Source organism: Anabrus simplex, chromosome 1 (assembly GCF_040414725.1).
Source record: "Anabrus simplex isolate iqAnaSimp1 chromosome 1, ASM4041472v1, whole genome shotgun sequence".
Lineage (NCBI taxonomy): Eukaryota > Metazoa > Arthropoda > Insecta > Orthoptera > Tettigoniidae > Anabrus > Anabrus simplex.
Window position 1 is genome coordinate 213,541,302 of NC_090265.1, and position 144,179 is coordinate 213,685,480.

General features: G+C 41.8%; 1 pseudogene; it reads right to left on the reverse strand.

Annotated features, from left to right (window-relative positions):
• Nucleotides 1–22,597: 22,597 nt before the first annotated feature.
• Nucleotides 22,598–92,195, reverse strand: LOC137497163 (uncharacterized; annotated as a pseudogene).
• Between the last annotated feature and the right edge of the window lie 51,984 nt (nt 92,196–144,179).

Genomic DNA, 144,179 nt, shown 5'->3' on the forward strand with positions numbered 1-144,179 from the left:
GTAAGGTAAACAAGAAGATGAATTATATGCCAAATGTAACCCATTTACTCATAATTCACCAAGACATGAATGTCACTGTATATGTTATCAGCTGTTGGTAAAAGAAATGATATGATGAAATATCAAAGTGGTTTCAACTAAATGCATATTTGTTAAATTATATAGGAACCACTTGTGTTAGTGTTAAATAAATAAATAAATCTATTAACATGCTTCACAGTCTCATAGAGTATCGTGAGGCAAGCAGTGAAAACACCTCTTTCTCTTGCATATTTTTAAGGGAACAATTCGAACTTTGCACTAAAAGGGTCGGGCTGAGTGGCTCAGACGGTTAAGGCTCAGGGTTTCTGACACCAACTTGGCAGGTTCAATCCTGGCTCAGTCCGGTAGTGTTTGAAGGTGCTCAAATACGCCAGGCTCGTGTCGGTAGATTGACTAGCACGTAAAAGAACTCCCGAGGGACTAAATTCCGGCACCTCGGCGTCACCAAAACCATAAAAGTATTAAGTGGGACGTAAAGCAAATAACATTATTATTATTATTATTATTATTATTATTATTATTATTATTATTATTATTATTATTATTATTATTATTTGCACTACCGGGCGAGTTGGCCGTGCGTTTAAGAGCGCGCAGTTGTGAACTCGCATCCGGAAGATAGTGGGTTCGAACCCTACTGTCGGCAGCCCTGAAGATGGTTTTCCTTGATTTCCCATTTTCACGCCAGGCAAATGCTGGGAGCTGACCTTACTTAAGGCTACGGCCGCTTCCTTCCCATTCATAAGCCTTCCCTGTCCCATCGTCGCCATAAGAACTATCTGTGTCGGTGCGACGTAAAACAAATAGCAAAAAAAATATTTGCCCTAAAAGGAAGAAGAGTTAGTCCCTACTCAAAAAGTTTAGTTTGGAACTGTGAAAGCATATTATTTACTGTCAAGAAAGTTTCAAAGTGATGACTCAGAAAGAAGGTTCAGTCAGTACTTATAGTTTATTGGTTGTAACTACAATGTTACTGCACTTCAAGTCCTTGAAAGTGAGATGAAAATTAGGATTAAGTGTGTTCTAAGGTTGCGGTTAGGTGGTGGTGATGGTTTGGAAAAGTGAGGTTTGGCTGTACCCAATTAGAAATGCCTGATTCCATCAAGACAGATGCTATTGGAAGTAATAAACAAGTTAACTCACTTTTATCACGTGAATTTTTTTGGTGGGCATTTTGAGATATCAGGGGTAATATGCTATACATTTCTGGGTATTCACTAAGGACAATATCCAGAAGGATAAGTTGTGACACTGGTTTAGGTCTCCTGCAGAGTAATGAAACTGGTGATCCCTATTTTGAAGAACTTCAGAGAGTAGGGTTAGTGGTGCCATCACATTGTGTTGTGTGTGTCTGCAGAAGAGTGGTATACGAAGACCACCTGTATTGTGAAAACTATAAAGAATTTCTGTTCTCTCTATCCTGAGCTGTTTTAGGAAGAGATGACAAGCAACAGTTCTGGTTTGAACGTCGTCATTGTGGGCGTGACAATAATGGTGCGATAGATTGTTTATTGTCTACATTTTCCAATGTCGTGTTAAATAAGTGCTGAAAGCAGATGAAGAACACGAGTTATGTCAGCATTGAGGATAAAAACCTCAGCGGAGGAAGCTGTCAACGCTCCACAACAATTGAGCTTATGAGTACTGTTCAAAAAATATTTTGTTTTTATTCTTGTAAAATGTGTATTTCTAACTTCAGTGAATGCATTTACTGATGTGTGTGTTTCTTAGTACCATTTAACGAAAAGTGTGCATTTATCCTAATCACCGTGTTGGTCTAAATGTAATGAATATGCGTATGAAGTCATTCAAAATCGGGCACGCCCCCTTTTCTCTCGGCCTCCACTTGACAGATAGATACAGCGTTGCCAAGCGTACCTTCCGGCTTTAACTATAGATGGCTCTGGTAGTAGTAGCCTATATTAATTAACTTACTGTCGTGTGATCTTTGTGAACTAACCTAGACAATATTTCTTTCCTTTTAATTTTGCACAGAATAAGTTATCTTATTTTTCCTTTTCTTTTCATTATTTAGTAAAGAATGGCTAGGCAGCGCGAGTGTAGGAACTGTAGGTGTGGCCAGGTATTAAGGAGTATGAGGGAGGACTTGGAGAGCTTGAGGGAGATATTTAGGATTCTCTCAGAGGACAGGAAGGAAAGTAGGCCTCCAAACAATGTACAGGATACAGTAGGTGTAATAGCAGGATGGGAAGGAAAGGGGGAATTGTAGAAGACAGGTGGTTGAATGTTTTAAGGGGAAGGAGATTGCAGGCTAAGGGCTCCATTCAGGATCAAAATTCAGGACAGGTGTCGGTGAGAAATCGGTACGAGTCACTGCAGGTAGAATAACCGAGGGAAGACGAGGAACAGGGAGCTATTGCCGAGAAGTGTGGAAGTAGGAGAAAGGGAAGAGGTAGAAAAGGGAAATGCAGTATGTTGTTAGTCGTTTAGTCGCTTTCGACTCTCCGTGACCCCATAGATCAAAGTGCGCCATTTCTTCCTGTCGTATACTATTTTCCGAAGTCTTTCTAAATTGAGAGCCGTGGATAGGAAAAGGCAGGTGGAACAGAGTCAAGGGACGGAGAAAAGGGAGGAGGAAGTAGCTTCTGCAGCTGTCAGGAAAGATAGGACTGACCAGAAGGGGAGGGGATCAAATGAGGTGGGTAGGGTTGAGGCTCTGGTCATAGAGGATTCTAACGTTAGACATGCCGGGAAAGTGTGTGGAGGAAAGGGTACCAGGGTAGAGTGTTATCCAGGAATTAGGTTAAGGCAGATGTTGAGGAAAGTAGAAGAGGAGGAGGGAAAGTTGTAGGTGGTAGTGTTTCACGTTGGTACTAATAACGTAAGGCAAACAGGTATAAGTACCAACATAGTGGGGGCTGTGTGGGATCTGGTAAATGTAGCAATGGTGAAGTTTAAGGAAGCGGAGATTGTTATCAGTGGAATGCTGTGTAGGAGGGATACTGACTGGAAGGTTATTGGAGATTTAAATAAGACTATGGAGTGGGTATGTGGGAAACTGGGGAAGAGATTTCTAGATCCTAATGGGTGGTTAGGAGACAGGGATCTGCGCTCAGAAGGCCTTCATTTAAACCGCAGTGGTACATATAAGTTAGGAAATTTGTTTAGAAGGGTTATAGGTAGGTACATTCAGGAAAACAGAGTGGCCTAGGGAGCGGTGTTAAGGGAACAGGGAACTGGTGATCAAGTAGGGATGACATAAAACTGTTAGTGCTCAACTCAACTGTAGAAGTATTGTAAAGAAAGGAATAGAATTAAGCATTTTAATATATACTTAACAGATATTTTAAGAGGAGTTGAATCATGGCTGAGAAATGATATAACGGATTTTCTCACGGAACTGCGGGGTGTATCGTAGGAGATAGGATAGGAATGGTAGGAGGGGGAGTATTCATTTAACTCTAAATATAATAGGCAACTTGATGTTTTTTCAGTTTACAGACCAGGAAAGGGTAGCGCAGATGCTGATTCAGAATTATTTGATAAGATAATCAGCTATGTGGGAAACGATAAGGAAAGGAACGTGATTGTAGCGGGTGATCTCAATTTACCAAATGTCAATTGGGAAGGTAATGCGAACGACAGGAAGCATGACCAACAAATGGCAAATAAGTTAATATGGGAAGGGCACCTGATTCCGAAAATGATGGAACCAACTAGAGGGAAGAATATTCTAGATGTGGTGCTGGTGAAACCAGATGAGCTCTATAGAGAAACCGAAGTAATAGACTATATTAGTGATCACGAAGCTGTTTTTGCTGTAATTAAAGGTAAATGTGAAAGAAAGGAAGAGATTAAAATTAGGACTATTAGGCAGTACCATATGGCTGGTAAAACAGGCATGAGGGAATTTTTCATACGTAACTATGATCGGTGGAAAACGGTAAATACAAATGTAAACAGACTCTGGGATGGGTTTAAAGCAATTGTTGAGGAATGTGAAAATAGGTTTGTACCTTTAAAGGTGGTAACGAATAGTAAAGATCCACTATATTATAACAGCGAAGTAAAGAGACTAAGAAGGAGGTGTATGTTTGAAAGAAATAGAGTTAGAAATGGCTGCGGAAATAAGGAGAAATTGAAGAAACTTACTATAAAATTCAATCTAGCAAAGAAGGCAGCTAAGGATAACATGATAGCAAGCATAATTGGTGGCATACACATTTTAGTGAAAAATGGAAGAGTATATATAGGTACTTTAAGGCAGAAACAGGTTCCAAGAAGGATATTCCAGGTATCATTAATGAACAAGGGGAGTGTGTATGCGAGGATCTTCAAAAGACAGAAGTATTCAGTCAGCAGTATGTAAAGATTGTTGGTTACAAGGATAATGTACAGATAGAGGAGGTGACTAATACTAAAGAAGTATTAAAATTTACCTATGATAACAATGACATTTACAGTAAGATACAAAATTTGAAAACCAGAAAAGCAGCTGGAATTGATAAGGTTTCGGGGGATATACTAAAGACAATGGGTTGGGATATAGTACCATATCTGAAGTACTCGTTTGATTATTGTTTGCATGAAGGAATTTTACCAAATGAATGGAGAGTCGCTATAGTAGCCCCTGTATATAAAGGAAAGGGTGATGACATAAAGCTGAAAATTACAGGCCAGTCAGTTTGACATGCATTGTATGTAAGCGTTGGGAAAGCATTATTTCTGATTATATAAGACATGTTTGCGAAATTAATAACTGGTTTGATAGAAGGCAGTTTGGGTTTAGGAAAGATTATTCCCCTGAAGCCCAACTTGTAGGATTCCAGCAAGATATAGCAGATATCCTGGATTCAGGAGGTCAATCGGACTGTATCGCGATTGACCTGTCTAAGGCATTTGATAGGGTAGATCATGGGAGACTACTGGCAGAAATGAGTGCACCTGGACTTCAAGAAGTTAATATAAAGAACCACCTAATCGATACTTTATTTATTTTTTCTTTATACAGCTGAAGATGACCACTAAGTGGCTGAAACATGTTCTGTAAGTGTTAATATATATTCAATTTTGCCTGAGGCAAAAAATGAAGTATCGATTAGGTGGTTCTTTATATTAACTTCTTGATTATACTCATTGATACGGTCATGAAATGGACGATTTGTAGCACCTGGACTTGACAAAAGAGTGACTGAATGGGTGGCTCTGTTTCTAGAAAATAGAACTCAGAGAATTAGAGTAGGTGAAGTTTTATCTGTCGCTGTAATAATTAAGAGGGGAATTCCTCAAGGCAGTATTATTGGAGCTTTATGTTTTCTTATATATATCAATGATATGTGTAAAGAAGTGGAATCAGAGATAAGGCTTTTCACAGATGATGTTATTCTGTACAGAGTAATAAATAAGTTACAAGATTGTGAGCAACTGCAAAATGATCTCGATAATGTTGTGTGATGGACAGTAGGCAATGGTATGATGATAAACGGGGTTAAATGTCAGGTTGTGAGTTTCACAAATAGGAAAAGTCCTCTCAGTTTTAATTACTGCGTTGATGGGATGAATGTTCCCTTTGGGGATCATTGTAAATACCTAGGTATTAATAAAAGGAAAGATCTTCATTGGGGTAATCACATAAATATGATTGTAATTAAAGGGTACAGATCTCTGCACATGGTTATAAGGGTATGTAGCAAGGATTTAAAGGAGAGAGCATATTTGTCACTGGTGAGACCCGAACTAGAGTATGGCTCCAGTGTATGGGACCCTAACCAGTAACACTTGATTCAGGAACTGGAAGAAATCCAAAGAAAAGCAGCTTGATTTGTTCTTGGCGATTTCCTACAAAAGAGTAGCGTTTCAAAAATGTTGCAAAGTTTGGGCTGGGAAGTCTTGGGTAAAAGGGGACGAGCTGCTCGGCTAAGTGGTATGTTCCGAGCTGTCAGTGGAGAGATGGCGTGGGAGGACATGTAGACGAATACATTTGGATGGTGTCTTTAAAAGTAGGAAAGATCACAATATGAAGATAAAGTTGGAATTCAAGAGGACAAATCGGGGCAAATATTCGTTTATAGGAAGGGGAGTTAGGGATTAGAATAACTTACCAAGGGAGATGTTCACTAAATTTCCAATTTCTTTGCAATCATTTAAGAAAAGGCTAGGAAAACAACAGATAGGGAATCTGCCACCTGGGCGACTGCCCTAAATGCAGATCAGTAGTGTTTGATTGATTGTAACAGACGTCATTGAACCACGTCTTTGATTGTCTTTTCGGATTAACTACAGGCAAAGTAGCACTATGTATTAGAAGCTCCAGCCTCGACACTGCCTTGTCCAGGTTGCCTTCTTGGATCACATTAATGAAATTACGACTGTCCACCTCACTTATTACTTCTTGCTGTAATTTCCTCGATGTCTCGACAATTTCGGGGTCCCTGATCTCTAGTATGTACATTCCGTTGACTCTGTTACAGCCCAAGTGATCCAATATCATTTTCCGATATATTGTCACTCTTTATTCCCTGTTTATGTATTCCGCCGCTCTTTTCGTTTTATATAAGTTTATGTTATCGAAATAATAAATTATATTTTTTAAAGAAATCAGTCTGCCATATTCACTATTTTCACTAATACGCACTTTTTTAAACGAGAAGGATTATCATTCTCTTCGTAAAGAAGAAACTTCGGCAAGAAAAGGTTAATATTTCATGAAACATCTACACAAATAAATGTATAAATATTATTATGCAGCAAATTTAACTATTTCATTACGTCTACTTACATATGTATATTTTTTGCGTAAATTCGCACTCCAAAAAACTGTAACACTTCACGTACATAAATAAATACATGTAACTTGTAATGATGTTTATCATAGCAATGCATATAGTTTATAATCTATATATATAAAATAAGAGTTTTGTCTGTACATTGCTCAGAATTTGAAAATAATGGTATTTCTGTATCGGTCATGTCCATAGTAACAAGAAAATGCACTTTTTACTTTTCCGTAATTTCTGTCTGTCTGTCTGTATGTATGTATGTACACGCATCACGAGAAAACGGTTGAAGATAATTTAATGAAAATCGGTATGTGAAGTCGGGGGATGAGCCTCTACAATCTAGGCTATAAATCATTTTACTCACGCTGAGTGAAATGGTAGTTTAGGGGAAGGCCTAAAATTGAATTCTCAACTATTTATGTTATTAGTGGTCGTATTTTAAAGAAAATGGGTATGTAAATTTAAATTGCTACAATCTAGGCTGTCAATAATTGTATTCACACTGAGAAAAATTGTAGTTTAGGGGAAGCCCTAAAAATTTAATTCTCAAATATTGTTGTTAATAGTAGTCCTATCTTGATGAAAATTGGTATGCAAACTGAGGAAATAAGTCGCTATAGTCTAGGCTGTAAATTATTTTATTCACGCTGAGTGAAATGGTAGTTTAGGGGAAGGCCTAAAATGTAATTCTCAAATATTTCTTACTAGAGGTGTAATCGATTAATGCTACATGACTAAGGTTATATAGTATTAAATTTCCTATTATTCATGTCTTATACATTGTTACCATACTGGCTATGATCACAAAGATATTCATGAATTTGGATTTTTGTTACTAAGTCCATATCAGCGCCGAGTAACGAGAAAATGGGTAAACAGTATTTAATGAAAATCGATATGTAAAGTCGGAGAATAAGAAACTACAGTTTACGGTATAAAATATTTTACAAATCACAGAGTCGAAAGAAAACTAAATGTGTAGGCCTACAATATAGAAAGCTCATAACATTGATCAACAATAACATTACATTGACCATTGTTTGTCGTGATGTGCTTTGTGTCTTCTGTTGCTCCTCATCTCCGGTAGATAGGATTACTGCTGCGTACAGAGTATTTTTTATTTGATTTATGTCGCACCGACATAGATAGGTTTTATGGCGACGATGGGATAGGAAAGGGCTAGGAGTGCCTTAGGCCTTAATTAAGGTACAGGTCCAGCATTTGACTGGTGTGAAAGTGGGGAAACTACGGAATACCATCTTCAGCGCTGCCGACAATGGGGTTCGAATCCACTATCTCTCGGATGCAAGCTCACAGCTGCGCACTGCTAACCACGTGGTCAACTCGCCCAGTCGTACAGAGTGTAACAGCCTGCCTGAATATTGATGGGAAGTAGCTGGGGAGTTAGATAACTTTCTTCTTTAGCATGCCATTCCCCTGGTTTATAAATTTTCTGATACTACTGGTACATAACACACTGGATCATCGTAGCATTCGGGCTATTCAATCCCTACCCTGAGGCACTGATTGGAATGAACAGTGTGCATATTTGGCGGAATAATGGCAGATGAGTGTTCATGGCAATCTGCGGCCTGGTCATCCCAGCTCTGGAACTTTGGACTATTAAATTGGCACCGCAATCTAACCGCAGCACTGTTCGTTAAAAGTGATAAAACGTGCGGCTTTCCATTTGATCGAGTATTTTATATGATAGCATTGTTTTTAATCGCTACATTCATACTTACGTTTTTGTAATGACCTATGTTGATTTCAGTTAGGAAAACCACAAAGTTAGTCTTTCCTAGAATCCCGTAGCGAAGCACGGGTACATCAGCTAGTACTGTATATCTTGTGGGTGTGTTGTAATGTTAGAATAAGTAACTCGTGAAATCTCGATCAAACTATAATTATTAACAATTAACAAGTTAACTGGCAGTCAGAACGATACGCTGGTAAGATTTGTAAGGACTGAATACGATTTTAGACTAACAAAATTTGCTCCATGTTTTTCGTATATTCGTATATTTTCGTATATTTGCTGCAAAGGTGACCCTTTAGGTGGAGAAAACAAAAATGACTAAAATCTGTATGCCGGTATAAAAGGTGCCTCACATCTGTAAGGGTTTCTTCGGGTTAATCGGCTGACACAAGTAAGGGGTTTTCAAGATGAAATTTTCTAAGGAAAATTCAAAGTGATGAAATTGCTCATTGGCCATCACGAACTGTTAGTAAATAATTATTTTTATTTACAAACATGAATGTGCGACAACCATTCTGGATGAAATGTAATAGGAAACTGGAAAATTTGTTATCAAAAACGAATTTTTTATTTTAATTATCCGCTATAAACTACCATAAAGTGGGGTAACTTCGGCCATACAGGGTAACTTACGCCACTGACGAATAGCAACACTTATTTTCTCCTGCCTCCTATACTGAAAAAGATGAACCACTTGCAAGAACTAAAATGCACATACAATAAAATGCTTTATCAACACTCGGTAGTCCAAATAACATTGGCGGGCTCGTTGAGCCAAGCGATTATTTTTGCAGCCCGACTATTGTCTTGTCTGGTAACAGCAAAAAACAAACTGTTCTCTAGCCCCAGCATTCGATTCTCCATTCTAGTGGTTTATGGAGTAAAAACGTAAGTTCGTCTGGTAACTGATCACTACAATTTGATGAGTTTTATTCAAATAGGTTTTTCAGGGAATACTTTTGTGATAAAAGTTGTCCTCTTCCGGGGTAACTTCGGCCATGCCAAGAACATACAGGAAAACATTACGCGGCCGTGGATATTGTAATTACAATCCTGTTTACTTCAAGATTAATGAAGACACAATAACAATAAACGGGGATGTTTATCCTGACAGGGAGGGGAAAGACGGTTCCCATTTTCAATGACAAATAGACGGATATCAGTTGACATGGACGATTGTTTCTTTTCCTACCGCGTTTTCTCTCCATACAATTGGGCTTTATGATTTCCGTACCTTTTATTATTATTATTATTATTATTATTATTATTATTATTATTATTATTATTAGTATTATTATACTTTGTACCATTACAAACATTTGTGCAACGTAACATGTAATTTGTAATATCATACAATGCTTGTACGCTCAGGCTAAATAAAATAATTTCTTCCTTGGGGAAAATGTGAATTTGATCACTATACATCTGTTTCACCACAAATCGTTTTAATTTGTTTGTGATTATTGATTATTAGGCATTCTTCAGGTTTTTTAAAAAATTCACGATGGCCGGCCGAAGTAACACTACATCGAAGAAAACTTCGTTTCTTGAGTTATTTTTAGGGCGGCCGAAGTTACCCCAAAGTATGGGGTGACTCCGGCCATATTTCGGTAATCATAATTCATTACTGAATAACAATGAGAAGTATGTTCATATTTAAAAATGAAGAACAAACATGGCAGAACTAATAATATAATTTTTCAGAAAATTAAAGAGAATATTTCATATTTTAATTTTAAAAATATACGAGAAAGTATCAAGAATGATCTTACGAATGTTTATTTCAGGCACTTAATTATATCTGAAAGCCCGGCTCCCAGAATGAATTGTCTGCGTATTGGAATAGGCACCGGGTTCATTTTAAGGATGGGTCGAGGATGTTAACCACGTGTGGTTATCCTTCTAGCTGGGAGACTATGTGTTTGTGATCAACCTAATACACTTTTCCCTACACACAACATATCACACAATTAATTGTGTGTGTTGTGTCACTTTTTAGGCACACCTGGTATTTATTAACAACTTGATTGTTATTGAAATATTCTGATATTCATCCCCATTTTCTCACGGCGGTTTTCGTAAGTCAGCTGCATATTTTTAGTCCAGGCTTTCTAATAACGTTCTTCAGCTCATCCCAGTTATTTTCTGGGGTCGCTGGGGCCACCCAGACTTATTTTGGTTTTGGCTGAGGATTTAAGACTGAATGCCCTTCCTGACGCCACGTGATTTTTGAGATGAAGATCGACCGGGTTTCGAACCTCATCCTTCTGGGTGAGAAGCCAGCATCTAAGCCACTGAGCTAATCACGCCCCCACCTTCCCTTATTCCAGGCTTTCTAATATTCAGTCTTATTACTGTGTATGTACATCCATGGCAAACCTTTGTGTAGCTTAACGCACCACGGAAATTCTAAATGTACAGGCTGACCCAAAAGTTCGTTAACATTTGATGGGGCAATACTTCACGGAATATTGGAGGTAATAGTCGATTCACATGATTGGCATGACATGGGGTTTTATTAACACCAAAATAACGTAAATAAAGCTTCACTAACAATGAATTTTCTGGTAACGTCAACTTGCCGCAATTTCAGGAGCATCTGACGCCCTCTCTCACGACATCTTCTCATGCGGCATCACTGACGTGTTGCTGTCCAGTGCCATCTGTTGGCCTGTGTGTGCACTCTTTGTTGGTGTCAATAAAACCCCATGTCATGTCAAGCATGTGTGGCCATTTGTACCTTACCTGTTGCTGTCCAGTGCCATCTGTTGGCCTGTGTGTGCACTCTTTGTTGGTGTCAATAAAACCCCATGTCATGTCAAGCATGTGTGGCCATTTGTACCTTACCTGTTGCTGTCCAGTGCCATCTGTTGGCCTGTGTGTGCACTCTTTGTTGGTGTCAATAAAACCCCATGTCATGTCAAGCATGTGTGGCCATTTGTACCTTACCTGTTGCTGCCCAGCGCTATCTGTTGGTCATTTTTTGTGCTTTATTTTGGTGTCAATAAAACCCCATGTCATGGCAATCATGTGTGTCAATTATTACCTCTCTACCTACAATATGCCGTGAAGTATTGCCTCGTCAAATGTTAACAGACTTTTGGGTCACCCTGTATAACTCCACCGAAGAGGATCGCCACACCGACCTGTTCCTACCTTTCGAACTTTTCATTATGACTGAGTATCGTTATCCGAGACTCAAATGTTTGTCACAGTTGACAATGTGCCAGTGGCTTGCCAACATATCTGTATGTTACTCGTACGCTATAAGGGCCACTGCACAGAGAACGAGGCAAGCGACAGACCTGACGTACGTGATCAGTATGTGTGAAATCCAGTAAATGATAATACGTAAAAAAAATCCTTTCATAGAAGACAACACTGATGCGAGTGCTGCTATTCATGCGCATTTCTACGCATAAGGATCAAACTGAATTTTACAACCTGCTTGTAAATCAAATACATTTCCTTGATTCTTATGAAGACTAATCGTTATGTTAACCCTTAACTGCATGAATTATTTTTCGTATACGGGGTATATATACGATTTTTCACGATTTCACGCTAAGCTTTTAACATTCAAAGGCCGAACATTACCGCCTACTGGCCATGGGTACGTATTGCAGGGGGCAAGTATACTTGCACGACCGCAGGTCGGTAATGTCTTTGAGGTTGAGCCAGAGGTACTCCTGAAGCCTGTGGTAATATGATGGGGAGGGTGCACGTAAAATAAACGGTGGTTGGTTCACGTGGATGCTGACGGGGTGGAAGGAGTACCGTTGGTTGTAGGGCTGTTTTGTCTTATGTTATGTAAAAAAAAAAAAAAGCGCATCACTGCCATATGTCTTTAAATGACTGTACAGTTGAAGGTGTGCCGGAAAACTAACTCTGTCCACAATCTGTATCCATTTATACAGGTGAAAAGTTGTATGTTGCCTGAGGGCAACAGTGCGCAGTAAAGGGTTAAGCAAACCATTGAGAAAGGACTTACTCCACATTCTTTTTATCGTTCCTGGCCTGATACCGATGTTAATGAAATCCAACAATTTTTGGAATTTTGAAATGCCAGTGCCCAAACTTAGAATCATATTGGTCTAAAACCAAATCAAACCAAACCCCATGGCGTAACAGCCCCGAAGGGTCATGGCCTACCAAGCGACCGCTGCTCAGTCCGGAGGCCTGCATATCACGAGGCGTCGTGTGGTCAGCACGACGGATCCTCTCGGCCGTTCTTCTCGGCTTTCTAGACCGGCGCCGCCATCTCACCGTCAGATAGCTCCTAAAATTGTAATCACGTAGGCTGAGTGGGGCTCGAACCAGCCCTCAGATGCAGGTAAAAATCCCTGACCTGGCCAGGAATCGAACTCGGGGCTGCCAGGTAAGAGGCAAGCACGCTTCCCCTACACCGCGGGGCCGGCTATATTGGTCTAAGGTCCTTTATATTCAAACAACATTCAGAAAATTATGTCTCGTAACCGCTTCCATTGCGAACAGTTCATTTAGTGACAACAGAGCAGCAGATCCCAATGGGAGACTCTGTAAAATTACTCCTTTACTTACGAGACTGAACGAGTTGTTTCAGGCATACTTTGTTCCTAGTCAAATTGTTTGTATTGGTGAAACCCTAGTTCGTTTTAGAGGACGCCTCAAATTTAGATAGTACATTACAAATTGCCATCTGCTTACAGGCCATGAAGGCCCTTGGAGGGGTGGAAGGTAAAGGCTTCCATTATCCGTAACCTCGGCACTTGGTGGGGTGGAGTGGTTAGCTCTACGCTCGGCCGCATTTGCCGCCAGGAATTAACCTGGTAATCATTTTTGGTGTAGGTTGAGTGAAGTTCAGGGATATGTGCACCCCCGGAAGATGAAATCTCGTTTCTGAAATTTTTCGAGTTCCTGATGGGATGAATCGAACACGCCTTTGTGCATTACAAATAGGAGACATAAATTTGGAATACAATTATTCAAATTGTGTACTCAAAGTTATTATACATGCCACTTCAGTGTTTACTGTGGAAAAGAGAAAAGTAAAGGACTTTTTGCGCCCACGACTATAGTTATGAAAATTATGGAAAATTTGATAGGGAAAAGGACAATTATTATACTTCAGCGACATTAACAGGAGAATTAATTAAACAAAAGACCAACCTCCTTGGCACATTACGGTCCAATATAAAGAAACACCCAAAAATCAGTAATTCAAACAAAACGTTGCAATAAGGAGAATCTACAGCTGCAGAATGCAATGGCATTGTCGTTCAGAAATAGAAAGATTGCAAAGATGCGCTTATCTTTAGCACTAGGCACATAGATAGATGAAATTGTCGTGGTGAAGAGGGGTAATTTAGGAACCGAAAAGTGCTGTTGAATACAACAAAATTAAACGATACATTAACATATTAGGCCAACTGAAGAGCTACGACACATCTCTCAGGAGATGGTATCGAAAATTAGCAATAGAATAGTTCTCGGAACTTTAATTGCCGATGCATACCTTATTCACCAACAGATGACAAATGAAAATATGTCATTAACAAGATTCAACGAAATAATGGCGACCGAGATGATGAAAGTGGATGCAAGTCCGGATGGGCAGCAAAAATTCAGTTAGCACCGTCTTCAAGATCAAGGTAAAGCAGGAAGAAGTAGGTGTGTTAAATGTTATGAACAATTGAATACCTGCCGGCAAAAACGTTGTAACTCTCACTTTTCTAGAATGCTGGGTTTTCGTGCATAAACGATGTATGCGGTCAGAGTGAGGCATGTAGGAAGTTACGTTGGCAAACATGTACGTTAAGCGCCTTTTTTCTTTTGTTTAAATTTCGCCACGTGTCGTGCGGGTGCAGAAACGTTGTATCAATGGTGGATGAAAGTCGTGTGTCGCTAAGCCCGAGTTTGTGCAACGATATAAATAGGGGACGAAAACGCAAAATTAAATATAGTAAATGGAAGAGGAATGAAAAGAAATACAAGCGGAATTTGGGGCAACCATATTTGGCCCACAATAACAAATCAGAGCCTGGGAAAATCATTGCTGAACAGGCGGGTGCAAAAACATTGTAAGCCAATGTAAGAAAGTCAGCGTGTTTGATGGGAGATTCATATGTCTTATATTTTAATGCGTAATCAGAGTTATTATTCTCGACTGTATTATATACGTATATAATGTATTATATATATTGTATATGCATATGTCTTCCTCTCTTTACAGATTGCTCATTGTATTCATTAAACGAGGTATTGCCTGTATCTGCGGAAAAGAAAGCTCATCTGCTAGAAATGTGTCGATACATTCGTGAAAAATGTCGAGGTTTTTATGAGAACCTAAAGACAAAGTGAAGTGACAATGCAATGTTTTATTCATCATTGCAAAACATTCTCGCAACAATATTGCTGGTGTTCAGTGAATTCTGTTTAACAATGGGTACTGAAAATTAGAAGCGTGGTTTATGTTTCATTATTTTTATACAGAATAAAAACAATAAATAATATTAAAAGCTATAAATATTTTCACTAGTATAAACGTTGTAACCCGAAAAAATGTGCTACTTCCGTTGCAGTTACAACCTTTTTGCAACGATCATCTCTTATATCTTGATTTTAAAGTCGCACATTGTCAAAATTATTATACATTAATAACTAGTGAACTCATTTAAACTAATTATTGTCAATGGCAGAACAAGCATTCACAAACAATTCGCTTGTTTATTTGTTTTTCTTCTCTCCTGAAAAATTCGCATTATGAGGGTTACAACGTTTTTGCCGGCAGGTATTCAATTGTCAAGAGAATTTGATAGAAATTATGCCTTCAAGAAGACTTCACAAATGACTCTGAAGTGTGTAGAATGCTTCTTTGATTCGCACAAAGTTACAAAGTAAAGGACAACAAAGCTGTTTAGTTCAGTTAATGGAGTTATTTCTAGTTTCTGTGTTATTATTATCATTTTTACTCAGGGGGCACAATGTTGCGATAATATTTCCTCCATATTTTATCTTAGTTTCACGACGTCACCTTAATATTTCCCCCCTTGATCTTTGTACTTCGGGAGGGAAGGGTCAAACACTTTAGGACCAAGTTTTCAATGCATCTAGTATGAGGCCGCGTAGACTCACAAAATGCTCAAGCTCAGGCCAAGTGGCATAACGAGTCCCTCGGGCCACCACCTAAGTTGTGCATGAGTTTTCTACGGATCCCTCCATCCACTGTAGGACCCGCGGTTCAGAGAGGACGGATGACGCGTGAGACCAGTTGGGCTTCACGCGGCTGGATGGGCGACCTTAAGTGTGAAGTCTCGTTGGTCTCGTATGGCAGTTAACCTGCTAGGGGTCAACTTGTTGCCAACATACTCTCCTAAGTTGATAGTTGTTATTTTGGAGGAACGTCTCTTTCTAACTCGTCCCTAACCTCGCAGTCATCTTTATTCCTAATGACGTCGATTATATCGCCTGTTATGCAAAGCCCACGTCTTTCAGTCGCCTCTTTCGGCAGGCAGGGGCTACCGTGGATGTACAGTATGCTTCTACCCACAGGAGATTATTTTAATTACTCCCAAATTATTCTGAGAAGAACTAGGTTAGTGTCTTGCAAGAGTGTCAACTGAATTGTCAGACAGAAATGAACACACCGCAAATAATTAAAATCTGTATAGAGTCTGTACAGACCCAGTGTCCGAAGGTTAGTGAGTGATACATTTACTCACTTAGTGTTCGTAATTGTTTTAATTATGACAGGATACATCCAGTTCCAATCCTTTTAAATCAATATAACCTTTATAACAGAGCTGATAATCGAGCCTGTGGCAATCGGGGCAGGAAGCTACTACTCCATGGAAGATTGGCTTTATAAATATTACAAATTAGGAAGTGATACATCACATTTCAACCTTACATTAACACGAAATTAGTAGTTTGCGTGAGCGTGAGCTGGTTTACCAAATCAATATTTGAACCTTGAGTCAGTGAAATGAATTCTAGAGTATAACAGTAGCTAGTTATCTCGAAATGGTATCTTGTTCATGTCGAGAGCTGCTTGAACATAACAGGCCACCACTGTGGTGGAAAATGTGACTCATAACAGGCCACCACTGTGGTGGGAAATGTGACTCAAACGACTGCACTGGACACTGCTATATACGTCCATATACAAATGACCAACTAATATAAAGGTACGTGTATTATCTGTGCACATTTTAGCGATAGATTTACACCCTAGTGCTGAATCGGTCGACTTCGGTTATCTTCGAGATTCGTATTGGCAACCTTTGAAACACAAACTAAGAATCGCTTATCATCGCTGTGTGACATCTGGCGTACACTTTAAGTACTCGTACTGTTGTTGTTTACACAGCAAAGCCAAACTATAGAATTCATGCTAGGAACATGTTTCGCATCGGGAAATGTTATATAGTATTATATATCGTGTGTGTGACACAGTTGTTGGCGTAAGATTATAAAGGTTTAGAAAATTCATATCGATCGATCATATTATCGATTCAATTCAGATTTCATTTCCATTCAGTTGGCAGTACTACCTGAACCGGCAGGGCTTCCTTCTTACTCCTCAATCGAGTACAAAAATCCATCAATAAAAAGTGCGCGTACCATATATGTAACTCACTTGTACTTTTCATAATTTTAATATTTGTTCATTCAATTAATGATTTTTTCCATCTGGGTCCGTATAACACTTCTTGGATGCTGGCACCGGTAGTTGAAAGTTTAGCGTGCTATGTTCGTACGCTCAAGATCGCGGGTTTAATTTGACCAAAGTTGGTGAATGTTTGAAGAGGGAAAGTCTACCATACGTCATATCGTTCATACCGACATGTAAGAGAACCTTAGTGAACTCCGACAAATTTCTCTCGACATCGCAGTCCGTCTTCAAAGAATCCTGGTTTCGCTATAGTCGTATTTTAGAAAAGTAGGTGCAAGACCGTCGCCCTGGTCACAAAAATAAACGAAGGCTTTTTGCTGTAGTAACAGACGATGTTGCCAAATGTACCAAGTAATGCTGCTTCCCCAGAAAGTGAATACATCGAATCGCTTGCGTCTTAATTTCCGTGTACCAGGTGCTTCAGATACGTTCTACGCTGTCTACCTATCCGCTGTAGCAGATTTCATTGTGATGGAACAAATGGTTACACGCAACATCGTGAAGTTGAAGTTACCGAACGTTGCAGAGGCTACAGACTTAGTGTTAACTCAATTTGCTGAAACGCTGCGAGAGTACTCTGTGCATTACCGAGCTCGATAGCTGCAGTCGCTTAATTGCGGCCAGTATCCAGTAATCGGGAGATAGTGGGTTCGAGCCCCACTGTCGGCAGCCCTGAAGATGGTTTTCCGTGGTTTCCCATCTTTACACCAGGCAAATGCCGGGGCTGTACCTTAATTAAGGCCACGGCCGCTTCTTTCCAATTCCTAGGCCTTCCCTACCCCATCGTCGCCATAAGACATATCTGTGTCGGTGCGACGTAAAGCAAAAAAAAAAAAAAAAGAAACTCTGTGCTTTGTTCACGGTATTGTACAAACATGCCTTTGCTGGTGGGACCTAGTGTTTACAGTGCACTATGTCTTCTGGTTTGAGCTAGAGTAATTTTGTTACTTTCGTTGATCTGTCTCAGCTGCATCCTTGACTTTGACAAAATGAAAGTGACTGAGGTGTGAGTGATGCTAGTAATGCCGTTCCTTCTGCAGCCAGTCCTTGCTATGAATGGTGTGAAAATATTGTTCGTAGGCTCAGTTGGTGCATGCATTTCAGTGGGCGTGGCAGACTGATATGCAATAGCAACGTCTGGCTCGGTGAGGAAAGCAATGGGAAACTACCTCACTCCTCATTTCCCTAGTACGCCTCTTCAGTGATGCCTAGGCCATCTATGACAGCTGATGGCGAAGCTGTTGAGGATCCAACCAGCTTTCAGGCTGAGGACTAAACATACATACATTGCACAAACAGCTCTAGCGCGTCTAGTGGTGGTGACGGAGCGGTGCGGTGTGGTGCGGAGCGGAGCAGTTGTTGTGATGTCATCATCTGGTGTACCGACTGAATGTATTTTAGCGGCATGTTTAAACACGTTATTGGTATGACAACGTAAAGGTATTTCGCCCGTCTATTCAATGCCGTTTTCTCACAACATAACTCTTTTGCTGAATACAGCAATGTTGTTTTCTGCTGAAGAAGCCGACCTGCTCATTTCATCCTGAAATGATCCCACAAATTTGATACCCGTCGCGTAAATGCGGCCGCAAAATTTGCATTTTGCTGATTTTTTTATCATCAGTAATTTCAAGGAACTGCCATGCATCAGATGGTTTTCGTAGCATTTGTGGTACAAATTTCTGTAAAAATTAATTTAAATTCCTTTAAACATTCTAAAAACATGAATACCATCTAAAATGGGATTAAATATCAAACTAACACCACAATTATTATATAATATACTTTGCATTATCTACAAAACACAACAAGCGGAGGAAATATAGATGCAAATTTGATAAGAACAGGTTGAATACAGGTACAGTACAGTACTCTTACAAGGGGAGGCCACAACGTTCGAATCACGGATTATCTTCAAATTTTGTACACTTTTAGCAGTCGATTAGGACAGCATAATGTGCAAGTAATAAGGTGTATTGATTAGACGTTTTCGAGAAGTTTTCGCGTCGAATATGTGCCGGTGCGTTGCTACTGCGAGAACGATTTGGCAGTGGTCGAGTGGTTATCGGTCAAACTCCGTAATCGCTGGAGCGCTGGATCGAGTCCCACTCATCGTCATTTTTCAACACTGGTCATATTCTTTTTTTTTTTTTTTGCTTTTTTTTTTCTAGTTGCTTTACGTCGCACCGACACAGATAGGTCTTATGGCGACGATGGGATGGGAAAGGGCTAGGAGTTGGAAGGAAGCGGCCATGGCCTTAATTAAGGGACAGTCCCAGCATTTGCCTGGTGTGAAAATGGGAAACCACGGAAAACCATTTTCAGGGCTGCCGACAGTGGGGTTTGAACCTACTACCTCCCGAATACTGGATACTGGCCACACTTAAGCGACTGCAGCTATCGAGCTCGGTTCATATTCTTTCATATATATTACAACTAAGGGATAATATAATGAAAATTGCGTGTATTTGCATGAACTTTTATTGAATGTCCAATGTTAATTTTTCTCATTATAAAATTATTCTTTCTTTCTTAATCTGTTTACCCTCCAGGGTTGGTTTTTCCCTCGGACTCAGCGAGGGATCCCACCTCTACCGCCTCAAGGGCAGTGTCCTGGAGCTTGAGACTTTGGGTCTGGGATACAACTGGGGAGGAGGACCAGTACCTCGCCCAGGCAGCCTCATCTGCTCTGCTGAACAGGGTATTGTGAGGGGATGGGAAGACTGGAAGGGATAGACAAGGAAGAGGGAAGGAAGCGGCCGTAGCCTTAAGTTAGGTACCATCCCGGCATTTGCCTGGAGGAGAAGTGGGAAACCACGGAAAACCACTTCCAAGATGGCTGAGGTGGGAATGGAACCCACTTCTACTCAATTGACCTCCCAAGGCTGAGTGGACTCTGTTAGCCCTCGTACCCTTTTCAAATTTCGTGGTAGGGCCGGGAATCGAACCTGAGGCCTCGGGGGGTGGCAGCTAATCCGCTAACCACTACACCACAAAGCAAAGCAAAGTCACCTCCGTACAGGCCAAGAAGACCCTTGGAGGAGTGGAAGGTAAAGGCTTCCACCATTGTTAACCTCGGCACGTGATGGGGTAGAGTGGTTAGCTCTACGCCCGGCCGCCTTTGCCCCCAGGAATTAACCTGGTACTCATTTCTGGTGTACGCTGGATGAACCTCAGGGCCATATGCACCTCCGGAAGTGGAAATCATGTTCCTTAAATTTTACGACTTCCTGACGGGGATTCGAACCCACGTCCTTCCGGGCAAACCGAGCACGCCTTTACTGCCTCGGCCAGGCATCCCCTACTCCACCACAAACGCGGACAAAATTATTTATAATTCTCGACAAGTAAACGACCAAATGCATAAAAGTTTCCTGAAAATGTACGCCTGTCGTGATTTGCGAAATCCCTCGTACCTGACCGTGAAATCGGGTAAGGTACCCGGAACTGATTTGCACCTGGACGCACTGACCTGAAATATATAATGAGTTTTGTCTGTACATTGATCAGAATTTAAAAAGAATGGTACTTCTGTATCGGTCGTGTCCACAGTAACAAGGAAATGCACTTTTTAATTTTCCGTAATTTCTGTTTGTCCGACTGTATGTATGGACGCGCATCACGAGAAAACGGCTGAAGAGCATTTAATGAAAATGGGTATATAAAGTCAGGGAAGAAGTCGCTACAATCTACGTTATAAATAATTTTATTTACGCTGAGTGAAATGGTAGTTTCGGGGAAGCTTAAACTTGAATTCTCAAATATGTATGTTATTAGTGGTCCTATCGATACATACTACATAACTAAAATTATAAACCAAACCAAACCCCATGGCACAACAGCCCCAAAGGGCCATGGCCTACCAAGCGACCGCTGCTCAGCCCGAAGGGCTGTAGATTACGAGCTGTCGTGTGGTCAGCACGACAGATCCTCTCGGTCGTTATTCTTGGCTTTCTAGACCGGAACTAAAGTCATATAGCATTAAATTTCCCATCATTTATGTCTTATACATTTTTACCGTACCGGCTGTGATAACAGAGATATTCATGAATTTGTATTTTGGTTGCTAAGTCCATATCAACGCCGAGTTACGAGAAAATGGGTAGGTAAACAGAATTTAATGAAAATCGGTATGTAAAGTCGGAGAATAAGGAACTACAGTCTACGCTATAAACATTTTATATGATGATGATGCTTGTTGTTTAAAGGGGTCTAACATCTAAGGTCATCGGCCCTACATTTTTATAAGAACACCCATATTAGGAATGATCAGCTGATTTATTAACCTCAAATGAAATGAAATGTCGTATGGCTTTTAGTGCCGGGATATCCCAGGACGGGTTCGGCTCGCCAGGTGCAGGTCTTTCTATTTGACTCCCGTAGGCGACCCGCGCGTCGTAATGAGGATGAAATGATGATGAAGACAACACATACACCCAACCCCCGTGCCATTGGAATAAACCAATTAAGGTTAAAATCCCCGACCCGGCCGGGAATCGAACCCGGGACCCTCTGAACCGAAGGCCAGTACGCTGACCGTTCAGCCAACGAGTCGGACAGTAACTGAAGTAACTGAAGACCTTAAGCAGATCATAGTCGTTGGTCACACAAGGAGGTCTTATTGCTGTTAGATGGATACTGTAATAACATGGAATCGTTCGCATCCTCTGCTGTGCGAAATGACGTCGTGTGGAATAAAATAGCCACTCAGTTAATGTCCGAAGGATTTAATTTCTCACCATAACAGTATGAATTTAAATTCAAAAACTTAATTAAGTACCATGCTAAAGTGGACAATATGACATCTATACAATCTGGAGCTTAAAAGATAAAATGTAATTATTTTGATCAGTCCCAGGAGTTATTTGGGAAGAAACCCAATGTCGTTCTTGTGGCATTGGCTTCTTCAAGCAGGGGTGCTAACATTAATTTGTCTAGTGATAAAAATCTCAAAGTGTTCGATTCCAGTGGTGAAGATGAAATATGGATAATACTGACTATCCAAATCTCAATAAGGCGTCCAAGCATCCTCCCAAAGAAAAAGAAAGAAGCGAAATTAAAGTCAGTTCTTTCACATTTTCACAAATAAGTTCCGAAAGGGAGAAAGAAAAGGAAAGAAGGCACAACGAATTAATAGAGGTGCAGAAATAAGCCATACGTGTTTTCAGTGAAAAACTGGACAAATCAATTGAAAAGCTTTCATGTTCTAATTTTTGGAAAAAACTTAATTTACCACTGCGTTTACAATCAAATTCTTTTCTTAGTATTCATGTTTCTTTTTATGTGTGTGTGTGTGTATTTGACATTATTTCTTAATTGAAGGTTATGTCCGTTAATAAGGAAGTAAACTACAAATTATAGTATTCGGACTAGAGTTGAAACATCTTGCCAAGATGAAATTCTTCAATTAAAATGAAGCTGCTGGGTTAAATCTCGTCTCTTTTCATTCCCATCTCGTACATCCTGAAGACAACGATCACCGTCTTCAATTTCAATCTCATAATTTCGTTCCTGTCTTTCACGTATGTATTCCTCTACCAAAGGGTCGTGGTCAATGCAGATGTTGTGAAAGACGCAAGCGACTAGAACTGTTGCAGGAAATAAATCTGTCCTATTCATGTCCAAGTATTGTAACCTTCTGAATCTACCTTTCAGCAGGGCGAATGCGCTTTCTATCACTTGCCTAGTTTTGGAAAGTGTTAAGTTGAAATTTCGTTCAGTTCTATTGAGGTTACCTCTATCAATGTACGGTGGAATGAGCCAATTCCAATCAGGATATGCTTCTTAACCCAATAAAAATTCACTATTTGGAAAGAATTGATTATTATTCGACACGCTATCTGCACAAATATCACAGTTTCGAAGAATTCGTACATCTTTTTTTTTTTTTTTTTTTTTTTTTGCTAGGGGCTTTACGTCGCACCGACACAGATAGGTCTTATGACGACGATGGGATAGGAAAGGCCTAGGAGTTGGAAGGAAGCGGCCGTGGCCTTAATTAAGGTACAGCCCCAGCATTTGCCTGGTGTGAAAATGGGAAACCACGGAAAACCATTTTTAAGGGCTGCCGATAGTGGGATTCGAACCTACCATCTCCCGGATGCAAGCTCACAGCCGCGCGCCTCTACGCGCACGGCTAACTCGCCCGGTAATTCGTACATCACTGGCAGAGCTCGAGTATCCCACAAAACAATCGACGAACTTCAAACTTGAGTCACAGATTCCTTGTAGTGTTATTGCGTGAAAACATTTACTATTCACATAACCTTCATGACCTTTCTTTGGTGCTATAATGACATTAGGTGCGTTCGATGTTATTTTTGGAAGGCGTCAAATGATTCGTGAATCTCACTACTCTGCGGCCATTTAATTATATTATCAGAAATACCACACAATGCATTTATAACTCTCACGAAAGAGACGGAAAGAGTTGACTTGGCCATGTCAAACTTTTCCCCAAAGATCTGTATGAATCAGGCGTTGCTAAGAACCAAATTACAGCCAGAAGTTGCTTTCGTGGATCTTGCAATGGTCTTCCTCGTTCCCCGATTTTGGATTTAGAAAGTTTAGGACCAATGACTCTCAGCCGATGTTCAAATGCTGATCTCGGCAATCGGATATGTTGTTTAAATTCAAATTCGTCGTAGTTGTTAACAACATAATCTACACGTCCAGTTATTCTAATTGGTTACTCGTACACCAATGCAGAGCAGTATATCGGTATTCGTCATCATCGTTATCAGATTCTTCTTGCGAGATAAAGACTAACGGATACTGATTTAAGACACAACTCGGTGAGGAAAGTAGTAAGAGCACAGCACACTACTATTAAGAAACTCACCTGAAAAGTATGAATTAAATTCCTCGGAAATGAGGTTATGGCAAAACAAATTATTTATTATTATTATTATTATTATTATTATTATTATTATTATTATTATTATTATTGTACCGGGCGGTACATCTCCATGCCGCTAGTTCAAATATTGCGCCAATTGAAACTCCTCTACAGGAGAAAGCCTGAACTTTAAAAAACTGTATTAACTCAACAGTTTCTCCGAAGATGGCTCTGTGAGAATTTTGATGTGTTTTTGTTTGTCATTGATCAAGAAGTGTGGACGTTCTCTACCAGATGTCTATACAAAAAAAACTATGGTCATGCACTCTGGTGCAAAGGAATGAACCTTCTTGACGAAATTTTGTATTCAAAAGTTGTTGTCTTTACTAATTTTTGTCTTTTATTTTTGGGTTGGCAATATTAATCCTTCCTTCCGCCAGGTTTGAACTTAGCCAATCCCGAATTTCCTTAATTAATTCTCAGTCAATCATGTATGTCTTCTTCGATATGGATATGTAGATCAAAGCTATCCAATAAAGTTGAGGGGGTGTGTCTACTCATTCTTGAAAGGTCTCAAATTTTCCACGAGGGTATAAAAACTGCTGATTTTCTTGTCTCCGGGCCACTAGTATAACATCTAACTCAGTGTGTGAATATGTAGCAGGGGGCGGGAAGCGCCCCGTTCTTCAGACAGCAGTTCTTCTACAAGGTAATGGCCTCTTAACATCTTTATTTCTTGCTAACTCAGCAGTCTAACTCTCGGAGAGGGTTCGAAACCTTTAATATGTAACCTATTAAACATGTAAACCCTTTTCCTGGTAAACTTCAGTTTTCTTGAACTTTAATGCGGGGATAGAGAGTGATTCACCCTCTCGAGCTCCCCTTCATTTTGAAATTGAGGTGACTACGTTTTCATAACCGTTTCTTCTCTTCCTTAATGTATTAAAGTTTTTTTTCAGACGAGTCACCTCCCTAGCTTGGGATTAGGCCCTGTGTATCGGCCTAGAGCCACTTAGGTTTTAAAATGTGGATTTAGGAGTGCAAGTTCACGCCTCCATACTTTTGTTTTGGGCCATTTAATTTAACCTGGTTTTTGTACACTAAGGCCCAGTAGATTGGGTACGAGATACCCCTGTTTAGTTATAAGTATGCCTTAAGGGCAGTCAAGTGTAAAGTTTGTTTATAGCCTTCTGATAGGCTTGAACTATCGAGAGCGGGTCAGCTCTTTATGGTGAGGCTTGAAATGTAAGGGTGGGAGCTAATGCTCCATGTAATTAAGGGTTTTCTGCCCTTTGATTATTTATGGTTGTGAGCCGAAAGCTCAGAAATGATACTTGGGGCTCGAAGCCCAAATCTTGTAACAAACTGTAATTTGTAATTTCTTAATTTGTTGATCTGCTACTTGGTACCTGTTATACTCTGTTACTTGTTGATTTTGAAAAGAAAATATAACCCTTGTTAAAGTTTTAAATTAACTTTAATTTTGTAGTTGAGACCTATTCCAGCCCGCACCTTCTGTCACCTCCGCCTACCACGGATAACTCCGTAACAAGTGGTAGCAGAGCGTGATTGAATGGGTCTCATTTAGCCCCTTTTGACGGCTAAACATTGCTTTACTTGGAACTCTAACCATTTTCTCAGTCGCTGGAATTTTTTCGATTTTTCTAAATTTGTAAAGTGTCTGTCATCATGCCCGGCCCTCGCGATGTCCTCCATCCCGGCTATTTGCGCAAGGAGGAATTGATCTGTGAATTAACAATTAGAAATGTTCAATCTGGAGGCACGGTTGCGGCCGACATCACTAAGCTTAAAGATTCCCTTGAATTGCCTATTACCATCCCAACTTTGGGAGAGAAAGATATTGATGATGCTCTCTCCACGATCACTGATAATGCTACTGAGCTAGCATCTGTGGTTAGTTTTTATGAAGGGGGTGATCCATCACCTAATCAGCTCAAACGCGTACAAGCGAGATTATACCATTTTTCCAATAGAGTTAGTGATCTATTGTCTCTTAAGTTGAGTGACATTCAAGGGAAGTAGGCTAGTGCTCTTCTCGAAAACCTTGCTAAACTGTCCAGTAAGGTTACCCTATTTTAACGTGGGCAGTCCCTCCCAAAACCGACCAACCCGCTACGGTAAACGTAGTTAGCGAGGAAGAGTCTTCTAAAGGAGAAGAAAATAGGGAATCTGTAGGAGCTCAACAAACCTCTTCCCCATTAGACAACGAATCTGAACGTCGTAACTCGTTGAATAGTGCACCTTCTGAATCAGCTTCTCCGCCAATTAGGCCTCTACCCACTATGTCACCTGGCTTCAGCAGTTTGCCCCATCCTTTAGCAATGTTGCTCAGAGGTATTTCGAAGTTCTCCGTAAATTCCACCAGTGATGTTATTGGCTTTCTAAGATTTTTTGTTGAGTTTCAGGATCATGCTCTGGTTTTTCTCTTTCTCCGTGTCAAATTTTGCAGATCATTTATCCCTATTCAATTGGTGTTCTATCTGACAAAATAGTAAGATTCATTGCTAAACAATCATCTATCGAAGACTTCCACGCCCATTTGTTAGCTAACTTTATTCCGGCGAGGGCAAGGTCATCTCTAATACAGAAGTACTATTATAGAGTACCGCGGTTGGATGAAAACTTGGCAGACTTCATCCAAGATATTAAGTTCTATACTATGGTGTTTCCTCTTCATTTTCCTGAAGACCAGATTGTACAGGCTATTGTGGAAGGAATTTCACCATCTTACAGGTCATACTTGTGTTTTGCGTCGCGTCCGCAAACTTTTGCCGAGTTGGAAGCTATGGCAGTCTCAGCCGAAGGGGTTAGATATGCCGACACACTACGTGTGGCGAGGGAACCCCATCCATCCTCTAGTTATTCTCGGCCTCCACCTCGCCGACCCGTCACACCCCGTTGCGGGTCGCCTGACCATCTTCGAAACAAGTGTCCATTAACTAAATCTAGCGGGACAAGGAATGGAGCAGTGTTATCCCACGGCTGTTTTAAATGCGGCGCTTTCTCCCATATTGCCAAAAATTGCCCGAATTCAAACAGCACTCCCTCCTGCTCAACCTCGGGTGCAACTTCCACCAACAATCAAAAGTGACTAGGGGCTTCGGCTGAGTCGACTAACTCTTCCTTGCGAGGCTCAACCCCAAGTAAACCCGCCGAAAGCTCAGGGAAATTTCGTTCCTCTAATTCATCTTTTGAAGGTCCCAAGGAATGTCGTAGGATTGCGGCGGATACTCCCGCACCGGTTCCATTTCTCAAAATTGAATTAAATAATGAGCCCGTAACTGTTCTTTTAGATTCAGGCAGTGTTTGTTCCATTATTTCGGCTGAGTGGTACTCCAAACTGAAATCTGTTTGTAAACTTCCTGATTATTGTTCGTTATTGGTTCAATGCGTTTCGGCAAACTCCTCTTTATTATAAATTTTAGGTTTTCTGTATGCCAAAATTCGCATTTCTAAATTTACTTGGAAAGTTAAATTGTTGGTGGCAAAACACTTGTCTTGCCCCATTATATTGGGAGCGGACTTCATGTCTCATACTGGTCTAGTGCTCGACCTTCAGAGCAAATTTGTCAGTAAATTCAAAATCCCCTTGTTATCATGTAGTTCTGTATCATGTTCATCTGTTTCGCCTACCCAGGATGAGATGATGTTAGACCTTAGACATCTACCTGAGGAGCAGGCTGATAGTATTCGTAAGTTGTGTCAGTCGTTTCCAGAAGTTTTTCCGACACTCTTGGTGTTACTGACCTTATAGAATATAAGATTGAGGTTACGGATTCGATTCCGGTCCGATTTCCACCTTATAGGCTATCTCCACCTAAAATGAAGGCTTTGAAGGAAATCATAGATCAGATGTTGAAGGATGGTATAATTCGACCCTCTAAGTTGGCGTATTCATCGCCTATATTCCTTGTTCCGAAACCCCAAGGTGGCTTCAGGCTTGTGATTGATTACAGGGCTCTCAATCGGAAGGTGGTGTTAAATCTGTGCCCCTTCCCGACCTTCATTCTTGTTTTTCATGGTTTCTTAAAGCTAAGTTCTTCACCATCTTACACCTCAATCAGGCTTATAACCAGATTTCTCTGGCTGAAGAATCTAAACATCTGACGGCATTTGCCACTGATTGGAACCTGTACGAATACAACCGCGTGCCTTTCGTGCTCCCCACGGGAGCAGCCGTGCTTACGAGACTGCTATATAGGGTCTTCTCCGACATCAAATTTGAGTATTTATACCATTATCTTGATGATGTCGTCGTATTTTCTGAGACCTTTGAAGAACATCTAGATCATCTGAAAGAGGTCCTGAGTCGCCTTCGTAAGGCAGGGTTAACGGTGAAGTTGTCCAAGGTTGCCTTCGCTAAGCCTTCCATGTCATTTCTAGGGCATATTGTGTCGCCCGATGGTGTCACTGTAGATCATTCTAGAACACAGGCCATCCGTGATTTCAAACCTCCCAAGGACATCAAAGGTATCGCCAGGTTCATAGGCATGGTGAATTTCTTCAGGAAATGTATTCCTAACTTCGCTAATAGAGCGGCGCCCTTGAACCTTCTTCATAGGAAAGGCATCTAATTTGAGTGGGGGCCTTCTCAACAAGCCGCTTTTGAAGATCTGAAATTAGCACTTTCTAATGCCCCTGTTCTTGCTATGCCGGATTTCTCTAAGAAATTCATCGTACAAACCGACGCGTCGTCGTCGGCGGTAGCTGCAGTCCTTCTTCAAGAGACTGAACTAGGGAGGCGACCCATCGCCTATTCTTCTAGGACTCTTTCGGCTCAAGAAGCCAAGTATTCTATCTATGAACTTGAAGGTTTAGCAGTTTTGTTTGCTCTAGAAAAGTTCCGTCTCTATCTGGAACATGTCAAGTTCGACTTGGAAACGGATAACCAAGCCTTAAGTTAGGTCTTAGCTAGGCCGCGTCGTACTGGTCGTATAGCCCGGTGGGCCATCCGAATTTCTGCCTTCCAATTTGACGTTAGGCATATTAGAGGTACTGAAAATGTTGTGGCAGATGGACTAAGCCGTATGTTTGCCAATGACGTAGAGACCCCTGAACAGGTTGATTGTTCTTCATCTCCCGAGTCCATACTACCTGAGGTTAATGTCATTCTGACTGATGCTCCGATGTTATTTAGGGATATTGAAAAATATCAACGTGAAGATCCGATGCTGGCCCCTATCATGGAAACCCTTTCTTCTGGGGAACATGTCGTCCCTTATGTATTGAGGAATGGTGTTTTATGTTGCCCGTCGGGGCATGATAAGAAGATGACAGTTGTGGTTCCAGCTGTTCTGGTGCCTATGATCTTCAAGTACTATCATGAGACCCCATTAGGGGGGCATTTAGGCATCTTTAAAACTCGAAAAAAGATCCGTGAAATGTTCATCTGGAAAGGTATGGACGGCGAAATTCGTGAATTAGTAAAAGCTTGTAAATCTTGTTGGCTGAGTAAACCCACCATGTCCACTAAGAAAGGGCTCTTGTCTTCTCATCAAGCGTCGCGCCCCATGGAACGCCTTTACATCGACTACGTAGGACCCTTCCCCCAGTCAAAGGGGAATGCCAACAAGTTCATCCTTTTGTGTGTAGATGGCTTCACTAGATTCTCATGGTTATTTCCGACTAAGCTGGCTACCGCTCAGTCCACCATTTCTTGTTTAAATTCCATCTTCGCTTCTTTTGGTCCGTGTCAATATATTGCCTCTGATAATGCTAAAGCTTTCACCTCCAATCTCTTCCGTAAATTCTGTTTTAATCTGTCCATTTCTCATGTGACTACTTCTGCTTACTATCCTCAACCATCTCTAGCTGAACGGGTCAATCGTAATCTGAGGTCGGCTCTTATTGCCTATCATTATGAAGATCATTCTAGGTGGGACACGTCCTTGCATTGGTTAGCTTTCGCCTTGAATTTGGCGGTTCATGAATCCCATAAGTTTACTCCAGCTTCTTTGATGTTTAAGTTTGTTCCCAACACGCCGCTCTCTAACCTTTGGTCTCTTAGTGATATTCTACCTGAGACAATAGTAGTATAATAAGCGGGTTCGGCCGCCTCCTCCTCCTCCCGCCGCCTCCTCCGCCTCCTCCTCCGCCGCCGCCGCCTCCGCCGCCGCCCGCGGGAAATTTGAATTTTGGCGGGAAATTTTAATTTTGGCGGGAGATTTGAATTTGTAAACAAAGCCACGTGCTTTTTGACAGCTGTCATCGACAACAACGCAACGCTAACCTCACTGCTGCCATCTTGACGGGCCTAAACCTCACTAGTGCCAACTTAACCTCACTAGCGCGAGGTAAACAAAGCCACGTGTTTTTTGACAGCCACGTGCTTTTTGACAGACAACAACGCATCGCTAACCTCAGTACTACCATCTTGACGGGCCTAAACCTCAGTAGTGCCAACTTAACCTCACTAGCATGAGGTAAACAAAGCCACGTGCTTTTTGACAGCCACGTGCTTTTTGACAGATTTGTAAACAAAGCCACGTGCTTTTTGACAGACAACAACGCATCGCAAACCTCAGTACTACCATCTTGACGGGCCTAAACCTTAGTGGTACCAACTTAACCTCACTAGCATGAGGTAAACAAAGCCACGTGTTTTTTGACAGCCACGTGCTTTTTGACAGATTTGTAAACAAAGCCACGTGCTTATTGACAGCTGTCATCGACAACAACGCATCGCTAACCTCAGTACTGCCATCTTGACGGGCCTAAACCTCAGTAGTACCAACTTAACCTAACTAGCGCGAGATAAACAAAGCCACGTGCTTTTTGACAGCCACGTGCTTTTTTGACAGCTATCATCCGCCATCTTTAAACTACAGAGCACCGTGCTGCCCTCTTTCATCACCTGTCATCGGCAGTGCTGCCATCTTGACAGACCTAAACCTTAGTGCTACCAACTTAACCTCACTAGCTCGAGATAAACAAATCCACGTGCTTTTTGACAGCCACGTGCTTTTTTGATAGCTGTCATCCGCCGTCTTTAATCTATAGAGCACAGTGCTGCCCTCTTTAGCTACTTACCTTTGAAATGTGGTGGCGGATAATTTGAAAAAAACTTTTCGACAAGCAGCCATCGTTAATCTAGAGAGAACAGTGCTGCCCTCTATGTGGTGGCGGCAAATTGAAAAATTCCACATGCTCTTGTTTGAAAACAAACTCACGTGCTTTTTTGACAGCTGTCATCTGCCATCTTTAATCTATAGAGCACAGTGCTGCCCTCTTTAGTTTGAAATGTGGTGGTGGTAAATTCTACGTGCTCTTGTTTGGAAACAAAGCCACGTGCAGCTGTCATCCGCCATCTTTAATGAACAGAGCACTGTGCTACTATCATGCGGGCAATTTCATCACCTGTCATCCGCCATCTTTAATCCACAGAACACCGTGCTGCCCTCTTTATGGCTACTACCTTAAGCACGTAGTAGCGGACAATTTGAAAAGTTCTGTTAGCTATCATCCGCCATCTTTAATCAAGAGAGCACCGTGCTGCCATCTTTAGCTAGATACCTTTGAAATGTGGTGGCGGCAAATTGAAAAATTCCACGTGCTCTTGTTTGGAAACAAACTCACGTGCTTTTTCGACAGCTACCATCCGCCATCTTTAATCAACAGAGCATAGTGCTGCCCTCTTTAGTTTGAAATGTGATGGCGGCAAATTCCACGTGCTATTGTTTGGTAAACATAGCCATGTGCTTTTTTGACAGCTGTCATCCGCCATCTTTAATACAGAGAGCACCGTGCTGCCCTCTTTATCGTAGTAGATGTAAATTCGTCACCTGTCATCCGCGGTGCTGCCATCTTTAGCTAGATACCTTTGAAAAGTGGTGGCGGATAATTTAAAAAGAAAAATTCTACAGCAGCCCTCTCTCGACGCTAATTGCATAAGATGGTGGCTATACATGACTCCTTAAGGGTGCTTACGCAAGATGGCTGCTATACACAGGTTCTTATGAGACGCCCTTGGGATGCTTGCGCAAGATGACAGTTATACATGGCTCCTTATGAGATACCCTAGGGATGCTTGCGCAAGATAGCGGCTGATCTTATGGGACGGCTTAAGGGTCCTTGGACAAGATGGCTTGAGACGCCCTAAGGATGCTTGCGCAAGATGGCGGACACAAGATGGCAGCTATACATAACTCCTTATGAGACGCTTTAAGGGTGCTTGCGCAAGATAGTTGCTACTCTTATGAAGAATGCTAGCTTAGAGGCTAACGTGTCGTGATAGTTCGATTCATTAAATTTAGGGCTTAAATGCAAAATGTTAAATATATCGAAAACGGTGCACCGTAGAGCAAAACGGACAAAATTTTTCTGCCTAATACCGAGGTTCGCAGTATGAGGAACAAGAAAATCATAGTCTAATGATGGGATCAACGGTTCGGTTCCTACTTAGGCTCTTTGGCATTTGCTCTGTTTTAGCTTGTATTGAAGCGAGTCTTCGTAACATGATCAGGTCTAGCTATGGTAGAGAGTATAACGTACCGTGCAGGTTCGATTCATTAAATTTGGAGGCTTAAATGCAAAATGTTAAATATCTCGAAAACGATGCATCGTAGAGCAAAACGGACAAAATTTTTCCGCCTAATACGTAGGTTCGTAGTATCAGGAACAAGAAAAAACATAGTCTAATGATGAGATCAACGGTTCGATTCCTACTTAAGCCCTTTGGCATTCGCAGCTATCTATTTCTACAAGATGGTGGCTGCTCTTATGAGAAACAAGATGCCTTGAGACGTCCTAGGGATGCTTACGCAAGATGGCAGACACACAATGGTGACTATACATAGCTCCTTATGAGACGGCCTAGGGGTGCTCGCACAAGATGGCGGCTACTCTTATGAAGAAAGCTAGCTTAGAGGCTACTGCGCAAGATAACAGCTGCTGTTATGCATGTGGTGGAGGGCAATTTGAAATTCTATGTGCTTAATCAACAGAGCACCCTGCTGCCCTCTTTAGCTGAAATGTGGTGGTGGATAATTTGAAAAATTCTTTTGACAGCTATCATCTTTAAAAACAATGGCGACTATACATAGGCTGTTAAGGTCTTATCATTCTCCTCCTCCTCCTCCTCCTCCTCCTCCTCCTCCTCCTCCTCCCCCTTCTCCTTCTCTACCTCCTCCTCCGCCTCTTATGTCAAGGCATAGCTTTATATCGAACAAGTTTAAACCTGCATCGCGAAGGCAATCGTGTGCAGCAATAACATTATTGTGCATGTTTAGACTTTCGAAACATAAGAAGAGTAGAATCAAACGCTGTACTCGATACGACATGTGATCAGAACATTGATTGATGCGTTCAGAAAAACAAAATAAGTGATCAAGACTAGAATCGAACAATGTACTCAATACATCATGTGTTTAGAATATGTCAGGGGATACGCTTGTTCTAAGAAGATCAGATTGAAACATAACAAGACTAGAATAGAACACTGTAATCGATGTTGTTAACTTCAACATGTGATCAGAACATTGATTGATGTGTTCAGAACACAAAATAAGTGATCATGACTAGAATCGAACACTGTACTCGATACAACATGTGATCAGAACATTGATCGTTGTGTTCAGAACACGAAATAAGTGATCAAGACTAGAATCGAACACTGTACTCAATACAACATGTGTTTAGAACATGTTAGGGGGTACCCTTGTTCTAAGAAGATCAGAATGAAACATAACAAGACTAGAATCGAACACTGTAATCGATGTTGTTAACCTCAACATATGATCAGAACATTGTTTGATGTGTTCAGAGCAAAAGTACAATTTTGATGATTTGCTTAGTGTAAAATCAAAAACTATGGAAACACACTGTGCACATATCGCGTAGCTAACTCGCTCAGTAAGCAATATTGCAAAACTACAACTTCAATGATTTGCATAGTGTAAAAATCAAAAACACACTGTACCCATACTGCGCAGCTAACTCGCTCGGTAAACGATATAGCCAAAGTATAACTTCAAATTATTTACCTTCCATCATTCGTCTTGTGTGTAAAAATCAGTCGAACAAGTTATCGCATAAACATGGCTGAAAAAAATCGTGATAGGGTATGGAACCCAGGGGTTACATCTTATCAGAAGGGCAAAAAGGATGAAAGGACTCTTCCTCCTCCTTACCGCACATTCCTTGAAGGGCTAATTGGCTGAAGGGCTAATGGGCTAAAGGGCTAAAGGGCTAATGGGCTAAAGGGCTAATGGGCTAAAGGGCTAAAGGAGCAACAACCTCGTCGATCGCTATCAGCAAGAACGCTTGTACTTTGTTAAGTGTAGAAAATTAATCTTTATTTGTAAATGCTTTCATGTTCAGAACAAGGAATGGAAAATCCCCGAGGTGCGATGAGTTACGTTTTTCGAACTAGTGTTTGGAACACTGAACTTTTCAAGATGATAGCAGAGAGTTTAGCAATGTTCTGTTGTTGGATTTTAAATTCCGCGCTACAACATGCATAAGGTGGTAGCCTTGAGGTTTACCGCCGTAAAGATGGCAAGAGTGAGGTTAACAATGTTCTGTTGTTGGATTTTAAATTCCGCGCTACAACATGCATAAGGTGGCAGCCTTGAGGTTTACCGCCGTAAAGATGGCAAGAGTGAGGTTAACAATGTTCTGCTGTTGGATTTTAAATTCCGCGCTATAACATGCATAAGGTGGCAGCCTTGATGTTTACCGCCGTAAAGATGGCAGCAGTGAGGTTAGCGACGCTCTATTGTCCTTCAAAGTGAGGTTAGGGTTCGTCAAGAAGACAGCTGTCAAAAAAGCACGTGGCTATGTTTACCAAACAAGAGCACGTGGTCGTGACGTCACGGTCACGTAGTATGTTGCCTCAGCATGTAAAGTTCAATGTCTACACCTACGTAGTTAACACTCTGCTATGTTCACAAGATTTTTTACACATAACTATTCTTTATGCTTTAAGTTCATGCACCTAGGCTATGCTAAGATAGCAGTACAAACACATGCGAACTTTGTACATTCTAATGGAATAAGTTTAGTACTGTGTGCATCATGGATACATGATGTGTGCACGCATTTAATCTTGACTATACGTAATGCTGCTGCTTTGTTTACAAGATTTTTATACATTGCTATTCTTTATGCTTTAAGTTCGTGCACGCACAAGCGATACTCGTACGCTCTAGCAGAAGAAGTTTAGTACGATATTCGATACATACATTATCGATAGGTGATGTGTACACGCTTTAGAACATAGCTCATCTTTATGCTTTAAGTTCGTGCACAGGGGTTTGGGATACACAAAAGCGATTGCTACATGCTCTAGCGGAAGAAGTCTAGTACGATAGTCGATGCATGTAAAATCGATAGGTTATGCTAAGATAGCAGCACACTTACATGATCTTAGCACAATCTAGTGGAAAAAGTTTAGTATGATAGTCGTTTCGTGCAAAATCATTAGGTAATGTGTAAACGCTTTGAAACAAGGCTATTCTTTGTACTTTAAGTTCATGTGTATGAGTTATGCTAAGATAGCAGCACAACCTAGCGGAAGAAGTTTTGTACGAGAGTCGATACATGCAAAGTCGATAGGTAATGTGTACACGCTTTGAAACATGGCTATTCTTTGTACCTTAAAGTCATACGTATAGGTTATGCTAAGATAGCAGCACAATCTGGCGGAAGAAGTTCAGGGTGATCTGTACACGCTTTGAAACAAGGCTATTCTTTGTACTTTAAGTTCATGCGTCTTAGTTATGCTTGCGATAGTCGATGCATGTAAAATCGATAGGTTATGCTAAGATAGCAGCACACTTACACGATAGTAGTATAATTGGATGGTTCGGCCGCCACCGCCACCTCCGGCTCCCAGTGGCCGCCTCCACCTCAGCCAGTGGCCTCTTCCAGTACTGCCAACTTAACCTAACTAGCGCGACAGTACTGCCAACTTAACCTAACTAGCGCGAAATTTGAATTTGTAAACAAAGCCACGTGCTTTTTGACAGCTGTCATCGACAACAACGCATCGCTAACCTCAGTACTGCCATCTTGACGGGCCTAAACCTCACTAGTGCCAACTTAACCTAACTAGCGTGAGGTAAACAAACCCACGTGTTTTTTGACAGCCACGTGCTTTTTGACAGCTGTCATCGACAACAACGCATCGCAAACCTCAGTACTGCCATCATGACGGGCCTAAACCTTAATAGTACCAACTTAACCTAACTAGCATGAGGTAAACAAAGCCACGTGCTTTTTGACAGCCACGTGCTTTTCAACAGATTTGTAAACAAAGCCACGTGCTTTTTGACAGACAACAACGCATCGCTAACCTCAGTACTGCCATCTTGACGGACCTAAACCTTAGTGGTACCAACTTAACCTAACTAGCGCGAGGTAAACAAAGCCACGTGTTTTTTGACAGCCACGTGCATTTTTGACAGCTGTCATCCGCCATCTTTAATCCAGAGAGCACCGTGCTGCCCTCTTTCGTCACCTGTCATCGGCAGTGCTGCCATCTTGACGGGTCTAAACCTTAGTGCTACCAACTTAACCTAACTAGCGCGAGGTAAACAAAGCCACGTGTTTTTGACAGCCGTCATCCGCCATCTTTAATCTATAGAGCACAGTGCTGCCCTCTTTAGCTACTTACCTTTGAAATGTGGTACGTCACAGCTGTCATCCGCCATCTTGCATCCGAAACCTCAGTGCTGCACTCTATGTAGTGACGGTAAATTCCACGTGCTCTTGTTTGGAAACAAAGCCACGTGCAGCTGTCATCCGCCATCTTTGAGCACCGTGCTGCCCTCTTTAGCTACTTACCTTTGAAATGTGGTACGTCATCCGCCATCTTGCATCGCAAACCTCGGTGCTGCACTCTATGTAGTGACGACAAATTCCACGTGCTCTTGTTTGGAAACAAACCTATGCGCTTTTTTGTCAGCTATCATCCGCCATCTTTAATCTAGAGAGCACCGTGCTGCCCTCTATGTGGTGGTGGTAAATTCTACACGCTTTACAAACCCATGTGCTTTTCTGACAGCTGTCATCCGCCATCTTTAATCCAGAGAGAACAGTGCTACCCGGTGGCGGCAAATTCCACGTGCTCTTGTTTGGAAACAAAGCCACGTGCTTTTTTGACAGCAGCCATCTTTAATCACCGTGCTGCCCTCTTTGTGGTGGCGGTAAATTCCACGTGCTTTACAAACCCATGTGATTTTCTGACAGCTATCATCCGCCATCTTTAATCCAGAGAGAACAGTGCTGCCCTCTTTATGGCTACTACCTTAAGCACGTAGTAGCGGGCAATTTGAAAAGTTCTGTTAGCTATCATCCGTCATCTTTGAGCGCCGTGCTGCCATCTTTAGTTGAAATGTGGTGGCGGATAATTTGAAAAATGCTTTTTTGACAGCAGCTATCTTTGAGCCCCGTGCTACCCTCTATGTGGTGGCGGCAAATTCTACATGCTTTACAAACCCACGCGCTTTTTTGACAGCTATCTTTAAGCAACAGAGTACAGTGCTGCCCTCTTTGTTGTGACGGCAAATTCCACGTGCTCTACAAAGCTACATGCTCTTTTGACAGCTGTCACCCGCCATCTTTGAGCACTATGCTGCGGGCAATTTCGTTAGCTGTCATCCGCCATCTTTAATCAACAGAGCATCGTGCTGCGGGCAATTTCGTTAGCTGTCATCCGCCATCTTTAATCCACAGAACACCGTGCTGCCCCTCTGTAGTAGCGGGCAATTTGAAAAGTTCTGTTAGCTATCATCCGCCATCTTTGAGCACCGTGCTGCCCTCTTTAGCTAGATACCTTCGAACTGTGGTGGCGGCAAATTCCACGTGCTCTTGTTAAGTAAACAAAGCCACGTGCTTTTTTTTGACAGCTGTCAATCACCATCTTTAATCAATAGAGCACTGCGCTGCGGACAATTTCGTCAGCTGTCATCCGCCATCTTTAATCTACAGTGCACCGTGCTGCCCTCTTTATGACATGTAGTAGCGGGCAATTTGAAAAGTTCTGTTAGCTGTCATCCGCCGTCTTTGAGCACCGTGCTGCCCTCTTTAGCTAGATACCTTTGAAAATGTGGTGGTGGCAAATTGAAAAATTCCACGCGCTCTTGTTTAGTAAACAAACTCACGCGCTTTTTTTGTCAGCTGTCATCCGCCATCTTACATCGCAAACCTCAGTGCTACACTCTATGTGGTAGCGGATAATTTTAAAAAGAAAAATTCTACAGCAGCCATCTCTCGACGCTAATTGCACAAGATGGTGGCTATACATGACTCCTTAAAGGTGCTCATGCAAGATGATCGCTATACATAGACGCCCTTGGGATGCTTGCGCAAGATGGCGGTTATACAAGGCTCCTTATGAGGGATGCTTGCGCGAGATGGTGGTTGCTCTTATGAGGCGGCTTAAGGATCCATGGCTAGAGACGCCCTAAGGATGCTTGCGCAAGATGGCGGATGCAAGATGGCGGCTATACATAGCTCCTTATGAGACAGCCAGTACAACATGTGATCAGAACATTGATTGATGTGTTCAGAACACAAAATAAGTAGAATCGAACACTGTACTCGATACAACATGTGATTAAAACATTGTCTGGTGTGTTCAGAACACTAATCGAACGCTGTATTAGGGGATACCTTTGTTTAGATTGAAACATAACAAGAATAGAATTGAACACTGCACATTGATTGATGTGTTCAGAACACAAAATAAGTAGAATCGAACACTGTACTCGATGTCGTTAACTTCAACATGTGATTAAAACATTGGCTGGTGTGTTCAGAACACTACATAAGTAGAATCGAACGCTGTATTAGGGGATACCTTTGTTTAGATTGAAACATAACAAGACTAGAATTGAACACTGCACTCGATGTCGGAAGATCAGATTGAAACATAACAAGACTAGAATTGAACACTGTACATTGATTGATGTGTTCAGAACACAAAATAAGTAGAATCGAACGCTGTACTCGATGTCGTTACATGTGACCCGATACAACATGTTAGGGGATACCTTTATCCTAAGAACCGAACACTGTACAACATGTTAGGGGATACCTTTGTTTAGATTGAAACTAACAAGACTAGAATCGAACACTGCACTCGATGTCGTTACATGTGATCCGATACAACATGTTAGGGGATACCTTTGTTTAGATTGAAACATAGCAAGCCTAGAATCGAACATTGTTTGATGTGTTCAGTACAACTTCAATGATTAACACACACACACACACACTGTGCACATATCGCATAGCTAACACTTCAAATGATTTACTTAGTACGAAAAAAAAATCTATACCGCGTAGCTAACTCGTTCATCACACTGCTAAGACGCTTAGTAATTGTGAATACACTCATACGAAAATCAAGAAAGCACACTGCGTAGCCAACTCGCTCGACTCACTCGCTTAGTAATTGCAACACACACGGATAAGAATGTTGTGAGATACTTACATGTTTTTTAAGGGGAGGGTGAAAGATCATAAATTATATGTACACATGTTGTCTCCTCCAAGTTGTAAGATGAAATAGACGCAGTACTGCGAGTTTCCGCTCTAGCTGGCGAACGGAAGTAGCATGATATCTCAGCAAAAAATAAAAATACGCGTGAGCTTGCAAGTCAGACACAATGATGGATACCGCGATTCAAATCCTGGCAACTTATGCCGTCGGGAAGGGCATCTAGCTAGATCATGTAATGACGATCGCGCAGGCCCCTCGCCTAGCATTTACGGCTTCTAGTTCGAACCCGCTATCTTCCGAAGTAGCGAGAATGATTGAAGAGTGTTGAGGGTGATTCATTTGTCGGATGGAGGCGTTAAGTTATGTGCAGGCTTCTTCTAGTCGGGGTACGCGATTCAAATCCTGGTAACTTATGCCGTCGGGAAGGGCATCTAGCTAGATCATGTTATGACGATCGCACAGGTCCCTCGCCTAACATTTACGGCTTCCAGTTCGAACCCGCTATCTTCCGAAGTAGCGAGAATGATTGAAGAGTGTTTGAGGGTGATTCATTTGTTGGATGGAGGTGTTAAGTGTGCAGCGATATGCATGTTTAGACTTGCAGATTACGAAAGAAACATAACAAGACTTGAGTCTTAAAACAAATTCTTGCGATTTAAAATCTTAGTCGGGGAGGGCATCCGGCAGTAAAACAATAGTTCGTGATTTAAAATCTAAGAAGAGCATCTAGCTGTAAAACCCCCCGATTCTCGACAGATTCTTAATCCGAGTTCTTTGACGTCAGGAAGGGCAGCCGGTTAACAACAATTATCGAACACGCATCGCGAAGGCAGGAGTGTGCAGCGATATGCATGTTTAGACTTGCAGATTACGAAAGAAACATAACAAGACTTGAGTCTTAAAACAAATTCTTGCGATTTAAAATCTTAGTCGGGAAGGGCATCCGACAGTAAAACAATAGTTCGTGATTTAAAATCTAAGAAGAGCATCTAGCTGAAAAACCCCCGATTCTCGACAGATTCTTAATCCGAGTTCTTTGACGTCAGGAAGGGCAGCCGGTTAACAACAATTATCGAACACGTATCGCGAAGGCAGGAGTGTGCAGCGATATGCATGTTTAGACTTGCAGATTACGAAAGAAACATAACAAGACTTGAGTCTTAAAACAAATTCTTGCGATTTAAAATCTTAGTCGGGGAGGGCATCCGGCAGTAAAACAATAGTTCGTGATTTAAAATCTAAGAAGAGCATCTAGCTGTAAAACCCCCCGATTCTCGACAGATTCTTAATCCGAGTTCTTTGACGTCAGGAAGGGCAGCCGGTTAACAACAATTATCGAACACGCATCGCGAAGGCAGGAGTGTGCAGCGATATGCATGTTTAGACTTGCAGATTACGAAAGAAACATAACAAGACTTGAGTCTTAAAACAAATTCTTGCGATTTAAAATCTTAGTCGGGAAGGGCATCCGACAGTAAAACAATAGTTCGTGATTTAAAATCTAAGAAGAGCATCTAGCTGAAAAACCCCCCGATTCTCGACAGATTCTTAATCCGAGTTCTTTGACGTCAGGAAGGGCAGCCGGTTAACAACAATTATCGAACACGCATCGCGAAGGCAGGAGTGTGCAGCGATATGCATGTTTAGACTTGCAGATTACGAAAGAAACATAACAAGACTTAAGTCTTAAAACAAATTCTTGCGATTTAAAATCTTAGTCGGGAAGGGCATCCGACAGTAAAACAATAGTTTGTGATTTAAAATCTAAGAAGAGCATCTAGCTGAAAAACCCCCCGATTCTCGACAGATTCTTAATCCGAGTTCTTTGACGTCAGGAAGGGCAGCCGGTTAACAACAATTATCGAACACGCATCGCGAAGGCAGGAGTGTGCAGCGATATGCATGTTTAGACTTGCAGATTACGAAAGAAACATAACAAGACTTGAGTCTTAAAACAAATTCTTGCGATTTAAAATCTTAGTCGGGAAGGGCATCCGACAGTAAAACAATAGTTCGTGATTTAAAATTTAAGAAGAGCATCTAGCTGAAAAACCCCCCGATTCTCGACAGATTTTTAATCCGAGTTCTTTGACGTCAGGAAGGGCAGCCGGTTAACAACATTTATCGAACACGCATCGCGAAGGCAGGAGTGTGCAGCGATATGCATGTTTAGACTTGCAGATTACGAAAGAAACATAACAAGACTTGAGTCGTAAAACAAATTCTTGCGATTTAAAATCTTAGTCGGGAAGGGCATCCGGCAGTAAAACAATAGTTCGTGATTTAAAATCTAAGAAGAGCATCTAGCTGAAAAACCCCCCGATTCTCGACAGATTCTTAATCCGAGTTCTTTGACGTCAGGAAGGGCAGCCGGTTAACAACAATAGCGTATGATGTAAGAGCTTAGATACTACCAGTTTTGCGCCAGGAAGGACAACTAGTCTTAAAACAAAACAGATTCTTAATCCGAGTTGTCAGGAAGGGCAACCGGTCGTAAAACTATAGTGTATGAGGTTAGATACTGCTAGTTTTGCATCAGGAAGGACAACTCAACACATTCATGTGATTTAAACACATTTTTATTCCCAAGAGAATCGAACCCGAGACTACCGGGTGAGAGGCATGCATACTGTAGGCTATAGATTTGTACTACAGTCCTCGAAGTATCAGCACAGTCATTCTGAGCGAGTTGTGTGGAATGTGTGTGTTAGCTGAAATTGTACACGTATCTTCCGGCTCGACCTTGAGCGAGGACACTGATAAGCGGCTTGTAACTCGCGAAGGTCTTCTTAGCTGAGTACCATTCAAGCTCTTAAAACACAGTACTAATTAAGGTTGTAAAATATTCTGAAATAGTCCTCCTCTGTAGTGCAGTAGTTAGCTGGTACCCTCGGAGGTCCGAGTTCGATTCCTGGCTCTGCCACGGAATGTGTAGCATTTAGCCTATGTAAGTTCCTAACGTAAAATATCATGATTGTACGGAGAGGTTAAAACACACACAGTACCTACTCCTATCGAAAGAACCTGCACGGTACCGGCATGTAGGCTTCTCCTGGTGAAGGAGCTTGCACATGGTTTAACGCCTCCTATCAACAGCCCTTACTTAATGCTGGCTTTTTTGCACACCCCGCCTCACACCATAGTTTTATACGACCGGCTGCCCTTCCTGACTAGGATTTTAAATCGCAGTATACGTGATAAATTTGTTGTAGCGGGTTTTATAACTAGATATCCCGGTACCGATACATAGCCTACTCCGCTGAAGAAGCCTGCACAAGGCTTATTGCCTCCATCCGACAAATGAATCAGCATCAACACTCTTGTACTCAAAAAAATCATTTTCGAAGGAGTCTGCACAAGGTTTAACGTCCCCATCAACAGCCCTTACTTATTGCTAGCTTTTTTGCACACCCCGCCTCACACCATAGTTTTATACGACCGGCTGCCCTTCCTGACTAGGATTTTAAATCGATATCCCGACATAGCCTACTCCTACCGAAGAAGGCAGCTTAACGCCTCCATCCAACAAATGAATCACCCTCAAACTCTCTTCAATCATTCTCGCTACTTCGGAAGATAGCGGGTTCGAACTGGAAGCCGTAAATGTTAGGCGAGGGACCTGTGCGATCGTCATAACATGATCTAGCTAGATGCCCTTCCCGACGGCATAAGTTACCAGGATTTGAATCGCGTACCCCGACTAGAAGAAGCCTGCACATAACTTAACGCCTCCATCCGACAAATGAATCACCCTCAACACTCTTCAATCATTCTCGCTACTTCGGAAGATAGCGGGTTCGAACTAGAAGCCGTAAATGCTAGGCGAGGGGCCTGCGCGATCGTCATTACATGATCTAGCTAGATGCCCTTCCCGACGGCATAAGTTGCCAGGATTTGAATCGCGGTATCCATCATTGTGTCTGACTTGCAAGCTCACGCGTATTTTTATTTTTTGCTGAGATATCATGCTACTTCCGTTCGCCAGCTAGAGCGGAAACTCGCAGTACTGCGTCTATTTCATCTTACAACTTGGAGGAGACAACATGTGTACATATAATTTATGATCTTTCACCCTCCCCTTAAAAAACATGTAAGTATCTCACAACATTCTTATCCGTGTGTGTTGCAATTACTAAGCGAGTGAGTCGAGCGAGTTGGCTACGCAGTGTGCTTTCTTGATTTTCGTATGAGTGTATTCACAATTACTAAGCGTCTTAGCAGTGTGATGAACGAGTTAGCTACGCGGTATAGATTTTTTTTTCGTACTAAGTAAATCATTTGAAGTGTTAGCTATGCGATATGTGCACAGTGTGTGTGTGTGTGTGTTAATCATTGAAGTTGTACTGAACACATCAAACAATGTTCGATTCTAGGCTTGCTATGTTTCAATCTAAACAAAGGTATCCCCTAACATGTTGTATCGGATCACATGTAACGACATCGAGTGCAGTGTTCGATTCTAGTCTTGTTAGTTTCAATCTAAACAAAGGTATCCCCTAACATGTTGTACAGTGTTCGGTTCTTAGGATAAAGGTATCCCCTAACATGTTGTATCGGGTCACATGTAACGACATCGAGTACAGCGTTCGATTCTACTTATTTTGTGTTCTGAACACATCAATCAATGTACAGTGTTCAATTCTAGTCTTGTTATGTTTCAATCTGATCTTCCGACATCGAGTGCAGTGTTCAATTCTAGTCTTGTTATGTTTCAATCTAAACAAAGGTATCCCCTAATACAGCGTTCGATTCTACTTATGTAGTGTTCTGAACACACCAGCCAATGTTTTAATCACATGTTGAAGTTAACGACATCGAGTACAGTGTTCGATTCTACTTATTTTGTGTTCTGAACACATCAATCAATGTGCAGTGTTCAATTCTATTCTTGTTATGTTTCAATCTAAACAAAGGTATCCCCTAATACAGCGTTCGATTAGTGTTCTGAACACACCAGACAATGTTTTAATCACATGTTGTATCGAGTACAGTGTTCGATTCTACTTATTTTGTGTTCTGAACACATCAATCAATGTTCTGATCACATGTTGTACTGGCTGTCTCATAAGGAGCTATGTATAGCCGCCATCTTGCATCCGCCATCTTGCGCAAGCATCCTTAGGGCGTCTCTAGCCATGGATCCTTAAGCCGCCTCATAAGAGCAACCACCATCTCGCGCAAGCATCCCTCATAAGGAGCCTTGTATAACCGCCATCTTGCGCAAGCATCCCAAGGGCGTCTATGTATAGCGATCATCTTGCATGAGCACCTTTAAGGAGTCATGTATAGCCACCATCTTGTGCAATTAGCGTCGAGAGATGGCTGCTGTAGAATTTTTCTTTTTAAAATTATCCGCTACCACATAGAGTGTAGCACTGAGGTTTGCGATGTAAGATGGCGGATGACAGCTGACAAAAAAAGCGCGTGAGTTTGTTTACTAAACAAGAGCGCGTGGAATTTTTCAATTTGCCACCACCACATTTTCAAAGGTATCTAGCTAAAGAGGGCAGCACGGTGCTCAAAGACGGCGGATGACAGCTAACAGAACTTTTCAAATTGCCCGCTACTACATGTCATAAAGAGGGCAGCACGGTGCACTGTAGATTAAAGATGGCGGATGACAGCTGACGAAATTGTCCGCAGCGCAGTGCTCTATTGATTAAAGATGGTGATTGACAGCTGTCAAAAAAAAGCACGTGGCTTTGTTTACTTAACAAGAGCACGTGGAATTTGCCGCCACCACAGTTCGAAGGTATCTAGCTAAAGAGGGCAGCACGGTGCTCAAAGATGGCGGATGATAGCTAACAGAACTTTTCAAATTGCCCGCTACTACAGAGGGGCAGCACGGTGTTCTGTGGATTAAAGATGGCGGATGACAGCTAACGAAATTGCCCGCAGCACGATGCTCTGTTGATTAAAGATGGCGGATGACAGCTAACGAAATTGCCCGCAGCATAGTGCTCAAAGATGGCGGGTGACAGCTGTCAAAAGAGCATGTAGCTTTGTAGAGCACGTGGAATTTGCCGTCACAACAAAGAGGGCAGCACTGTACTCTGTTGCTTAAAGATAGCTGTCAAAAAAGCGCGTGGGTTTGTAAAGCATGTAGAATTTGCCGCCACCACATAGAGGGTAGCACGGGGCTCAAAGATAGCTGCTGTCAAAAAAGCATTTTTCAAATTATCCGCCACCACATTTCAACTAAAGATGGCAGCACGGCGCTCAAAGATGACGGATGATAGCTAACAGAACTTTTCAAATTGCCCGCTACTACGTGCTTAAGGTAGTAGCCATAAAGAGGGCAGCACTGTTCTCTCTGGATTAAAGATGGCGGATGATAGCTGTCAGAAAATCACATGGGTTTGTAAAGCACGTGGAATTTACCGCCACCACAAAGAGGGCAGCACGGTGATTAAAGATGGCTGCTGTCAAAAAAGCACGTGGCTTTGTTTCCAAACAAGAGCACGTGGAATTTGCCGCCACCGGGTAGCACTGTTCTCTCTGGATTAAAGATGGCGGATGACAGCTGTCAGAAAAGCACATGGGTTTGTAAAGCGTGTAGAATTTACCACCACCACATAGAGGGCAGCACGGTGCTCTCTAGATTAAAGATGGCGGATGATAGCTGACAAAAAAGCGCATAGGTTTGTTTCCAAACAAGAGCACGTGGAATTTGTCGTCACTACATAGAGTGCAGCACTGAGGTTTGCGATGCAAGATGGCGGATGACGTACCACATTTCAAAGGTAAGTAGCTAAAGAGGGCAGCACGGTGCTCAAAGATGGCGGATGACAGCTGCACGTGGCTTTGTTTCCAAACAAGAGCACGTGGAATTTACCGTCACTACATAGAGTGCAGCACTGAGGTTTCGGATGCAAGATGGCGGATGACAGCTGTGACGTACCACATTTCAAAGGTAAGTAGCTAAAGAGGGCAGCACTGTGCTCTATAGATTAAAGATGGCGGATGACGGCTGTCAAAAACACGTGGCTTTGTTTACCTCGCGCTAGTTAGGTTAAGTTGGTAGCACTAAGGTTTAGACCCGTCAAGATGGCAGCACTGCCGATGACAGGTGACGAAAGAGGGCAGCACGGTGCTCTCTGGATTAAAGATGGCGGATGACAGCTGTCAAAAATGCACGTGGCTGTCAAAAAACACGTGGCTGTCAAAAAGCATGTGGCTTTGTTTACCTCGCGCTAGTTAGGTTAAGTTGGTACCACTAAGGTTTAGGTCCGTCAAGATGGCAGTACTGAGGTTAGCGATGCGTTGTTGTCTGTCAAAAAGCACGTGGCTTTGTTTACAAATCTGTTGAAAAGCACGTGGCTGTCAAAAAGCACGTGGCTTTGTTTACCTCATGCTAGTTAGGTTAAGTTGGTTCTATTAAGGTTTAGGCCCGTAATGATGGCAGTACTGAGGTTTGCGATGCGTTGTTGTCGATGACAGCTGTCAAAAAGCACGTGGCTGTCAAAAAACACGTGGGTTTGTTTACCTCACGCTAGTTAGGTTAAGTTGGCACTAGTGAGGTTTAGGCCCGTCAAGATGGCAGTACTGAGGTTAGCGATGCGTTGTTGTCGATGACAGCTGTCAAAAAGCACGTGGCTTTGTTTACAAATTCAAATTTCGCGCTAGTTAGGTTAAGTTGGCAGTACTGTCGCGCTAGTTAGGTTAAGTTGGCAGTACTGGAAGAGGCCACTGGCTGAGGTGGAGGCGGCCACTGGGAGCCGGAGGTGGCGGTGGCGGCCGAACCATCAAATTATACTACTCACGATTTTAGCACAATCTAGTGGAAGAAGTTTAGTACGAGAGTCGATGCTTGCAAAATCATTAGGTAATGTGTACACGCTTTGAAACAAGGCTATTCTTTGTACTTTAAGTTCATGCGTCTTAGTTATGCTAAGATAGCAGCACAATCTACCTGAAGAAGTTTTGCACGAGAGTCGATACATGCAAAATCGATAGTTGATGCGTACACGCTTTAAAACATGACTATTCATTGTACTTTAAGTTCATGGGTATAGGTTATGCTAAGATAGCAGCACAATCTAGCGGAAGAAATTTAGTACGAGATTCGATGAATGCAAAATCAATAAGTAATGTGTACACGCATTGAAACATGGCTATTCTTCGTACTTTAAGTTCATGTGTATAAGTTATGCTAAGATAGCAGCACAACCTAGCGGAAGAAGTTTAGTACGATATTTGTTGCATGCAAAGTCGATAGGTAATGTGTACACGCTTTGAAACATGGCTATTCTTTGTACCTTAAGGTCATGCGTATAGGTTACGCTAAGATAGCAGCACAATCTAGCGGAAGAAGTTTAGTACGAGAGTCGATGCTTGCAAAATCGATAGGTAATGTGTACACGTTTTGAACATAGCTCTTCTTTGTTCTTTAAGTTCATGCGTCTTAGTTATGCTGAGATAGCAGCACAATCTACCTGCAGAAGTTTAGTACGAGAGTCGATACATGCAAATTCGATAGTTGATGTGTACACGCTTTGAAACATGACTATTCATTATACTTTAAGTTCATGGGTATAGGTTATGCTAAGATAGCAGCACAATCTAGCGGAAGAAATTTAGTACGATATTTGATGCATGCAAAATCAATAAGTAATGTGTACACGCTTTGAAACATGGCTATTCTTTGTACTTTAAGTTCATGTGTATAAGTTATGCTAAGATAGCACAACCTAGCGGAAGAAGTTTAGTACGATATTTGTTGCATGCAAAGTCGATAGGTAATGTGTACACGCTTTGAAACATGGCTATTCTTTGTACCTTAAGGTCACGCGTATAGGTTATGCTAAGATAGCAGCACAATCTAGCGGAAGAAGTTTAGTACGAGAGTCGATGTGTGCAAAATGGATAGGTGATGTGTACACGCTTTGAAACATGGCTATTCATAGTACTTTAATTTTATGGGTATAGGTTATGCTAAGATAGCAGCACGATCTAGCGGATGAAGTTTAGTTCGATGGTCGATGCATGTAAAATCGATAGGTCATGTGTACACGCTTTGAAACATAGCAATTCATACTTCTGCTCTGTTCCCAAGACTTTTAAGCATAGCTAACCCTAATACTGCTCTTAACGACGTCGAGCTAAGGATTGATTACGTGACCGTGACGTCACGACCACGTGCTCTTGTTTGGTAAACATAGCCACGTGCTTTTTTGACAGCTGTCTTCTTGACGAACCCTAACCTCACTTTGAAGGACAATAGAGCGTCGCTAACCTCACTGCTGCCATCTTTACGGCGGTAAACCTCAAGGCTGCCACCTTATGCATGTTATAGCGCGGAATTTAAAATCCAACAGCAGAACATTGTTAACCTCACTCATGCCATCTTTACGGCGGTAAACCTCAAGGCTGCCACCTTATGCATGTTGTAGCGCGGAATTTAAAATCCAACAACAGAACATTGTTAACCTCACTCTTGCCATCTTTACGGCGGTAAACCTCAAGGCTATCACCTTATGCATGTTGTAGCGCGGAATTTAAAATCCAACAACAGAACATTGCTAAACTCTCTGCTATCATCTTGAAAAGTTCAATGTTCCAAACACTAGTTCGAAAAACGTAACTCATCGCACCTCGGGGATTTTCCATTCCTTGTTCTGAACATGAAACCATTTACAAATAAAGATTAATTTTCTACACTTAACAAAGTACAAGCGTTCTTGCTGATAGCGATCGACGAGGTTGTTGCTCCTTTAGCCCTTTAGCCCATTAGCCCTTTAGCCCATTAGCCCTTTAGCCCATTAGCCCTTTAGCCCTTTAGCCCATTAGACCTTCAGCCAATTAGCCCTTCAAGGAATGTGCGGTAAGGAGGAGGAAGAGTCCTTTCATCCTTTTTGCCCTTCTGATAAGATGTAACCCCTGGGTTCCATACCCTATCACGATTTTTTTTCAGCCATGTTTATGCGATAACTTGTTCGACTGATTTTTACACACAAGACGAATGATGGAAGGTAAATAATTTGAAGTTATACTTTGGCTATATCGTTTACCGAGCGAGTTAGCTGCGCAGTATGGGTACAGTGTGTTTTTGATTTTTACACTATGCAAATCATTGAAGTTGTAGTTTTGCAATATTGCTTACTGAGCGAGTTAGCTACGCGATATGTGCACAGTGTTTCCATAGTTTTTGATTTTACACTAAGCAAATCATCAAAATTGTACTTTTGCTCTGAACACATCAAACAATGTTCTGATCATATGTTGAGGTTAACAACATCGATTACAGTGTTCGATTCTAGTCTTGTTATGTTTCATTCTGATCTTCTTAGAACAAGGGTACCCCCTAACATGTTCTAAACACATGTTGTATTGAGTACAGTGTTCGATTCTAGTCTTGATCACTTATTTCGTGTTCTGAACACATCGATCAATGTTCTGATCACATGTTGTATCGAGTACAGTGTTCGATTCTAGTCATGATCACTTATTTTGTGTTCTGAACACATCAATCAATGTTCTGATCACATGTTGAAGTTAACAACATCGATTACAGTGTTCTATTCTAGTCTTGTTATGTTTCAATCTGATCTTCTTAGAACAAGCGTATCCCCTGACATATTCTAAACACATGATGTATTGAGTACATTGTTCGATTCTAGTCTTGATCACTTATTTTGTTTTTCTGAACGCATCAATCAATGTTCTGATCACATGTCGTATCGAGTACAGCGTTTGATTCTACTCTTCTTATGTTTCGAAAGTCTAAACATGCACAATAATGTTATCGCTGCACACGCTTGCCATCGCGATGCAGGTTTAAACTTGTTCGATATAAAGCTATGCCTTGACATAAGAGGCGGAGGAGGAGGTAGAGAAGGAGGAGGGGGAGGAGGAGGAGGAGGAGGAGGAGGAGAATGATAAGACCTTAACAGCCTATGTATAGTCGCCATTGTTTTTAAAGATGATAGCTGTCAAAAGAATTTTTCAAATTATCCACCACCACATTTCAGCTAAAGAGGGCAGCAGGGTGCTCTGTTGATTAAGCACATAGAATTTCAAATTGCCCTCCACCACATGCATAACAGCAGCTGTTATCTTGCGCAGTAGCCTCTAAGCTAGCTTTCTTCATAAGAGTAGCCGCCATCTTGTGCGAGCACCCCTAGGCCGTCTCATAAGGAGCTATGTATAGTCACCATTGTGTGTCTGCCATCTTGCGTAAGCATCCCTAGGACGTCTCAAGGCATCTTGTTTCTCATAAGAGCAGCCACCATCTTGTAGAAATAGATAGCTGCGAATGCCAAAGGGCTTAAGTAGGAATCGAACCGTTGATCTCATCATTAGACTATGTTTTTTCTTGTTCCTGATACTACGAACCTACGTATTAGGCGGAAAAATTTTGTCCGTTTTGCTCTACGATGCATCGTTTTCGAGATATTTAACATTTTGCATTTAAGCCTCCAAATTTAATGAATCGAACCTGCACGGTACGTTATACTCTCTACCATAGCTAGACCTGATCATGTTACGAAGACTCGCTTCAATACAAGCTAAAACAGAGCAAATGCCAAAGGGCCTAAGTAGGAACCGAACCGTTGATCCCATCATTAGACTATGATTTTCTTGTTCCTCATACTGCGAACTTGGGTATTAGGCAGAAAAATTTTGTCCGTTTTGCTCTACGGTGCACCGTTTTCGATATATTTAACATTTTGCATTTAAGCCCTAAATTTAATGAATCGAACTATCACGACACGTTAGCCTCTAAGCTAGCATTCTTCATAAGAGTAGCAACTATCTTGCGCAAGCACCCTTAAAGCGTCTCATAAGGAGTTATGTATAGCTGCCATCTTGTGTCCGCCATCTTGCGCAAGCATCCTTAGGGCGTCTCAAGCCATCTTGTCCAAGGACCCTTAAGCCGTCCCATAAGATCAGCCGCTATCTTGCGCAAGCATTCCTAGGGTATCTCATAAGGAGCCATGTATAACTGTCATCTTGCGCAAGCATCCCAAGGGCGTCTCATAAGAACCTATGTATAGCAGCCATCTTGCGTAAGCACCCTTAAGGAGTCATGTATAGCCACCATCTTATGCAATTAGCGTCGAGAGAGGGCTGCTGTAGAATTTTTCTTTTTAAATTATCCGCCACCACTTTTCAAAGGTATCTAGCTAAAGATGCCAGCACCGCGGATGTCAGGTGACGAATTTACATCTACTACGATAAAGAGGGCAGCACGGTGCTCTCTGTATTAAAGATGGCGGATGACAGCTGTCAAAAAGCACATGGCTATGTTTACCAAACAATAGCACGTGGAATTTGCCGCCATCACATTTCAAACTAAAGAGGGCAGCACTATGCTCTGTTGATTAAAGATGGCGGATGGTAGCTGTCGAAAAAGCACGTGAGTTTGTTTCCAAACAAGAGCACGTGGAATTTTTCAATTTGCCGCCACCACATTTCAAAGGTATCTAGCTAAAGATGGCAGCACGGTGCTCTCTTGATTAAAGATGGCGGATGATAGCTAACAGAACTTTTCAAATTGTCCGCTACTACGTGCTTAAGGTAGTAGCCATAAAGAGGGCAGCACGGTGTTCTGTGGATTAAAGATGGCGGATGACAGGTGATGAAATTGCCCGCATGATAGTAGCACAGTGCTCTGTTGATTAAAGATGGCGGATGACAGCTGCACGTGGCTTTGTTTCCAAACAAGAGCACGTAGAATTTACCACCACCACATTTCAAACTAAAGAGGGCAGCACTGTGCTCTATAGATTAAAGATGGCAGATGACAGCTGTCAAAAAAGCACGTGAGTTTGTTTTCAAACAAGAGCATGTGGAATTTTTCAATTTGCCGCCACCACATAGAGGGCAGCACTGTTCTCTCTAGATTAAAGATGGCTGCTTGTCGAAAAGCATTTTTCAAATTATCCGCCACCACATTTCAAAGGTAAGTAGCTAAAGAGGGCAGCACTGTGCTCTATAGATTAAAGATGGCGGATGACAGCTATCAAAAAAGCACGTGGCTGTCAAAAAGCACGTGGATTTGTTTATCTCGAGCTAGTGAGGTTAAGTTGGTAGCACTAAGGTTTAGGTCTGTCAAGATGGCAGCACTGTCGATGACAGGTGATGAAAGAGGGCAGCACGGTGCTCTGTAGTTTAAAGATGGCGGATGATAGCTGTCAAAAAAGCACGTGGCTGTCAAAAAGCACGTGGCTTTGTTTATCTCGCGCTAGTTAGGTTAAGTTGGTACTACTGAGGTTTAGGCCCGTCAAGATGGCAGTACTGAGGTTAGCGATGCGTTGTTGTCGATGACAGCTGTCAAAAAGCACGTGGCTTTGTTTACAAATCTGTCAAAAAGCACGTGGCTGTCAAAAAACACGTGGCTTTGTTTACCTCATGCTAGTGAGGTTAAGTTGGTACCACTAAGGTTTAGGCCCGTCAAGATGGTAGTACTGAGGTTTGCGATGCGTTGTTGTCTGTCAAAAAGCACGTGGCTTTGTTTACAAATCTGTCAAAAAGCACGTGGCTGTCAAAAAGCACGTGGCTTTGTTTACCTCATGCTAGTGAGGTTAAGTTGGCACTACTGAGGTTTAGGCCCGTCAAGATGGTAGTACTGAGGTTAGCGATGCGTTGTTGTCTGTCAAAAAGCACGTGGCTGTCAAAAAACACGTGGCTTTGTTTACCTCGCGCTAGTGAGGTTAAGTTGGCACTAGTGAGGTTTAGGCCCGTCAAGATGGCAGCAGTGAGGTTAGAGTTGCGTTGTTGTCGATGACAGCTGTCAAAAAGCACGTTGCTTTGTTTACAAATTCAAATCTCCCGCCAAAATTAAAATTTCCCCCCAAAATTCAAATTTCTCGCGGGCGGCGGCGGAGGCGGCGGCGGCGGAGGAGGAGGCGGAGGAGGCGGCGGGAGGAGGAGGAGGCGGCCGAACCCGCTTATTATACTACTGACAATAGATCCAGATAATATTAAAGATCTTTGGAAGAAGGGTAAGACAATCTTAAAATTTCTCATGAAAAGGTTAGGGAAATATATGATCATCGTGGACGGAGGCCCACCAATTTAAAAGTAGGAGACCAAGTTATGGTCAAGAATTTTGTTCCCGCGGGCAAGCTTGCTCCCAGATTTCATAGGCCGTGCACCGTCTTGGATTTTCTTACGCCGGTCACAGTGTTAGTGAGCAATCCAGCCACAGAGAGGATATTTAGGGTCCACATTTCTCAAATTAAACCCGTGTAAAATTTTGGTTAACTTTGTCATTTACATTCTACTGGGAACCTGAAGGTTATGTTTTTCCTCTAAATCTTAGGCCTTCTGCCCCTTATATTTTTACATTTGGTATTTTTAACTGCTCTGTATAAATATTGTAAAACCTTCTCCGAGGGTACTCTGCTGTCCTCTCCGTATGGCCATTACCAAGCTCCCGTCTCTTGCTAAACCACACCAGTGGCAGTAACATACATACATACATACATTATCATTATAGACTGTTATGCCTTTCAGCGTTCAGTCTGCAAGCCTCTGAGAATTTACTAAATGTCGCCACAATCCCCGATTTGCAACTAGTGTTGTGGCCTCATTTAGTTCTATACCCCTTATCTTTAAATCGTTAGAAACAGAGTCTAACCATCGTCGCCTTGGTCTCCCTCTACTTCTCTTACCCTCCATAACAGAGTCCATTATTCTCCTAGGTAACCTATCCTCCTCCATTCGCCTCACATGACCCCACCACCGAAGCTGGTTTATGCGTACAGCTTCATCCATCGAGTTCATTCCTAAATTAGCCTTTATCTCCTCATTCCGAGTTCCCACCTGTTTTTACCAGCAATCATTCTTGCTACTTTCATGTCTGTTACTTCTAACTTATGAATAATATATCCTGAGTCCACCCAGCTTTCGCTCCCATAATGCAAAGTTGGTCTGAAAACAGACCGATGTAAAGATAGTTTTGTCTGGGAGCTGACTCCCTTCTTACAGAATACTGCTGATCGCAACTGCGAGCTCACTGCATTAGCTTTACTACACCTTGATTCAATCTCACTTACTATATTACCATCCTGGGAAAACACACAACCTAAATACTTGAAATTATCGACCTGTTCTAGCTTTGTATCACCAATCTGACATTCAATTCTGTTGGATTTCTTACCTACTGACATCAATTTAGTCTTCGAGAGGCTAATTTTCATACCATACTCATTGCACCTATTTTCAAGTTCCAAGATGTTAGACTGCAGGCTTTCGGCACAGTCTGCCATTAAGACCAAGTCGTCAGCATAGGCCAAACTGCTTACTACATTTCCACCTAACTGAATCCCTCCCTGCCATTTTATACCTTTCAGCATATGATCCATGCAAACTACAAACAGCAAAGGTGAAGGATTACAGCCTTGTCTAACTCCTGTAAGTACCCAGAACCAAGAACTCATTCTACCATCAACTCTCACTGAAGCCCAATTGTCAACATAAATGCCTTTGATTGATTTTAATAATCTACCTTTAATTCCATAGTCCCCCAGTATAGCGAACATCTTTTCCCTCGGTACCCTGTCATATGCTTTCTCTAGATCTACGAAACATAAACACAACTGCCTATTCCTCTCGTAGCATTTTTCAATTACCTGGCGCATACTGAATATCTGATCCTGACAGCCTCTCTGTGGTCTGAAACCACACTGGTTTTCATCCAACTTCCTCTCAACGACTGATCGCACCCTCCCTTCCAAGATGCCTGTGAATACTTTGCCTGGTATACTAATCAATGAGATACCTCGATAGTTGTTGAAATCCTTCCTGTTCCCTTGCTTATAGATAGATGCAATTACTGCTTTTGTCCAATCTGAAGGTACCTTACCAACACTCCACGCTAATTTTACTACTCTATGAAGCCATTTCATCCCTGCCTTCCCACTATACTTCACCATTTCAGGTCTAATTTCATCTATTCCTGCTGCCTTATGACAATGGAGTTTATTTACTATCCTTTCCACTTCCTCAAGCATAATTTCACCAACATCATTTTCCTCCTCCCCATGAGCTTGACTGTTTGCAACACCACCATGATGATTTCCTTTTACATTGAGAAGATGTTCAAAATATTCCCTCCACCTCTCCAGCGATTCCCTGGGATCTGTTATGAGTTCACCTGAATTACTCAAAACACTGTTCATTTCCTTTTTCCCTCCCTTCCTAAGATTCTTTATTACTGTCCAGCAAGGTTTCCCTGCTGCTTGACCTAGCCTTTCCAGGTTATTACCAAAATCTTCCCATGACTTCTTTTTGGATTCAACAACTATTTGTTTCGCTCTGTTTCTTTCATCTACGTACCAATCCCTGTCTGCCTCGGCCCTTGTTTGGAGCCATTTCTGATAAGCCTTCTTTTTACGTTTACAGGCTGCTCTCACTTCATCATTCCACCAAGATGTTCGCCTTTTCCCATCTTTACACACAGTTGTTCCTAGGCATTCCCTTGCTGTTTCTACTACAGCATCCCTGTATGCCACCCATTCACTTTCTATATCCTGAACCTGCTTACTGTCTACTGTTCGAAACTTCTCACTAATCATATCCATGTACTTCTGTCTAATTTCCTCGTCCTGGAGATTTTCTACCCTTATTCGTTTGCAGACAGATTTCACTTTCTCTACCCTAGGCCTAGAGATACTTAGTTCACTACAGATCAGATAATGGTCTGTATCATCGAAAAATCCCCGAAAAACTCGTACATTCCTAGAAGATTTCCTGAATTCAAAGTCTGTTAAGATATAGTCTATTATGGATCTGGTACCCCTAGCCTCCCATGTGTAGCGGTGAATAGCCTTATGCTTGAAGAATGTATTTGTAACAGCTAAACCCATACTAGCACAGAAGTCCAGCAAACGCTTCCCATTCCCATTAGCTTCCATATCTTCCCCACATTTACCAATCACCCTTTCGTATCCTTCAGTTCTATTCCCAACTCTCGCATTGAAATCGCCCATTAGCACTATTCTATCCTTGCTGTTGACCCTGACCACGATGTCACTCAATGCTTCATAAAACTTGTCAACTTCATCCTCATCTGCACCCTCACATGGTGAATACACGGACAGAATTCTTGTCCTAATTCCTCCCACTGACAAATCTACCCACATCATTTGCTCACTTACGTGCCTAACAGAAACTATGTTGCGTGCAATGGTATTCCTGATAAAGAGCCCTACCCCAGACTCTGCCCTTCCCTTTCTAACACCCGTCAAGTACACTTTATAATCTCCTATCTTTCCTCCTTATCTCCCCTTACCCGAATATCGCTTACTCCTAGCACGTCCAGATGCATTCTCTTTGCTGACTCAGCAAGTTCTACCTTCTTTCTTCCATAAGCCCCATTAATATTGATAGCTTCCCATCGAATTCAATTTCGTTCGCCAAGTTGTTTCCAAGGAGTCCCTCGCCTGTCAAATGGGAGTGGGACTCCATTACTCCCATAGGTCCGAGGCTTGCTTAAAGTGTTCTGAGCTCGGTAAATTCATGAAGGAGGATGTGCCCTACTTGCACATAGTCCAAGTGAGGATCTCTCCTCTAACGGGTTATGGACCACCGGTGAATTGTGTAGTCCTGGCCGCCTGAGCACAAGGAGGGCCACGACTCAGAATATGTCCGAGATGCCCACTCCCATTCCATAGCAACTGGAATCCCGACTCTCAGGACCACTTACTAGGCCACTCAGCCGTTGCCCATGGTTCACGAAATAGGACGTGACTACAGTAACCCACAAACATGAACCATTGGCAGTAACAATAAAAGTAAAATAAAAGTTTCCACGCCGCTGGCCCCTCAACCTCACCACAAAGACTGTACCCTAAAACCATTATGGTCCAACACAAATTCTGCCGCCGAGATCTTACTGTGCGGCGCCATACCGCCACTGAGGTGGGGTACGGACCCACTCCACTCCAGTGAGGTCAAGCAGTCTACGGCGAGCCGGAGCCCTCCTTCCGGCCAAGGCTGATGTGCGGCGCACCACCCGAAAGCTACTCGAGGACTGTAAATAAACTTCGCATCTGCGGCGTGCTTCACCACGACTACCCCTCTCATAGTAGCGGGAGAAAGGTATCTCAGGGTACTTGAGGGGCCCGGGCGACCTCGACTGAACTTTGGCAGCAGCGACAGTTCTTGCCGTCAAAATTAATCGACAGCTAATGTACTTCTTAAGCTACATGGACATTCCATATCCGCAGTTACTACATTTTTGCTCCAATCAACCTTTGGTGGACTTAGAAAAAATTTACTTCCATGAATTAATGTTTTGTTTCGCAATTCTACAACAACAAAGACATTCTAAAACTGGATTTAAACTAGTCCCACCCATCAATATCAAACAAATTAAGAGACCTCTGACTACTGAAAAATTGTATTTTCTCTGCTAACTTTTCTTCAACCAATCAGCAACCAACTTGGACTTTGTTTTGAAAACAATTTTTTTTCTTTCTCTTCTGTGTCACCCCTTGGAAGGACTTTTCTTTTGGGGGGGGGGTCTGTACCGGGCGGTACACCTCCATGCCGCTAGTTCAAATATTGCGCCAATTGAAACTCCTCTACAGGAGAAAGTCTGAACTTTAAAAAACTGTATTAACTCAACAGTTTCTCCGAAGATGGCTCTGTGTGAATTTTGATGTGTTTTTGTTTGTCATTGATCAAGAAGTGTGGACGTTCTCTACCGGTTGTCTCTACAAAAAAAAAAAAAAAAAAAAAAAAAAAAAAAAAAAAAAAAAAAAAAAACTATGGTCATGCACCCTGGTGCTAAGGAATGAACCTTCTTGAAGAAATTTTATATTCAAAAGTTGTTGTATTTACTAAATTTTGTTCTTTTATTTTTGGGTTGGCAATATTAATCCTTCCTTCCGCCAGGTTTGAACTTAGCCAATCACGAATTTCCTTAATTAATTCTCAGCCTATCATGTATGTCTTCTTCGATATGGATATGCAGCTCTAAGCTATCCAATAAAGTTGAGGGGGTGTGTCTACTCATTCTTGAAAGGTCTCGAATTTACCACGAGGGTATAAAAACTGCTGATTTTCTTGTCTCCGGGCCACTAGTATAACATCTAACTCAGTGTGTGAATATGTAGCAGGGGGCGGGAAGCGCCCCGTTCTTCAGACAGCAGTTCTTCTACAAGGTAATGGCTTCTTAACATCTTTATTTCTTGCTAGCTCAGCAGTCTAACTCTCGGGGAGGGTTCGAAACCTTTAATATCTAACCTATTAAACATGTAAACCCTTTTCCTGGTAAACTTCAGTTTTCTTGAACTTTAATGCGGGGATAGAGCGTGCTTCACCCTCTCGAGCTCCCCTTCATTTTGAAATTGAGGTGACTACGTTTTCATAACCGTTTCTTCTCTACCTTAATGTATTATAGTTTTTTTTTTTTTCAGACGAGTCACCTCCCGAGCTTGGGATTAGCCCCTGTGTATCGGCCTAGAGCCACTTAGGTTTTAAAATGTAGATTTAGGAGTGCAAGTTCACGCCTCCATCCTTTTGTTTTGGGCCATTTAATTTAACCTGGTTTTTGTACACTAAGGCCCAGTAGATTGGGTACGAGATACCCCTGTTTAATTATAAGTATGCCTTAAGGGCAGTCAAGTGTAAAGTTTGTTTATAGCCTTCTGATAGGCTTGAACTATCGAGAGCGGGTCAGCTCTTTATGGTGTTGTGATAAAGGTGCCTTAGAGAGGCTTGAAATGTAAGGGTGGGAGCTAATGCTCCATGTAATTAAGGGTTTTCTGCCCTTTGATTATTTATGGTTGTGAGCCGAAAGCTCAGAAATGATACTTGGGGCTCGAAGCCCAAATCTTGTAACAAACTGTAATTTGTAATTTCTTAATTTGTTGATCTGCTACTTGGTACCTGTTATACTCTGTTACTTGTTGATTTTGAAAAGAAAATATAACCCTTGTTAAAGTTTTAAATTAACTTTAATTTTGTAGTTGAGACCTATTCCAGCCCGCATCTTCTTTCACCTCCGCCTACCACGGATAACTCCGTAACAAGTATTATTATTATTATTATTATTATTATTATTATTATTATTATTATTATTATTATTATTATTATTATTATTCTACCGCTTTTCTCACGCCTTGCGGGGTCGCGGGAGCGAACTTTGTTGAACATGTTGATTTGGCCCTGTTTTACGACCGGATGCCCTTCCTGACGCCAACCCTATGATTATGGCAGAACAAATAACCTTCCTTAATTGATTAGCCATGTTCTGTTTGTCTGTACTCACTCCAAGCGTTCACGAAATATAGTTACTCAATCTTACTAGTTACTCCGCGATACTCTACTCTACTCGGAGTCGTATTTTGTGAACGGAGCCCTACAATATAGAGAGCTCATAAGATTGATCAACAATAACATTACATTGCCCATTGTTTGTTGTGATGTGCTTTGTGTCTTCTGCTTCCACTCATTTCCGATAGATGGGATTACTGCTGCGTACCGACTATAACAGCCTGCCTGAATACTGGCGGGAAGTAGCTGGGGAGTTAGATCTCTCTCTTCTTTCGCATATCATTCCTCTGGTTCATAACTTTTTTAATACATAACACACTGGTTCATCATAGCATGCCAGCTATTCAGTCCCTACTCTGAGGCGCTGATTGGAATGAGCAATGTGCACATTTAACGGAATAATGGCAGAGGAATGTTCGCGGCTGTCTGCGGCCTGGTTATTCTAGCACTGGAACTTTGGACTGTTAGATCGGCACCGTGGTACTGTTCGTTAAAAGTGAGAAAATGTGCGGTTTTTCATTTGATCGAGTATTTTACATGATAACATTGCTTTTAATCGCTACATTCCTACTGACGTCATTGTAATGACCTATGTTGACTTCAGTTGGAAAACCACAAAGACAGTCTTTCTGAGTATTCCGTAGCGAAGCACGGGTACATCAGCTAGTATGTAATATATACGAAAGAATATGACCAGTGTTGAAAAAAGTATCCGATGAACGCGACTCGATCCAGAAATCAAGCGATTATTAAACGGAGTTTGAACGCTAACCACTCGACCGCCGCCATCTCGCGCTCGTGATCGCAACGCACCGGTACATATTCGGCGCGAAAATTTCTCTTGCGATTTTCTCGAGAACGCCTAAGTAGTACGCCTTACTACTTGCATATTATGTTGCCCTAATGGACTACTAAAAATGTATAAAGTTTGAAGATAATTCGTGATCCCAACGTCTTGGCCTCCCCTTGTTAAACATGTGTCGTGCGATACACTGTGCTCTGGTCCTCCGCGAGTAATTGCAGTTGTAAGCGGAGGGGATCGGTGGTGCACTGTACCGCTACAACCGGATTACTCAGCGGTATTACTCGCTCCGGTCCCAGCTCTAATTCAGTCTAGTCAAATGCATAGCAATGGAACGGCCACGTTATACGAGTGACGAACTTGTGGATATGCTGCTTAAATCTGAAGAGTGTTATCGCTATGAACGTCAAGCTGGTGTGTTTTATGCACAACATTAAGCAGACAGACGTCATCCAGATTATACTATGTTCCGGAATATAGAGGAGACACTACGCCAGAACCGAGACAGATCCGCTGTCATGACATGGCGTTGCATCAGTTATCGGTACGGAGACTGGCAAAGTTATGGACTTTGAAATCGTTTTCCTGGAATTCGGATTTTTCATTGCAATATGCACGATATCTCATAACTTGGTCGTACGATTCAGTCAGAATTTCGCAGAATTGCTCATATCGATGGCTTACTTCCGAAACCTCTATGTCCCAATGCTCTTCCTACCCACTATATTTCGTAAGACTGGTGACGCCTCTCAGCCACATATTTAGCCTATATGAAGTCCATCAGAATAATTTTCGTTGTGTTCATTTTCCTGTGCTAATGTGTAAAGGAAAATAGACCGTACCGTACCGAATTGTAGGGGCGTTCTTCTCCTTCTTCTTAATCTGTTTACCCTCCAGGGTCGGTTTTTCTCTCGAACTCATCGAGGGATCCCACCTCTACCGCCTCAAGGGCAGTGTCCTGGAGCTTCAGACTCTGGGTCGGGGGATACAACTGGGGAGGATGACCAGTACCTCGCCCAGGCGGCCTCACCTGCTATGCGGAGCAGGGGACTTGTGGGGGATGGAAAGATTGGTAGGGATAGACAAGGAAGTGGAAAGGAAGCGGCCGTGGCCTAAAGTTAGGTGCCATCCCGGCATTTGTCTGGAGGAGAAGTGGGAAACCGCGAAAAACCACTTCCAGGATGGCTGAGGTAGCAACTGAACCCACCTCTACTCAGTTGACCTCCCGAGGCTGAGTGGACCCCGTTCCAGCACTCGTACAACTTTTCAAATTTCGTGGCAGAGCCGGGAATCGAACCCAGGTCTCCGGGGGTGGCAGCTAATCACACTAACCACTATACCACAGAGGCGGACAGGAATGTTGTTTGCTAGCGAATTTACGCACTCCTACAGTATAACGTATTTCCTATAGTAACGTGTAAAGGAAAATGAACCCATCGAAAATTGTTCTGATGGGCTGCAGATCCACACGTGGCTGGGAGGCGTGGCCAGTCTTGAGGAATATAAAGGATAGGAAGAGCATTGGGACATGCGATGTTTTAGAAGTCAGTCGTCGATATGTAGTTCTCTAAGCTGAACCGAAAGAGTCACATTTGAATAAAAAATTGTGGGTTCACAGGAATTAATTCACCACAAAATGCAATGATTTCAAATACCGTAACTAAATTTGATTTTTTCACAATTTACACAAACGATTAATCTCTTGGTGTTTCATCCTCTGTACTGGTGTTACTCAGTTGGGCGCCCGTTGAAACTAGCCATCTTGGCCCATCCCCTCTTACGCTGCTGTGCTTCTTTATCGTGACTATTAGCTCACCCTGTACTGCACGACTTTGCCGCTCTTAAGCATCCTCACATAATCCAAGCAACCTCGAGAGCAACAAGAGCACGTCACAAAACCCATGAAGTTCCATCGTTATTCCCTCAACAACATTTACAAATGTCCTTATATACTTTGCTCCCTGATTAATTTATCGACAGAGCCTCCGTGGCTCAGGCGGCAGTGTGCCAGCCTTTCGCCGCTGGGTTACATGGTTCAAATTCCGGTCACTCCATGTAGATTTGTGCTGGACAAAGCAGAGGTGGGGCAGATTTTTTTCCGGTCACTCCGGTTTTCCCTGTCATGTTTCATTCGAGGCAACACTCTCCCATATCATTTCATTGGATCTGTCATTCATTAATCATTGCCCCAGAGGTGTGCGACAGGCTTCGGCAGCCGGCAGATGTGGGCTTCATTCATTCCATTCCTGACCCGGTCGAATGACTGGAAACTGGATTTTCATTTTCATCACTTTATCGCATTACACCAGGTTACAGTATATGATCGTATATATTTGACCGTGACACGCATTCAGACTGGGCATTCTCAATCTCAGTAAAAACTGCACTTTTATCGTTATTCCCTACGCTATAATACGTTATAGATCTTTCCCCAAGTGCTACAGCACAATGAATTAAATATTCATATGATGTCCTTTTCACGCGCAGCAACTTCTGTGTAAAAATGAAATGAAATGGCGTATGGCTTTTATAGTGTCGGGAGTGTCCGAGGACATGTTCGGCTCGCCAGGTGCAGGTATTTTGATTTGACACCCGTAGGCAACCTGCGCGTCGTGATGAGGATGGAATGATGATGAAGACGACACCTACACCCAGCCCCCGTGCCAGCGAAATTAACCAATGATGGTTAAAATTCCCGACCCTGCCGGGAATCGAACCCGGGACCCCTATGGTCATAGGCCAGCACGCTAACCACTTAGCCATGGAGCCGGACTTCTGCGTAAAGCAAGTCATGTACGTAACATTGCACCATGCCATGTCTACATTGATTCCCAGTTTCTGGGGCCCCCGACATGCTTCACAGACTTTAAAAAAAATGCATGTGTCCACATACGTCGGAGTTCTTACTCAACTTGAGAGCTCAGCTCTGATTGGTTAATTTTAAGTAGAGCGTGCTGCTTTGCCACTGAGGTCGTGGCTTCAATGACAGCGTATGCTATCTACCATCAACATCATCATCATCATCATCATCATCTGTTTACCCTCCAGGTTCGGCTTTTTTCCTCGGACTCAGCGAGGGATCCCACCCCTACCGCCTCAAGGGCAGTGTCCTGGAGCTTCAGACTCTTGGTCGGGGGATACAACTGGGGAGTATGACCAGTATCCCGCCCAGGCGGCCTCACCTGCTATGGTGAACAAGGGCCTTGTAGGGGGATGGGAAGATTGGAAGGGATAGGCAAGGATGAGGGAAGGAAGTGGCCGTGGCCTTAAGTTAGGTACTATCCCGGCATTCGCCTGGAGGTGAAGTGGGAAACCACGGAAAACCACTTCGAGGATGGCTGAGGTGGGAATCGAACCCAGCTCTACTCAGTTGACCTCCCGAGGCTGAGTGGACCCCGTTCCAGCCCTCGTACCACTTTTCAAATTTCATGGCAGAGCCGGGAATCGAACCCGGACCTCCGGGGGTGGCAGCTAATCACGCTAACCACTACACCACAGAGGCGGACTGCAATCTACCAATGAATACAAATAATTACTTCTTTACTCAGTAGGGTTTTGAATGAGAAATTATCTACACATATAATTTGATAATTTGTTTTCCATACATCATAAATACAACTTCATTATATACTGTAATGCTTTCAGCGTTCAATCTGCAAGCCTGTGTGAATTTATTAAATGCATCTACAATCCTATATTTATTAATAACTCTTTTGCCTCGTTAGATTCCATTCCCCGTACCTTTAAATCATTATAAACTGAGTCTAACCATCGTTAGCTTGGTTTCCGGTAGGAAAAACTGGGACAGCTGCTAATGGGAAGATCGCCGCTATACTTTGGTCTTATGGGACTAACAGCGGGGAGTCGAAACAGGGGCTTATTGGTAAGCTGTCCGCCGCGCACAACCCATACGCATCTGGTCTGAACTCCTCAGATTTAGGATTTAGCGAATCCCCAACATTTAGGGTGCTGGTGAATATTGGTGAGACGGAGTCGAATGAGGGTTTGTTGAACTCGAGATGAAGAGTAGTTTTGCTATTTGCTTTACGTCGCACCGACACAGATAGGTCTTATGGCGACGATGGGATAGGAAAGGCCTAGGAATGGGAAGTGGCCGTGGCCTTAATTAAGGCACAGCTCCAGCATTTGTCTGGTGTGAAAATAGGAAACCATGGAAAACCATCTCCAGGGCTGCCGACAGTCGGGTTCGAACCCACTATCTCCCGGATACAAGCTCACAGCTGCGCACCGCTAACCGCATGGCCATCTCGCCCGGTAGGTAGCTTTGGAGCTTTGAACTGGAATGGATTCGGTTCCGTGACATGTAGTCGAGTGGCCTACTCCAGAAATTAGAGGTTGCTATATCATTTAGGTGTTATCAACTTCATGGTCATGATAATTACCTGTTGTCAGACGAAGTCCGGTTCATATCTGCAACGATGATCTTGAAACACGTTTTCAAATCCATAATAAGTCATTAGTGCTTATAGCTGAACTAAATTCCTATTTAGACATCTCTCTTCCTTTATCTAGCAGCCAACTTGATTGTCAGTCAAACAGTGTGGAATACACTTCTCTCGAGTGTAGCACCGTAGGGTGGTCGAGTGGCCTACTCCAGAAATCAGAGGTTGCTGTATTATTTAGCTGTTAACACCTTAATGGTCATTAGTCTTTTGTATAGTACATACGTCAGGGTGCTAGTTACTGACACTAGAGAATGTTTAATTAGTGAATAAATTGATGAGAGATGCATGGCGGTCCTGAATATTGGAGGTAAAACACTAGGAGAACTAAAGCTATTCACTTCAGTGACTACTAGGTGGCAGAAGGTCTGTGGAAACTTGCTCGCCTACATAGAAGTGGAAAAGTGCCGCAAGGTCGCGTAATTTGATTGTCACCTACCCGAAGGTGCGGGGTTCATTTCCCAATGGCGACGGGGAATTTATTAGGAGGATCGCGTAGCGTCAGGAAGGCAGCTATCTTTTAAATCTCTGACTTAATCTGAATAGCTTCACCTTATTATAAAGAGACTAAGAAAGAGGTGCAGATTGGAAAGAAATAGAGTTAGAAATGGCTGTGGAAGTAAGGAGAAATTGAAAGAACTTACTAGGAAATTGAATCTAGCAAAGAAGGCAGCCAAGGATAACATGATGGCAAGCATATTTGGCAGTCATACAAATTTTAGTGATAAATGGAAGGGTATGTATAGGTATTTTTAGTCAGAAACAGGTTCAAAGAAGGACATTCCAGGAATTATTAATAAACAAGGGGAGTGTGCATGTGAGGATCTTCAAAAGGCAGAAGTATTCAGTCAGCAGTATGTAAAGATTGTTGGTTACAAGGATAAAGTCCAGATAAAGGAGGAGACTAATGCTAAATTATTTACATATGATGACATTTACAATAAAATACAAAAGTTGAAAACTAGAAAAGCGGCTGGAATTGATCAGATTTCTGGGGATATACTAAAGGCAATGGGTTGGGATATAGTACCATATCTAAAGTACTTATTTGATTATTGTTTGGTTGAAGGAGCTATACCAAATGGATGGCGAGTTGCTATAGTAGCCCCTGTGTATAAAGGAAAGGGTGATAGATATAAAGCTGAAAATTACAGGCCAGTAAGTTTGACATACGTTGCATATAAGCTTTGGAAGGCATTCTTTCTTATTATAATAGACATGTTTGTGAAGTTAATAACTGGTTCGAAAGAAGGCAGTTCGGTTTTAGGAAAGGTTATTCCACTGAAGCTCAACTTGTAGGATTCCAGCTAGATATAGCAGATATCTTGGATTCAGGAGGTCAAATGGACTGTATTGCGATTGACCTGTCTAAAGCATTTGATAGGGTGGATCATGGGAGACTACTGGCAAAAATGAGTGGAATTGGACTAGACAAAAGAGTGACTGAATGGGTTGCTATATTTCTAGAAAATAGATCTCAGAGAATTAGAGTGGGCGGAGCTTTATCTGACCCTGTAATAATTAAGAGGGGAATTCCTCAGGCAGTATTATTGTACCTTTATGTTTTCTTATATGTATAAATGATATGAGTGAAGAAGTGGAATCAGAGGTAAGGCATTTTTCAGATGATGTTATTCTGTACAGAGTAATAAATAACTTACAATATTGTGAGCAACTGCAACGTGACCTCGATAATGTTGTGAGATGGACAGCAGGCAATGGTATGTTGATAAACGGAGTTAAAAGTCGGGTTGTGAGTTCCACAAATAGGAAAAGTCCTCTCAGTTTTAATTACTGCGTTGATGGGGTGAAAGTTACTTTTGGGGTTCATTATAAGTATCTAGGTGTTAATATAAGGACAGATCTTCATTGGGGTAATCACATAAATAGGATTGCAAAATAAAGGGTACAGATCTCTGCACATGGTTATGAGGGTGTTTGGGGGTTGTAGTAAGGATGTAAAGGAGAGGGCATATAAGTCTCTGGTAAGACCCCAAGTAGAGTATGGTTCCAGTGTATGGGACCCTCACCAGGATTACCTGATTCGAGAACTGGAAAAAATCCAAAGAAAAGCAGCTCGATTTGTTGTGGGTGATTTCCGACAAAAGAGTAGCGTTACAAAAATGTTGCAAAGTTTGGGCTGGGAAGAATTGGGAGAAAGAAGACGAGCTGCTCGACTAAGTTGGTATGTTCCGAGCTGTCAGCGGAGAGATGGTGTGGAATGACATTAGTAGACGAATAAGTTTGATTGGCGTCTTTAAAAATAAGAAAGATCACAATATGAAGATAAAGTTGGAATTCAAGAGGGCAAATTTATAGGAAGGGGAGTTAGGGATTGGAATAACTTACCAAGAGAGATATTAAAAAAAATTCCAATTTCTTTGAAATCATTTAAGAAAAGGATAGGGGAACAACAGATAGGGAATCTGCCACCTGGGCAACTGCCCTAAATACAGATCAGTATTGATTGATTGATTGATTGATTGATTGATTGATTGATTGATTGATTGATTGATTGATTGATTGATTGATAGATGAGGTAGCTTTAATGACCCTATAAATTGTGTGAAATCTGAAAAATGTTTAACAGCGATTATTCTTCAAACGGGTTCGAATTCGGTCTCTATTATTATAAGAACTATAAAATATTGTTCGTGACTATGATGATACTTATGAAAACCGGTGTAAAGACTCATAGGTCCAACCCCTTTCTTTTTAGAGGTGTAAATAAACAGGACAGTCAGACTGTGTCTGCGTATGAGTATTAGGGGAACAACAGATATAAGTAGGATAATGATTCAAGGCCAGTAAATACGATGCTTGCTGTGCAAGCGGAAGAAGCGCCTTTGCTCACAAGTTCACATTAAGTCCTAATCTAACCCAACAGCTTGCCACTTGAACATGACGTAACATGTCAACAAAAATTCTTCTGTAAATTCGCAGTATCATACTGCGGCCAACCAGTGGAAGCATTTTAATGGTATATACTACACCACACCCAGCCCTAACCGGTCGGAACAGGTTGAAGACTGCCAGGAACTGAATTCGTGCCTCTTTAACGTATGAAAGAAAGTAGAAAAGGCATATACCCACAATAAAGGAATAGGAATCACAAGAATAAGGTTTATTAATATAACATGAAATTCAAATGAATATGCAAACAGGAAAAGAAGTGGGGGATACAGAGAAAAAGGTACTCACGTTTACAGACGTAAAGAGTATTGTACACGCAGTCATGTTTTTTTAACCACAGAGTTCTACTTTGCAAATATCAACGAGGATGCAACAGAGGCGTTACGAAATCTGTTTGCAATTGTGATCAAAATAGATCTTTCATAGAAAAATAAATTAACTCTTGGCGCAAAGCATTCCTTTCTCCAGAGTGAGAAGTTGGACACGCAAGAAAGAAAGAAACATTACTTTAAAAGCCACTCAATCGAAGCATTCGGCAATGCTGGACTTGAACTCCAATCATACATTCAAAGACACGAGCACAACAATTATCTCCAAAGAGATCCCCAGATACAAAAACACCGAGAAGTAGGCCCGGCAAAGAAAACAAAACAAAATAAGGAGACTGAGAGGTTGCCATACTTACGAGATCAATAAGCATATCTAACAATTAAACAGATAAAACAGAATGAAAAATCTATTAAAATACATAATTAATCGGGCGTGTGAAGCCGAGAGAAAACGTAATAAAAGGAATAATGATGGTGTAAAAAATAACATCCGTGGGATGTGGAAACAAGACACGTTACGAGACAATCCGTACAGTTGACAAGAAGAATCACAGGCTCGCGAGCTTGATTCAAATACCCAGATCGTAACCCTGGATCGCCGCATAGTAGACCAGGCTCATTCAGTTACAATCATGACTGTCAAACAGTATGCACGCTACATGACATATTCATATCGCCTCGCCCAAGGCGAACATAAAATGCATAGCATTAGCGTTAAACAATATCAATACCAAACAAGCTCACCCAGTAGTAGACACGAAGAAAAATAATAAAATGGTCTCAAATAAAAACCGCAGGCAAGCACCTCATTCTCCGCCCTCACGTATGAATAAATGTACGAAAAACAGACACACAAAACGAAAGACATATAAGGTCTGCAGCAAATGAATAATGAAAAGCCTGCAGAGCTAGAATCTCAGAACATAATGTCAGCATAACTATGACAAACCAAAAAACTGATACCTTAAACCTCATAGGATAGAACCAGACGATTCTGTATAATTATGAACATTGACTCTAGATAGAGAGTTGTGTAGGCAAATGGTAAATCCATTTATAATACCATTTAAAATTTAGCATAATCATTTCACAGCCCAACGCTTCTATCTTCTCAACACAAGTCATTGTTGACTTTCCCAGAGAGCAAAAGGCAAAGAGTAGCAAGAGAGAAATGCTTCGTCAATCTCTGATGGCAAGAGGCGCCATCTGTCTAACAGAAGAGAATTACATGTCACGTTCGGGAATATTACAGTTTTACATGTCTGTTAAGCCGGCTTTACATTTACGAGTAGGAAACGCGTTTACATGTATGGTGCTTACTCGTATAAGATTACAGTTTCCAATATGGCTCCAAGCAGACGAAAACGTCTTGCTATGGCTGTTATCTTGCTGTTGTGTTTTAAAACAAGACAACAGAATGAAGCGAAAAAAGTCAGAAGCTTTTGGGTTAAAGAATCCTTGAAGGAAAGACCCGTTTTTGGAATACAGGAACATTTACTGGTTGATTTATTAAACGAGGGAGGAGATGGTTATAGAGACTTCTTAATGATGGATTTTAGTACATTTGAAATGTTGTACCTTTTGGTAAGTGGAAGAAATGACTTTTATAATACCGGTACCGATATGCTAAATACTGGCATATTATTAGTAATTAATTTTTTCTAGGTTGTCCCTCATATCCCCAAAGAAAACACTCAGATGAGAAGTTGTATCAATTCTCAGCTGCAACTGGCAGTGACTCAGATTTTTAGCTATTGGAGATAGCTTCAAATCATTAGAATTCTTGACGCTTATATCAGCCTCATCTATTTCCTTGTTCATTCTAAAAGTCGTTGATTTTCTTTTTAAACTAGATCCGTAGTTATGTTTAACTTCATAGGCCTTATTTCTCGCATGTCCCGGTATTGAGAACACTTAACATTCCACAGGCACTCCGCTCTGTAGTAGCCTATAAATTAATGAACTCCTCCAGATTTTCACGAGACATCCTGCAGTATTTAGTCTCCGCCATTTTTAAAACAGTCTAACTCTGATGCAAGTCGGAAGCCTCTCTACTTTGATTGCCATTCGTATACGAGCTACGAGTACGTACGAGTCATCGTTTACATTTACGATTTCTTATCCGAGTCAGTCCGAGTAGCCTACTCGTATAAGAGTTACTCGTAAATGTAAAGCCGGCTTTATATCGCCAAGGAATGCGATGTTAGAGTGGTGCAACACAAGGCAAACTTAGTGTGGCACAATACTGACTTATCGCCCAACCATACTGTCTGTTAGCGTCAAGATATACTATATACTTTGAGTCTGCTCTAGGATCATAGTCCGACATATATTTATTATTAGCCGTATAGCACAGCCCGATATTTTTATGAAGTGATCCATTTCTACATCCGTCAATTCTAGATTTACCATCGTATGTTTTAACATAGCATCCCAACATAGACAGGTGCTGTATAATACTGACAAGCGTCAAGGTTATATGTTTCCTTACAGACATAGTGAACATTTTCTAAATAACATCAGCTAACAGAAGTACATCTATCTTTAAATATATATCTGAATATTCACCTAGAGTTTGAATATGAAACTCGTTTCAGACATGTTGTGTGTGTAAATAGTCTTCTTCGCTAATGTGAGTGGTATTTGGTGAGCTGGAAAAGTCCTGTTTCTCTGGTAAAGTACGCTCCTCAAAACGGTGTATCCAGTCGTTATATTCGTAAGGGAACATACCTTTTCGTCGAATTAAATTAAACTGGTCTTACTTCTGGAAAGACGCGTCGAGTTTTGGTGAACTGCTCTGATTGCAAATTACTAGAATGCTTATTAAGAATACTTGCCATGAAGAGAAACGAGTCAATAAATCGTAATTTTACATCACTCCCATAATAGGGTTTTACATACTTTGTGAGTGATATATAACGGTCTTTATTGTTTGGAATGACGTCAATTTTATCGTCTGACACACCAAGTTCCATAATGACGAAATAGGAATCGTATCCCGATAGATTATGTAAAATAACAGGGATAAACTTAGGGACTGCGTACTTAGAATTCCAAATCCTGTGCGCTATGCTATGAAATTGACCTGTTAAATGATTGTGATCATGAACTGATATAAGTTGTTATCACATATAACAGTATTTACGGTATTCTGAAACTGAATTAGCTGCGAAGGTGACAGAGGAAACATCGGTATGGTAGACAAAATAATAGCGAATACGTACGACATAGGATTCCAGCAAGATATAGCAGATATCCTGGATTCAGGAGGTCAATTCGACTGTATTGCGATTGACTTATCTAAGGCATTTGATAGGGTAGATCATGGGAGACTACTGGCAAAAATGAGTGCAACTGGACTTGACAAAAGAGTGACTGAATGGGTGGCTCTGTTTAGGTGAGGCTTTATCTGTCCCTGTAAAAATTAAGAGGGGAATTCCTCAAGGCAGTATTATTGGACCTTTATGTTTTCTTATATATATCAATGATATATGTAAAGAAGTGGAATCAGATATAAGGCTTTTCGCAGATGATGTTATTCTGTACAGAGTAATAAATAAGTTACAAGATTGTGAGCAACTGCAAAATGACCTCGATAATGTTGTGAGATGGACCATAGGCAATGGTATGATGATAAACGGGGATAAAAGTCAGGTTGTGAGTTTCACAAATAGGAAAAGTCCTCTCAGTTTTAATTACTGCGTTGATGGGGTGAACGTTCCCTTTGGGGATCATTGTAAATACCTAGGTATTAATATAAGGAAAGATCTTAATTGGGGTAATCACATAAATATGATTGTAAATAAAGGGTACAGATTTCTGCACATGGTTATGAGAGTATTTAGGGGTTGTAGTAAGGATGTAAAGGAGAGAGCATATTTGTCTCTGGTGAGAGTATGGTTCCAGTGTATGGGACCCTTACCAGGATTACTTGATTCAGGAACTGGAAAAAATCCAAAGAAAAGCAGCTCGATTTGTTCTGGGCGATTTCCGACAAAAGAGTAGCGTTACAAAAATGTTGCAAAGTTTGGGCTGGGAAGACTTGCGAGAAATGAGACGAGCTGCTCGACTAAGTGGTATGTTCCGAACTGTCAGTGGAAAGATGGCGTGGAAGGACATCAGTAGACGAATACATTTGGATGGTGTCTTTAAAAATAGAAAAGATCACAATATGAAGATAAAGTTGGAATTCAAGAGGACAAATTGGGGCAAATATTCGTTTATAAGAAGGGGAGTTAGGGATTGGAATAACTTACCAAGGGAGATGTTCAATACATTTCCAATTTCTTTGCAATCATTTAAGAAAAGGCTAGGAAAACAACAGATGGGGAATCTGCCACCTGGGCGACTGCCCTAAATGCAGATCAGTAGTGATTGAAGTTTCTGGTAAGACCCCAACTAGAGTATGGTTCCAGTATATGGGACCCTCACCAGGACTACCTGATTCAAGAACTGGAAAAAATGCAAAGAAAAGCAGCTCGATTTGTTCTGGGTGATTTCCGACAAAAGAGTAACGTTACAAAAATGTTGCAAATTTTGGGTTTGTAGGAATTGAGAGAAAGAAGAAGAGCTGCTCGACTAAGTGGTATGTTCCGAGCTGTCAGCGGAGAGATGGCGTGGAATGACATTAGTAGACGAATAAGTTTGAATGGCGTTTATAAAAGTAGGAAAGATCACAATATGAAGATAAAGTTGGAATTCAAGAGGACAAACTGGGGCAAATATTCATTTATAGGAAGGGGAGTTAGGGATTGGAATAACTTACCAAGGGAGACGTTCAATAAATTTCCAATTCTTTGAAATCATTTAGGAAAAGGCTAGGAAAACAACATATAGGGATTCTGCCACCTGGGCGACTGCCCTAAATGCAGATCAGTATTGATTGATTGATTATTTGATTGATTGATTGATTGATTGATTGACTGAATGATTGATTGATTGATTGATTGATTGATTGATTGATTGATTGATTGATTGATTGATTGATTGATTGATTGATTGATTGATTGATTGATTGATTGATTGAATTTGGGAATAGAATTTCGATCATGACAAAGGCAGTGGACGATTTTGAAATCCATTTTACGGGTAATAATTCTTCCCAAATTGTAACTACTCACACACTATTACAATAAGCACGAGCCAAACATACATCTTTCTCAAATCTTTCTAAAATATTCTACACAGCTCTAGTGTAGCGAATTATTGTAATTACACGTAACATAATAAGCAAAAATGTACGAATCATGGATATAGGTAATGCTGGTAAAGGATCTGGTGTCGTTAGTTGAACATGTCTTGAATGGACATGAGAATCACCTCGAAGTCTGCGTATATCACAAATAGGTAACTTGCCTACCATAACTTTTGGTGACCAAACCCATGTTGCTAACTCGCTCAGGCTAAACCTAACTTATGTTTGAGCAATAGCGTATTAATTTAAGAATTGGTGTTAAATCCTTCAGCATGACTACGTGAATAATCTATTGTTGAACCGAATACCCTACAACTATACCTTTCAGTTAATCAGAAGTTCAAATTACCTTTCATTTGTAGGTACGAGAAAATCCAAACTTTAAAACTATTATTTATATACTTTGTATATTGTCAAAATTATCTGACTCCTTGGCTGAATGGTCAGCGTTGAATCCTTCGGTTCAGAGGGTCTGGGTTCGACTGCCGGCCAGGTCGGGGAGTTTAATCCCGTTTGATGAATTCTTCTAGCTCGGTGACTGGGTATTTGTGTTTGTCCGAACACTCTCCTCTTCATATTCAAATACCACACTACCAACCACCACAGAAACACGCAATAGTGATTACATTCCTCCATACAGGGTTGGCGTCAGAAAGGGCGTCCTGTGGTAAAACAGAACCAAATCCACATGTGCGACACAGTTCATACCCACGGCCCCACAGATATGGAGGAAGCGGTAGAAGAAGAAAATGATTTTCAAAATTAGTCACGACAAGGCCCGTATTCATCAACGCGGGTAAAAGCTTTTATCTTAATTTACAGCTAAGAAAACCGAGATAACAGTTACATTTGTATTCACCAACAACATTACCTTGGATAACGGGTATTATCTCGGTATAAAATTTTTCCGGAGAAAGGTCGACCAGCGACACAGAAGCTCTAAGATAATAGCCTTTCAAGATGGCAGCTCAATAGACGGCTGAAATATTTAAATGAAAGAGAAAATCATAGCGATGAGGAATATATGTCTGTTCGGTCCTCAGCCCTAAGGCTGGTTGGATCCTCAACAGCTCCACCATTACCTGTCTTCAATGGCCTATGCATCACTAAAGAGGCGTACTAGGAAATGAAGAGTGAGGTAGTTTCCCGTTGCTTTCCTCGCCGAGCCAGAAGTTGCTATTACATGCCAGTCTGCCAAGTCCACTGAAATGCATGCATCATCCGACCCTATGAGCAACATTTTCACACCATTCATAGCGAGGACTGGCTGCATAAGGAATTGCATTACTAGCTTTGCTCATACCACAGTCAGTTTCATATTGTCAAAGCCAAGGGTAAGACTGAGGTAATATGACCAAGGTAGGCTTAAGGTGAATTCTCGATTATAGCGTATATCTTGCATGGTATTTGAATGGATGATTTTTTAATGAAGAACGAAAGAGTATTGCCTTGTTATTAGTGAAATATGCCACCCATGGTGTAGGGGTAGCGTGCCTGCCTCTTACCCGGAGGCCCCGGGTTCGATCCCAGCCAGGTCAGGGTTTTTTACCTGGACCTGAGGGCTAATTCGAGGTCCACTAAGCCTACGTGATTAGAACTGAGGAGCTATCCCACGGTGAGATAGCGACCCCGGTCTAGAAAGCCAAGAATAACGGCCGAGAGGATTCGTCTTCCTGACCACACGACACCTCGTAATCTGCAGGCCTTCAGGCTGAGCAGCGGTCGCTTGGTAGGCCAAGGTCCTTCAAGGGCTGGAGTGCCATGGGGGGGGGTATTAGTGAAATATACAATGTGTAAGCTATAATTTGTTTTCTTATTCTCTATGATGTTTATGATTTTTGCCACCAAATTCAATCGTTCCTTCTCTTGGAACGTCATATTAGGCTTCTTCCTTCGTTCCTGGTCAATAGCGGACATAACTGATCATAAATTATTTGCGAACACCGAACGTAATTAAAACTTGTTTACAATTCGATAAGAGTGGCAGCATGTTGCCATTTGTTTTCCGTGCCTCAGTATGAAAAATACAGGCCCGAGCGAGCGAAGTCACGTGACCCGTCCAGTCTTTGCCGAACAACTATGCTTACATGAATGATCCTTGGATGTGCTCTCATGAATAACCTAGATTTTTTTATTTTACAAGCATTCGTACACTGTAACAGTAATTTCTGCATCTTACACTGCCAGCTAAATTACCAATCGCGATCGACTGAAAAAAAAAAAGGAATCGTCGTAAAATATGCAGGGGAAATAAGCAGATTAATTTGAAGATTGAAAGGTATCTATAGACATGTTTATTTTAATCAAATAATCGGTGCACGGGGCGAGTTGGCCGTGTGGTTAGTGGCGCGCGGCTGTGAGCTTGCATCCGGGAGCTAGTAGGTTCGAATCCCACTGTCGGCAGCCCTGAAGATGGTTTTCCGTGGTTTCCTATTTTCACACCAGGCAATTAATTAATTAAGGCCATGGCCGCTTCCTTCCAACTCCTAGGCCTTTCCTATCCCATCGTCGCCATAAGACCTATCTGTGTCGGTACGACGTAAAGCCACTGGAAAAAAAATCAGTGCAATTCTTCGTGATTGGAAATTTCACCTTTTTAGTAATATGACATATACTGATTAGATTAATTAATTAAATTCATTTCATACAGTAGGCTACACATCCTTCGCATTTTTGTTACAGCATGAGGAAAAGTAACTTACCAACTTACCCCAGTTTTTCATTGTCCTACTGAAGGAATGCTCACATCGTGAAATAACATTCTTTTGCTGTAGCCTATTTGTTCATGTATATTTCCATTGAGTAAATTTAAGTTAAGTACACTACAGTTTTGATGTCCCTGAGAGAGGAGCGAAAGGTTTGGAGAAGGTAATAAATTATTGTTTTTGAAAAGGATAACATAATTAGGTACCGCCGACAATCATTTCTAGAAAGCAATAATAGCACAGGATAAAGGTGCACCAATATAAAGGAAACAAAGCAGAATTGAGAACCAAAATCATACTCAGAAAGTTTGAAATATTTTAACAATTGTATTTGCTGTACATACGTTTATTTACAATCCCACTATAGAAGCTGAAATAGTAGGACCTGGCACTGCAGTTAAATGTATTAAAATCAAATAAACTGTTCCATCACGAACTTGCAGTGTCTATCCTTTCCCAGGCAGACTTTTATGACAATGAGAAACGACATCATCAGCACTAGAAATCAGTTTACTTTTAATAAATTCTTGGTTTGACTTGAGGCTCGCTGCAATTACCACATCGAGTTCTTCCTCCACATCTGCTAATCTCTTCGCTACACTTTTTATTTCACTGAGATACTATGGCACATTTTGAAAAATACAAGGAATTGCACTTTCTTTTACCTTTGGAACTTTAATTCCTTAATTCGCCTTTAACCACGCGCTTTTCATCGCTTTATGAAAAATGTCTAATACAGGCATACGGAGTTCTTAGACCTCTGAAATCGGCTGGTATTTTTCTTAGCCACTGAGCCATCACATTTTTATCCTTGGAAAGAGAAAACGTAAAACAGCCGCTACTCCTGGGTTGTAATTGGACTTGCACCCTTTCACGCTACAGTGACGAAGCATGCTGCATTGCAGGTTAGATCACACAATCTCAGAATTATCTGAAACAGTAATTCATCGGAATTTATAGCATATTGCAGCGATAAGTGTACACGAGTATTAGAGATATCTCATCTCATCAGAAAGAACAAACATGTATCCCATTTACTACCGGTATACCCTTCAAGCTCCAAATCTTGCACACGCTTCTGAAATGTTTGTTATTCCGCTTGAACGATAACGTTATTTACCTACACTATAAATTCACACGTAGACATATTTATAAACAAATAATGTTGCACATGCAAAGGTAACTTTCTTCTCAACAAAATTACTCATCGTATGTAATTAAAACGATTCTTGAATATTAAAATACGTATGATCTTGTAGCAACGGACATACACAAGACCTTCGCCATATTGGAATCTGGCTGGAGACCGGCTGGATCACGTGATAATCTCGCACCAATGCCTGTCTTTCTTGGAAAAAATTAAGGTTCAAATTGAAACGAAACGAAAACTTAGTTTTGGTAAACCTAGATAATAAATGCTGTGGTGAATACAGAAGTGAGCGTTACCCGAGATAATGACATTATCCGAGTTTTGGAAATCAATCAATCAATCAATCAATCAATCAATCAATCAATCAATCAATCAATCAATCAATCAATCAATCACTACTGATCTGCATTTAGGGCAGTAGCCCAGGTGGCAGATTCCCTATCAGTTGTTTTCCTAGCCTTTTCTTAAATGATTGCAAAGAAATTGGAAATTTATTGAACGTGTCAGCAGATACGACAAACGACTGGAATATGGGAACGAGTGAGACAGTCCATAATGTGGCGCATAGACGCCTGCATTACAGCTCGTGGTAGCCATTTTGAGCACCTTCTGTAGAGAACTTACACTTTAACAACCTGCATTGTGAAGTGGTCTGTTTTATGTACACCACAAACAATGCCTGTAACACGGAAACGAAAGCAAATAAACCATACGTTTACAGGACATGTTCTGCTTGTTCTCAGGTTCTCTATCGAATCCACGGAGCTTTCCCACATATTTAGTTACACCCTGTATAAAATCATTGCTTTTACGTCCCAGAAACTACGTACGTTTACGGTTTTCGGATATGCCCAGGTGTTCTTTTACATGCCAATATCTAAATAAGATGGTCGTACTTGAACACATTCAAATACTACCAGACTGATTTGGGATTTAATTCGTCAACTTGGGCTCAGAAGGCAAGAATTCTACCGTCTGAACCAGTCAGCCTGACCCCCGAGTACAAGCACGACCGAAAGGAAGGAGCACATTATCTGTAACAATATAACCAGAGCTCCAGAATGTATCTAGAGTGATTTTGGAGTTCCGAGTTGTATTTATTTTGAATATTTAAAGAATAACTACAAAATTAAATTAATGATAATATTCTTCTTATTCTCCTTCGTCCGCTTTTCCCACATATGTGGGGTCGCAGGTGCAACTGTGTTGAACAGGTGTATTTGGACCTGTTTTACGGTCGGATGCCCCTCCTGACGCCAACCCTATGTGAAGGGATGTAATCACTATTGTGTGTTTCTGTTGTGGTTGGTAGTGTGGTGTGTTGTTTGGATATGCAGAGGAGAGTGTTGAGACAAACACAAACAGTCAGTCACCAGGCCAGAGGAATTAATCAGACGCGATTAAAATCCCCGATCCAGCCGAAAATCGAACCCGGGACCCTCTGAAGCAAATAAGTTAATGATAATAAAAGTGCATAAATATAAAACAGATCAAATACATAGGTATTTAGTTATTCATAACTTATACACAGAACAAAACTTTCAGTACGAAGATATACTGTTTTATTTTTGCATTTAAACTCTTTGTGCCGCAGTCTACAAATATGTCAGCTTCATCAGAATCCATAGAGAGCACATAGCGCCACGTCGTCCGTGTTGCAACGTGAAGCCAACATCACGATCAGCTGATCGGGGGTTAGTTCGAGGTAGGTTCTAAGAGTATATAAGGAGAATTCTCAAACAGTGACATTCGAAAAGGCCAAGGAGGCTAAGGTATCCTGCTTGGCTGTTGTCGTTAAGCGTATATTACAATAAAAACAACATAAATGGGTATTTATGACGGAAATTCTTAAAACCGAAAGGAAAAGTATTTTTGTAAGTACTACATCCCGTGGGTAACAATATAATTGTTTAATGTTAATTATTTATTATAATGTAAGGGACACATATATTTTTCCAAATACCGCATCATATCCGGATTAATATCTGAAGATAAATTTTCACTTAACATAAGTCGGAAAATTTCACAATGCAATAGGGTCAACTGCAGATCAATTGACACTGGTTGTAGTACATATCTGTGTACGAAGCAGGGGTATTTTATAATATGCTGCTTCAACAACAAAATAATAATCATAATAATAAAGGGATGGATAAAAAGCTACACAGGTAAAATTTCACTCCACTGCCACCTACAAAATTAGGCTTAGTTTAAAGCCCATCATAAACTAATGCACATGCCACATTTGAAGTAGGGCCTAGGCCTACAAATAGGAAATAAATTCTGAAGAAAAGAAAACATCCTGCTGGTAAAAGGTGGGGTGGAAATTTAAAAATTGTTAGTACTGAATTTGACTCCAGTTTCACTCCCACATCAAATGTTTCATTATCAAAACATTCCGGTGAAAAATGCTTAGAGCATAATATTGAATGCTTTCCAGGTAATAAATTCTCCCTTCTTAATACACCGAGCTCGATAGCTGCAGTCGCTTAAGTGCGGCCAGTATCCAGTATTCGGGAGATAGTAGGTTCGAACCCCACTGTCGGCAGCCCTGAAAATGGTTTTCCGTGGTTTCCCATTTTCACACCAGGCAAATGCTGGGGCTGTACCTTAATTAAGGCCACAGCCGCTTCCTTCCCACACCTAGCCCTTTCCTGTCCCATCGTCGCCGTAAGACCTATCTGTGTCGGTGCGACGTAAAACAACTAGCAAAAAAAAAAACCTTCTTAATACAATTACCCTTGCTTTTTCCTTGTCTCATCAGGAAGAAAATTGAAATCAAGTAAAGCACAATATTGAAAACTGCAGTATCCAGAAAACTAGAACTGTAACCAATAAAATAAATTACACGTAATTGTCCGTATTCTACAGAAGACATCTGACAACGACTTATAAAATATATAAACCCCTTACATCATCATAGTTGGTGATTGTCTAAGATACCACAGATTAATTTAGGTAAATATTAACTTACCCGTGAAAAGAAGTGCCAGATCCTTTTTTGAAAGTCTCCTTGCACCCACAGGCTACGCAATAGTGCACCATCGCTCGCTTCATTGACAGTAGCTAAGAGTCACTTCTAATTACGCTGATCACAATTCCTGTCTATACCACAATGTTCAAAGACGTGAGGTGTGAATAGAAGCAGTTTCTTTTAGGAATATGGAAGAAATGTTAATTTAATTGGTGCGGGTGCCTGAGAATCTGTATGACATATGTTCGATTAAATATAGAAATCAGCAAGTGCAGCACGAGGCATGGGACGAAATAGAAAAGGAATTACAGATCACAGGTACTAATTTTTTTTGCTAGCTGCTTTACGTCGCACCGACACAGATAAGTCTTATGGCGACGATGAGATAGGAAAGGGCTAAGATTGGGAAGGTACAGCCCCAGCATTTTCCTGGTGTGAAAATGAGAAACCACGGAAAACCATCTTCAGGGCTGCCGACAGTGGGGTTCGAACCCACTATCTCCCGGATGCAAGCACACAGCTGCGCGCTCCTAACCGCACGGCCAACTCACCCGGTGGTACTAATTTTAATAGGCATTCAGTTGTTGAAAACAGTCCACACTTGTACTTATGATTATTATCGCAATAATAATTATAAATTTAAATATTACACAAATTACAACTACAAATTATGCTGTTGTATTAAGAGATCGGTGAGTGAATATTATTGTTTGATCCATTCCTATCGCGCGGTTCTTTTCTTCTTTGTTCAATGTATTCTTCTACGGCGAACGATTGATAATTGCCATGGCACAGAGTCTTCAGGCATGTTGAAATAATGTTTGAAATATTCTCGTATCTGAAAAGCCTCCTGTGTAGGATTCCTCCAAATCAGTCGCAAATGCAGGGCGCCATTCGGCCAACAATTTCATCCTTGATGAGATTATGTAAGTAGTCTAGTTGAATTCATCTTTGTTCAGCCTGAAGTACATCTGAAATCTTTCTGGATGCCTATTTAGCTCGTTACTAAATTGTGGTATTCACCGTTTTCTTCCCTCCGCAAATTAGTTCCATGTACCCACTGTACTCATGGCAACAGAAACAGCACAGGCAACTGGATGTACTATCGGATGAAGTATACTGTGATCTGTGAACGTGAGGACAGTGTGTTCACGCCACATGCAGTGACATCATAACCCTCCCTTCCTCGCCGACTCAGCTGGGCGCGAGTTCACGTGAAGTGACAGTAGTGTGTCACCTTCATTACTTTAATATTATGATCTATGCGGTTTTCATCCTTAGTAATGTCATGGCATGCAGCCATGTTTGATCACTACCTGTCAAACCAGAGAGTATACACTTCTTCTGCTAGATACTCTTTGATTATGTGACCTGCCGCAGCTTCTAAATATACTCAACAAATGGCAGAATTTTTCTAATAAATTACATGCTGCTAATAAAAAACATTGACCTACGCACAGACTCGCCTTCTGTACGACCATTACCAGTAATAAAGCGCAGGGTCAACCTCTTGAAAAAGTCGGTGTCTATTTAACCAAACCAGTATTCAGTCACGGTCAGTTCTATGTTGCAGTATCTCGGACAAGATCGGTTGAAAATGTTGAGATCCACATACACCCAAATGGTCGAAGCAAAGTTGAATACTGTATGGTAAGGTAAGGGTGTATTCTGTCCGAAGGTAGGTCCGAACCTACGCAGAGGTGTGTCTGAGCCGGAGTTTACGTGCGGTAGGGTGGTTAGTTCCTTTCCGCTTCTCCATTCCCTTACCCCCCACCCAGTGGCGGCTGGTGCAGAAAATCAGTTGTGTGCTGTAATCCATCCCCACTCCAAAAAATAAAAATACAGTATTTAGAAACATACCGGTATGTGGTTTTCAAGAGGCTCTCCACTTGGTTTTCCACAATGAACAAACACGCAAACAACCCCAACACATATACACATTCCTCATAAAAACTATAAAACTATATAATTAAACACACAGTAATACCTGCAATGGCAAAATATTCACCAACTCAAACACTTGGTGTGAGCGCGCAAAAACAGAACTTCCCAGTGCCACCAACATCATTGAAATAAAACCAGTAACGGCGTGATGCAAAATTACATGTTATGTTTTTATAGTGACATTTATAAACTAGACATTTTTAATTAAAGAAAATCACAATATCATGTCCTCATTTTGACAACATCAAAAGTACAATTTTTATAGTTCATCGATTTACGAATGTGGCTATGGAATAGGCAAGTTGGTAGTATTCTATCCTCTTTGGTATTAAAAGACCTGGCGGGAACAGCTCTACAGTATTTTGTTTTCCCGTTTGCTTTGAGCGATCCCCTCTTAAATACTACCGCTGAGTCAAGAGGGTGCCACTTGCCACCTTCTCATATCGGTCGTAATGCAAGTGTGACTAGTGCTAGAGCTGCCTCTCTGTGGTCGAACGAAGAATCGCTGTGAAGTGATGTCTTAGCTGTTGTTTCCACGGCCTATCGGAACACATTCTCTTTGTATCGGAAAAGTTGGGCACGCATGCGCAAAAGGCAGAGTTCCTGGTTTCTGGCTAAAAGCTTAGAAATTCTCGCTGAGCTGTGATCGCACAGCACCCGGCGTGAAGCGCACCAGTAGTTACCTGGTTGTGAGGGGAGTCGAATAATTTCCTATTCTTTGGCTGACGTCTTTTTCAATGCACTGTATTTGATTGCAGATAATATTTTTAAAGTTATTTATTTTTCCAACAGGCAGTGTGCTGCAGCACTTCAGCACATAAGGTACGGCCGCCCCTGCCCCCACCAACAGCGTGTGGCAACCAATCCAAATCTTGACCACGCCCAATGTTGCTTAAGTTTGGAGATCTCACGAGATCCGGTGTTTCTACACGGCTACGGCCGTTGGCAATACTGTATGGAAAGAAGTGTTATAAACTACATTACGAATGCATCAGTTATTATGTACCGGTATTAAACGTTCATAACCCTATTGAAAAGGGCAGGCAAAACAACATGACTAAACAGGCATATCAAGACGAGTTATCTGACTGCGGAGCAGCAATGGTCCACTAGTTTATATAAAAACATTTTTTGCTAGTTGCTTTACGTCGCGCCGACACATATAGGTCTTATGGCGACGATGAGACAGGAAAGGCCTGGGAATGGGAAGGAAGCGGCCGTGGCCTTAATTAAGGTACAGCCCCAGCATTTGCCTGGTGTGACAATGGGAAACCACGGAAAACTATCTTCAGGGCTGCCGACAGTGGGGCTCGAACCCACTATCTCCCGGATGCGAGTTCACAGCTGCACGCTCCTAACCACACGGCCAACTCGCCCGGTGTATAAATATATAAACACGTGCAGTAGGTGTGATAATACGAAATCAGTAACGAAAAAAGTTGTTGAATGGCATAAGTTCCTGATAGCCCAGCAGCTGGCCATGATCGTTAAAGCGTCAAGTATATATGGTCTGACTGCGTGGTTAGCCGGTTCGAGTCCATTTGATGAAAAAAACCTATCAGAATGCTGGCCGGCAGGGCAGGAGAGGTGGCGGTATAAACTTCATAATAACTAGATTGTGTGCCAAAAGCCTTTATTCAAGTCCAAACCACCCTACAGTGTTCATTTATGGAGTGAGGGCATGTGACACTATTTATGGTAATGTGTCCGTCGGATGGGGACATTAGGCGTTGAACAAACTCCTTGGTATTATTCGACAGGAAAAGGCTGTGCTGACACCGGGTTTCACCCTCCCCCTACATCATCATCATCCCACACCCAGACATTCACCAAGCGAGCATGTCCTCGGCACTAACACACATACGCTAAATAACGATGATACGTTCCTGATATTTTGATGTCGGATTGGTCACTAAAGCTATAAGCTAAACATTAAATGCGATTTCTTTGATAATTGGAAAAAAATATAGTTACGAATCTACATGGAAGTAATGAGAGACTGGTAGACCTTCCTAGGTAATTGAATTTAGCAATAAAAATCAGCTAAGGATAGCATGATGGCAGTCATATGCATTATAGTGACTAATGGCCAGCACCTCCCGAACGAATTTCACTTTTTGTTCGGTCCTTTTCGAGGAGCGTTGGTCTATGACAATTCGTCAGCAATGATTCTTTAGGAGGGTCTGGAATGTGCCGGTTCAGTAAGGCTTCCAAGGTTTCCACTCTTCCGCCTGCTCTTCGTGAAGGTTTCCAAGTATCCTTTGTGATCTTACTAAGCTCAGCGTTCATGGCATTTTACAAGTGTCATTATCTATCCTTCATCGATAATTATCGAACAATCACCACGGATTTGAATTTAGGACTGTCGCCCAGGTGGCAGATTACCCATCAATTGTTTACTTTGTCTTTTCTTAAATTATTTCAATGAAGTTGGAAATCTAACGAACTTCCGCCTCGGAAAAGTATTCCAATTCCTAATCCGTATCCCTATAAACGAATATCTACACCAGTTTGTCTGAGTGAAGTTCAACTTATATTATGATCCTTCCTTTTATATATATATATATATAAAACTCCATTCAAAAGTATACGTCTTCTAATGTCATTCCATGCCATCTCTCCACTGATAGCTTGGAACATACCACTTCATCGAGCAGCTCTTCTCCTTAGTTCGAAGTCTTCCCAGCCCAGCGTTTGCAACGTTTTCGTAATATTACTCTTTTATCGGAGAGCTCGCAGGGTAAGTCGTGCTGATTTCCTTAGGATATCTTCCAGTTCTCGATTAATCGTGATGAGGGTCCCATTACACTCCAGTCATACTTTAAATGGGGTCTTAAGAGCGATTTATACACCCTTTCATTTACCTACTTATACTTAAACCCCTAAATACCCTCATTGCCGCATAGAGTTTATAATCTTTATTTACAGCCTCGTTAATGTGGTTACGCCAACGAAGATTCTTGCTTATATTAACACCTACGTTCTTGCAGTGATCCCCATAACGTACTTTCACCCCATAAACACAGTTCTGAAAACTGAGAGGACTTGTCTTCTTAGTGGAACCTTCAACCTGACTCTTTACCCCGTTTAACATCAAAATACATTTTTGCTGTCAGTATCACAATATTGTCATCATTTTACCGTCGCTCGCAATCCTGTAACTTATAAGCTACTCTACACAGTACATCATCATCATCATCTGCAAAATGCATTACCTATGATTCCTATACTTCACTCATCTCATTTATATACGGAAACTTAAAAGTTCAGTAATTCTGCCTCGCGGAACCCCCAATCTTAATCACCAAGGAATCGAATAATTTTTTACCTATTCTGATACTCAGAGATTATTGTTAGTCACCAATTCAATCACTTTTTGTTCAGTCTAATAGCCCTCATTTTCGTCAGTAGTCTCTCAGTGTCTTCCGTATAGAAACCCGTCGCTAAGTCAATTGCGATACCATCCATTTGACCTCCTGAATCTACAACATCTGCTATCCTGAACTCATCATTCACAGTCATCAAAAGGGATCCCTAAACTTACTAGCTACCATAGCCGCGAGATACGTTGTTGGGAGTGGAGCATCCATTTTTGCATTATTACTTGAGGAGCACCCTGTGTCTTCTTCATTTTTCGTATCCATGAGACAAGAGCTTTGAGCTTGGATTGTAATTTCTTTGGGCAGGAAAGGAATCCAGATTTATAAGATCCTAGTGAAGAATTTCCGATGAATTCGAGTATACCCGTGGCTAATTTCTAAAATACGATGATGATTCAGATGTAAATTAAAATTTGGATTGGTACAGTGAAACGCCCAGTAAATTGGAAGGAATTATCATGTTATCAATTCTGTTTATGGAAATATTGTGTTAGGCCGTGGGTAGATACTGACCGATTTGAAGCCACGCGTGTATGCCGTCATAGTAGGAAAACAATTATTTCTTTATTCGACCCACGCTTCAGTATTGTTGACCTTTTAGAGGCAAATTAAAATTATGAAATCAGAAAATCCGTAATCCTTGAAATTTGCTCATCATTATGGATACTAATAACAGAAATGAGACTCATAGGACGACAAAGTTGGCAAATATTACGCAATAAATTTCGTCACTCCTCGCACCAAGAATTGGGTGTATAAAAAGACCGTCAGAATAGCAGCCATCTTTCTACTGCCGGCGTTTATGAGTTAGGATCTGCGTTCGCCTGTTATCCATAACAATTGTGCAGAAGTGAAAAAAAATGCCTACCGAGTGCTGGTCAGAGTGGTGCAGGCTAAGAGCCCAGTCTGTTTTCAAATAACAAAAAGAACATTAAAAGTTCTAACTTATCTGTCTGGTTTTTTAATCACAATTATAAGTCATCCCGTGTCAACCATAAGATATTAATCCTGGGTGCAAGCTAAGAGCCCAGTCTGTTTTCAAGTAACAGAGAAGAATATTAAAAGTTTAAAATTAAGTATATATTGCGAAGTGCCAAGTAAAAATATAAGAAAGGTGATGCACATTTATAATTGATTCACAGAAGAACATATATCGTTTCTGTTGTAATGTATATATATAGTATATTATATATATTAATCAGTTGTAAAATACAAGTATGAATTATTAGTGTGATTGCCCCCTTTATTACCGAGCTAAGCCCAGCCAGTGAGCGAGAGATCCAAGGCATTTAAGGGAATAAGGGGTGACGACCAACTAAAAAAAACAACAACATTCTGACATTTGTTGACACAAGCATAATTGAACAACAAAATATTCTTGCTGATCTTTCATGATGTCTGATCTTCCAGTGTATATTTACAATCGATCAAAAATAATCTTCATCCTCCAGCTCTATGGTAAAATTTCTGGAATCAAAATTAAGAAAAGATTAGGCCTTTACTGCCTATTAAAAGGAGAACATTTTAAATGAAAATACACTGACTGACAGAGCATATGCAACACCAAGAAGGAGTGGTTCGAAAGGGATGAAAGTTGGGGAAAAAACAGAGACGGCACGGACGAATAATTGATGTTTATTTCAAACCGATATGCAGGTTACACAATGCGCACGGCATCGACTCAGTAGGATGTAGGACCACCGCGAGCGGCGATGCACGCAGAAACACGTCGAGGTACAGAGTCAATAAGAGTGCGGATGGTGTCCTGAGGGATGGTTCTCCATTCTCTGTCAACCATTTGCCACACAGTTGGTCGTCCGTACGAGGCTGGGGCAGAGTTTGCAAACGGCGTCCAATGAGATCCCACACGTGTTCGATTGGTGAGAGATCCGGAGAGTACGCTGGCCACGGAAGCATCTGTACACCTCGTAGAGCCTGTTAGGAGATGCGAGCAGTGTGTGGGCGGGCATTATCCTGCTGAAACAGAGCATTGGGCAGCCCCTGAAGGTACGGGAGTGCCACCGGCCGCAGCACATGCTGCACGTAGCGGTGGGCATTTAACGTGCCTTGAATACGCACTAGAGGTGACGTGGAATCATACGCAATAGCGCCCCAAACCATGATGCCGCGTTGTCTAGCGGTAGGGCGCTCCACAGTTACTGCCGGATTTGAACTTTCTCCACGCCGACGCCACACTCGTCTGCGGTGACTATCACTGACAGAACAGAAGCGTGACTCATCGGAGAACACGACGTTCCGCCATTCCCTCATCCAAGTCGCTCTAGCCCGGCACCATGCCAGGCGTGCACGTCTATGCTGTGGAGTCAATGGTAGTCTTCTGAGCGGGCGTCGGGAGTGCAGGCCTCCTTCAAACAATCGACGGGAAATTGTTCTGGTCGATATTGGAACAGCCAGGGTGTCTTGCACATGCTGAAGAATGGCGGTTGACGTGGCGTGCGGGGCTGCCACCGCTTGGCGGCGGATGCGCCGATCCTCGCGTGCTCACGTCACTCGGGCTGCGCCTGGACCCCTCGCACGTGCCACATGTCCCTGCGCCAACCATCTTCGCCACAGGCGCTGCACCGTGGACACATCCCTATGGGTATCGGCTGCGATTTGACGAAGCGACCAACCTGCCCTTCTCAGCCCGATCACCATACCCCTCGTAAAGTCGTCTGTCTGCTGGAAATGCCTCCGTTGACGGCGGCCTGGCATTCTTAGCTATACACGTGTCCTGTGGCACACGACAACACGTTCTACAATGACTGTCGGCTGAGAAATCACGGTACGAAGTGGGCCATTCGCCAACGCCGTGTCCCATTTATCGTTCGCTACGTGCGCAGCACAGCGGCGCATTTCACATCATGAGCATACCTCAGTGACGTCAGTCTACCCTGCAATTGGCATAAAGTTCTGACCACTCCTTCTTGGTGTTGCATTTGCTCTGTCAGTCAGTGTATATCCTGAGCCTTCTATAATTATTCACAAGAAACATTAGCTGGCAGCTATCTCGCTTATTCTTCCCATAACAAAATTTAACTGAATTTTCCATTTTATTACAACTTCAACACGTGGTCACTGTTAGACACTGAAAAATTTCGTTAACTAAGGGGTGTAACGTCCGTTGATGGCATCAGTAGAAATTCTGAGGGAAATTTTGAGTTGACTCCGAAATCATAATTAATTAATTATTATTAATTTCCAACATTATCTGTGTAACATTTACTTTGACCATCACACGATCGTGTTTACAAATTGGTGTATTTCACTAAATAATTCTCACTGTAATTATGACACACATTTTTCGAATTAATTAATTAATCAATCGATTAATTATCGTTATTACTCATTATCTCCTAAGTACAAAAACTATGCCGTTTGTGGACATTTAAATTTTACTTGCACAGTATTTAAAGTTTCGAGTCATTTTGAAAATATTTGGAAATTTTAATATAAATGCACTGAAAAATTTCTCATAACCACGTGTGAATTAGTTAAGGGTTAATTTATAAATCACTTGCCTTTGCCGGAAATGAACTAGACGATCTTTCGTCTAAATCTTTGATAACTAAAAATTAAATCCTAGCCTGGTCTTACTTGACGTTATTCTCAGCAAATTGTTCCTTTAAGTATACTAAACAAATCATTATGGTGGCAAATCAACGTTGAAAATAATCCATGCCGTCGCGATGAACGCACGTCCAGATTAAAATACACTGAATAATTGAAAACATGAAAATATTCCTAATTACATCACACAATCACACACACATCACATTCACACAAGATAACGTGTATTTTATGTACACAATACTTACAACGAATACTGCCATTATGAATGAATTAATTATTTTGAGCATGGTCGCGTCAATAAGGTCCGGAAGATGAACTCATGTCTTGTAACATTCTCAATTCAATTAGTGACTAGTGATCGAACTAGTGTTATCATTTGAAATGAAATACTCTTTAAATAACAAGGAGATCAATCTAAATTTCAGAGATTAATTTGAAGATTCTAATAGAATTCAATAATCATCACCATCACATGGGTTACAAGTCGCAAGTGTAGCGTTCGTGAGCCTTAATCTTATTATTACTCCCTATTCATGAAATGTATTCAACACGTGCTCCTTTTTATTATAATTCACACTGTGCTCCCAAAGACACAAGCAACAAATTATTCAATTATTATCCCGCAGGACCGCCAATATTCCAGGCGCATTCATGATCTGAGCACATCAAATATCATAAATGAGTAATTCTAAGACAATTTATAGCTCACGACCGTTAAATTACATTCTTAACCCGGTCTTCTACTTAAATTTATTATTGTTTTAGTGATTATTAGATCTATCAGTCCTCCTGAAATGTCGTGAAATGATATGACACGATCCTAAAGAATTGCAAGTGAACTTAGATGACACTCAATTCGACACTATCTCACAAAAATTTACGTACAACTCCATATCACGATATTTTCAGTATCACACGTAAGCAAATGAAGTTTATCGCGTGGTCAGTGATTTTTAAATATGTCTAAATCCTACATATGAGAGTTCATTCAAAGAAAGACTACAACAGCTAGTCTAATAGATTTCAAATTTCAGTCACACGTATGTAACTCAACTACCATGACACGTTGAGAAATGAAAATGAAAGTAACTCAGTCTACTACAAAAACTAATAGAACTACGATCTAGGGAAGAAAGATCATCTAGTTTTACACAGATGAGAAAGATATCAGAGAGTTAAAATGGTACTCAAGTTTAGCTGAAGTTCGATTCCAGGTTGAGGTCCGTCATTCCGGCATTTTTCCGTCAGTCACCTCCTCCAGCCAGAAATGCCTTACATGCTTAGCAGGTCATGGAGACACAGCAGTAGACGTCCCACGATGAAATTACGTTGAATTTTGTAGAGGAAGAATCCATCTTGAAGTTCACGTCGATTCATTGGGATGAGTTTCGCCACGTGCCAGTAATGTAAGCTGTAACTAATGCAACATATATTATAATTTGCACACACATGTCGGAATGTTCTCGTGGAGAAATGAACTTACCTTGGATCACTAATTTTGAAGTACACTCCATAAGACTTTATTATGAATAACTGCACTAAATTATACAGTTCATTTGGTTTTATCAGCACCACATCTGGAATATTCCTCTCTCTAGTCCATTCCGAAACTTTGTAATTCAGCTGTCCTTCCCAGTTTAGCTTATTTACCCTTTATTGGCCATGTTTTCTGTCATTTTCATTTCCTTCCTAGTCAACATTTGGTAAACTGAAATCACCCGCAACGAACATGTTCCTTTCTACGTCGTTCCCAACACAACCGATTGCGATATCAAATAATCAATTATCAAATATGTCCGACTCGTCGGCTGAATGGGCAGCGTACTGGCCTTCGGTTCAGAGGGTCCCGGGTTCGATTCCCGGCTGGGTCGGGGATTTTAAACTTCATTGGTTAATTCCAATGGCTCGGAGGCTGGGTGTTTATGCTGTCCCCAACATCCCTGCAACTCACACACCACACATAACGCTATCCTCCACAACAATAACACGCATTTACCTACACATGGCAATGCCGCTCACCCTCATCGAAGGGTCTGCCTTACAAGGGCTGCACTCGGCTAGAAATAGCCGCAAGAAATTATTGTTATTAATTATCAAATATTACTTTATTTTTATGGACAATATAATTCACACATACAAAAATGTTAATTTCAATTTTCTCTAAATAAACGTTTAACCCACGAGCCTTTCTTTCCAAGAATTCCTCAATTTTATTAGAAATCGGGTTTGAACACTGTTGGTAAGGCCGGAATTACACCTACCGAGTACTGGGCCGAGTCGCTCGCTTTGTTACATACACGGCCGAATAACTTATTGAGTTGTAGATGTGATTACACGAGGAAGAGACAGTGGACGAGTCAGTGCATTGAAACGTTTAAGGGTTGCGGAAACATGGTTATGCGAAATAGGAAAATGAAGAGAGTTTTTAAACACTATCGCAATTGATCATACCTGCCATTATAGAGGAAATCGAAGATGACATAAGCAACAACAGTTTTTAATTTTATTTTTTACATCTGGTACACCAGAATGAGGAAAATTCATAGCTTCTGCCAACTTATGATAAGCAGTTGTACACAGCAGATTTGAAGTCCCATAAACATTCGTGTGTTTTGTACTCTTGAATGAATTTTAACGTTGTTTCACTATTCCATTCAGCTATTGTCATTGAAGAAATCAAATCACAGCGCGCCAGACAACACAAGAACACTCCTTCACAATTGACTTGACTGATTACACCCTGACCGAGTGAAGAGCGAGTGAAGCGCCGAGGTGAGTGGGCAGGTAGTGGGGGTACTCATTCGGCCGAACAGTTGGGCCACATTTCTATCCACTGTCTCGCCCAAAGCACTCGCTTGCTACTAGACCGAGTACTGACTGTACTTATCACATTAGACGAGTACTCGGTAGGTGTAATGCCGGCTTAACGATAGCGAACAGTTCAGTAATAACTTACCTCTGATCCCCTCTCTGTCGTATTTCATCTCTCTCCTGCCGAGCGATTTGGCTATGAGGTTCGGTTGAGAGATGTGAGCTTGCATTCGGCAGATGGTGGGCTCGAACCCCACCCCCGGCAGCCCTGACGATGTTTACCCATGGAACCCACACCCAGTCACGATCACTACCTTCCCCATCCTAACATTTCCCCATCCTGCGTCACCGAAAAACCTTCTGTGTTTCAGTGACGTTAAACCGCTAACAGAAATCATCACTCTCTTCAGCCTGTACATCAATAATTAGCGTGTCCAAGGCCGAAGGTAGGGAACATGACTTGCTCCAGAATCTGTACTTACAACAGATTATGCAGTGTATTCTCTTTTACGGGTCCCTTCGCATTGCTCCAAAATGAAGTATGGCTACTTCCATCTTAAAATTTATCTCACGTCTGAGAGGTTGGTATAGTGCTCTACGTGTTTGTAGGTGAAGTACAATTATCATTGGCGTTGCACCTCTAATGGATAAAAATAGCGATTTTCAACCTAAACCACCCGACTGTAATATTCTCCATATGCGAGTGTTCCGCATGTTTGAAATGTCCCTTTAACATGTAAATGCATACTTGACTGGTAAACTACTACGTAGGAAATGCGTATAGGTCCTACGCATTTTCATTGGAAATGTAATTATAAATTCTGCATGCATGCTGTGTCTTAATGACTAAGGCCGTATTTACACGGTATATTTTTTGCTACTGGAGGTGCGGTTAGAGGGAGACTGAAGTATGCTGCCTTCATGCACCAATGTTGTACGCAAAGCTAAGCGCAAGTAGTTGCAAGGGATCTTTATTTTCTTTCGTTCTTCTTTTCTATTCCTTTCTTAATCCGTTTACCCTCCATGGATGGTTTTTCCCTCGGACTACGCGAGGGATCCTAACTCTACCACCTCAAGTGCAGTGTCCTGGAGAGTGATACTTTGGGTCGGGATGTACAACTGGGGAGGAGGACCAGTACCTCGCCCAGGTGGCCTCACCTGCCACGCTGAACGGTAGCCTTGTGGGGTGAGAACGATGGGAAGATTGGAAGGGGCAGACAAAGAAGAGGGAAGGAAGCAGCCGTGGCCTTAAGTTAAGTACCATCCCGGCATTTGCCTGGAGAAGAAGTGGGGAAACCACGGAAAACCACTTCGAGGATGACTGAGATCGGAACTGAACCCCCATCTACTCAGTTGACCTCCCGAGGCTGAGTGGACCCCATTCCAGTCCTCGTACAACATTTCAAATTTCGTGGCAGAGCCGGGAATCGAACCCACACCTTCGGCGGTGGCATCAAATCATACTGACTCCTCCACTAAAGAGGTGCACGAATGGGGATCTCTAGGCCTAATTTTGTTCAACGCAACGCCAACACGTACTTTGTGAACGAAGTTATATTCGTCTTGCATTTTGCTTTTAAATATGGAGAATGATATTTTAAACATATAAAGTACACACTGGTATGATAAGAGTCACCAGTGTCAAAATAATAATATAAAAATAAATATATTAAAAATAAATTTTAAAAATCGTAAACGCATACTTACTGAAATAGCTTCTCTCACATTCCTTTTGTAACCGTTCAATACCATGCTAACAGGCATGTCATGAGACCCAACAAGTAATATATGACGTTTTGCTCGTCATTCTACGACATATTTGGTCGTAATAAGCATTTTTCGCCCGGTCTGCGATACGAGCGGCGCTGCGCTAGCTCGGAAGGCAAAGCTCTAATTACACGTACAGAGGGGGAGAGAGCTCAGTACAGCGAAAACTTGGAATTACGCTCTCTATTCAGCAAGCGAGGTAGACATAGCACGTCACGCGCAGAGAACGCCTGAGCCAAGGGACGGAGTTTGTTTTACAGGATTTTAATTTGAGAACTGGGGATTCTCAGCGATTTCCCTGTATATTCATGGATGCCAACTCACCATTTTCGCACCTCAAGAATAATAATAATATTTTTGATAAAAGCTTTAGAAAATTACGAGCAAGGACTCATTGGAATCAGCATAATTTACACCATTTAGGTAATGATGTCAGAAGATGTACTACTTAATGAACGTAGTGCTAATGACGCACATTAGACAGATGTCCACAATAGGAATCAGATGTTGGGCGCACGTACCTGGACGGAAAGAAGGGAGTCCCCATCTTATACTGGCTCGCGCGCAAATCTTCAAGAGAAAGCTTGTAAGATTAACAGAAGTTCAGCAATGCGATTGACATGAAATTAGATCAGTGAAAAGAAGAATTCAAGAGCTACAAAATGGATATTCACACGACTCTGAAGGATCATTGCTAACGGAGCGACTTGTCACCTGTGGGCGGAGTTTACCATCTCTCCAGCCGGCGACCCGCGTTTACTATAAAAGAAGCGCGAATGAGAACTTAGTATTCTTTACTTAGTCGTTGCTGAAACTTCGTGATTCATTGTGAATCAGTGTTGCTCAGTCATTGTGTTTCAGTGCCATTCAGTTAATACTCTGTGTTATTCAGTGTTTAAATAATTGTGTTAGAAAGATGTCTGTTCCAAGTCAGATATTTCTTGTTTGAAAAGAATAATTGTGGTGTGTTAATACAGGTGCTTATAATCCCAATATCTATAAAGGGGATGCGGAATAGTAAAGTTAGTATCGGCTCACGCGAATAATATTCAAAGAACGGGTAAAATTCCAATGATCGCTAAGGCGCTAGTGAGTATGGACTATATTCTACGAATAATTATTTTGCCGTAATTAAGGCATGGGTGGTAATAGGAGACGTCATTCTAACTAATAGAAAGTGTTAAGTTATCCAGGAAGTGACGTGTAATTGAACAAGTGACGCTCACATACAAATAATGGAAGTCAGTAATCGTGTATGTTACAGTAAACAGGGAATTGAGTAGTGATCTCCAAGGATTGCAACCGCTACTCGGGTAGTCCATTCGAGCTTATGAGTAGGTCTAGCCATATTATGTTTAATCTGAAAGCATATAAACAGTACTTCATGTAAACAGTTCATCCAGAACTTTCATATGTATCAGCATTGTATGTTCATGATCCGATAGGGGATGTAATCCTCCCAATTTTATATTCAAATGAGGCTGGAATAGGGTTTCCAGCTGCACCTCGAGGTCCAACTGAAACAGGTTCGATACCGTGTGGTATCGACGGCCTTAGATCGACACCAGGAGACTTGTGAAGGGTCTAAATTTCATATGTATGTGAGTACTCGTCGAACCCCGGATTCTACTCTACCAGAGCGCGCCATTATGCCGGCAGTGTTGGATTATACTCGACCGGAAGGCGCCATTGTGCCTGCAATATATCATTCAGGGATCATCCAGAACTTTCGACCGTAGGAGATTGTAGATCAAGACATCATGGACGTGGGCCCGAAGAAGATGAACCTAGGATTCTCAGCAAACGAGGCGTCAGTGATGGAGGCAATAATAATGTTATTGGCTTTACGTCCCACAAACGACTTTCTCGGTTTTCGAAGACGCCGATGTGCCGGAATTTAGTCCCGCAGGAGTCCTTTTACGTGCCAGTAAATCTACCGACATGAGGCTGGCGTATTTGAGCACCTTCATATACCACCGGACTGAGCCAGGATCGATCCTGCCAAGTTGGGGTCAGAAGGCCAGTGCCTCAACCGTCTGAGCCACTCAGTCCGGTAGTGATGGAGACATAAACCCATAGGTGTACCCTCTGATGACGGCGCGGCTACACGCAGCAATGATAAGTACAATCCATCATATTTCTAGGCATGAACATCATAAGGGTCGCGTTAAACGTAACTGTATAAATAAGTAAATTTTCAGCATGTAATGATAACGTGTAGGTGACGCAATATGCGTGTTTCGATGGGGTAAAGTTTTTTATTAGTTTGATTTTATGGGTTTCATCTGTGATTATGGATAATCACGAATTTATTCCAGGGATTTTTTGCACGATTTAGTAAGGCCCCGTAGTGTTTATGCTTGAGTGAAGCATTTTAAGGGTGGAACTGATACTTCAGCAGACTTTATAATTCATTCCAAGTTAATTAAGTGAGATGGATCTTCATAAATTTCCAAACGTATATTATTTCAATGCTTCACGACTTACCGCATATGTCCAGATATCCCCCCTTCTAAACCTTAAGGATGTTGACAGCAAGAAGAAGGATATAATGGCTCGAGGTGCAATCATGATTTATATAGTTACGCGAGTGAATGCTGATTAAATTACCTATCGATTTAGAGTCATCTTAATGCGTATATAACGTGGGTATGAGATACACGTGTGTAACTGAAGAGCGAAAAGATATGTGTGAAAGTGTTTAAGATGACAGAGTGAATAATAATAATAATAATAATAATAATAATAATAATAATAATAATAATAATAGTGATGAGAGGAACAGGGTCGAATATGGTCAAAACATTGATAACTGATATTTGAAGATAGCCATGAATGATGATCTGCTGGGAGAATGACGAGAGAACTGAATTGAGAAATACGTATTTTCTTCCCGTGACTAAGTGAAAGTATCACTTCTCAGCTGGTTGCAGTCTGGTGTATAGAGGAAGAGTTTAATGGCCCTCTGAATGTAGGACAGGAGGGTGCAGAGACCAAGCTTCGAGGCTGGCCTGTTATCCATGTCACATTGCTCGCCAGAAACACATAAGAAGTTTCCCTCACTTTGGCACGGTATTGATTATTCGAGTGCCAGTAATTTCTTACCATCAGCGTTGTATGTTCATGATCCGATAGGGGATGTAATTCTCCCAATTTTATATTCAAATGAGGCCGGAACAGGGTTTCCAGCTGCACCTCGAGGTCCAACTGAAACAGGTTCGATACCGTGTGGTATCGACGGCCTTAGATCGACACCAGGAGACCTGTGAAGAGTCTAAATTTCAGAAGGCATGAAAGTGTGTGAATCATATCGTACAGTGTGTAATGTATTTACAGGTGATTGCTTTATTCTTCATGTGTTTGTATTTATGTATGATATCATTCTAGGGTGACTTATAGCGACTTACAGGATACTAACGTTGTATGGGCCCGCTTTGTAAAATAGTATAATAAGATAGTACCCCGGAAGAACGCGTATATGCGATAAGTGATATATAATTAATGTAATCAAATAGATCTTATTTTCAACGAGCGACGACATGATTTTCATGGTTATGAAAGTATGCGGAATTGTGGATTATAAAAATATCTCAAGACCATGATGAGTGTTGTCAAATATTATTGTTTTCTTTACGAGAAATGCCATCTCTGTGTGTATAATGTATGTGTTGTTAGGTGTTGATATAACAGATACCAGCGTGTACCGATATTAGGTAAGGGGACATACCCCTATTTATGTAGTGCAGGATATGTGTGTCCAATGTTAATATAAGCAAATTTGGGAACGACCAGAACGATATTCAGAAAATAAGATAGACTGATATGAACGTTAACGGTATTTCCCATATAATTGATTTTATTTTCTGTTTTTAATAATATGAATTTTCTCCTGTGTATCGATTTTCTGTGACTATCCGTTTATTAAATTTTATATTTTGAATTGGGAACAAACATTCTTCTTATTCCATAGTGAACCCTTTTGGTCCATTATGAAAGACACCTACCTTCCTTACCTATCAGCAAAGTTCATGAGATCTGTCTCTTGGGTCGTATCGGGTTCTTAGTCCCTTGCTGAGGTAAAGGTAGGGTTCAGTAATTCTAATCTATCCACTCAAATGGAAGGTCTGTTTAAAATATTCCTATTTATTCAAGTAATTCCTGAAGAATTTATGATTTATCAACGGCATCATTGAACTCAATCGTGTCCACTTGACACCACAATCATTTTTACATAGACGGTCAGAACACTGGTGTGAACCTTTGACGTAACTGCCTGACGGGCATCCTTACTAGAAACCATTGTCTCAATTATTAATTAAAGAAAGGAAAGTCTGGAAATCCTTAAATTCGGCTTCCATGTGAGACTACATGTACCATCATAGTGATTCTTTATGGTCCAGCCCTCGTAACACGAACTCTGGACTCTGGGTATAATTAAGGCAGTCCAATCGGTGTGTGCCACACAGTGGTTATACGGCATGGACCCTTAATTGAATCGATGTGACCTGCGACTACAGTATGTCATGGACCGACATCTAAACTTCTCAGTTACTTTAAAGTCATTGTGGATGATGACCGCAAGGATAATGATTCTACGGTGGCATATGGCCCTACTCTAAGTCACTGAAGTTGATGACCCCAGAACCATCCAAGTTTCTAAGCTGAAGGCTAAACACAATTAAGTTACATCGGTTGATGGCCATAGTTTCCACTTTACTAACCCCAGCACCTTTACTGCTCAATCAATCAAAGTCAAATATTGCAACAACAACAATGCTTACAATACTTTGTGGCACTAAAATCCATTACCTTCGAATATGTCCCCTTAATCGTTACGTTAACATTTACATATACCCCAGAAAATAAACTACGATTTCCAGAATGCATCTTCAAGTTATTCGCTTGATTTAAAGTTATTTCAAAATACGGTTTTCACTTAATTTAATAATATTAAGTAAATTTAAATGATTTAATGAAATCTTAAAAAACAATACATTCTGTTTCTACGGACGAATGGTTTCTTCACAAGTCCCTACACAATTCTTGACGTAATTTATTTTAATCATGTTTGATGTTTATCTGTTGATTCCTGTTGCTGGAAAAGAAATATTACATCATTCATATCCAGTTTATATGTTGTTTCATGACCTCACACTTTAAATCTAATCTAACCCCAGCCATATGATTATTAACACTTGGATAACCCTAATAATTACGTACAAACCAAAAGTAACTTGCCGTATAATGTAAGCCAATTACGATGTCATATCTCGTCATAACATTTCATAAAGATTGCGCACCCCTCACAAACAAAACAATCATCACTACCACCGCTCTATATTTTGGACAACCCTGAAATTGGCTAACCTTACTCATTATACTTTAAGTTCGTGGTCTCAAATGTACATTACGACCTCAATTAAACAAATTCACAGTATCCAACAACTCGCACGTTATTCCCGGACGGAAATTTCAACTAGATTCCGTAATTATGTATCTCCGTTACTAAGAATGCAATCTCCATCCTTCACGTGAACCACTACACGTTCCGTTATACAAAACTGTCCCCCCTCGATCAGCTGACGCTCTCGGCATAAACGACCCTTCTCTATCTGTCAGTCTCGATATGAAACATCTGTTCATCTTGCCTGACTGACCTCAAAGAATGAAACATTTAACATAGCAAAAAGACTAATGACAAAATACGATATATTCTGACCAACCAAATATGCACATAGATTTACTTTTAAAAGTCCCACAATCATTTTTACACGTCGCAAATTAATACCGGCGCGGATTCTCGTTTCTGCTTTCCATTCCCAAAATTATAAAATCTTCCTCGGGCTCCCACAAGTCCCGGCTTCATCGACAGGTTTCCAAACACCTGATTCACAAATCCTATCTCGACTCACACGACAAGACTAACCTCTGTTTTCCAAACTCACGACTATCACTGACAAAAGAACGGGAATAAAAATCCTTACTAGAATCCATGATGTCTAATAACGCACAATGCTTTAATAATGAATAACTTCGCATAAAATGATATCGTATTTTAATAACTGGATTTTCACGAAAATGACTGACAAATTTCCTGATATTATTGTCACTCAGACACGGTTTAAACGGACATAGAATACATTACACTTATGACAAATTCACCGACATGCGTTACTCAACACTACGTACAGCGCTTCCATCCGATTGAAAATGGGTAACCACGGATCCCTTTTGCACCAATTCCATCAAAATTCCAACTGAAATTTTTGTGTCGAATGAACATCTTAATTTGACATCACAAAGTATAGGCAATAAACACACGTAAATGACGATCTACATTGGACGTGATATCACTTCGAAACCCTATTTAATAACTTTTTACAAAATCATACGGCACTCGCAAGACTTCAAAAATTTATCCAAGTGGAAAATAAAACCAATGATCCTTTTTCGTCGTATTCTGACATTTACAAAAACCACATAGGGGCGACCAACTGCGTCGTATATACCCCCTTCAAATACCTATAATTTAGACATCATGAAACAAGATATAGTAGGCGCTAAGATGGCAAGTCACATACCTTAAGTCACGCCAGCATTCATCTTAGGGCTCACCTGCGACCCTGGCTTTTTTATTTAGCCATTTTTACATTTCTGGCTTTACAGATCATGTTATCTTCCTGTTTCCTGGAAATAAAGCATATAAGAAAAAGAAAATGTCCTTCACTTGTCGTTCTTGTTGATCGCACACGACGGATTGTAATTATTTCCCGCACACGAATTACTTTCTTTACCACACACAATTTATACAAATTTGTTCGGTACCTTGACTGTCCTTTTTGTACAATTACTTCCACTCAAGAAAAACTATCTTTACAAGGAGTCAAGACCCCAGCCACATCGGCTAAAATCTGTTGGTTGGACTTAGTCTACTTTGTCGTTCGATTTTACAGAGCAGTTCAACCCTCTGTCTTCAGCCTCGTGATACAAAATGCAGGGGTTTCAACATGGCGCCCCTCCTATATTTATAGCCATTTACCCCCTCTCTCCCGGCATTTCCCTTTGCCGCCAAGAAAATTTCCGTAACTTTTCTGACTTAACTGAACTGTAATTAAAAGAGTTTTGAAGGTAACCACATACTTGCTACATTGCTGGCTGTAGTGTTCATGGACATTTAAAATGTATACATATTAAATTAGCTGGATAAATGACTTCATTCGACAGGCACTACATTTTTGTCGACTTGGCGTGGGTACGCCATACACACGCGCTCTTCTGAAATAACCCACCAAAATGGCTTAGTAGTCTCAAACGTTCTTCGGTATCCTTCCACTCACGGCACGTGCGGATGACGTCACGTATCCCAGAGCGTGGGACGAAAAGTAGCTATCTCCTTACCACGTGTCACACCCGTGATATCGAGAAATCGAACTTCTTATTCCAATTGACAATTTAATACATAATATTCTTAGGGCACAAAGGTCATGGGTTCAATAGGATAGCGTGTTCCTATTTTATTATAGAGCACTCAACTTTCAGTATATTTAGACTAAGTGCCCACTTATTTGCGAACAGACCATTGACCCGTATGCTCTTGAGCTTAGCCGTTGTGCCAATGAAAGTAGGGACGATGGCACTTCGATGCCCGGGAGTGATTTCCAAATTTCCTCATCCAGAAGATCTCCACCCAAATATTTATTTGTGGAGTTAAGTTTGCCGGCCCCGCAGTGTAGGGGTAGCGTGTCTGCTTCTTAGCCGGAGGACCCGGGTTCGATTCCCGGCCAGGTCAGGAATATTTATCTGGACCTGAGGGCTGGTTCGCGATCCACTCAGCCTACGTGATTAGAATTGAGGAGCTATCTGACGTGAGATAGCGGCCCCGGTCTAGAAAGCCAAGAATAACGGCCGAGGGGATTCGTCGTGCTGACCACACGACACCTCGTAATCTGCAGGCCTTCGGGCTGAGCAGCGGTCGCTTTATAGGCCAAGGCCCTTCAAGGGCTGTAGTGTCATGGGGGAGTATACTTTCATAATCAATGCCCCGCCGGGCCCGGGACAGATGCAGTGTCTTGTTTCTTTATGTATGGTGTAATCAAGTGTAGTAGTAGCAGCAACAGGAAAAAATTGACAAAATTGACATTTTTGTTCCTTTTGCTGTGATTTTTCGATCTTCGACCGTGATTTCCATTCTTATGAAATAAAACCAAACCCCATAGCGGAACGGCCTACTAAGCGACCGCTGCTCATCCCAAAGGCCTGCAGATTATGAGGTGTCTTGGCCGTTATTATTGGCTCTCTAAACCGGGGCCTCCACCTTACCGTCAGATAGCTCCTCAATGGTAATCGCGTAGGCTGAGTGGACCTCGAGCTGGCCTTCAGATCCAGATAAAAATCCCTGAACTGCTCGGGAATCGAACCCGAGGCCTCCGGTAAGAGGCGGCGACGCTACCCGTACACCGCGGGGCCGGTGGCATTTGTATAAAGTTTGTAAATACATAAATAGCAAACTGCTATCAGTTCCAACCTCATCAAGAATACTCCATTTTTTTATTTCTCAGAATGTCTGATACCGATGCCCATCTTTTCGAATTACAGTGTGTGTTCCTTCTCTTCTAGTAATTGTTGTGGAAGTAGAAGTGACACCCGCAGAATGGAGTAATTTAGTATGTATTTTCCTGTACTATTGCGTGCGCCTCTCCTAAACAAAAACAGGCGTAAATGACAAGATGCATGCGATTTTTACAACTTGAAGCATGCATTGGCAGGGGCGTGGCGTCTACATGTCTCGGTGTTGCCACCGGAAACGTACAGAAATATAGAAATGATGTATATTCCTTACTATTATTTTCTATCAACAATATAAATCCACTAGATTCCCGTAACACACATCAGAAAATATATATTATTGCTATCTGACGCCGAAGAATTGAACTGATACATAGTAAGTACAAGAAACGTCTCCAGTGTTTCCAAATTACGCCACGTGTTGCCTGCCGCGCTTCAATGGCCAATTTGCTACAGTGACTCCATATGTACAGATGTACAGTGCGGCCAAATCCAGTCCAGCCGCCATGTTTTAGCGAAGTACTCAATCAGCTGATACATGAAGGAGAGTGAATTCACACACATTTCGAAACTAATAATACTAAATAACCTCCCGTATTGAATAAAAATATACTTTCGGTAGTATTAAACTTAAAACAGGTAGCCTATACTTCGCTGAAATTGCATAAAGATTGATCTTACCCTGTGCGGAATACGTACGTTTAAATCATCTCACGGGACATTTGGCTAAAACATGGCGGAGCCAATCAGAATGAAGCACTCGTTGACCACTCTGTACATACAGAGCCACTGTACAATTTGCTAAGAGTCACTGTACAGTTCGCCCAGAGTGGGTGCCAGTGACCTTCAGTGTCATGGTGAAAGTTTTTCATACTTGGTGTCGTGCATTATTTGCCGGGTAGAAACAAAGGCAAAAGGCATTTTTCCTCCTTCCCATATACTCTTCTAGCATGGCTGGTGAAGTATTCTCTTGTGAGTGAGACTGTTATATATCTTTAGTCCGACTCGTTGGCTGAACTGTCAGCGTACTGGCCTTCGGTTCAGAAGGTCCCGGGTTCGATTCCCGGCCGGGTCGGGGATTTTAACCTTAATTAGTTAATTCCAAAGACACGGGGGCTGGGTGTATGTGCAGTCTTCATCATCATTGCATCCTCATCACGACGCGCATGTCGCCTACGGGTGTCAAATAGAAAGACCTGCACCTGGCGAGCCGAACCCGCCCTGGGATATCCCGGCACTAAAAGCCATACGACATTTCATTTCATAGATCTTTAAAAAGCGTTCTGTAAGATCGCGCACATTCAGTGAGAAAAGTAATAGTTTCAAATGGCAGACCAACTCCCGAATTAAAATACTGGAAGACTAAATCACAAGGAGGTTTCGAAAGACATTTTAATAAATCATGATATCCAGTATCACATTGGCTGTGCGTGTATGTTGGCCACATCTATCAAAATGACAAGTACATACATTTGTTATTACTATGCTCATAATTATATTTTTCTTCGTATAATTTTATACACGGCATATTTTATTTTTTAAAACGTTGCTTCCAAAGAGCTTCATCTTCTCGACTGTAACAAATTCGAACCGGCGTCACCCAGGAAATGAAACCATATGTGCGTAAGGAACCCCCAGCTAAACAACTACATGTTTCGAAGTCTTCGCCTATGTGAGCCAAATTAGCTTGCAAATCTCAATTTTAAAACGATATGGGCAGAATCAATGTACTTGAAAGTTAAGACGAGGATATTCTTTTTGCTAGTGGTTTAATGACGCACTAGCACATCATCAGCGATGAATTATTGTATTTCCGAATTTCAGTTTATTAATCTTCGCTTGTGTCCTCGTCTTACCTAGCGAATTGGCCCTGCGGTTTGGGTCTCAGTTGTGAGTTTGCATTCTGGAGATCGTGGGTTCAAATCCCACCGTCGGCAACCCTAAATATGGATTCCTGTGGTTTCCTATTTTCACACCAGGAAAATGACAGGGATTCATTAAGGCTACGGATGCTACCGTCCCAATCCTATCACTTTCAATCCTTGCGTCGCCGAGAAACCTTCGATGTGTTACTGCAACGTTAAGTACAATTAACACGTGACATTATAATATAAGTACCATAATGCTTCGCTACAAGGGCCTAAAATGATTTCTAATTGTAGGTATAATGACACGATATTCAGTACTGGCCACCTGTAGGTGAACTAACTTGACTAACCCTTTAGAGAGTGAAATCACCGAGCTCGATAGCTGTAATCGCTTAAATGCGGCCAGTATTCGGGAGATAGTGGTACGAACCCCACTGTCGGCAGCCCTGAAGATGGTTTTCCGTGGTTTACCATTTTCACACCAGGCAAATGCTGAGACTGTACCTTAATTAAGGCCACGGCCAGTTCCTTCCCACTCCTAGCCCTTTCCTGTCCCATCGTCGCCATAATACCTCTCTGTATCGGTGTGACGTAAAACAACTTTAAAAAAGTGTGTGTAATCGAGTTAATGTAGGGTGTAGATTCTCGTATTCAATAGTCAAGAATGTCGTTTTAATGTTATCACAAGCAGAGTTTTTTCAATTACCGTATATGTAAAAAGAATTCTACTTCACACGAAACTGGCGTGTAAAATACTCAAAAGGCGTAGAGTACGTAAGAAATTGAAAACAAATATAAACACGAATAATAACAATATATTTTTGCGATAGTTATTATTACGTACAGTGTAAAAGAGGCATTAAAACCTTTCCCTCCTTATTTTTATGCGCTCTTAAAATGGAATTTTACGAACTGCCATATTCATATAATTTTTAGTCCGAGTATCGCGATTCCCATGCGTGCGTGTCGCTGTCATGTTCTAAAACGGTTTGAGTGTAAAACTTGTTTTCAATCAAAACATAATCACGAAGTATTCAGTGTTATTTTCAGTGTTGGAGATAAAATCAGCTAATTAGTTAAATGTTCTGCTCCATTAGCAGTCGTTTATTTTTAATGTAGCGTACAACAAACAACTTCTTCCTTTTCTACAGTCATTTATGTACGGAAGGGTTACGTGAATGATGTTAATCCACGAAATATCACTGTAATATTTCTCACAAATGGAAGATAGCAATTGATTTTAGTGAAATAAAGTCTCAAATCCAAGGTTGATTAAGAAATAATACGAAATTTTTATTTTAGAGAATACATACTCTACTGCCTTACAACTACTATTTCTGCTACGTCGCAGCGCTTCCGTAAGTGTTTTGTTTGTCCAACACTGTCGTCTGTGATGTCTTTGCTCACTGAAGTTCTTTGGTGTCGTTTTATTGATTTTTCTCATTCGATGTAATTTGATGGGCTGTCACTTCATTTGCACTAACTGATTCATAAAACGATTTATTGGTCCAGGGATCATGCTATTTTTCAACAAAATACCCGCACTCCCATTTATAACGAGCTAGAAAGAGAGCTCGTTGGTGCCAGCCTTGGACCTCAAGAAAAAAACAAAAGACGGCGCGAGCAGCGGAATGCAGGACATATGGACAAAGATAACAAAAATCGCAGACATAGCACTCCCATTTATCGGTGCCAGCCCTGGACCTCGAGAAAGGAACAAAAGACGGCGCAAGCAGCGGAATGTAACATCATGGACTCCTAGTTACAGCCAGTAAATACGTATACATATTTCTTGCTAGTTACGATGGTATTTCTTAATCAACCTGGGATTTGAGACTTTATTTGAGTAAATCAATGATTACCTTTCATTTGTGACAAATATTACGGTGATATTTCGTGGATCAACATCGTTCACGTAACCGTACGGAAGTGTAGTTAGCTATACAGATACTGGAGCAGGATATACAGGATGAAGCGAAATTCGCGCACTCGGGCGTCGCAGCGCAACTCCTCACATGCCAGCAATAAAAAAATGTCTCTCACAAACATTCGTCCTGCGAGTATATCCGGCAGAAAAGGGACGTTGAAGGGTGGAAATCTGGCAACAATGTAACCACATGAAGGGTAACTACCTCTGTCAGCACATATTAGTCGTGCCGTACAGTTGGTGCAGTGGATAGAGTTTTGGGTTAGCATGCAGAAGCGCGAATGCTCGATCCTGGGTTGAGGTGTATGTTTTTTATTTCGTAAATGTAGTCCAGACATAGTCTGGCATCTTAATCCTCAACAGCGATTGCAGCGGGTCCTCTAGAAACCATTTGCACTTATATACTACGATCCTAAAAATGGACGAACAATCGTTTTCATTGGTCAGTTTTGAAAGACGCCCTTTCCACGTCGTGGGCGTGAATTTATTCGCACCACTCATCTACTAGATGCGAAACCTGTTTTCTTTGTCCCCTCCTCCAATGGTCCCATAGATTAGTACCAATTATTATTCTTGCCTCGTTCAGGTCCATTACATTTCGTTAGGACCTTACGTTACCAGTAGGCCTAGCAACGTGCTTTGCGAATAATGTCCAAACTCGGTTACAATTTGTATGTGTTGTTCTGAGGACAACGTATTCTGTTGTGAAGGTCATGCGGTCATTAATATGGACCGTATTATTGCTAATGTGCTTCATCTGAACGCTCATAACAATTACATGTAGTGTGTAAACAGCAAGTAGATGTTGTGTTATTGTACTGTGCTTTCTTCTTTCTTTCTTTCTTAATCTCTTTACCCTCGGACTCAGCGAGGGATCCCACCTCCACCGCCTCAAGGGCAGCGTCCTGGAGCTTCAGACTTTGGGTCGGAGGATACAACTGCGGAGAAGGGCTAGTGCCTAGAACAGGCAGCCTCACCTGCTGCGCTGAAGAGGGGTCTTGGTGGCGGATGGGAAGATTGGAAGGGATAGACAAGGAAGAGGGAAGGAAGCGGCCGTGGCCTTAAGTTAGGTACCATCCCACCATTTGCCTGGGGGAGAAGTGCGAAACCACAGAAAGCCACTTCAGGATGGCTGAGGTGGGAATCGAATCCACCTCTACTTAGTTGACCTTCCGAGGCTGAGTGGACCCCGTTCCAGCCCTCGTACCATTCAAATTTTGTGGCAGAGCCGGGAATCGAACCCGGGCCTCCAGAGGTGGCAGCTAATCACACTAACCACTACTCTACAGAGGCGGACAAGTAAAATTGTTTGTGTATTTATTCTGTCCAATGACAGGTCATTTGTTTCAACTGTCTATGTCTTATTTGTCTAACCACGTATTTGTTGTGTTCAGCGTTACAAAATATTGTAAATATAGGATACATATGACCTAAGATACGGTGTCTTACTGTATTACAGTATGTAATGTCCGATGGAAATTAGCAAATAAAAAATGCGCGTCAACCGTGGATCGAACCCTTGACCTCTTGCATGTTAACCCGAAACTCTATCCACCCCACCAACTGTACACCATGGCTAATAGGTGCTGACAGAGGTAGTTACCATAAATGTGGCTACATTGTTGCCATATTGCCACTCTTCGACGTCCTTTTTCTGCCGGATATACTCGCAGGACGAACTTTTGCGAGAGGCAGTTTTTTATTGCTGGCATGTGAGGAGTCGCGCTGCGACGCCCGAGTGCTCGAATTTCTCTTCGCTCTGTATATCACAGTGTGAAAGGAGAAGTATATATTTTACCCTCTCGCTAGTTGCTTTACGTCGCACCGACACAGATAGGTCTTATGGCGACGATGGAACAGGAAAGGGCTAGGAATGGGAAGGAAGCGGCCGTGGCCGTAATTAAGGTACAGCCCCAGCATTTGTCTGGTGTGAAAATGGGAAACCACGGAATACTATCTTCAGGGCTGCCGACAGTGGGGTTCGAACCCACTATCTCCCGAATACTGGATACTGGCCGTACTTAAGCGACTGCAGCTGTCGAGCTCGGTAAGTATATATTTTAAGGTTAATAGGTGGTTGTATAAATATTCTTTAAACTCAATTTTTTCTCAAACAAGTACAAAATATAATTGAAGTTTAATCATTAGTAGTTTTATACTGATAGAGCCTCCGTGGCTCGGGCGGCAGACCGCCGGCCTCTCACCGCTGGGTTCCGTGGTTCAAATCACGGTCACTCAATGTGAGATTTGTGCTGGACAAAGCGGAGGCGGGACAGGTTTTTCTCCGGGTACTCAAGTTTTACCTGTCATCTTTCAGTCCAGCAACACTCTCCAATATAATTTCATTTTTTTCTGTCAGTCATTAATCATTGCCACAGAGGAATGTGACAGGCTTCACAATTTCTATCCGCGCTGCTAGATGGGGGCTTCATTCATTGCATTCCTGGCCCGGTCGAATGACTGGAAACAGGCTGTGAATTTTCGTTTCCGTTTTATATTGATACGAGTAAATCGAGAAAGAAAATTCGTTTTCTTATATCTACATAAAAATGGTTTTCTTTACGAAGTAAATTGCGTGTAATTCACATAAATAACTTAACAAGCATATTACTTAGACGACTATGATCATAAGGCATCTTAAGTTGTTCCATAAATAATATCTGCTATGTATTATTATGACACTTCCCGTCGCCCATTTTGTGTGTAACCTAGTTTAGAATGTTAGCACATTGTTTCGCTAAGGAGCGTGGTAGTAGACTGATATCGTCACTGGCTTCTCATCAAAATGGTTCGAATTCCGACCAATGAATGTGGATTTTTTAGAAATGAAATGTCGGCATTAATGATATTTGTTTCTCGTTCCTTCAATTGCCGTATTTTTTAAGAGACTGCGAGGTGTGGAATGTTGTCACGTGTGTGTTATTTAACGCGCCGGGAGCCGGGATAATCGCATTTAAGAACTTGTAAATGCCACTGATACCAGCTGGTATTTAACCCTCTTTCTTGGGACAATGATAGCGACTAACAGACAGCGCTACTGAGGTTGGTATAAAAAGTAATGTCTGCGGTTCAGATTCTTTGTTAAACTACTTCTTTCTTATTCTCGTATCCTACTACATTTCTACATTTTTGTTCAAATTTTGGCTATTTGTGATGCATTACGACACTGGAGTACTGTTTCAGGATTCCATAGTCTCAAGAGGGTGCCCTACGCGCTACCGAACCCGATTTAAGAAGTTGTACACTGTTCTACATCATACCTGCATGCATCCATTTTATTAACAGTTAAAATGGCGGCGGGTCGACATGTAGTGTTCCAAGTGCTCCGTATTTTCTTGTTGTTTATAGTGGTTAAACGCGTCCCGTGTGGAAATAACAAAGTGATCTTTAATGGTGTGGTGTTCAGTGAGTGTCCTAGCGGTTCAATCCTTCAAGAGAACTTGCTAATTGTGAAAAATTGTAAAATATCGTGCTTAACATGGTGCGCCAGTGAAAATGTGTACGTGACCGCTGGTACTGGCAGTGCGCTTCAAGCGAGGCGCAGGGTTGCCAGACCACCCTCTTCAACATTTCACCTCATTCTCCTTACCATAGCTGCGTGTGGAGATGTAGAAACAAATCCAGGACCTCCGAACAGAAATGTGACTAACATAGAATGTCATATTTGCTGTTCTAAGGGCCGCATCAATCAGCTGTACGTGAAGTGTGTGTCGTGTGAAATGTCGACGCATAAGACCTGCGCAAAAATCTCTCCATCTGATTACCATAAAATTAAACGTGGCCTTTCGTCTTGGCAGTGCTGGAAGTGTTGTCTCCCGGTACCATCGGACTCGTTCTTCGAAGTTCCAGACAAAGTAAATTATGTAAATAACTCTGTAAATAGTAATGACTCAGTTACCAGTGTACAGGGCTCCCGAAACATCACCATTCTCTCATTTAATGCCCGTAGTATAATGGGTTATAGGAGACAGCAGGAGATAAGAACATCACTGGCAAGTATTGAACCATCAATCGTAAGTGTCTGTGAAACGTGGTTGAGCAGTGCTACTTATGACGGTGAAGTATTTCCACAACCATACTTGTTATTCAGGAAGGATAGAACCTGGACATCGGGAGGGGGTGTTCTCCTGGCTATACGACCAGAATTACAACCAATCCGACTTGGATACTTGGAAACTGACAGTGAAGCTCTATGGGTGGAGGTGACATGTAGGGGCAACAAATTCTTGATAGGTAGCATATATCGGGCTCCGAAATCCAAGCCCTGTATAAATGAAGGATTACTGGAATCTCTAAGACGAATGCAACTCATTCAGCACAAGTACAATGCCGTCTACCTCACAGGCGACTTTAATCTGGACATAATATGGACCCGTGATTCCGCTCCCATCCCTGGAAATCCATTGGCAGACACATTCCTAACAGCGTTCTACGATCTCTTTCTAGAACAGCTTGTTTTAGAAGCAACACGTATCACCAAAACATCCCGCTCTATATTAGATCTATTTCTCACCAATCATCCCTCCTCAGTATCTCGAGTTGAAGTCATACCCGGCTTCAGTGATCACCACGCCATTCAAGCGACTCTAGCTACCCTAGATTGCAGAAAACCTGTCAAAAACAAATCCAGGCCTCAATATAACTTCAGGAAAGCTGACTGGAAATCCCTCTCCACCTTACTACTGAATCACCTACCCACTCCAACCTCCTTATCAACCTGTGACGTAAACTCTTTGTGGCTCGCCTGGAAAAATACATTTTTCTGGTGCGTTGACCAAACTGTACCGAAATGCACTTTAAAAAGAGAGAAGAAAGCCCCGTGGATTAAGAAAGAACTCTTGAAGTTAATAAGGAAACGGAACAATCTATACAAAAAGTGGAAACAGTGCCAAACGGAACAAGCGTGGGAAAAGTACAAATCCGCACGCAAAGACACTAAGAATAGGATCAAGGAGGCTTACGATCAGTACATTCACAAGGCTTGCTCAAATACCAAAGAGCTGTGGAAGCTACTAAAAAGGAACTGTGGCAGCGCTGCACCATGCTCCTTTCAAGCTAACGGGAAATCCATCTCCACGCCCGCAGACATTGCCTCAGCCTTCAGTGACAAATTTAAAGAGAATTTCTCCCAGGCACAATCAGCTGGGGACATGTATATAACCAACACATCCGTACCACCCCTCCCTCTCACCAGCCTCTACTTCTCGGAACTTGAGGTGCTAGCAAGTTTGAAGAGGATTCGACCCCATGCGGCGAGCGGCCCTGATGAAATACCCAGTCGTATACTCCGTGACTGCGCTGAGTCACTGGCACCATCTCTCTGCGAACTATTCAACCTGTCGCTTCACTGTGGATCACTACCCCAAGATTGGAAGTGTGCTGATGTAGTTCCAATTTTCAAGAAAGGGGACAAAGCACTCATTGACAACTATCGGCCAGTGTCTCTCACATCCCACGTATGTAAATGTATGGAACGACTGGTAGCCTCTAATATACGGGAATACTTCCGGGAAGGTAATCTGCTAAGTGAAAGCCAGCACGGTTTTCTTCCAGGAAGATCCTGTAATACTTTATTAACAAAGGTTATTGATGAGTGGCAGTTCTCTCTGGAGAAATCTAAAATTGTTCAGGTTGACTGCGTGGCTTTGGACTGGGCTAAAGCTTTTGATCAAATCCCTCATGAACGACTTTTGTTAAAATTAAGACAGATGAATGTTAGGGGAAGTGTACTGGCATGGTTGCGGTCATTTCTCGAGGGACGAACACAACGTGTTGTGTTTGATGGAGTTCGATCATCGACAGTTAAAGTAACCTCAGGAGTATGTCAAGGCACCGTCCTTGGACCTTTATTATTTAATGCATTTGTCTCTGATTTACCTAAATGTGTGACCTCAACCATAGCTCAGTACGCTGATGACACAGTATTGTACAGGGATATACAATGCGCAGAGGATTGTCTGAGGTTACAGTCGGACTTGGACACTATAGCGGTGTGGTGTTACGTCAACGGTCTCAACATTAATGCTGGCAAATGTAAATATATTAGGTTAAGTAGGTCTCGACACCCAGTAGAATGTATATATACCATTAATAATGTACATATTGAGCGAGTTAAAACTATGCATTTGTTAGGAATAACCATTTCTGAACAACTAAAATGGAACGCACAAACAGAGGAAGTGAGATGCAAAGCTGCCAGGGTGCTCGGTTTTATGCACAGAAGCCTCCGTGGGTGCAAGTCGAATGCTATACGGACGGCTTACCAGACACTGGTGAGACCTATACTAACGTATGGTCTACCTGCCTGGCACCCTACCACTGCAGCTAATCTTAACAAACTAGAAGGAATCCAACGTCGCGCTGAACAACTAATTAACAAGAACAGCTGCCTGTCTTCCCTCCCGTCAATCCCCTCCTTGTGTAAACAAAGCGACATCACCTTCTTACACATGTCTCTCACAGGGGCAATTCACCTTTCACCATTCCCTCGGCTCTCCTTATCTTACAGCTCCGTCCGTAGAGGCAAAGGGGTGTGTCTTATACCCCCCTTTGCGCGAACTGAGTCCTACAGACTAGGTTTCTTTGCTCGTTCAGCGCGGCTTTGGAACGATCTACCCGCCGACATTAAATGCAGAAATGTAAATATAGTTAAATGTTATGTTAAGAAGCACATACGGTGAGAAAATGCATGTGAACATGTGGAAGAATGAATGAGGGAGTGAAAGGTTGTATAAATGAGAAATATGTATATATTAGGCTATACTTTGTTACTTTACCTGTAAATAGTGTATATGACTGTTTTACTTTAGGATTTAGGTAATTATTTCAAAGGTCAGGGGGCACAACGTGTAGGGGGCTTGTCCTTTTCCCCTGACCTTCCATAGATGCTGTAAAGGTTTATGGTAAATAAATAATGAATGAATGAATGAATGAATTTCAATATCATAGATATACTTACTGCCTATTCTTTGGATGTTCTCGATGATCACATCCATGCACTTCTGTCTATGCTGTGTTATCCTACTATTTTACACCTTATCCGCCTACAAACAGACTTCACTTTTTGTTCCTTAGGCTTAGTAACATTTAAGTTTACTTCTTATCAGACAGTGATCCATATCACATAAGAATTTCCAGAACACCTGCACGTATTCCTTATAGATTTACTGAATTTAAATCCAAAAATAGATATAGTAGCCCTTCTCTTCCACATGCTGTGGTGAAAAACATTACGTTTGAAGAATAAATTAGGAACTGCTAATATTATACCAGTACAAAAGTCCAGAGCAGATTCCATGCTTTCCACAAAATTATCTATTACTTCTAGATACATTTCCTATCCTTGCATTGGAATCATCCATTAGCACTACACTATATGTCTACTACATCACGCAGTACATCATAAAACTTGTCTAATTCATCCTCATCTGTTTTCTCACGCGATAAAAGACGGTCCTAATTCCTGTAAGTACCAAAACTACCCACATCATCGCGCAATGAAGTGCCGAGCAGAAACGTTTTACAAATAATCCCACTACACACTCTACTATTCTCTTTATTCACCTTTATAATCTCCTGACAAGTCCATATGCCTTGACTCAGTCAATTCTGCTTTTTTTTTCATGTCTCTTTTAATTTCAATTCGTTCACCGAGTTACTTCCAAGGAGGCCATAGCTATGTTGGACTCCTGCATTCCCATAGGTCCAAAGCTTGCTAAAAGATTTGTAAACATGCACTGTAAATTTCCGTGAAGCAGGATGCTAATACTTACATGCAATCCCAGTTAGAATATTTTTCACAAGGACCGCCGCTGGGTTGGGAAGTCTGAGCCAACTGAGCATAAGGAGGCCCACAACTCAGAATATGTCCGAGAAGCCCATACCTATTCCATAATAACTGATATCGTGACGTTTAGGCCACTCAATCGTCGCTTTGTCCACGAACTAAGAACGTGACTACAAGAACTCAAACAACGAATTACCACGAACCGACATGTAATGATGATATTATTTTCCAACATGAATGATAAAGACTCATAGCGTACAACGATCGCAGGTCATTTTTCCCAGTCAATTTCTCCAATCTAATTTTTCCAAAAGCGTTAATTCCCAAAGCCTTTTATTTCCAAGTACTTTTTCCCAATCGATATTTTCCCTACATTTTCCCCACTTCATACTTCCCGACGTATCTCTTTCCAAATCGTATTTTCTACGATACATTACCAATAATGTTTGCATCCATTAGATTGTAGATATTTTTTTCCAATCTATTTTGTTCCAAAAAAAATTAAAATATGCCAATCCTGAAGATCGAAGCATTAAGATAGTCACACAAATGAGGGTGCACTTGCTTTTATACCAGCGGGAGACATAGTACAACAGTTTTACACTCGTATTTTTGGAACATACTATTTTTCTGAAGAATTTCTTCCCGTAGCCGAATATTTTGCATTTAATTCTATTAGAGGTAGACAGGCAAGAGGTCGTATTATAGTCACCAGTGCTCGATTCCATCCAGAGATCTGGAATCGGTACGAAACAGTATTACGACAGAAATAACCAACAACAAACAATTTATCTGAAGGGTGGCATAACCGCTTTAGGGGAATCGTAGGCCGCCAACAACCCAACTTTTATATCTCTCTAAACGAACTTCAGAAATAACAGTCGGACAGTGAATCCATGATAAACCAGCTATAAAAGAGTCAGAAACGTTTCGAAGTTGAACTAAAGCCTGATAGCAGCAACGGGTTTTTAATATTGGTTCCAAATATGATGAAGAATACAAAGGAAGAAAAGAGATCATTACGCACCTTCGAGCTATTGCCCACAATGCGTCCGTGCAAATTGTCACTTGAAAGTAATTATTGTACCCTATAGGGCATAAACAACACTGCATGGTCGATCTTACCTTCTTACCTGTTATTTGATGAATGCGCCAACCCAACTGCAGTCGGCAGGAAAAGGTCGTTTACAGGGTTCTTGCGAACGAGAGTAGGGAGATAAAAAAAATTGTTCTATACGTATGCTTACGAAATGAGGAACACAAACGCATTTACTAACATTTTGAGCCAAAGTTGTGTATTCTTAAACCAACATTTTCTTTTCTTTTATATTACAATTGATTGCACTAATAGTGCTAAAATGGATGCCCCAAAGGCTCACATCATAAATCCAAAGATAAACATCAAAAAAATATACACTAGCTGGTTGATGTCGTGCGGAAGACGATAAGTGAACCAAGGAAAGAAATGTGTCCTTACACGGAACAGCATCGCTGTACCTACAAATAAAGTATATGATGCCAGGGTGAGAAATTGTCCTGCAGAAATAAAGCCAATAAAAGGTCCCCACACATATTTGGGAACTGCATACAACAAAATAATAAGTTTAAATCTACGACTACAGGCATATCCTTTCCTATCTCGCATGACATATCCAATGGATGCACACCTAGGTTCATAAACAAACGTTATATACAAATTGTACTGATTAAGCTAGTTTTCTTAGTGCCCAGTTTCTACCTAACGCACCACAATTAACAAACAAAATAAAGAAAGTAAGAGAGAAAGAAAGAATGAATGAATGAAACCGCCGTCGCATGCCTGTCTCGCCTGCGAGAAAGAATTCCTCACACCACCGTCCATTTAAAAATGGCGGCGAGGCTCCCTGCTGTGCAGGCAGGGGAAACGACCTCCAAGACTTGGCCGTGAAACGCACCCTCACAATAAACAAAAATAAAAACATAGCCTAGTTTCCAAGCGTGCAGAGCTCTGCTCTTGCTTCAACCTTTTTTCTACACATGACGATGATCGCCACATAATGAGTGAGGAATCACATACATTTCTTTAACTGTCCAACACCCGTGACAGACCACCCTGGGTCTCGATTATACCATATGGAGTATTACACTCTGTTATACACATCAACCTCGCCGTCAACTCAATGCGACGTGTTCCTATTAACTCTCAAGTCTAGGGTTCAAACCTATACTAGGCGGAGTATGAGGGGTCGCAGATATTCGTGACATAGCCAACGGTGTAGTTTCATCCCACACACAGTTGATCAAACACAATACGAACATGAAGTAAAACATTTCAATCCGGGCAGCATGCATGCTCTACGTTATGCAGACAGATTCCCTTCCCAATATAGAGAAATGGTACACTATCATAAATAACCCATGATTACAAGCAGCTATCGTCTGATGCTAGGCACTAAGAAACATTGATCTAAGTTCGTAATTAAGCTTCCCTACGACTATGTACACCGCAATACTATCACATAAGCTACCTTAATCCATGTCTTCTATAAACTAATGTATATGCCTTACCCTAGGATATATAAAGAAAACATCTCAATAAATGGCCTAATGGGCCGTAATCATATCCCTTACTCTTTACAAATTAATCACCATATTTCTGCATTACAACCCCCCAACCCTACACATATATATTAATTATTGTTCACTTATCTATCATCTTGGAGACCTCTCCCTCACCGTCCGGGTTGACTGCGAATGCTTAAGCAGTCATGGCGGCAGCGTTGTCCCAGATCGATCCCTTAGGTCCAGTCTTCCAGTGTACCATGTTCGTGATGTCTTCTTCCGCCTGGGTGGCCCGTTGGTCGTCTTCTTGGGGTCGTGGACGGCAGTTCGTAACACCAGTCTCCTGCACACCTCACCGCTCTTCACTAAAATGAAATACTCAGTTTATTCACAGCACACCACCTCCCGATCTATTTATTCCCTTTGACATGGGAATCAGGCCTGGATATCTGGAATCTCGAAACAGACTTTACTATTCCTGCTTCACTAATCTAGTCTTCTACATCTGACCGGAATAAAACCAACTATCCTAGCTTATTGTTATTGGTATTTTTTTTGTTTCGCCCGTCGCCACTCCTCTCTCATCGCCTCATAATGAAAGTCTACACAGAAAGCACTCTTTGCGTCACATACTTAAACACTCGTGGTCTCTCCGCACACGTCTACATATTGTCATTTACTTAAATTGCTACCGGGAATTTTACAAATCTCGAAGCTACTGAATCAAATTATCGCCACAACACTTATTAGTCACAATCTTTGTCTAAGACAAAGGTTTCTGGCGCGAATATCAGCAGAGACACGACGCGCACGGACAGCGATCTTATCATGGACTGAATACCTCCTTCCACCTTTCTCCGCTCTTATAGAATCCAGGAACCCACGCGACGCGCTGGGAAGTCCCGGGAAACAACTTGAGATTGGCATGTAGCCTCGAAATATTTTCTCACGGCATTCGGCCTCCCACGTAGTTATTTATTCGATTATGTATTAATAGACTTTGATGTACCTATGGCTTCGTAAAATTCTGGCACTGATTTCCATCCTTTCACTTTCCTGTAAAACCTTCAAATATAGGAATTACGACTCAATTTCCGTAATGTGGTGAGCCTGTCTGTTCCCGCTGAAAATCTCTGTTAAGATGGCAGGTCTCTCCCCCAGACAAAATCCCATCTCTCTTTCTTTCTTCCTCACATATTCTTTCTTCGTCACACATGACCACGCCTTGCCTCGGGAATCCCCTTCAGTTCCCGCGCTTGGTATAGCATCACGCCTTTGCAGTTAGCGTCCTGCTGCGCATTATTTTATCAGCGTTAAATATCCATTATTATAATTAACAGAATGGTACATTTGCTTCCCCACACACCGAAGAAAAATATGAAAAAATCTATTATTTTTTTGTATTTTTGTATTTTTCCTTCATTCCGAGCCGTCCTGTGGCGTTTTCGGAACTTGCTCCAGTAGTTCCTCACGCTCCTTCCTAATTCTGTAGTATGTATCCAACAAATCCAAGAATTTTCTATTATTCCCCGAACATTCAGTGCACTCCACTGCAGCCATTTCTATTATTGCGCTGCTCTGCGGCGAAACTTCTTCTACCTTTCCTACATTGAGGGATACTTCATTCGGATTGTGGTCAAGGGTTTCATTTTCACCGTCTTGCGTCTCCGGTACTTCGTCTGCGCCTACTACGTCTTCTTCTTCTTCTACTTCATCGTCCTCTTCTCCCTCCATCTCTTCATTCTCGATGTTGTCCTCGATTGGCATTTGTCCTCTGGGAATATAAATTTTGATATTGGCTGCATTGAATACCTTCTCAGTCCTACCGTCCAAGCTCCTCACCCGGTAGGCGTTATTATCGTAACACTGAATTATACGATAAGGTCCCACGTATAATTCGGCAAACTTGTGGCAAAATCTAGCTGACGGTTGACTGGGAGCAGGGCGACGAATGAGCACTAATTCATTCACTCGTAATGGGCGGTGAAAACGCCTCTTTCTGGTTCTCCTCATTCTACGTTCCGCCTGCGCCCTCAGCTGTTCGGCCGCCCTCCTCACACATATATCTTGTGACATTCTTGTGTCGGTGGGGCACGGAATAACATCTTGCCACGGCCGACAGGGGTAGATGTTGAGGTGTAAAACTGAGGGAATTTGTGACGTGGATTCGTGTCGTGTTGAATTGATGGACTCGGTGATAATAGGTACCACACTTAACCACTTATAATGTTCTCGCGGACAATAGATACGACAGTACTTAGCGATCTCTCGCATTATTCTTTCACTCGGATTTGCTTCAGGATGCCGTATGCTGGATAGCACGTGTTTAATTCCCAGGCGTTCCAGTTCCCTTTTAAAAGCCTCAGAAGTGAACTGCGCACCGTGGTCCGATAATAAACTCTCAGGTCTCCCCATGGAAGGAATTATCTTGTTTTTCAACTGATTCAGCGCCGTTCGGGTATTTGCCTTCCGTACTGGACACAGTGTTACATATTTACTGAAAACATCCATACATACTAATATGTACTTCAAGCCTCTACTCGCTGCGGGAATTGGCCCATACCAATCTATTGCGAAAAGTTTTCTTGGCTCCGTAGGGATTAACGGTTTCGGTTTTGCTTTAATAGGTAGGGGTTTGGATTCACCCGCTGGCATATAATGCAGGTCTTAAGTAACTGCTGAACTGTAGTTCTCAACTTAGGCCAAACGAAAGTTTCTTGTAGCGTCGCAGTAACCTTATCAATACCGGCATGTCCTGTGGCATGATGTGTAAGCCAAATTAAACCTGTCTGTAAATTAGAAGGTACCACTATCCGTAACCGGGTGTGTTCTTCGTCCACAAATTTGTGTAACATGCCATTAAGGAAATGGTAGGATGCAGCCTTCTTCTCTGCCTCAATGTATTCTGGGGTTCCTTGTTGTAATTCTTTCTTAAAATACTTCACCATGAGACTAGTGACAGGGTCTTCTAATTGCTCTTGCCCTATGTTTCTCAGCTGGTCTAAGACTTCCTGATCTTCCTGTTCCAATGTTGTCAAGTTTATCGAAACTTCTTCCGGATTCGGATTACTGCTCAACGCATCTGCCAGCACATTCATTCTCCCCGGGCAGTGCTCAAAAGTTAAATCAAACTGCTGGACATAAAGCGCCCATCTAGTAACTCGGCCGCTTGCCAGATTTGTCTTTAATACAAAAGTGAGAGCCTTATGGTCTGTTCGGATTATGACAGGAAACCCATAAACATATTTCCTCCAATAATTCAGAGCAGTGACTATTGACAACATCTCCAACTCTGTCGTGGTGTACTTCATTTCATGAGACCGTAATTTTCGGCTCATGAAGGAGAGATACGTTATTGGGTTTTCTTTCTCTGGGGTTTCTTGATATAGTACAGCACCTATTCCCACTTCTGATGCATCTGTCTGTATTATGAACTTGCGGGTGTAATCGGGATATCCTAACTTCACAGAATTTGCCAACAGTCGTTTAGTATTCTGAAATGCCTGTTCATGTATCTTATCCCACTTCCAACGAATATTTACTTTCAATAGGTCTTGTAGTGGAGCGACCGTTTCCGTGTAATCTGGACAATGATTCGCGAAAAAGAGACATAAACCCAGGAACTATCTGATATGCTTCACACGACTAGGTGTGGGAAAATTCTGTATCGCGGCTATCTTCGTAGGGTTAGGCCTTACACCTGTTCCATCCACTACATGGCCCAAGAATAAAACGCTTCTCTGACAGAAATGAGACTTCTCGAAGTTTATCTTAAAGTTGCTCTTATTGAGGTCTTCCAGTAACATGTCTACCTTTGTTAAGTGTTCATCCAGGGTCTTTGAACCTATTATTAAATCGTCCACATATTTGAGAGTAAACGCCTTTACTTCCGGGCTTAGGTTCGCTTCCAGAGCGCGTATAAGAGCGGAACTTGATGTTTTGACCCCAAATGGGAGCTGATTAAAGCGATACGTCTGGTTATCGAACATGAAGCCTGTCAGCATGCTTGTTGCAGGGTCTAAGACGATATGGGAGAACGAAGAGGTCAAATCGAACGTACTAAAGTACTCCATATCACCGAATTTTGTCAATAAGTCCTTTATTGCCGGGGCACACTCATTTTCGGGCACTAATCGGCTATTTAATCCACGAGCATCCAAACACAAACGGATCGAACCGTTGGCCTTAGGAACCGTACAGATGGGGTTCAGGAACGGTGTGGCCGCCTTTGATATTATGCCGTTTCTCTCCATGTCCTCTATTATACTTTTGACCTGGGAAAATAATTTTTCCGGTATGGGATATGGTTTCTGCTTATATGGTTCCCAATTTGTTACGTTAAGACGGTATTGAAAGTTAGGGATTCTTCCTGGCTTCGAACCAAAAACTGTTGCATGCCGCTCCAAGATATCTTGTAATCTCTTCTTGTCTTCTTCCCCAATTTTAGCTTCCGCGATTTTCTGTGGCTTTATCGCCTCGAAATTTTCTCTCTCTGCTTCGTCCTCTAAGTTGGCTACCATAATCTCACATTTCTAGAAAATCCCTTTATAATCCTCGAATTCAAACGCTGGCCTGTCCTCATATTCACCCATGTTCCCGTCTTCTGCTGCAGTTAGCCAGATTCTTTCCTCCTGGTGGTAATCCTCATTCTGATTCAGCTTAACTTCTTCGGGTATCGGACTTAAGTGTAATCTAATAACATTGTTACCCATGTCAATATTTGCCTGATGTTCACGAAGAAAATCTGCTCCTAAGATCAGGTTATACTCCATTTTTGTGAGCACTACGCACGGGTGAGATATGACTGACCTGCCTATTTCAATGTCCACTAAGACTTGTTCCTTGCATACAGTCGTCTTATCTGGTACGATCCCTCTGACTTTCAGTTTAGCAATAGGAATGGAAGGAACTCGTGCTTTAGTCTTTATTTCTGACAGCAACGCTTGAGAAATAACGCTAACTGACGCGCCTGTGTCTACCAGGATACGTGTCTTTAAACCATGTATACGTGCATATATTACTGGTAATTCTTTAACCGTCTGGACATCAATTTTAATATGGTCGTCTAATAAGTCCTCAGGCCTTATTACCCAACTGTCTACTGTCACCGTCGTCCATCCCTCTTCACTGTTCTCCCCTTCAGGGTTTAGGCTATCTCCATTTGTGGACCTTGTAGTTTTTTTAGCTCCCGCACTCCCTCGGCAATATTCAGGCGCGTGAGGGTTCAAGTTACACCCTCGGTTCTCGTTAATGTGTTGCTGCAGTTCCAGACTCTGTGTACCACACTGTATCGGATTCGCCTGCTGGATGGCATTCCTCCAATTCTCTGAATTGTTACGTTCTTGCTCTAACTTGTTCACATACTGCCTATGTTTTCTCTCATGTTCCGACTCACAAGGTCTGTAATCATTTCTGTGCTGTTGGTAGTCCCGCCTTCGATTCTGGTTCCAGTTGGAGTAAGGTTTTCTCGCCACGTTCCTCCCCTCGTACCGTGGACGATATTGTCTACCTTGCGGTCCGGGGTTATGCCCTGCCGGCGACACCTCTCTCCTTTCTTTGTAACTTCTATATCTTTGCTGGTTATTCCTATACCAGGGTCCTCCATTCGATCCCCTTTGTTGCCGGTTTTGTCCTTCCTCTCTCATCCATCTTGATGTCTGGGTACCCGAGTCCTGAATTTCTTTTCGGCTATTTCTTCCCTGTGGGTGTTCTTCTGGCATCACCTCCAGCGTGTTTATCGCTTCAGTATGCCGAATACGAGGCTGATTCTGTACCGAAGTTTGATCCAATTGCCTTAAAGTCGTTTCAACCTCACTAGCCGTATTGACGTTGGCGGCGATCAAAATTCTTTGCACCTCGACCGGTAGCTGTTTCATGATGGTCGTAATAACTTCTTTCTCTGGAGGTGGGTGATCTAGTTCCCGCATTTTAATTAGCTGTGAAATGAAAAAATCATTAAAGCGCGTAGGCAGCGTGCTAGCATATCGTCTAGCATATAGCTCCAGTCTTAAATTCTGTTGTACCGAGAGGCTCCAATATCTCCTGAGAAAGGCCTCCTTAAAGTTCTCATAAGACTGGAAAGTGTTTTTGAAGGCCGTCATCCACTGAGACACAGTTCCTCCTAAGAACTTCTCTACTGTTCTGAGTCTTTTCTCCTTAGGTATTCGACAATCTTCCATATACTCTTCAATCTCCCTGAGAAACGAGCGGGGAGTGCATTCGCCATTCGCTAAAAACTTCTTAGGTTTGTCTTCACTTGACCTCACTATATTATACACGGGAACGATATTACCATTCTCCGGCATTGAGCTCTGTATCATTGGCTTCTGTATATTCAAAGACTCGTTAACCGCCGCTGACTCACTTAAGGGATTGCCCTCTACCTTAATTTCCACCGGCGCCTTTATTTCGCTTAATGACATCAACACTTCTTCTATTTTTCCTCCCTGATACTCATAAGAATTCTTCTGTTCTAGTTGCTGCTTCATTTGTCCTACTTGAAGTTCTAAACCTGACATTCGGGCAGTCATTTTCGTCTCAGTTTGTTCTACTTGAGCTTCAAGACTAATCATTTTTGCTCTCGTCTTTTCTTCAATTCGTTCCATCCTGTCAGCTACCTTCTCATTTACTGCTCCTATCCTAGAATCCATCCTCTTTTCCAACAATACCAGGCCAGAACTAGTTTCATATATCTCCCTCTTTATTTCATCTATGTCGACAGTGTATGCTTTCAACTTCTTCTCTACCAGAACTTCATTATTAAAGGTCCTTTCCTCTAGCGTCCCCACTACTTCTTTCAATGTGGTAATTTGTTCCCCTGTTACGTTTTCCATGTTTGACACCTGCCTCCTCAAATCCTCTGTGTTTTCCAGGCAGCAAATGCGCACCCTTTCTATTTTCTCATCTAATTCCCCGAGCCGCGTCTGCGTCTGCTGATTGTCCGCCATCAACCGATCTAATTTAGCATTAGTGTGTTCTTCTAAAGCCGTTAATTGTTCTTTCATACGGGCTTCTAGTCCTATTAATTGTTCCTCAGTTTTACTCATCTGTTTTTCACTTACGTCAATAACCTGCGACTTTACAGCTGCTATCTGAGTTTTTAACTCCGCTTTCTGCTCTTCCCTGACTTCAGCGATCTGCGCTTTGACTTGTCCTAACTCCTCCATCAATAAGCTCTTTATATCTTCTAACGTCAACGACATGTTATTATAATGAGAATACGCCAACCTTTCCGGAGAGAAATCTGAGGTCTTCCTCCGCACGACATCATAACTCCAAGTTTCATTAAATTTCTATCCATCAACTTATGCTCTGTCACTTCACATATGAACCACAAAAATGACAAATTTTGAACAAATGCAAATAACACGTTGTTTAACTTAACCGAAATAACGGTGTAATCTGGTAAAAATGGTTTATCTGAAAGAAATCATCCTCACAAAGATCAATAAAATCTGTCATTGTATTTGACAACAATTTCCTGTACCTATATTCGCCATTGCTAAATATGCGCTAAGATTCGGACAGATTCAATGCCAAACTCTAGCTTCTCTGTCCTAGTTCCTCATTTATCAAAGAAAACTCGTAATTAATAATCCACTCTCATTCAGCCACGTTTTGTATTCTAACTTGGATATTCGTAGCGTCTGCATCTAATACTCTCGTCACACACAATTAAAAGCAATTTAGTATGTTACCGTCGATATTATTATCCTACCTCACGATACTCTCGCCACACGCCATTGGGAGCCATATTAATGTACCCTATAGGGCATAAACAACACTGCATGGTCGATCTTACCTTCTTACCTGTTATTTGATGAATGCGCCAGCCCAACTGCAGTCGGCAGGAAAAGGTCGTTTACAGGGTTCTTGCGAACGAGAGTAGGGAGATAAAAAATTGTTCTATACGTATGCTTACGAAATGAGGAACACAAACGCATTTACTAACATTCTGAGCCAAAGTTGTGTATTCTTAAACCAACATTTTCTTTTCTTTTATATTACAATTGATTGCACTAATAGTGCTAAAATGGATACCCCAAAGGCTCACATCATAAATCCAAAGATAAACATAAAAAAATATACACTAGCTGGTTGATGTCGTGCGGAAGACGATAAGTGAACCAAGGAAACAAATGTGTCCTTACACGGAACAGCATCGCTGTACCTACAAATAAAGTATATGATGCCAGGGTGAGAAATTGTCCTGCAGAAACAAAGCCACTAAAAGGTCCCCACACATATTTGGGAACTGCATACAACAAAATAATTTTAAATCTACGACTACAGGCATATCCTTTCCTATCTCGCATGACATATCCAATGGATGCACACCTAGGTTCATAAACAAACGTTATATACAAATTGTACTGATTAAGCTAGTTTTCTTAGTGCCCAGTTTCTACCTAACGCACCACAATTAACAAACAAAATAAAGAAAGTAAGAGAGAAAGAAAGAATGAATGAATGAATGAAACCGCCGTCGCATGCCTGTCTCGCCTGCGAGAAAGAATTCCTCACACCACCGTCCATTTAAAAATGGCGGCGAGGCTCCCTGCTGTGCGAGCAGGGGAAACGACCTCCAAGACTTGGCCGTGAAACCCACCCTCACAACAAACAAAAATAAAAACATAGTCTAGTTTCCAAGCTTGCTGAGCTCTGCTCTTGCTTCAACCTTTTTTCTACACATGACGAAGATCGCCACATAATGAGTGAGGAATCACATACATTTCTTTAACTGTCCAACACCCGTGACAGACCACCCTGGGTCTCGATAATACCATATGGAGTATTACACTCTGTTATACACATCAACCTCGCTGTCAACCCAATGCGACGTGTTCCTATTAACCCTCAAGTCTAGGGTTCAAACCTATACTAGGCGGAGTATGAGGGGTCGCAGATATTCGTGACATAGCCAACGGTGTAGTTTCATCCCACACACAGTTGATCAAACACAATACGAACATGAAGTAAAACATTTCAATCCGGGCAGCATGCATGCTCTACGTTATGCAGACAGATTCCCTTCCCAATATAGAGAAATGGTACACTATCATAAATAACCCATGATTACAAGCAGCTATCGTCTGATGCTAGGCACTAAGAAACATTGATCTAAGTTCGTAATTAAGCTTCCCTACGACTATGTACACCGCAATACTATCACATAAGCTACCTTAATCCATGTCTTTTATAAAATAAATGTATATGCCTTACCCTAGGATATATAAAGAAAACATCTCAATAAATGGCCTAATGGGCCGTAATCATATCCCTTACTCTTTACAAATTAATCACCATATTTCTGCATTACAACCCCCCAACCCTACACATATATATTAATTATTGTTCACTTATCTATCATCTTGGAGACCTCTCCCTCACCGTCCGGGTTGACTGCGAATGCTTAAGCAGTCATGGCGGCAGCGTTGTCCCAGATCGATCCCTTAGGTCCAGTCTTCCAGTGTACCATGTTCGTGATGTCTTCTTCCGCCTGGGTGGCCCGTTGGTCGTCTTCTTGGGGTCGTGGACGGCAGTTCGTAACACCAGTCTCCTGCACACCTCACCGCTCTTCACTAAAATGAAATACTCAGTTTATTCACAGCACACCACCTCCCGATCTATTTATTCCCTTTGACATGGGAATCAGGCCTGGATATCTGGAATCTCGAAACAGACTTTACTATTCCTGCTTCACTAATCTAGTCTTCTACATCTGACCGGAATAAAACCAACTATCCTAGCTTATTGTTATTGGTATTTTTTTTTGTTTCGCCCGTCGCCACTCCTCTCTCATCGCCTCATAATGAAAGTCTACACAGAAAGCACTCTTTGCGTCACATACTTAAACACTCGCGGTCTCTCCGCACACGTCTACATATTGTCATTTACTTAAATTGCTACCGGGAATTTTACAAATCTCGAAGCTACTGAATCAAATTATCGCCACAACACTTATTAGTCACAATCTTTGTCTTAGGCAAAGGTTTCTGGCGCGAATATCAGCAGAGACGCGACGCGCACGGACAGCGATCTTATCATGGACTGAATACCTCCTTCCACCTTTCTCTGCTCTTATAGAATCCAGGAACCCACGCGACGCGCTGGGAAGTCCCGGGAAACAACTTGAGATTGGCATGTGGCCTCGAAATATTTTCTCACGGCAGTCGGCCTCCCACGTAGTTATTTATTCGATTATGTATTAATAGACTTTGATGTACCTATGGCTTCGTAAAATTCTGGCACTGATTTCCATCCTTTCACTTTCCTGTAAAACCTTCAAATATAGGAATTACGACTCAATTTCCGTAATGTGGTGAGCCTGTCTGTTCCCGCTGAAAATCTCTGTTAAGATGGCAGGTCTCTCCCCCAGACAAAATCCCATCTCTCTTTCTTCCTCACATATTCTTTCTTCGTCACACATGACCACGCCTTGCCTCGGGAATCCCCTTCAGTTCCCGCGCTTGGTATAGCATCACGCCTTTGCAGTTAGCGTCCTGCTGCGCATTATTTTATCAGCGTTAAATATCCATTATTATAATTAACAGAATGGTACATTATGTCTGATTTGTACACTGGGAAAATTTTATATTGGTACATCTCTTAAAACAAAATACTTCGGAAAATGTATACTTTGGGAATATTTTTGCTTTTTGGAAATTTGCCTGCAGGAAAAACATTGTTACTGGGAGTACTGTACATTGGGAAACACAGGTTGGGAAAATTTTCCCCCAACGCGTACAACAATAATACAATACTATACAAGCATTCCACATACTTCCGGTCAGGTTATGTATTTCTTACTAGTCTCAGCGACTATGGTGAGTACCAGAAGCCTGTGAGGAAAGTGATGTACACTCTCTGACAAAACAAGTTAAGCACCCAGAAGGAGGTTGAAAGTGAATGAAGCTACATATGCTAAAAGACCATGTGCCTTAATAGAACTGATTACAATATGGGATGAAAGAGAAAAGGCTGTTGACAGTTACAGATGGAATGTTCCCCCCTCCTCCCCCCACTGGCCGCAATGCGTGCTCTTATGCGGTTCGGACTGGTGTCAAACAACCTTTGGATCCTCTCCTGAGGCAAGTTCGTCCACATTGTTGCAGCTGTTCCTCCAGATCCCGCAGGTTGGTATTAGGACGGAGTTCCCTTCCAATGTCATCCCACACGTGTTCAATGCTGGAGAGGTCCGGGGATCTTGAGGGCCACGGGAGGACCTCAACATGCTCTAAGCAGTCTATAGACACACGTGATGTGTGTGGACGTGAATTATCTTGTTGTAACACTGTCCCAAGATGTTGTGCCATAAGGGGTAGGACGTGCAGACGCAGAATGTCTGTGATATATCGCTGTGTCGTTAAAGTTGCCGAAGCACAATCAGAGGTGACCTGAACGCATATCCTATGTCTCCCCACACCGTGATGCCAGGGATTACGCCTGTGTGTCTTTCCACAATATGGACAGGGTCTGCCCTCTGTTCTCGACGCCGCCAAATCTGCACACGATGGTAATCGGAGGTTATGGAGAAGCGACACTCATCACTGAACATGATGTGACGCCAGTCGTCCTCTGTCCGTACCTCCCGGGCAAGGCACCACTCAAAATGCAGGCGTTGGTGTTCTGGTGTCAATGGCAACCGACGCAAGGGGCGGTAGGACTCCAATCCGGCGGATGCGAGTCGTCGAGACACTGTGCGGTAACTCACAGGATAATATTGGACCACTCCACATGTTCGCGGATGGCAGGTGCCGAAGTTATGAGAGCCCGCAATGCTTGGCGCATCATACGACGGTCCTCCCTTGGGGTGGTGTTTCTTGGTCGACCCGAACGAGCACGACGTGATTGGGTGCCCTCAGGTACCCAGTGATTCCAACATTGGGCCACAGTGACATCTAAATGGCCCATATGCCTGGCAATTGCACGATACGACCAACCAGCCTATTGCATACAATGTGGCCTTTGTAAAATGCTGCCAGTTGGTGGATAGGCTGTCTAACGTGTTTGTGATGCATCACGGGTGCTTCGCGCTGTACGCAGTTCTCTCTGTACTTCTTGCTTAACTGTCTGATTCACAGCAGTTGACTGGTAACAACTTATCAACAACAGGACGGTGCCACCGCGGATGCATTCTTGTTGGCGTTCTACATATTACAGATCCTTGTAAATCTAATCATTTACTCACACAGCGATTGTATGCATGTATACCGAAATGGGATAATATTGGACCACTCGTTCTAGGTGTTTAACTTTTTTTTTTTCGGGTAGTGTATCATTTCTGCTATAACCATGTTTCAGGCAAGAATCCTGTAGAATGTATGGCAAGTTGGGTTACTCTCTCCTGATACTACTTCTGGAAGCGTGGTGCATTCAGTCGTTAGCTTTGGACACCGTAGTTGGAGTCTCCTCGGCGCTGCAGATTCACTTCCACTCAGGTTGTGTATTTCTTACCAGCCTCAACGACTACGGTGAGTATGAGAAGACTGTGAGGAAAGAAATAGATGATGCTTGTTGTTTAAAGGGGCCTAACATCGAAGGTCATCGGCCCCGAGGAAAGAAATAGGAACATGACGATTACAGACTAGCAGATCAAGAAGATGTGAAAAGAAAACATATCCTTTTATAGAATTAATTAATTATTTAACCCTCTTGTGTGCACAAACCTCTTAATAATGTTTCTAATGTGCCATATATTCACTGTGCCGTTTGGTACTTTTCCTTTCTTTCATATGTTACTGAAGTTAATACGTCCGAATAACGGAACCGATATCGGTGAGTAAAGGTGTTTGCCAGAGTAGATATGTATAAAATTTTTCTTTACAATGATACCACTATTTTTGTAGTGCCTACAACATTAGCAGTATTTTCTCGAAAAGTATGAAGGCCTTATGTAAGGCCCTTCCAATTTTGATAGAAAATTGACTCGCAATTATTTTTTCAGAAAATATGTTATAAGCTCTAAGTGAATAAAAATAATAGCTTTGAAATGAAAATGAGTGCACGAGAGGGTTAAAGACGTCTTACCATTTTTGGCGGTGTGTAATTTTCTGCAGTAGGAGCTCAACTTTCATCTCCTACTGTAGTGTATGAACGGAGACTGATACAGTGGTTGTATTGTTGAATACACTTACTTGTCTGTGCGGTTGGGGGTCACGCAGTTGTGAGCTTGCATTCGGGGGATAGTAGGTTCGAACCCCACTGTCAGCAGCTCTGAAGATGGTTTTCCATTTTCATACCGCCAAATGCTGGGGCTGTACCCTAATTAAAGTCACGGCCACATCCTTCACATTCCTAGCCCTTTTCTATCCCATCGTCACTATAAGACCTGACTGCGTCGGTGCGATTTAAAGCAAATTTTAAATTAATAATAATAATAATAATAATAATAATAATAATAATAATAATAAATAGTTACTTGCGGCAGACTCCTCACTTTCATCCTTTCTATGGTCGACCCTTGTTCTCTTCCAGCCGCAATTAGGTTTACGGGCTATCTTCCAATGTTTTACGCCTTTCATGCCCTTCCTCTTTCTTTTCTTTCATCCTTAGAAGTGTCGGTCTTCTTTCATTTATTTCTTGGTTAAATTTAAAAGGGATATGACTATGTCGTATTTGCCCAATAATAAACATCACCAAGGCACCACAGAAAATGTTCCATTGTATTGTTTTACTTCAGTAAACTTGAGAAATATAGAGGGATACCGCATCTAGCCTCTTCGTCGGAATACGCCGTGGTCTGAACTCAAACAAGCAAACTGGTATCTTACTTGTCTGTTGATATCGCAATCATTGTCATGGGTATGTGACGGTTCATTTCAAAATACCCACGTGCGTAGGCCAGGAATCGAACCGCGGTTGCCTTGATGAGAAGCCAGTAACGTCACCACTCGAATACTACGTCCCCGTACTTAAACAGCTACCCATTTTTTTTTAGCAGAATACATATCGAATTGTTGAGTAAAATGCAATAATACGGCCATCTTAGAACAAGACATGAAGGCCCTCCGAACGTGGAAGGAAGGTAAAGGCTTCCACTACCCTTAACCTCGGTATTAAATGGATTTTTAAAAAAAACACAATTTGCTTTACGTTGCACCGCCACAGATAGGTCTTATGGCGACGATGAGTTAGGACAGAGCTAGGATCGGGAAGGAAGCGACCGTGGCCTTAATTAAGGCACAGCTCCAGCATTTGCCTAGTGTGAAAATGGGACACCACAGAAAACGATCTTCAGGGCTGCCAACAATGGGGTTCGAACCCACTATCTCCCAGATGCAAGTTCACAGCTGCGCGCCCCTAACAACACGGCCAACTCGCCTGGTACTAGGTGAAATAGAGTGGTTAGCAAACAGCATCGCTTCAACGGTCACCAGTATTAAAGGGCGCTAAAGTGCCGGAATTTTGCACTGAAGATAGGTTCTGTAAAAGTTCCGATAAATCTTTCAATGAAGCTTCGTGGCCGGTCAGAATTTCTGAGTGTTCAATAGAGTATTTCGGTACTAGGATGTCCGAATATTAGGGGATATTCTGTGTGTGGTTATTCATTATTTTTTCCCTCACATTCTACCTAGGCAAACTCGTCGTTAGTATAATTGTGCCAGAAATTCGTGGCCGGCGCGTTATGGTTGCGTTGTGTTCTAACGATCGGGCCTCCCCCACGGAACTACCTTATTGTCTCTCGCTGTCTGTTAGTGGGAGTTGCTCAATTCTGAGCAGGGTTGCCACCGGGAAAAATCATACTAAATTTCCCCTAAAAAGTTACTAGATTATGGAAAAAAGTACTAAATCTTTTTTTATTTACAATGTAGTGGGATTTTTCATAAAGGCAGTATAGAAAACAAAGCATACTTATCAAAAATACACATTTATTAAATTAGAAATTTGTAATAATCAGAACTTACCTGTTTTTATATCCATTATGGGAAACAGTAATGTTGCAGTTTCAATCACCTCCATCCTAACACATCCAGTCCCAAGTTTAAAAGTTCCAAAATTGAATAAATTCTTACTTTTCTTTTAGCGATTCTATGGACTTGGATAACCACCATTAACTTCATAAACACTTTCTGTAATTGCATTAGGGAAATATATAGCTAATAGGATTATACTGATGAAATTGTCACATCTTTTGTAGTTTTCTGGGTTCAACATGGACAGATTTCTTGCAATAGGATCACGAAAATCCACTCCCTTACAAACCTGTTCGCGGAATTCATTACCAAAAGATAGGCACTTAGCTCTGACACTTCTTATCAATTTCTTTCTTGTTCTTCTGCTGCAGTAGAAGAGATTCTACTCTACCTCCATACAAGGTATTAGATTTCTATAAAAAGAACTAACGTACTAAAATTGTCCATGATGTACTAGATCTAGTACTAAAGTAATAAAGGTGGAAACCCTGATTCTGAGTTTTCTCGCCGCGTTGGTTCACGACTGTAGTAGCGTTCGGGATTTAATGAAACCAACAGTAGACTTGCTCTACGTATCGCTCGCGCATTGCATCGCCCAGCAATACGTACTTTCAGATTCCGGTAAACATATTTTTTTTTTTTGCTAGGGGCTTTACGTCGCACCGACACAGATAGGTCTTATGGCGACGATGGGATAGGAAAGGCCTAGGAGTTGGAAGGAAGCGGCCGTGGCCTTAATTAAGGTACAGCCCCAGCATTTGCCTGATGTGAAAATGGGAAACCACGGAAAACCATCTTCAGGGCTGCCGATAGTGGGATTCGAACCTACTATCTCCCGGATGCAAGCTCACAGCCGAGCGCCTCTACGCGCACGGCCAACTCGCCCGGTAGTAAACATATTCTATAAAGTGTTAATTTAATAATTTGGGCAATTCAGTTTCAATTTGTGTTTAGGAAATTCTCTCTCTCTCACTAATATTAACATACAACTCAACATTTTGAGGAAATCATAATACCAATCTTATGTGCTTAAACCAAGAGAAAGATCTCCATCACAGGATTGTTATAAATATGCTACTTCGATAAGTCCTTTATTTGCGTGAAGTAGTCATTTATTCACAATATGCAAGTGCTGCACTTATATTTAACTGTGTTCTCCGGTAGACGACTCTGTGACTCTCTCCGCCGCACTGTACTGCGTTGTTTCCTGTCTTTCACATTAAGAAGGAGGCAGTTCTCTTTACAGTACGCACAACTTTTAGTCATACTTCGGCTCCCTAGTGCTGAATTGGAAGACCTCGGTTATCTTCGAGATTCGTATTGGCAACCTCTGACACAAAAAATATGAATCGATTATGCATCGTCGTAAGACATCTGGTGGTATAATTGCAACACTTTAAATACTGTTGTTATTTACACAGCAGTCAACATATAGGCTAAGCTTGAACATGAGTGAGGAATATCAAAATACATCACAGGAACAACCTAGAACTCCATAACGGAAACGACGGTTTAGAAAATTCATATCGATCGATCATACTATCGATTCAATTCAGATTTTATTTCCATTCAGTTGGCAGCATTACCGGAACCGCGGTAGCTACCTCCTTACTTCTCGCCCCCCTAAAACGAAGTATCACTAAAAGTTTCGTGGACTGTACATCTTGCTGCCGCAATGATCATTAACACAGCACAACGTTGAGCTTTGTCAGACAGATACTGACTTCTCTCGGTGCATTTTCAGCCATTACCAGCTATATGTGGCATTCTGTATAAATTAATGCTGTAAACGAAATGCAAATTAAAATCATAACTACACTAGAGAAAGATATCCATCTCAGGATTGTTATAAATTCTTTATAACAATAAATGAATACCTACTCTTTCTTTCTCTCTCTCTCTCTCTCTCTCTCTCTCTCTCTCTCTCTCTCTCTCCAGTCTCTGGTCATCTGTTATTGGGAGAAAGAGGTATATTATTATTATTATTATTATTATTATTATTATTATTATTATTATTATTATTATTATTATTATTATATAATTACAGATCTGCAGCTGACTAAGAGCTTGGTCCAGCTGCAAGTTCAACTGGCTGAAAAACACATCGCTTCTGCAACCTTGAATGCTGTAAATTTCCATAGGCTATTGCAAAACTTCATCTGTCACCACAATCGGGCATTGGTTGTAATATGGTGCACCGGCGATCACATCCATCGATATTTGCAGCAGGTGAGTATCCACTGCAGGAGCCTAATAATTGTGTTTATGTCTCTTAGCTGTGAAGTTCTAGAAATATTTAAAGCAACACGGGAAACATCCAGTGTTATGTTCGATTTTCCCTGTCATTCGTCAAATGTACTGTATGTCAAACTAGAAGAATGCACCCATCTGTCGTTGACAGGCTAGTGGTTTAGGATGTAACCAGCTTATGTCTCGGCAGTCCTGAAAAGATGTGAGAATAGGCTGGCTAGTATTTGAGTTGATGACAATAACGAGGACAGTGACTTAGAAATGGAATGAACGGCCGGAGGCACTTCCACTTCTATATGTTCACTTGTTCCACTTTCACTGGATGTTCATGTTCAGCAAAAACAATTTTATGAACTGAGGTGACATGCTTCTTGAGGCACTAGAAGTATGAGATTTTCCTCCTCGTGGGAAACTCTGTTTACAAATGCGGGAAATGGCACAGTTATCCCTGACAGTATCCTGGAAATAATTTCACACTTCACTCATATTACATAAAAGAGGTAGATTACAAAACGGACTGGATTTTGCCACTTAAAAGTATCAAATGGCTTGGTATTTTAAAACAGTAATCTAAAATCGAAATCAGGTTTCATGCTGAAGTGCTGATATTTTTACAATAAGTTGCTTCCTTGCTTGCGATTTAGTTTGAATAGACCACAGGATCTGTTTACTGAATGTATTTCTTATTGGTTACACTCAAAACTAGGTTATTTTGTAGGCGGAGCGTGGTTTTCTGATTTTTCATAGCCGTACAAATCGAAAATAAATAATGCTACAAGTTAGTGCAATATCACATTCAAAAATATCTTCCTCAAGCTACAATTCGGCACGTTCCATTATCCTGGTATATGAATTTGAAATGTTAGGCTCCATGGATAAATGGTTAGCGTGATGGCCTTTGGTCACAGGGGTCCCGGGTTCGGTTCCCGGCAGGGTCGCGAATTTTAAATATAATTGGTTAATTTCTCTGTCACGGGGACTGGGTGTATGCGTCGTCTTCATTATTTCATCCTCATCACGACACCGCAGGTCACCTACGGGCGTCAAATCGTAAGACCTGTATTTGGCGAGCCGAACTTGTCCTCGGATACTCCCGGCACTAAAAGCCATACGCCATTTCATTTTTCATTTTCGATGTTAAATAAATTTATACTTCAGACATACTGGCACCAGTATATCTACAGAAATTTGAAGGGAGGTCTCCTTTGTTATAGGATCAGTAGAGCTATATCTTCTTCTTAATCTGTTTACTCTCCAGGGTCGGTTTTTCCCTCGGACTCAGCGAGGGATCCCACCTCTATCGCCTCAAGAGCAGTGTCCTGGAGCTTCAGACTTTCAGACCTTGGGTCGGGGGATACAACTGAGGTGAATGACCAGTACCTCGCCCAGGCGGCCTCACCTGCTATGCTGAGCAGGGGCCTTGTGGAGGGATGGGAAGATTGGATGGTACAGGCAAGGAAAAGGGAAGGAAGCGGCCGTGGCCTTAAGTTAGGTACCATCCCGGCATTTGCCTGGAGGAGAAGCGGGAAACCACGGAAAACCACTTCCAGGATGGCTGAGGTGGGAATCGAACCCACCTCTACTCAGTTGACCTCCCGAGGCTGAGTGGACGCCGTTCCAGCCCTCGTACCACTTTTCAAATTTCGTGGCAGAGCCGGGAATCGAACCCGGACTTCCGGGGGTGGTAGCTAATCACGCTAACCACTACACCACAGAGGCGGACAGTAGAGCTATATACGAGCTCAATTTCTTGGTATACCTGCTACTTGCTATTTTGAAACTTATGAGTTGAGACATGAGCTTCTTGCGACCACTTTGAAATCTGCTACTTCTGGCAAGTTGTAAATATTAATTAAATATTTTAGTATTCTGTTAACATATTATCGAAAAAGTATCGAGTTCATCTCGAATATCGAGGGTATCGAAGTATCGAATGTATCGAAAAATCCATCTCAAATTAATAATACTACAAGAAATTTGTCATTTGCGGAGCAGTGAGTAAGTTAACATGAGAATGAATGTAAGTGATATATCAATATCCTGACGGATCCCTTCAGAGCTTGAGGGCAACGTCTAGGATGACATCTTCATTGTTTGTGAATCTGTTGCAGAATTCGACAAAGAAAGACGTGCCTTTGGTTCCGACAAGTCCCACGACTTCAAGGCTCTTCAGATGATCCTTACAATGACGCGTATAACCGTTATCATGCATTTAAATCGAAAATGCACCACTTGTGACTATTTATGATGATGTTGATGATGATGATGATGATGATTTTTGTTGTTTAAAGGGACCTAATATCTAGGTCATCGGCCCCTAATGAGACGAAATGTAAGGACAATTAAAAGTCCATAATCCTCCACTGATCAGAATTCAAAACGTGAGGACGAAAAATGAATGGATGTATATGAAGTTAAAACTATCAGTGGATCCGACTCGCAATGCCCACATTCCGAGAAAATGTTAAGCAATAGCATTACTGGACCAAGGGACTGCTTCTAAAGCACAATACTGAATCGATGATGCTTGTGGTCTAAACGGGTCAAAAATCCAGTTCATCAGCCCCTCGTAATGGTACTTATCGCTACTGTCTGTAACATACAAAGAAAGTAAAATCCGTAGACGACATTGCCAGCTCCTTCGTCCCTTTCGAATTTATATTGTATTTCAGTTATCTGTAAGTGTTGTGAAGAGGCTACATTTGTTTAAATTAGGCGAAAATGTATAATGGAAGAGGAAGCAGCACAAATATGACTTAAAATCTCATACGATAAAACTAAATTTATCACAAAATATCAGAACTGCTCCACCTAAGCTTACTATTGATATGAATACAATTGCAAGAGAAAAGGAATTTAAGTACTTAGGTGAGTGGATCACTGAAAATAGCAATGAAAATAAATCAGTAGCTCCAAGAATTCGGAAGTTGCTTTCAACACTCAAAGAATGTTTATAACAAAAAATGATTGTCCTTGAAGAGTAAAATTCGTGATCAAGCCTGAAGTCCGACTCGTTGGCTGAACGGTCAGCGTACTGGCCTTCGGTTCAGAGGGTCCCGGGTTCAATTTCCGGCCGGGTCGGGGGATTTTAACCTTAATTGGTTAATTCCAATGGCACGGGGGCCGGGTGTATGTGTTGTCTTAATCATCATTTCATCCTCATCACGACGCGCAGGACGCCTACGGGAGTCAAATAGAAAGACCTGCACCTGGCGAGCCGAACCCGTCCTGGGATATCCCGGCACTAAAATCCGAACGACATTTCATTTCATCAAGCCTGGAGCTCTTTTTTGCTTCAGAAACCTCGCTTTACATCACAAAAAAATCTTTCTTTTCTTTCTTTCTTAATCTGTTTTCCCTCCAGGGTTGGCTTTTCCCTCGGACTCAGCGAGGGATTCCACCTCTACCGCATCAAGGGCAGTGTCCTGGAGCTTTAGACTCTGGGCCGGGGTTACAACTGGGGAGGATGACCAGTGCCTCGCCCAGGCGGCCTCACCTGCTATTCTGAACAGGGGCCTTGTGGAGGGATGGGGAGACTGGAAGGGATAGACAAGGAAGAGGGAAGGAAGCGGCCGTGGCCTTAAGTTAGGTACCATCCCGGCATTTGTCTGGAGAAGTGGGAAACCACGGAAAACCACTTCCAGGATGGCTGAGGTGGGAATCGAACCCACCTCTGCTCAGTTGACCTCTCGAGGCTGAGTGGACCCCGTTCCAGCCCTCGTACCACTTTTCAAATTTCGTGGCAGAGACGGGAATCGAACCCGGGCCTCCGGGGGTGGCAGTAAATCACACTAACCACTACACCACAGAGGCGGACCACAAAGAAATCTAAAGGAACAATTAGAGATTGAAGAAAGGAAAATCATGTGAAAATCTTAGGGCCAAGAATTTAAAATGGAATACGTTACCCCAAACCCAACTCGGAAATATATTTTAAATTATCTAAAATTACTGATACAACGAGACTGCGACGAAATCAATTTATAGGCCATTTGAAAATAATGAGTAACTACAGACCTACTTATCAAATATTCAAAACCGAGCTCGATAGCTGCAGTCGCTTAAATGCGGCCAGTATCCAGTAATCGGGAGATAGTGGGTTCGAGCCCCACTGTCGGCAGCCCTGAGCATAGTTTTGCCTGGTTTCCCATTTTCACACCAGGCAGATGCCGGGGTTGTACCTTAATTAAGGCCACGGCCGCTTCCTTCCACTTCCTAGACCTTTCCTATCCCATCGTCGCCATAAGACATATCTGTGTTGGTGCGACAATTCAAATTTTTACAAATCAAACGTACAAGATCAGAATGGCATAAGCAAGTAGAGAAAGACTTCACTGAACTAGGTTCACCAAATCTGCAGGATACAAATGTAATCAGGAAAATTGTTCACACAACGGGATGTGAGGAAGACAAGAAGAAAGCAACAAGGCGTAGGTACTTGGTCGGAGGAACAGAACTCACAACAGTCGATGAAAATTGTGATCTATTGGGCAAGGAGGAAAGCTTAAGAAATGTTGATTCCGCGTGGTCCTAAGTTACCCATTCGCGTAGAAGAAGAAGACTGAGATGTAACAGATACTGAGATCACTCGATGTTTTTTTAAAAAATATTTTTATATACCAAGTATATTTTAGACTTTTTTTAACTGCTATATTTTTCTAATTATCTCCTCGTTTTTCTTGTATTTTCTGTTTAAGGACGCCACACACATCCAGTCCCCGGGCCAGTGGAAATAACCAATTAAGGTTAAAAATCCCCGACCCGGCCGGGAATCGAACTCGGGGCCCCGTGAACCAAATGCTGACCATTTAGCCATGGAGTCGGACGATGTTCACAAGGTTTCATTTGTTTAATGTCTCATCGCTTGCTGTAGATTTTAGGAGACTCCAGGATGACTTAAATATGTCCCGCGGGAGTTTCTAACGTGCTAAAGCAAATTGCACGGAGTTACCGCATTTAAATACCTTATTTTCAGCTACATCCGACCTCAGTAAGGATCGAACCCGGGATAGAAAAAGTGACTAGCTGACTGCACCACTCAACTAGCCTGTTTTAATCACTGCAGTTGTACACAGTCGAGTGTTGTTGATCACTACTTCATTCTTTTGGCATTCATAACCATATCGCATGCATGTGTATTGTGTGACGTTCAAAGTTCAGGTCTATTGTGAATAAAATGTCATATTTCAGGACATGCGTGGACGACACAGATATTTTCGCCATATCAAAGTATATAAAATATAAATTTCATCCAGTTTTTATGAATTAAATCCGCATTTGGCGTCGTTTGCACGTTTAAGACCGTCTGATGTATAGGCTACTGTGAGAAAAATGAATGTATTGTCTGTCCATCCACCCATGTGTAATCTACGTGTCTGCTGTATGATTCTTAACAGGAAAACTTCTGGAGATATTTCAACCAAATGTTACAGTGTATTTAGATTGTATCAACTGAAGGATACTTTTTCAGTACGTCTCTTTTCAAAATATGAACGTCGAAATTTGGTATTGAGATACTGGGTAAGGAAGCTCAAAAGAGGGAGCTTAAAAATCCATTCGAGTCTTATGGCGACGATGGGACAGGGAAGGGCTGGGAGTGGGAAGGAAGCGGCCGTGGCCTTAATTAAGGTACAGCCCCAGCATTTGCCTGGTGTGAAAATGGAAAACCACGGAAAACCATCTTCAGGGCTGCCAACAGTGGGGTTCGAACCTACTATCTCCCGAATACTGGATACTGGTCAAACGAACACTTTTATTACGGTATATGAAGTTTACACTATAAGATTAATTACTATATGGACAGACGTTGAAATGAAATGGCGTATGGCTTTTAGTGCCGGGAGTGTCCGAGGACATGTTCGGCTCGCCAGGTGCAGGTCTTTCGATTTGACACCCGTAGGTGACCTGCGCGTCGTGATGAGGATGAAATGATGATGAAGACGACACATACACCCAGCCCCAGTGCCTGTGAAATTAACCAATGCTGGTTAAAATTCCCGACCCTGCCGGGAATCGAACCCGGGACCCCTGTGACCAAAGGCCAGCACGCTAACCATTTAGCTATGGAGCCGGACGGACAGACGTTGATAAGTAGAGTATAAGGGCGGGCTGTCTTAAATGCAGGAAGGACTGTTCGCCGGTTTATCCAATATACCTAAGTTGAAACCTACTGTGCGCGTTGCCGGCAGTGTCCGAGGACATGTTCGCCTTGCTAGGTGCAGGTCTTTCGATTTGACGCCCATAGGCGATCTGCGCATCGTGATGAGGATGAAATGATGACGAAGACAACACATACACCCAGCCCCCGTGCCAGCGAAATTAATCAATGATGGTTAAAATTCCCTACCCTGCCGGGAATCGAACCCGGGACCCCTGTGACCAAAGGTCAGCACGCCAACCATTTAGCCATGGAGCCGGACACCCTTGAACGCAGTCCTTTACTCATACCGTATTTCTTCCTAACCACTTCCAGGACTTCCCTTCTTCAGACTTGTATATTCGTGTCCTCGCATACGTCATATTTCAGACATGCATTTCCAAGTTTCTCCAGTTCTGCATATCAACGGTACGACATCATCTATTCAGCCCTTGCATCTAGCTTCCCACTGGCTGCTCTGCTCCACTCTCTTACTAAAGGCTATATCCATTTAATATTCAGTAAAAATTCTCCGCCTCATTGGTATTCGAAGTCAAGCATGCAATACTCCAGCGCTTTACTCTGAGAGTATACATTACTAGAGCACAGTGGTATTGAGATCTTGGGTTATGAAATGCACAAGAGAATGGGCCTAGTGAGAACCATTCACACAACTGCAACAAATTTTGGTTTCGTTGGCACAATACTGTAATAATATGTTGAACTGAATAAGATCGAATTATTTCCAATGAAGCAAATTTTTTTTTGCAAGTTCTAATTCGCAAGTACTGTTCCAAAAGTAAATGGCGTAACAGAAAATTACCGGCATGAATAGGCAGGTCCGTCTCTGTGGTGTGGTGGTTAGTGTGCTCAGGTGCCACCCCCGGAGGCCCGGATTTGATTCCCGGCTCTGCCACGAAATTTGAAAAGTGGTACGAGGGCTGAGACAGGGTCCGCTCAGCCTCGGTAGGTCAACTGAGTAGAGAGGGTTCGATTCCCACCTCAGCCATCCTCGAAGTGGTTTTCTGTGGTTTTCCACTTCACCTCCAGGCAAATGCTGGGATGGTACCTAATGGAAGGCCACAGTCGCTTTCTTCCTCGTCCATCCCTTCCAATCTCCCCATCCCCCAATAACGACTCTATGAGGTGGCCTGTGCGAGGTACTAGTCCTGCTCCCCAGCTGTATACCCCGTCGAAAATTATCACGCTCCAGGACACTGCCCTTGAAGCGGTAGAGGTAGGATCCCTCGCTGAGTGCGAGGGAAAAACCAATCCTGGGGGTTAAACGGATTAAGAAAGAAAAAAGAAGGAAAGAAAGGAAGATAGATTGGCAGTCCGTTAGAAGCTAATTAAGAACCGTTGTATAGTTTACAGTCCGCCTCTGTAGCATGGTGGTTAGTGTGATTAACTGCCACCCACGGATGCCCGCGTTCGATTCCCGGCTCTGCCACTACATTTGAAACCGTGGTACGAGGGCTGAAACGGGATCCACTCAGCTTCGGAAGTTCAAATGAGTAGAGGTGGGTTTGATTCCAACCTCAGCCATCCTGGAAGTGGTTTTCCGTGGTTTCCCACTTCTCCAGACAAATGCCGGGATGGTATCTAACTTAAGGCCACGGCCGCTTCCTTCTCTATTGCTTGTCTATCCCTTCCAATCTTCCCATCCCCCTACAAGGCCCCTGTTCAGCATAGCAGGTGAGGCCGCCTCGGCGAGGTACTGGTCATACTCACCAGTTGTATCCCCAACCCAATGTCTCAAGCTGCAGGACACTGCCCTTGAGGCGGTAGAGGGGATCCCTCGCTGAGTCCGAGGGAAAAACCAACCCTGGAAGGTAAATAGTTTAAGAAAGAAAGTATAGTTTACAAAATAATTTTAATACGAAGATAATAATAAGTAATAATAATAATAATAATAATAATAATAATAATAATAATATTGATTTTGTGAGCACTAAAAATAGAACACCTAAAATTAAAATACAGCGTGTCATTGACCTAACCAGGGCGTGGGGCTTGGCGTGGCGGTAGGTCAATGGACTGGCTAGCCAGCTGGACTCGTGCCAATGACAGAGCAACAGTTTTCAAGAATGAAACTTGCACCCTGGACAATTTTCGGTAGTGACTTTGTGTGATGAACGTGATTGATATCTTCCTGTATACTAGGACTTCACGTGTCACACGGACAGGATGTCTTCAATATGTATTCTTGTATGAACATAGCGCCTTGATTCAGAAAAGAATGGTCACTAACATACTTCTCATTGCGAGTGAATGCACATGTGTGAGTATCCAACAATACACAAACTGTTTAAGTTACTTTGTGTTCAGTTTTCCTTCATCCTGTTCCGTTCCCACTAAAGTTGTAGGTTTGTGGTTGGGAGAATTACTTATGCAAGTTAAGTATGACATTCTTGGTAAATACAGGTAATTTATTCGTTATGAAATAATTACCAGTCACAGTTTTTATTAATTTGTATTCCACAGTGTGTTTGAGAACTTATACTCTCTCGTCAGGTAGTGGAATTGTGACATTTAATTGTTGCTCTATTTAATACACAGTTGTTTTCTAAGAATATTATACTAATTTATTGAATACTAGCAAGATACCCGTGCTTCGCTACGGTATTATACTGAAATTTAGAATTGAATGCTTATTGTTTTATATATAATGCGCCGAAATTCGCCATCTGACTCGTTTTCTAATAGATTACGGCAAGTTTCCTCCCATTGTTCAATCTTTCCAGCAATCGATTTCGTACTTCCCGGGCTAGGTCCAGGTATTCCACCCGGTGATTTGGATCCCTAAATCTTTGCCATCTTTTCCTATAAGCATTTTTAATATGGATCAAATCCTTCAGGAGATCCAGCGTGTTGTCGTCTTGGGTGCTTTGGCGATACTGAACCCGCGGCCGGACTGCATTCTTAGTCATTACCCGTCCAGGACCCGTTTCCAGCGCCGTCCGCACATTTGACGACGGTCCAGAACATTATTATTATTATTATTATTATTATTATTATTATTATTATTATTATTATTATTACGTATATATGTCCTGGACCCCACAGCAAGCTGCAAGACCGCTACTTGGCGGTAAATTACATCTGCTGCCTTTGTCATTGTTGACAATGTGACCAGCACCATTGTCGCGCGTAGGCAAGTGTGCGGGATTTCTGGCGATACGAATGACATATTTCCGTGCATTATTGACCTTATTATAGAGGTGAACAATTGGACGGTCAATCTCATTCCTATCGTTTATTTCAAATGTGTTTAAATTTGTATTTATATGCCAGGAGAATCTACTGTAATCTAAGAACGTTCTCCGAAGGAAAATATGGCTCTTGAAAACGAACCCAGGAAAGATTAAAAATGATCGGTTAATGATCAGAATAAGCACATTGAAAATCTACAGCCTGTTTCCAGTCATTCGACAGGGTCAGGAATGGAATGAATAAAGCCCCCATCTAGCGGCGACAATAGGAATTGTGCTGGCTGTCGAAACCTGTCGCACTCCTCTGGGGCAATGATTAATGAATGACAAATGAAATTAAATGATATTGGACAGTGTTGCTGGAATGAATGATGACAGGGAAAACCGGAGTATCCAGAGAAAAACCTGTCGCACCTCCGTTTTATCCAGCACGAATGTCACATGGAGAGACCGGGATTTGAACCACGGAACCCAGCTGTGAGAGGCCGGCGCGCTGCCGCCTGAGCAACGGAGGCTCCTTATAAATACATTATGAACAGTAAAATCAATTGGTCTCGCCTCCTTTTACACCCCACCGCCGTTAAGTTTATTTACCTCCCGCCCCAAAAATCTAAAATAAGGCGTGTTTCTTTATGCTTAAAGGAGATTCCAAACACCAATGTTCTCGTCTATTACCTTCAGTTTTGAGATAAAAATAATTCACTTTTCTCACTTTCACAGTCCTTCCCCCCCTCCCCCCATCTAAGTGAATTTTCCGGCAAAAAATACTTGTTTCTTTAATAGTAAAGGATCTTCTAAATACCAATTATCACGACTCTAACTTCTTCAGTTTTTGATTTATGTGTCCTCATGAAAGGAAATCAACTCCTTTTCACTCCCGCCCCCCAAGATGACCCCCCAAAACGGGTTTTTCTTTGTTTTCAAAGGAGATCCAAATACCAATTTTCACGTCTGTAGGCCCTAACAACTTTAGTTTTTATTAGATGTAAGTATTCTCATTAAATTATGTCAATTAATTTTAAATTCTTTCAACTCCCCCCCCCCCTCCCCATTCATTGGATTTTCCGAGAATACGCGTTTCTTTACTTTTAAAACAGATTCCAAATGTCAAATTTCACGTCTGTAACACCTTCATTTTTGAGATAACAGTAGCCTAATTAGAAGAATTCAACACCATTTTAGTCATATTTACACCCCCCCCCCCCAAGTGGTATTTCCGAAAACTAAAAATACACGTTTTTTATTTT